This window comes from Erinaceus europaeus, chromosome 4, assembly GCF_950295315.1.
Source record: "Erinaceus europaeus chromosome 4, mEriEur2.1, whole genome shotgun sequence".
In the NCBI taxonomy this organism is placed as follows: domain Eukaryota; kingdom Metazoa; phylum Chordata; class Mammalia; order Eulipotyphla; family Erinaceidae; genus Erinaceus; species Erinaceus europaeus.
In genome coordinates, this window is record NC_080165.1 from 5,825,084 (window position 1) to 5,969,262 (window position 144,179).

Below are 144,179 nucleotides of genomic sequence, written 5' to 3' on the forward strand. Positions count from 1 at the left end.
CTTCTCAATTCCTCTTTGTCTTATCCAGCAACAACAACAACAATGGGAAAATGGCTGCCAGAAGCAGTGGATTCATCAATAACCCTGGAAGAAAAAAAAGAGAGAGAGAGAGAGAGAGAGAGAGAGAAAAGAGAAGAAAAAAAGGGGGGCAAGGCAGGGGTGTACCTGGTTAAGTGTATATATCACCGTATGTAAGGACCTGGGTTCAAGCCCCCAGTCCTCACTTACAAGGAGAAATCTTCACAGATGGTGAAGCAGGGCTGCAGGCGTCTTTCTCTCCCTCTCTGTCCTCTTTCCCTGTCCATCCTATCAAGTTAATGAGTTGAAGGGAAAAAAGGAAAGACAGAAAGGGAGGGAGGGAGAAAGAGAAAACACGGTCAGCACTGCCTCAGTGCTGGTGAGACATTCCCCTGCAGACGGGCACTTCTTGTGCACTGTTACCTGTGTACCGCACTGGGTGCCGCACTGCCCAGTCCCCTTTCATTTCTTTCTTTCTTTTTAAAAATTTTTAATACTTATTTATTTTCCCTTTTGTTGCCCTTTTTTTATTGCTGCAGTTATTGTTGTTATTATTGATTATCATCATTGTTGGATAGGGCAGAGAGACATGGAGAGAGGAGGGGAAGACAGAGAGGGGGAGAGACAGACAGACACCTGCAGACCTGCTTCAGCGCCTGGGAAGCGACTCCCCTGCAGGTGGGGAGCCGGGGGCTCGAACCGGGATCCTTCCTCCCCCTTGCGCTCTGCGCCACGTGCGCTTAGCCCGCTGCGCTGCTGCCCGACCCCCCCCCAGCTTGGACCCATTTACACTCTCACTAGCTGTGTAGAAAGGTCCTTGCTCCTAAAAGCCTCAACAGTACTTGTGTTTCTGACACTTCCTTTTATTTTTTCTTTCTTATTTTATTTATTTATTTCTAGTTCCAAGCAATACTTTTTATTGTCAGTCATTTTAGGGGAAGGGAGGAGGTGGACTCACAAAGTGTTGTCCCGAGTGTGCAGTTTTCTGGCTGCCCGGGACAGGTGTCAGCACGCCAGCCTGCATTCTGTCTCCGTCACAGGACGCCGCCGGAGCCCCCTCCCCCGGGACCCCTGTGACAGGAAAGCACGGCGACTGGCGACCAGCTGCTCCCGGGCGGCGGCGGTGGCGCATCTGGTTTAGCGCACACCTCACAGCGCAGGGAAACTCAGGTTCAAGGCCTGGTCCCTCCTGCAGGGAGAAAACTTCACGTGTGGGGAAGCTGCAGCGCTCTCTCTCTCTCTCTCTCTCTTTCTCCCCCTCCTCTCTCTCTGTCTTTCTCTCTCTCTCTCTCTTTCTCCCCCTCCTCTCTCTCTGTCTTTCTCTCTCTCTCTCTTTCTCCCCCTCCTCTCTCTCTGTCTTTCTCTCTCTCTTTCTCCCCCTCCTCTCTCTCTGTCTTTCTCTCTCTCTCTCTTTCTCCCCCTCCTCTCTCTCTCTCTCTCTCTCTCTCTCTTTCTCCCCCTCCTCTCTCTCTGTCTTTCTCTCTCTCTCTCTTTCTCCCCCTCCTCTCTCTCTGTCTTTCTCTCTCTCTCTCTCTTTCTCCCCCTCCTCTCTCTCTGTCTTTCTCTCTCTCTCTCTTTCTCCCCCTCCTCTCTCTCTGTCTTTCTCTCTCTCTCTCTTTCTCCCCCTCCTCTCTCTCTGTCTTTCTCTCTCTCTTTCTCCCCCTCCTCTCTCTCTGTCTTTCTCTCTCTCTCTCTTTCTCCCCCTCCTCTCTCTCTCTCTCTCTCTCTCTTTCTCCCCCTCCTCTCTCTCTGTCTTTCTCTCTCTCTCTCTTTCTCCCCCTCCTCTCTCTCTGTCTTTCTCTCTCTCTCTCTTTCTCCCCCTCCTCTCTCTCTGTCTTTCTCTCTCTCTCTCTCTTTCTCCCCCTCCTCTCTCTGTCTTTCTCTCTCTCTCTCTTTCTCCCCCTCCTCTCTCTCTGTCTTTCTCTCTCTCTCTCTCTCTTTCTCCCCCTCCTCTCTCTCTGTCTTTCTCTCTCTCTCTCTTTCTCCCCCTCCTCTCTCTCTGTCTTTCTCTCTCTCTCTCTCTTTCTCCCCCTCCTCTCTCTCTGTCTTTCTCTCTCTCTCTCTTTCTCCCCCTCCCCTCTCTCTGTCTTTCTCTCTCTCTCTCTTTCTCCCCCTCCTCTCTCTCTGTCTTTCTCTCTCTCTCTCTTTCTCCCCCTCCCCTCTCTCTGTCTTTCTCTCTCTCTCTCTTTCTCCCCCTCCTCTCTCTCTGTCTTTCTCTCTCTCTCTCTTTCTCCCCCTCCTCTCTCTCTGTCTTTCTCTCTCTCTCTCTTTCTCCCCCTCCTCTCTCTCTGTCTTTCTCTCTCTCTCTCTTTCTCCCCCTCCCCTCTCTCTGTCTTTCTCTCTCTCTCTCTTTCTCCCCCTCCTCTCTCTCTGTCTTTCTCTCTCTCTTTCTCCCCCTCCTCTCTCTCTTTCTCTCTCTCTCTCTTTCTCCCCCTCCTCTCTCTGTCTCTCTCTCTCTCTTTCTCCCCCCTCCTCTCTCTCTGTCTTTCTCTCTCTCTCTCTTTCTCCCCCTCCTCTCTCTGTCTCTCTCTCTCTTTCTCCCCCTCCTCTCTCTCTGTCTCTCTCTCTCTCTTTCTCCTCCTCCTCTCTCTGTCTCTCTCTCTCTTTCTCCCCCTCCTCTCTCTCTCTCTTTCTTTCTCTCTCTTTCTCTCCCTCCTCTCTCTGTCTTTCTTTCTCTCTCTTTCTCCCCCTCCTCTCTCTCTTTCTTTTTTCTCTCTCTCTTTCTCCTCCCTCCTCTCTCTCTCTGTCTTTCTTTGTCTCTCTCTCTCTCTCTTTCTCCCCCCTCCTCTCTCTCTGTCTTTCTTTCTCTCTCACTCTCTCTCTCCCCCTCCTCTCTCTCTCTGTCTTTCTCTCTCTCTCTCTCTCCCTGTCTCTCTCTCTCCTGGGTTATCTGCCGTCACTATAAATCTACAGTTCCGGGCAGTCATTTCCCCCCCCATTTTATTGGATTGGCCAGAGAGAAATTGAGAGAGGAAGGGGAGATAGAGAGGAAGAGAGAAAGAAAGACACCTGCAGACCTGCTTCAGCACTTGTGAGGCATCCCCCCTGCAGGCGGGGAGCCGGGGGCTCGAACCGGAATAGTTTTGAATAAGGTGATAAAATCAGACTTGACATCAGGTTGGATTACTGATTGGCAAGATTTACCTCAGTGCAACAGTAACCATGATGATTTGGCATCAGTGCATCAGCTGGTCCACCTACAGACCCGCTGACCCATTCATCACCAGTTGGTTTTTTAAAAATATTTATTTATCCTCTTTTTTTTGTTGCCCTTGTTTTTTTTTATTGTTGTAGTTATTATTGTTGTTATTGACATTGTTGTTGGACAGGACAGAGAGAAATGGAGAGAGGAGGGGAAGACAGAGAGGGGGAGAGAAAGACAGACACCTGCAGACCTGCTTCACCACCTGTGAAGCAACTCCCCTGCAGGTGGGGAGCCGGGGGCTCGAACCGGGATCCTTACGCTGGTCCTTGTGCTTTGCTCCATGTGCGCTTAACCCGCTGCGCTACAGCCCGACTCCACCCACCAGTTGTTTTTTGACAAAAGTGTGGAAGAAATGGTCTTAATGAAAAATGATGCCAGGGCACACTGGATATCAATATGGGAAAAGTGAATCGTGATCCTTACAATATACCAAAAGTTAATTTAAATGACTCATCGGAGCTGGAGGGGTAGCTCAGTGGTAGAGCCCAGAAATTGTCAATCTCATGCCTCAGAGATGCTTGTTGGTACCACATAGGCCAGAGTACAGCCATGTTCTGATCTCTCTCTCTCTCGTTTTCATAAAATAGATAAACTAAATAAATAAACAAAAGTGGATCTAACATAAGTACGACAACTATAAAATTTCTAGAAAAGCTAAGTTTGGGGCCGGTGATGGTGTACCCGGTTAAGCACACATAGTACAAAGCGCAAGGACCCACCCGAAGATCCTGGTTCGAGCCCCTGGCTCCCCACCTTCAGGAGGGACACTTCACATGCAGTGAAGCAGGTCTCCAGGTGTCTCTCTTTCTATCTCCCCATTCTTTCTGTTTCTGTCTGTCCTATCCAACAAGATGGGAAAAAATGGTCTCCAGGAGCAGTGGATTCCTAGCACTGAGCCCCAGTGATATTCCTGGAGGCAGTAAATAAATAAACAAAATTAAAAGTAGGAGTTTTGATCTCAAGGTCCACAATGATTTCTTAGTAACACATAATATATTAGCAGTTTAAAAGGGGGGCTGGTGGAAGGTTGTGGTGTACCTGGCTGAGTGCAGCCAACACAAGGCCTGGGTCCCCACCTGCAGGGGAAACTTAATGAATGGTAAGGCAAGTCTGCAGGTGATTTCTCTTGGTTTCTACCCAATAAATAATTAAAATGAAATGTCAAAAAAATGAGAGGAAGTTGATAAATTGGACTTTGCCACTGCAAAAATTAGAAAATTCAGTTTTGAGAGATACCATTAAGACAATGCAAAGGGAAGGCCCAGGTTGGGGAAAAAAATTCCTTTCTCCAGCGAGCTTTCACCCCCACCCCAAATACACTCATCAGCAAAGGAGTCTTAGCAATAATATGTGATAAACTCATACAACTTTTTTTCTTGCCTCCAGGGTTATCACTGGAGCTCGGTGCCCGCACTATGAGTCTACTGCTCCTGGAGGCTTTTTTTTTTTTTTCCATTTTGTTGTCCTTATTGTGGTTGTTATTGTTATTGTTGTTATAGCATTGTTGCTGTTGGATAGGACAGAGAGAAATGGAGAGAGGAGGGGAAGCAGAGAGGGGGAGAGAAAGACAGACACCTGCAGACCTGCTTCACCGCCTGTAAAGCGACTCCCCTGCAGGTGGGGAGCCGGGGCCTCAAACCGGGATTCTTATGCTGGTCCTTGCCTTTTGCACCATGTGCGCTTAACCCACTGCACTACAGCCCAGCCCCCCTCTTACAACTTTCTGAGGAGACAACTCAATAAGACAAAGGGAGGGAGATAGCATAGTGGTTAGGCAAAAGACTTTCATGCCTGCGGCTTTGAAGTCACAGGCTCAGTCCCCTACACCTACAGTTCATAAGCCTAAACTATACAGTACTCTGGCAAAAAACAAACAAGAAAAACAAAAGGACTAGGCAGACAGTATAGTGTTTAAAAGAAAACAAAGCCTTTCATGCTGAGGCTCTGAGGTCTCAGATTCAGTCTCCAGCCACCACCATTAAGTCAGAGCCGAGCGGTGCTCTGGTTAAGAAAGGAGAAAAAGGCGTGGTCCGGGAGGTGGCACAGTGCTAAAGCTTTGGACTCTCAAGTATGAGGTCCCGAGTTTGATCCCCAGCAGCACATGTGCCAGAATGATGTCTGGTTCTTTCTCTCTCCTCCTATCTTTCTCATCAATAAATAAAATCTTAAAAAAAAAAAAAAAGAAAAGAAAGGAAAAAAGAAGGAAAAAGAGAGAGAGGAGAAAAGAAAGGAAAACGAGAAAGGAGAAGAAAATAAAGAGGCAAGAGGCATTATGAACAGACACGTCACAAAATAACGGCAAATAAGCACAGGAAAAGACCCTCAGTGTCATTTCATCATACAAACAGTAATATTAATCACAACGCGGAAGGTGGGGAGGGACTAGGGGCAGGGGCGTTGGGATCCTGGTGTAGGATAACGGAAAAGAGCCTGCATTGGGGCTGAGAGGGTTTTGCAGACACCTGTCATGGAGAGATGAGAATTTGTACCATGTGTCAACAACTACAGGGCAAACCATCAACTCCTCCTATCATAAAAAAGTGCAGTAGGATACTGTTACATACTACCTGGATGGTTAGAAGAATTCAAGGTTGATAGCACAACCCTCATTGAAGATGTGGAACAAAATTGAAGACCTCATACTCTGATAATGAATGTATAAAATAATGTCACCCTGTGGTCTGGTGACATAATGGGTAAAGCACTGGACTCTTTTTTTTTTTTTGTCTCCAGGGTTATTGCTGGGGCTGGGTGCCTGCACCATGAATCCACTGCTCCTGGAGGCTATTTTTTCCCTCTTTTGTTGCCCTTGTTGTAGCCTTGCTGTGATTATTATTGTTGTTGATGATGTCGTTCGTTATTGGATAGGACAGAGAGAGGAGGGGAAGACAGAGAGGGGAAGAGAAGGATAGACACCTGCAGACCTGCTTCACCGCCTGTGACGTGACTCCCCTGTAGGTGGGAGCCGGGGGCCAGTCCTTGCGACACTGGGCTTAACCCGCTGCGCTACCGCCCGACTCCCAAAGCACTAGACTCTTTTTTTTTTTTTTTTTTTTTTTTTAGCACTAGACTCTTAAGCATGAGGTCCTGAGTTCAATCCCTGGCAGCACATGTACCAGAATGATGTCCGGTTCTTTCTCTCTCTCCTCCTATCTTTCTCATTAATAAATAGATGACATCTTTAAAAATAACAACAATGTTACCATGTTACACTGGTATTTTCTTATTAAGTTAAAAATATACAGTTTTATTCTTGTTGATAAAGTGCAAACCAGAGGTGGTGTTTCAACTGCCAAGACAGCCAGACTGTTACCATCCGCTCCCGAGTTGGTGCAGACTTTAGCCCCAGGAATCTCTCAGTCCATGAACCACACGTGTCTGCACTTACCCGTGGCTGGGTGGGTGTCTGGAGTGATCCTGGTCTCATCTGGTGGGGTTCTCAGCTGCCCCTCTTTGCCATTCCTAGTTGATCTGGGAGAGCAGAACACAGCTGCTGCTATTCCTTAGCCAAGCCTCTGGAAGTCTCCAATTTTATTCTTGTTATTTTTCACAAATTTGTTTTAATTATCTGTGTCCTCACAAGGACAAGCATCTGGTAGTTGTCCTTCACTTCTTTTTTTTTTTTTTTAAGTATTTTATTTATTTTATTTTTGAGAGAGATGCAGAGAGAGAAAGACAAAGCATTGCACAGCTCCGGCTTATTGTGGTGGTGGTGGGGGGATTGAACCTAGGACTTTGGAGCCTCAGGCATTTAGAGTCTCTTTACATAACCATTATGCTATCTACCCCCACCCCTTCACTTCTTTTCTTATTCACCTAACACCATGACCTCTGGTTTCATCCATTTGTTCCTTCATGACATAATGTCATTTTAAAAAAAATGTATTTTTCTTATTATCTTTATTTACTTATTCGATAGAGGGAGCCAGAAATCTAGAAGGAAGGGTGACAGAGATGGAGAAAGACAGAGAGACACCTGCATCACTGCTTCACTACTTTCAAAGCTTTCCCCATGCAGGTGGGGACCAGGGGCTCGAACTCAAGCCCTTGGCCATAGTAACATGTGTGCTCAACCAGCTGCGCCACCACCCCACCCCAATGTCATCTTTTTAAAAAATCTTTTTAAAATTAATTTACTTATTCCCTTTTGTTTCCCTTGTTGTTTTATTGTTGTAGTTATTATTGCTGTCGCTGTTGTTGGATAGGACAGAGAGAAATGGAGAGAGGAGGGGAAGACAGAGAGGGGGAGAGAAAGACAGACACCTGCAGACCTGCTTCACCGCCTGTGAAGCGACTCCCCTGCAGGTGGGGAGCCTGGGGGCTTGAACCAGGATCCTCACGCCTGTCCTTGCGCTTTGTACCATATGCGCTTAACCCGCTGCGCTACCTCTTAACTCTCAATGTCATCTTTTTTAAGGATGAGTAGAATCTCACTGAGTCTACACCCATAAACTCATCTATTTATAGAGATTTAGGTTGATTCCACACTTTAAATATTGTGAAGAATCCAACTATGAACACAGAGGTATGTCTCACCTTTAAAATGAGCTTTCATGTCTTTTTTTTTTTTTATTTTAACTAATGATAGCACGTTAGCATTTTTTTCTCTCTGTATTTCCTCGTTGTTGGATAGGACAGAGAGAAATGGAGAGAGGAGGGGAAGACAGAGAGGGGGAGAGAAAGACAGACACCTGCAGACCTGCTTCACCGCCTGTGAAGTGACTCCCCTGCAGGTGGGGAGCCGGGGGCTCGAACCAGGATCCTTACACCGGTCCTTGCGCTTTGCTCCATGTGTGTTTAACCCGCTGCGCTACCTCTGACTCCCTTTCATGTCTTTAGATATGTGGATGCCTTTTATTTTCAAAATCCTTTGATGGGTCTCATGTAATACTTCCTTTAGGAGAAAGAACTTCAATAGGAGAAGCAGCAAGGCTAATGGCTGCCTTGGAATTCTTTAGGTGAATAAGTGAAACGGTGTCAGATGTCCTGCTGTGTGAGTGTCTTCCATTTCCACGATGGGTTTACAATGTGGGAACTGCTTCTTTAAAATAATTTCCTTTGTAAGGTTTCATCACATGATGAGTGTATTTTTTGCCCCCTGTGCTTTTATGCTAAAGCAGAGCTTTATAATTTAATTAGCTGCGCCTTTATTATAATTTCAATCAACAAGCAGAATGACTGCATACAGCAAGTCCATTTTCCACTACGACCCAATTCACTTTGACTGCATAGAGGTTTAATATGATCCCATCTATTCTCCGGCTTAAATGCTATGAAATGCACATGGCTCTAAGTACAGTTACATATAAAAGGGCCTCCTTTGCATGAGTTTGTAAGTAATTTCCCCTGCATAGAATAGTTCCCCATTTCGTGACTCAGTTTTTGAGATGTGTGTGTATTTATTCTAATTCTTTTTTTTAAAAAAAAGTTTTAATCTTTATTTATTGATTGGATAGAGACAGTCAGAAACCAAGAGGAAGGGAGACAGACAGAGAGACACCCGCAGCACTGCTTCACCACTTGCAAAGCTTTCCCCATGCAGGTGGGGACCGGAGGCTCGAACCTAGTGTGCTTAGCCAGGTGTGCCACCACCTGGCCCCTCTAATTCTTATTGACTCAAGTAAGTCTGCCAAGTATGCAACTTGCCTCCATGTTAGGGCGGTTTATGAGCCCAGTGACAAAGTATCTTTATAATTGAGACTTTCTGTTACAACTTGGACCTGTTGTCCTCATCTTCAACTACATCAACAAGGGTGCTAAATACAAATGCTTGCTTTTAAAATAATATTTGTTTTTCTTCTTAGAGTTTTTTTTTCTCTTAAAGCTAAAGTCACCTTCCTCATACGAGTGCTTTTAAAGCCATTATCTCTTAAAGTAAAAGTTCATTGTGATTTGGGGATGTCATTATAGGTAGAGGGAGAGAGGGCTCAAATTGAGAGAAGTGTGGTACTTATATGGCAGTCCTGCTGTGTTGATTATTGCTGCAAGAGAATGCCTTTTCTGCTTGCTAAGTATTTGAACTTCTCTTCTCTGACCCCTAGAGACCTGGACTTGATGCATGTCACTCCTATGGGCTCCAGCAGGACCCAGGGCCTCCCCTTTCACCGCTTGCCCTACAAAGTGGTTGACAATTGCCTACCCCATCTGCTGCCTCCTTGGCTCTCCTCTGAGGCTTTCGTTGGCAGGGAAATACACTTCAACTTTGTTGTTTTTCATTATGACACACAATTCCCGACACGCAGAAGCGTGACAATGAATGAATGAACAAGGAGGCTTAAGGAAACCACACACTCACGGGCATAATAAGCATTGTCTTTCTCCCCCTCCCCAACCTGAACAGGTTTATTATGGTCGTGGCATTTCTGATATAAAAATTTACTTTTCAGCCAGTCAGACTGAAAATAAACCAAAAGGCACATTCTAGACGGTTTCCTGCACCCTCCCAGTGAGAGGATGGTGCCCTGCAGGTATTTCTGAAAGCAGTTTCATAGTGGTGGGGGGGACCTACAATTTTGCTAGACCAGTTTTCTTCAGTTAGAGTATCTTCTCCCTGGCCCACTGTGCCAAACCCTAGTGTGGATTATTTTCATTAACTTTCACAACAGGCAATGAAGGGGTGATACGTAGGCACGGGGGGAGCCTGAAACTCACGGGAGGTTGAGTCACTTGTCCAAATTCACACACACAGCAAGCAAACAGCTCTGGCTCAGAACCAGTCAGGCAAGCTGCAGAACTCTCTTCAGTTCCCGACACTGCCCTATGTTATTAATATTGATTTTTTTTTGCCCAAGGAATTTATCCCCGTGAGAAGGTTCTTGTATTACATGTTTCATCTCTATTGCAGAGACATTATGTCTTCAGAGACATTATAAAGAACCGTGTCGAGCACATAGTAGGCAGTCAGTTAGTACTGAGTTGATTCTGGGAGAACATTCTGCTTCCCAGAATGGAAACAAGATCTTGGGTTCAGAACTAACTTTTTGGGGGCCGGGTGGTGGTACCCCTCGTTGATGCTATAATCCGCAAGGACCCAAGTTTGAGCCCCGAGTCCCCACCTGCAGGAAGAAAGCTTTGTGAGTGGTGAAGCCAAGCTGCAGGTGTCTCTCTTTCTCTCTCCTTTTTTTAAAAATATTTATTTATTTATTCCTTTTTGCCGCCCTAGTTTTTTATTGTTGTAGTTATTATTGATGTCATTGTTGTTGGATAGGACAGAGAGAAATGGAGAGAGGAGCGGAAGACAGAGAGAGGGGGAGAAAGACAGACACCTGCAGACCTGCTTCACCGCCTGGGAAGCGACTCTCCTTACACCAGTCCTTGCGCTTCACGCCACTGCGCTTCAGCCGCTGCTACCACCGACTCCCGCTCACATCCATCTTGTCATCCTTCCCAGGCTGTCTAAAATGAGACAAGACAAAAACAAACCCTGCATGCCTCCTTGCTTTACAGGACCAGACTACCTCCTGGTTTTACGGATAGACTCTCCAGCCTACAGTTTCCTATCTCTCCTATTTCCCATCTCCCCTGCTGTCTAGTGATTGCAAAGGAAAGACAAGTTGAGACAAATGGCCATTCCAGAGCATCACTGAGGACCCAGCGCCCCGGAAACTGAAGTTGTTTTTGGAGTCCGTGTCCAGACACCAGCCCCTTTCCTTCTTTCTGTGGCTCCCTCCCTTCCTCTCCGTTTTCTTTTTGCCTCCTTCTTCCCGAGTATAGCCGGTCCTTGAAAGCATTGTTTCATTTGGTGTCATTCTCTCTTCTCACATTGATTAAGGAGCGAGAACTCTAGCCGAAACGGAAAGAAATCAAGTCATTTGAGGACCTCTTCATTTGATATCATTTCGCTTAAATTCTAGTTTTCCGAGAACTTATTACAGCTCCAAGATAGGAAGTAGGGTTTATTCTTGCCTCTTGGAGGACCCCAGAGCTCGATTCTAGTGGCCTCAGAAGCAGTTCGCGAGTGACGTTGGTTTCAGATCCTGTTCCCGACTCTAGATTTTGAATTATCTTCTGTAGCTCCACACCTCCTATATGGCCTTCTGTATCACTCAGTACCACTGCCCGAGCTTTTGAAAATCCCATGCTGGGGACCGGGCAGTGGTGTACCTGGTTAAGCGCACACATCATAGTGTGCAAGTACCTGGGTTCGAGCCCCTGGTCCCCTTTTCCCCTGGGAAAGCTTTACGAATGGTGTAGCAAGGCTGCGGTGTCTGTCTCTCTTCCTCTTTATTTCCCCTGTCCCCTCTCAATTTCTCTTTCTGTAGCCAATAATACTTAAATAAATAATATTTATTTTTTATTATTTTGTTTTGTTTTGCCTCCAGGGTTATTGCTGGGGCTCGGTGCCTGCACCATAAATCCACTGCTCCTGGAGACCATTTTTTCCCCTTTTGTTGCTCTTGTTGTTTTATTATTGTTGTGTTTATTATTGTTGTTGTTCTTGCTGCTGTCATTGGATAGGACAGAGAGAAATGGAGAGAGGAGGGGAAGACAGAGAGGGGGAGAGAAAGACAGACACCTGCAGACCTGCTTCACCGCCTGTGAAGCGACTCCTCTGCAGGTGGGGAGCCGGGGGCTTGAATTGTAAATAAATAATATTTAAATAGATAAAATGTTTAAAAGAAACAGAAAAATCCATGCCTTTCAATCTCACTCATGGTTTCTGAGACCTGTCTTTACATTTTAAATGGTGCACCTCAATTGAAATAGTGACATACCCCCTGCAATATTTTTTAAGCCCTTGCAATTTTTTTTCTTGCCTCCAGGGTTATCGCTGGGGCTCGGTGCCTGCACAGAGAATCCACTGCTCCTGGAGGCCATCTTTTTTTTTCCACTGCTATTGTTGCTACTGTTGTTGTTGTTGGATAGGACACAGAGAAATGGAGAGAGGAGGGGAAGACAGAGAAGGGGAGAGAAAGACAGACACCTGCAGACCTGCTTCACCACCTGTGAGGTGACCCCCCCTGCAGGTGGGGAACCGGGGGCTCGAACCGGGATCCTTGCTCTGGTCCCTGTGCTTTGCACTATGTGTGCACTACTGCCCGGCTCCAAAGTCCTTGCATTTTTGCCCCTCTGGAATAAATGGTCTCAAATGAGGGATTGGGACCTTGTTCTTTCAAACTGGAGACGTTATTTCTTCGAATACGGTCCATGTAAGGGGCTGGGCCAAGGCACACCCACTTGAACACCCACTTTACACGGTCCGTCTCAAAACTGTTTTTCTTTTCTCTAAGATATATTTTATTATTGATTTTTAATTAAAGAGTGATACACAGAGCAAGGTACACAGAGTGAAAAAGACCAGAGCATTGTCAGGCTCTGGCTTACGTTGGCACTGGGGGTTGAATATGGGACCTCAGAGCCTCAGCCAGGAAAGGCTTGGTACAGAACCATTATGCTATGTCCTCCAGCCCTCAAAGTTGTCTTTCAAATGTCAATTGTCTTTTGTCGCCATCTTTACATTTAGATTATATTCAGTGCCCATACTGTATGAGAAGGTTTAATGAAACTGCGGCCCATCGGCATATTAATTTCTGCAAGGATCAGTCTTCTCGTCGAGTCTTTGATCCAGCCCAGACAGCAGCCAAACTTGCGTCCAGAGCACAGGTAAATCTCTTGCCCTCGGTGTTGACTCTGGTGCCTGAGCACCAGCAGGCAGAGTTTTCTAGGTGATCTAAACTGCCCGTCCTGGTCACTGTCACTCATGCTCAGGGGACATTTTGGCTTCTTTTTGAGTCATGTTTTCCAGCTAAGCACACCTTTCATTGTTGTGTTAAAAGATCCCAAGGCTCTGAAGCCTCCCTCAGAGGATGAAAACTGAAGCTATAAGGGGTGTTTCTAGACTATCACGGGAAAACTGTGAGTCCTGATAGTGGCTGCCAACATCGACCATTCGGAGAAGAATTGTGCGCCTGAACCGGCCTGAGTGGGGAGAACTGTCCCAGGGAAGATGCCCTCTAGGGTTTTCAGCTCTGTAGAGGAAGGGTCATTGGCCTTTTGTGAAAAGCCACAGCGGCAAAGTGAATGAATGGAAGCCGTTACCAGAAATAAATAACACGGAGGGTGGAGTCAAGATAACTGCGTGAAGATAGCACCTAGGACCTAGGCTGACTCTCCTCCAGACATTTCAAGTCATGGCAATCCTACATGGAAGTGGGATTTCCAGGCTGGTAGAGAAACTACAGAGGTGGGTGGGGAGGTGGACAAAGAGAAACCACAGTGGAAAATTATGACCCATTGATGAACTGGCAAAAGGGTGTTGAAAGGGACAAAGGGGAGTTGAGCACTACCAAGTTACAAATGTTACTCTGATTCCAGCCTGACTTCCCTGGGCAGATGACGCCACCAATGTGTCCTGGAACCTCCCCTCCACAGAACCTCACCTCACTAGGGAGAGAGAGAGACAGGCTGGGGTTGTGGATACACCTGCCAACACCCATGTTCAGTGGGGAAGCAATGACAAAAGCCAGACCTTCCACCTTCTGCATCCCAAAAGAATTTGGGTCTGTACTCCCAGAGGGATAAAGAACAGGGAAGCTTCCAATGGAGGGGATGGGATACGGAGTTCTGGTGGTGGGCACTGTGTGGAATTGTACCCCTGCTATCTTACCATCTTTTTAATCATTATTAAGTCACTAACAAACATTTTTAAAAATTGGGAGGAGTCGGATGGTAGCGCAGCGGGTTAAGCACAGGTGGCGCAAAGCGCAAGGACCGGCGTAAGGATCCCGGTTGGAGCCCCGGGCTCCCCACCTGCAGGGGAGTCGCTTCACAGGCGGTGAAGCAGGTCTGCAGGTGTCTGTCTTTCTCTCCCCCTCTCTGTCTTCCCCTCCTCTCTCCATTTCTCTCTGTCCTATTCAACAACAACAAAATCAACAACAACAATATTAACTACAACAATGAAACATCAAGGGCAACAAAAGGGAATAGATAAATAAAATATTTTTTAAAATTTTAAGATAAAATGACAGTCTTATTAGGGCAACTGATTTATTAAACACATCAAAGGGAAATAAGTTAAACTAAAGCATAAAAAACTTAAATTTGATAAGCATAGCTCAGATGCCAAGAAAACATGAAGCTGGTCTACACATTTAACTAGTCTATAACTTTGCTTGGAAATAGATGAAGTCTAGGACATAACTGGGGTGAGACTAACAACAGCAGTCAGCATTTTCACTTATGTTATGCAATCCTTGAACTTTTATTCTGTATCAGAAGCTGTGCTGGGGCTGGTTGATCAAGAGCTTGTAATTCACAAGAGAGAGAGAACTTGGAAATAATGCAGCATGAAGTGTAGTCATTGACACATGTGTGGGAATAGTATGGAGGAAGGAAACACTGTTTCATGGCAGGTTGAAAAGAGAAATAAACATGTTTTCTTAAAACACCAAATGAGGAGAGCAGCCTATGGTGGAGTTGGAGAGGACCTTATACACAAAATGTTCACCTGTGACCCAAAGAGTTCAGCACAACAGTGTGAACTCGGTACAGTGTGGAGTGCATGGGTAGGGCTCGCATGTGGGCAGAAAAATCAAGAAGGCTTTCATTCAAGATGATTCCAAAAAATGAAAAGAAACGTGAATTGTACAGATTCTCTGAAATCTGAGGCCACCCTGAAAGCAGGAACCTCTTTCTTTGTCTCTCTTCTTTTTTTGATATTTTTTTATTAATTATTATTGGATTGAGACAGAGAGAAATTTAGAGGGAAGAGGGAGATAGGGAAGGACAGAGAGAGACACCTGCAGCCCTGCTTCACCACTCGTGAAGCTTTGCCCCTGCAGATGGGAACCGGGGGGCTTGAACCCGGGGCCTTGCACGCTGTGATGTGAGCACTTAGCCTGGTGTGTCACCGTCTGGCCCCTGGGACCTCTTGCATCCTTCTATCTTCCTGCCATGCTTCTGCTTTCTCTCCCTTCTCTGCAAACTTGATCTCTATTATCCTTTAATGTCACTGACTGCATGTGTCATTCGACAGGCGGCAGAGGCTGATTGCACGCAGACCAAAGCAACACGGCACTGATGTTTTTGAAAGATAATCCTTGCAAATTAGTGTTTGAGACAAATTGGTTGGCAAACAGCGAGGAACCATAGTAACGGGGGGAGATGAGGGTGTGGAATAAAAGTGTCAGCGGAGTAGATGTGGAAGAAGAATTTTGAAAATAACTGATGGGACTTGATAACTAACTGGATATAGCATAAGAGAGGATCAGGGCTGGCAAGAAGGTTTTGAGTTCCAAAGCCCTCGGTAGATGGATAACAATACCACAGGCACAGGAGGGAGGACACAGTGTTGGCATAGGAAGGGTGGCTAGGATAAAAGCAGGTGTACAGACTGAATTTCCCCCACTGAAATAGCATGAAATTCATGCAGTGTGGAAAGAGCTAGGTTACTCAATCATCAGTCAAGGCTTGACTCTAAATTCCATGGTTTTTCATTCATTGGGAAACTTGGGAAATCTTTAAAAAAAATTTTTTTTTAATTATTCCTTGTGGTCCGGGATAAAGCATCGGACTCTCAAGCATGAGGTCCTGAGTTCAGTCCCTGGCAGCACATGTACCAGAGTGATGTCTGGCTCTTTCTCTCTCCTCCTATGTTTCTCATTAATAAATAAATAAAATCTTTTAAAAAATTATTCCTTACTTACTGGATAGAGACAGACAGAAATCAAGAAGGAAGGGGTGATAGGGAGAGACAGAGAGATACCTGCAACGCTGCTTCAACACTTAGGAAGCACCCCCACACACACACAGGTAGGAACCTGGGCTTTGAACCCGGGTCCTTGCACATTGTCACAAGTGCGTTCAAACGATGTGCCACTACCCGGCCCCTAAAAAAAAACAAAAAAAACTTCACGTTGATGTGTAGATATGAGCTTAGTTCAGTTCCCTGAAATGTGGCATTCTGTTACCTCCCCCCTTTTATGCTGCCCCACCCTCCTTCACTCCTTCGGGAGTCATTTCTTGTTTGTGGGACAGGTATTAAAAATCTTGCGGGGGTTGGAGGGGGGTTAGGGCCTGCTTTGGACTTGAATTTATCTGCGTGTTGGAAAGGGTTTCTACGTGCCGTTCTGTCTGCTTGCACAAGCCATGGAAGGTGTGCTGGTTCTTCTAAGCAGCTTGTGGAGCGCCAGGGAAGCGGCTAGAGGAAACGCTTGTTCGTTCTTGGCTGGCTGTGCAGAGTGTAACCAGCGACTTGGCCCAGTTCCTCTCCTTGTTTTCCAGGACTAAGCGGTGACTGGGGACACTGAGGAGAAATTGCTTTGCTTGCTCAATGGCTCGCTTTCTGACTGAACCCACCTGAACTGCAGGAGTCCTTCTCATGTCTGCGTCCCCACACCGGGGCCTTGCCTAAGAGTGAAGCTTGTTCACACGTGGAACAGAAAGGGAGGGGCTGTTTCAATGTGAAGGGCTGAAATATGTTTCTATTTTAAACATCGGCTTCAAAAATGTGTTATACCCCTAACCAAAGGAAACCAACATGGGCCTCTAAAAATAGCCTTTCTTTGTTTGGATAAGGATGAGCTGTCTGCCTTAGTCTTGCAGTTATTATTGCCCCGGGGAGAATTCTCAGAGCACCAGGTCATCTGTATGTTGTGATTTCAGAACCGAGGTGAAACGGAATTTCCAAGCAACTCTTTGGTCCTTATTCTCTGTCAGTGTAATAGTTCTGTTCTGTGGCTCAGTAGGGAGGGATGTGGCATGGGCATGCTGGAATTCCATGTTTAAAATATTTGCTGCCTGCCAGTGCCTGCTTTTCTTCTCCGTTCATGTATTTAAAAACAAATTCATCTTCAAGTGTTGTGAATAATGAAAATGTTCCATAACTAGCCTTATTGACATTAAGTGGTTTCTTATGTCTCTCTCTATACAGCTAGTTGTACCACATGATCTTATCACAAGTTAGTACTAAATCTGTCTATGAATTCAAACTGATTCCTCACGGCACCTAACTGACTTCTTGATACCAAACCACCAGCAATCAAAGAGGTGTGATTCTCCAAAGAAAAATCTCAGGAAGGGAAGTGTAAGAATCTGAAACAGCCTAAGAGTAGTAGGAGGAGGAAGTTGAGTCTCTAAGTTTAGATAAAAGACGCTGAAGGTAGCTTGTATCATGATATCGAGGAAGACTCATTCTCCTTTCATTTTTATTTATTTATTGGAAAGAGAAAGAAATCAAGAGGGAAAAGGGAGAGAGAGAGAGAGAGAGAAGAAGAAGTAGAAGGGGGAGGAGGAAGAAGAGGAGGGAGAGGAAAAAGACATCTGCAACACTGCTTGAGCACTCATGAAGCTTTCTCCCTGTAGGTCAGTACCAGGAGCTTGAACCCGGGTCCTCGTGTTCTGTAATGTGGGCCGCCACTTGGCCCCAAGACTAATTTGCTATAGAAAGGAAGGAACCGCAGAGATGATTTTATCATCTGCAAAGGGCTTGCTCCCAACCCCTGACACGGTGTTGATCATGAACAGGGAGGCCAGGAGTCAGGCTCCTCACAGCTCAGGGGTCACGTGGCCTTTTCGCCAGGGGCAAGAGGTCCCTGAAGGTGACTTCCGTTTGCTGCTAGCTAAGTGGAATCAGCTGTTCCTCCTGTATGATGCCTGAAGTTACACAAAATATCTGTGACCTCAAACCCCCCCCCCCCTTCTCTGTGTAGGCTAGGGCTCAGATGAGTCCAAAAAAAGAACCGACTTTAACCAGTGCCGTGGGAAATCTACTACAGAACAGGGTCCTGGAGGGGACGAGTACGGCCACAAACAAATCAGGTGAGTTGGGGTGAACATCTCGGCTTTCAAATGATGGGGCGCAAGGGGACCGCTGTTGGCTTTGGTGTGAGTCAGCAGAAAGAGTGATGGTGACACTCATTGTCACTGCTGGATGTCAGTGTGTCGCTTGGTTTGAGGCTCATACTCGACCAGGAGTGATAGTGACTAACTAGTTCATCAGGATTAGATGATGGGCATTGTATAAGTTAGAACCGAATAGAGCCGCAGAGCCTAAAACCATCATTTTTCTGGTTTAGTAAAATTGGAAAGAAATCTGGAACAGGAAATAACTGTATGGTAGGTGCGGTGTGCAGGGAAGACAGAGAGAGACAGCTTAACGTTAGACGATGGGCCTTGCGTGCCCGAGACCCCAAGGCACCGCCACATGCCAGAGCTGAGCGGTACTCTCCCCTCTCTCCCTCTGACTGTCCCTGGGAACACAAACCAGGACAATGGAGCAGGAGCTGACTTGGTGGTGGAAGTGGTGTACACACACCTGTCATAGGAAAATGAGAGATTTTATCCATGTGCCAGCAACTGTCTGTACCTCTCAAATTAATAATAAAAAATGAATCTTTTTAAAAAGAAATCAGAGGAACACAACAAAAGTATGATCTTGAATATCTGTACTCTTAGGTTCATCTCACTTTTTTTTCACTATGGTTAAAATATAGAAATAAGGGGGTCGGGCGGTGGCGCAGCGGGTTAAGTGCACGTGGTGCAAAGCGCAAGGACCGGCATAAGCATCCCGGTTCGAGCCCCCGACTCCCCACCTGCAGGGGAGTCGCTTCACAGGCAGTGAAGCAGGTCTGCAGGTGTCTGTCTTTCTCTCCCCTCTCTCTCTGTCTTCCCCTCCTCTCTCCATTTCTCTCTGACCTATCCAACAACGAACAACATCAGCAACAACAATAATAACCACAACAAGGCTGCAACAACAAGGGCAACAAAAGGGGGAAAAATGGCCTCCAGGAGCAGTGGATTCATGGTGCAGGCACTGAGCCCCAGCAATAACCCTGGAGGCAAAAGAAATAAAAAAGAAAAAAAAGAAAGAAATGCCCATTGATGGACATATTTTTAAAAAGACATGGACACATACACATGCACATGCACACAGGCACACACATGCACGCACAGGCCACGCTGTTATAAAAGAAAAGAAAGTCCTACTGCTGATGGCAAGGTAGACAGACATAACAGAGGGCACTATAGAATGATCAAGTAAACAAGGACAAATACTGTACAGCCGAGCATAAAAGTGAAGTTCGAGTCGTGTGAAGACTGCCAGGGCTGGTGGGGGGAAATGGGCAGAGATGGCAGAGGAGCCCAGTGGTCACGCACAGAGGATTAGTTCTGGGATGTGCCTGGCAGCATGGTGAACGCAGTCGGCAGGCCTGTGCTCTGCTGGTTGCTTGAAAGGTTTGCTGAGACAGAGCAGGTCTTGGACGGTCTTACCACACACACACGCACACGCACACGCACACACACACACAGGAAACTGTGTGAGGCAGTTAATTAGCTTTATTGTGGTAATCATTTCACAATATATACACGTGTCACATCTGGGCCAGATGTTCTGCACTGGTCAGCTCCAGCTGCCCTCCCTAAGTGAGCAGTCCAGCAGCTCCCACAGGAAACTGTGACCTACTTTGAGCACTTCTGGGAGCTAGAAGTGCAAGATCCGGGTGCTAACAGTGGATCACATAGAGTAAAGACACGGGAATAGTGCAGATTCAGAGAGAGAGAAGGGGGCGTTCAGGAGGAGGCCAAAGTCTCAGGCTCTCCATCATGAGGTCCTGATTTCTTCTCCACCATCACAGTGCCATGGGGTTTACCACACACCTCACACAAGGTTTTGTATCGTTACACCTCGGCAAGAGGAGGGAAAAGATAGGGACAGGTACCTTATTAAAACAACATAATTTCTCAACAAGGGCAACAAAAGGAAATAAATAAATATTTTTTTAAAACCAACATAATTTCTATAATAAAAAGGCACAGTCCTCACCATAGTGCTTCAACGTACAGGATCAATCTCACTTGATCTTCACCAAAATCTCCCACACGTTTTAAAGGAAACAAGTTCAAAGAGGCTGAATGACAGCTTGAAGCCACCGTGAAACAGTGGATCTAGACTGGTTATCTTGCTGTCTTACCCCCCTTCACTGAGCTGCCTTGATAAATGAGACATTCTTGACAATCAGCACACACACTAGGAAGAGAATATGAATTAGTTCATGACCACGCTGGCACTTTCTTTGGGAGTGTTATATTTCAAGGTGTTTTCAGAACCAGAGTGAGATGGGTCAGCTGGAGATAAGGAGTAGCACAAAGGAGATAGCAAAAGGTTTTCCTGCCTGAGAATCAAACTCCCAGGTTCAATCCTCAACACCACCATAAGCCAGAGCTCAGCAGGGCTTCAGTCTCTCTCTCCTCCCTTGAACTAACTGATTTCTTTAAAGTACTGGTAAAGTTTTAGTATATAAAAGTTCTAAATTAGGACTCAGATCTTAACATGAAAATTCAACATGAAAATTATATGAACAAATGTCAAGGGTGGGGGGGGCATTGGGGTGACTTTAGGGTCCTGTTGCAGGTTGATGGAAAAGGGCCCAAGTTGGGGGTGAGAGTGTTTCGTGGACACCTGTCATGGGAGATGGAAGATCCGTACCTAGGTGTCAATGACTGTACAATAAAATAATAAAATAGAAATAAAATAAGAAAATAGAAATAAAAAACACTGCTGTTCTGATACTTTGTAAAATAAAATTGATAGGCCAGTAGATCTAGGAAAAACAGTTTCATGTTCAGTCTAGACTAGTTAATGGCGGCTTTTATCAAACCTGTCACCAAGTTTGCGGGGGAAAGAATATGCTGGATTCTACACCACTGTGACCACACCTTCCACTACTTTCTTTCACTCTGTATCTTGTTCCATTGCCTCTTCTCTCTCTCTCCCTTCCTTCCTTCCTTCCTTCCTTCCTTCCTTCCTTCCTTCCTTCCTTCCTTCCTTCCTTCCTTCCTTCCTTTCTTTCCTTCTTTTTCTTTTGGCCTCCAGGGTTATTGCTGGGGCTCAATGCCTGCACTATGAATCCGCTGCTCCTGGAGGCCATTTTTGTTGCTGTCGTTGTTGGATAGGACAGAGAGAAATGGAGAGAGGAGGGCAAGACAGAGAGGGGGAGAGAAAGACAGACACCTGCAGACCTGCTTCACCGCCTATGAAGCGACTCCCCTGCAGGCGGAGAGCCGGGGGCTCGAACCGGGATCCTCGTGCCGGTCCTTGCGCTTTGCGCCACCTGCGCTTAACCCAGTGCACTACCTCCCGACCCCGCCCCCCCGTTTTTCTAATCTAGATAAAGATCTATTTGCCAATGTGAATGAAAGAGCCAGACATCACTCTGGCACATGTGATGCCAGGGATTGAACTCAGGACCTCATGCTTGAGAGCACAACGCTTTCCCCACTAGGCCCCGTCCTGGGCCACATGCTCAAGATTTTGCATTAGTTGTGTCCTGTGCTGACCACCAAGACCCTGCTCCGCCAGTGCTCACTCCCTCACTCCTGTTCTTAGCTAAATGTCATCTTCACACTCCACTCGCAGGAACCTCTGATCAATTCCCCCTGATTCAGTTCGAATCCGATCAATTCCCCCTGTGACCCCTTGGTAACACTGATCTTGTGACTGGAACACTGCTCAGCTCTGGCATCTGCTGGTTCCGGGGATTGAACCTAAGATCATGGAGTCTCAGACGTGAAAGTCTCTGTCTCTCTTCACATAACCATTATGCTACAGCTTGTACCTTTGGAAAATAACACTTATCACATCTAGTATTCAGTATTATATGTGTATGTTCATCTTCACCCTCTCCCAAAGGAATATGAGTTTAAAGACGGTAGAATCTGTTTGCTTGTTCATGTTTTATTATATTTCCATTAAGTTGTTGGATTGTTCACATCAAATAAAGGTTTAGAGTTGTTCATATTCTACCTATTACGATTGTTCATATCACAGATGAGGTGCTCAGTAAATACTTCTTGAGTGGAATATATGGGGGGAAAGTAAGTATAGCTATTCTATGATTTCCCAGAAGCTGTTGGCATGTAAATAGAATTATCATCGTGCTAGTTAAGACATAACTGATCATTTCAATCCTGAGATGGTTTAAACTTTAATTTCTTGTCATTTCCTGTGACCTCATGTCTTTATATCGAGTTGTCCCCTATGATGCTGAGCAGGCAATATTTTTTTTCTTTCTATTTTTGCTGTACTGAAAAAAAATAAATAAAAGCCCTTTTCATGGACTCTAGCATGAACTTGCACTGTACACTGTTCTTAGCACTTCATGCACAAATCCATTTAATCCCCCAAGTAACACAAAAGGGTAAACCTCATATCCCCAGTGTGTAGGTGAGGAAACAGAGGGACAGCTTGACAGGGGCTTTACGGGGAATAGTAAAGCCAACTAAGTGTTTGTCTGCTTTGGGAAAAGTGGTTCAGAAAATAGAAACATTAAGGACGTATGAATATATATATATATATATTCATATATATATATATATATATATATATATATATATATATATATATATCCATTGAACATGGTGGAAATAGCTAAGGACACCAAAAATCACTGATGATTGAATCCATGAACGATCGTTGCTGTTCAAGTACCAACTCAATATTATAAATGTATACTTTGGTTTTATTATGAAAACATCATGACTTTTCACATTCCCACAAAGATCCTGTATTTAGGTGGGAAAGGAAAGCGTAAAGCAGTCATCACACATCTGCAACTGGCTATAATCTTGAGGGTTTTTTTAAAAAAATTATTATCTTTATTTATTGATTGGATAGAGACAGTTAGAAATTGAAAGGGGGGGTCGGGCGGTGGCGCAGTGGGTTAAGCGCACGTGGCACAAAGCGCAGGAACCGGCGTAAGGATCCCGGTTCGAGCCCCCGGCTCCCCACCTGCAGGGGAGTCGCTTCACAGGTGGTGAAGCAGGTCTGCAGGTGTCTGTCTTTCTCTCCCCTTCTCTGTCTTCCCCTCCTCTCTCCATTTCTCTCTGTCCTATCCAACAACGAATTGCGTCAACAAGGGCAATAATAATAACCACAACGAAGCTACAACAAGGGCAACAAAAGGGGGAAAAAATGGCCTCCAGGAGCGGTGGATTCATGGTGCAGGCACTGAGCCCAGCAATAACCCTGGAGGAGGAAAAAAAAAAAAAAGAAATTGAAAGGGAAGGGGGAAATGGAGAGGAAGAGAGACAGACACCTGCTACTCTGTTTTATCACTCGCAAAGCTTCCCCCCTGCAGATGGGGACCGGGGGCTTGAACCCGGGTCCTTGCACATTGTAACAGGTGCACCACCAGCGGGCCCCATTTTGAGAGGTTTTCGGTAAGAGAGATTGGTGTACTGTGTACTGGCTGCATGTCAGCTTCTCAAGAACCTTTCCACAACAACTTCAGAGCTCTGCTGGGAAAGTTTTATTTGGGGGTTGACGGTTTGTCGTATAGTCACTGGCACATGGTCACACGCGGTCATCTTCCCGTGACAGGTGTTTGCAGAGCTCTCTTCTCCTCAGCTTGGGTCAGTTCCCACCATCCTGTACCAGGACGCCAAAGTCCTTTCACCTCCTCCTTTCCATTCCTTCCCGTCTGCCTTAGTGCCATATACCACGCCCTGCTGGTGTTCTGTGTATGAATGAGATAATCTGGTATCCACCCTTCTCTTTTTGGCTTATCCCACTTCACATGATTTCTTCAAGTTTCTGTTCAAGACGAGGCAGAAGAACTAGCATACCCCCAGGGTATTCATAAGTGGTGAAGCAGGTCTGTAGGTGTCTCTGTCTCTCTCTCCCCCCCTCTTATTTCTCTCTGTCCTATTCAATAAAAAAAAAAAAAAGGTGAAGAGGAGGAGGAGGAGGAGGAAGGAGAACTAACATACCCCTTGTAGCAAATAAGCATCAAAATGTCTACTGTTGGGGCTCGGTGCTGGCACACCTGTTTGAGCACACATGTTACAGTGTGTAAGGACCTAGGTTCAAGCCCCCAGTCCCCACCTGCAGGGGAAAAGCTTTGAGAGTGTTGAAGCAGAGCTGCAGGTGTGTCTCTGTCTCTCTCCCTTTTCTCTCTTTCTCCCCTTTCCCTTTTGATTTCTGGCTGTCTCTAGCCACCAAATAAAGATAATTAAAATAAAAAGGTGTCTACTCTTGATACTTTAAAATAAATAGAACTTTTATGTTATTGTATAACATTAAAAACCCTTCTCTCTCTCTTCTTTCTTACTCTCTCTTGTTCAAGATTATATGTATGAGGGAGACACACACACCTGGTTGAGCACACATGTTATAATGCACAAGGACCTAGGTTCAAGCCCCCAGCACCCACCTGCAGGGGAAAAGTTTTGTGAGTTGTGAAGTAAGGCTGCAGGTGTCTCTCTCTCTTTCCTACCCTCTTGATTTATGGCTATCTCTAATAAATAAATAAAGATAAATAAATTAGAGAGAGGAGAGAGACTAATGAGCTCTGGCATGTGGTAATGCCAGGACTTGGACCTGTTACTTCAGGGAGTGGGATAGGGTTCAGGCCTGAAAATCTGGCATGCTGCCCCAGCTGTCTCTCTAGCCCACACTTTCTATTCCTGTGTTGTGTTTTGATAGTTTAATTCACAGTTACTTTGCGTAGTCACTCCCTTTTGATAAAATGCTGGTAGGACAGAGGACTTTACAGCAGAGTTTAAGAAAACTAGTTCTCTTGAGAATTCAGTCCCACAGCACAATGGAAACAAAAACCAGACTATAGCATGGATTCCTATGTCAGTCTCGTACCTCCATATCTAACTGCTGTCTGAACCAAGGGAAAGAGTCCATTGCTGACGAGATAGACCCTTGGGGGAAAGGCATCTCATTCATTTTCTCCTAGGAGGCAGGAAAAAAAAATTTTCGAAGACATGAAATATTCATGGTACAACTAGAAAGCTGGAGCAGTAGTGAGAGAGATGAGAGTCTGGTTGGATGAAGGGTAGGCGGCCTGAGGTGGTCATTCTAGGGGCTTTGCCTGGCTAAGGGACAGGGCAGGCCAAAAGGGAGATGCCGGATTTCATCATCATTTGGCCCAGTGTCGAGACTGAGTATTTGTCTATAAGTATAAAATGAAACAGAAAGAATAGTCTTTTCGAATCCAGTGTGAGAATTTCATAAAAATCCCCTTCTTTTTTCTTTTTAATGTTTTATTTTCCACAATGACAAATCTGTTTATGTCTGCAAAGGATTAGCAGCAGACCCTGCTTCTGGACCAAAACTCAGACAAGGATTTACTAAACCTTCTAAAAGAGATTAACTCCTAGAAGCCAGGTAAGATGATAACATCCTAATTCAGGTGTTCTTATCACCTATTGTGCAGAAACAGCAAATGAGCCTTTACGAAAACACAATCTATAGCAGGAAAACAAACAAATAAAACATTGGCAAGCCCTTAGTGACGTATACTCTAGAAACATACTTTTTTTTAAGCATGTAATTTGAAGATGATTTCAATTTTCTCTTATTCTTAACGGGACAAAGAATAATTCCTCCTTTTGAGGAGTTAATTATTGCCCTTTTCCCAAACACAAAGAAGGTTAGTTCTCTGACACCAACATAGAGTAGGATTGCTGTGAATTAGAGACTTCTTTTGATAGTGTGAATTATTTGTTGGAGTAACGAAAATGTAAAGAGACTTAATATTAACATTCTTGCTGTGGAAACAGTAGAGTTATAAAATAAATGTCTTTTGCTTTTATATTTTAGGCTTGGTCCCTAAAACGCATGAGACTAGATGGCCATGTGCTCAAGAAAGCTACCCAAGGAGAAGGAACAGCAGCCATCTCTTCATGTGCCCATGAGTCCTCTCAAAATATCATGCAGAACGAGCACAAACTAACTTCAAATTTTATTTACTTCTAAGAATTTCAAAACAAGAGCATGAAAGAAAAACATTCAGTGTCTGTAACAGTGCTTGGTTGAAAGTTTATTTTCTTTAAATTAAAAACAGTTAGTATCAATTATATTGTGGTGCTGGGTGGTGAACCCAGGACCTCATGCCTGCAATGTAACATTGAGATGCCTCCTGGCCCAATTTTTTTTTCAATTTTTATAAAAAGGAAACACTGGCAAAAACCATAGGATAAGAGGGGTACAGCTCCACACAATTCCCACCACCAGAACTCCGTATCCCATCCCCTCCTCTAATAGCTTTCCTATTCTTCCCCCCCCCCCAACTTCTATATTTCCTTAGAGATGGTGAGGAGGAGAGAGAAACCAAATCACAGCTTCACCATTCATAGAATTCTGCTGTATTTATTCATGGCCTTTCAGTGTGGTTCTGGAAGTGTGTGAGCTCAGACCTCTTCCCTGATAAGCCACCTCCTAGTTCCCTGAAGTTATTTTATTTTTACTGGAAATGTAATAGTCTTTTAAGGAAAATGTTTCTTTCCCAAAAAATAATTTTGATCCATACTGCCAGTGGGGGAGAAGTGATAGGGGAAAGATGCTCAGACGGCTCTGAACTCCAACTCCATCGGGAACCAGAGAGACAGAAGGACAAAGGGAGGGTCACTTAGATGTAATAATAATAGGTGCATGTGTGATTGGAAAAGAGAAGAAGATGGGACCTTTAAAGGGGGGAGGGGCAAATATATGCAAATATAGAAAGGTAGTTGTAGAAATTATAGTCAACCCGTAATCTGCAACCTTAGGAGAAACTGTCGTAGCTTCCGATGGAGGGATTGGAGATCCAGAACTCTGATGGTGGGAATGATGTGGAGTTGTATCCCTGTTATCTTGTAACTTTGTAAATCAAGATTAATTAATTAATTATTTAATTAATTTAAAAAAGAGGTTTTAAAAGTTGAAAAAAAAGAAAATGTTACTTGATATGAGAATTTCAGTAAAAACTCTTTGGAGTGTTAACAATTTTATTAGTAAGATTATTTTTTTATCTTGTGTAATCTCTGCTTTGATATTTGATTCTAGTAAATATTTGATTCTAGTAAATTCTAGTAATAACTACATTCATTTTGTGGATAGTCATTGAGAATTATGGCTTTTATTTATTATTATTATTATTTATTATTTTACCAGAGCAATGGTCAGCTCTGGCTTACAGTGGTGCGGGGATTGAACCTGGGACTTCAGAGCCTCAGGAATGACAGTTATGCTATCTACCCCTGCCCCGAGAATTACGGCTTTTAGTCGGGCAACATTGCACTGCAGAATGATATGTTTCAGGAGTAGGTCACTGAAAATCAGTATGTGTCTATTACTTTAAAAAGTGATAGAAAATTCAGCCCTATTATACTTCACCATACATGTGTCTTTTAAAAAATTTATTATCTTTATCAGGTAGAGACAGCCAGAAATCGAGAGGGAAGGGGGTAATAGGGAGGGAGAGAGACAGAGAGACACTGTTTCGCCTCTTGTGAAGCTTTTCCCCATGGAGGGGGCTTGAACCCTGGTCCTTGTGCATTGTAACAGGTGTGCTCAACCAGGTGCACCACCACCCGACTCCACACTTGTCTTTTTCACTCCAGTTTATACCCTTATTCCACTGTTTGCCTTCGTTCCAGTGCCCACTAACTGGGTTTGCAGTCTTACTTCGTCTGTCTGTTTTTGCCCACGTAGCACATATGGCGGAGATCATGCAGTGTTTGTCTTTCTCCTCCCTGGCCTATTTTACTAAGCAAGATACTCTCTAGCTCCACCCTTGTCTTTGCAAATGACAAGAGCTCATTTGTTTTAAAGAGCTAATTTGTATCCGGTTCTGTGCATGTACCGTATCTTTATCTGTTCTGCAGGCAATGGATATTATGTTGGTTCCAACTCTGCAGTACTGTAGAAAGTATCTTTATCTGTTCTGCAGGCAATAGATATTATGTTAGTTCCAACTCTCCAGTACTATAGAAAGTGCTTCCATAGACATGGAGTGTCCACTTCTCTTGGAATTGAATCACTCTTGTTTGGAGTACAGAGATGTCTGTGTTCAGTGCAGACGTGGAAATCACAGAGCTGTAATTTATACGCCGGTGTGTGCAGTTCGCGGGGAAGCATTCCTGCGGAAGGGACTGGTCATAATAACCTCTCCGTTCCAGGGGGAGAGTGCAGTCAGAGGCTTCAAGCCATTTATTTATTTATTTATTTATTTATATTTATTATTTATGTATGTATTTATTTATTTATAATAGCCTAATCAGAAGCCAACTGCTCATTGTAACACTGCCCGGAGTCATATAGCCCTATCAGGAGGCAGTGTCTCAATTATTCCTTCTCTTGCCAGCTTTTTCCCGCCTTATTTTTTATTTAATTAAATTAATTTACTAATTATTATTATTATTATTATTTTACCAAAGCACTGCTCAGCTCTGGCTTTTGGTAGTGCAAGGGATTGAACCTGGGACTTTGGAGCCTCAGGATGGAAAGCCTGTTAGCATAATCACTATGCTATCTCCCCTGCCCCACCCCAGTTATTTTTTAAACATTTTATAATGGACTTCTAAACTTTCCTCCCATTCTAAGATCCCTAATCTCTTCTGCTCTGTTCCTACTTTTCGGTTCCTGTTCACTAACCATGTTGTCTCAATTTATGTCCTGCCACCTTCCAGACACCAAGTTGCAGACACTACCATGACTCCACCCTGACTTCTCTGGGGAGATGACCTCACCAGTGTGCCCTGGAACTTCCCCTCCCCAGAGCCCTGCCCCACTAGGGAAAGATAGAAACAGGCTGGGGGGTGTGGATCCACCTGTCAACACCCATGTCCAGCGGAGAAGCAATTACAGAAGCCAGAACTCCCACCTTCTACATCCCCAAACAATTTTGATCCACACTCCCTGTGGGGGAGAAGTGATAGGAGGAAGAGGATAAGAGGGCTCTGAACTGCAGCTCCATCAGCTCTCGGAGAGAGAGGACGAAAAGTGGAGAGATGTGTGGCTGTAGTAATAGGGTTGTGTGTAGCTTGGAGGGGAAGAGAGGACTGGACTTGGAAGAAAAAGGGGGCAATTGTGTCCAAATGTAGATGGATAGTTGTAGAGGTGACAATTAACCCATGTCTGCAGCCTTGGGAGAACCGCGGTGGTTTGCAATGGAGGGACTGGGGATTCAGAGCTCTGGTGGTGGGAACGGTGTGGAATTATACCCCTGCTGACCATAATTTTGTAAATCAATATTGACCCACTAATAAAAACAAACCAATATAGGTTACAGAGTATAGTCCCACACTGTCCCCACCACCACAGTTCTGTGCCCCGCACCCTCCCAGTCTTAACCACCATAATTCTCACTGCCTTAGGGACAGTTTGTTCACTTCTGTTTTTATTTCCCCAAGTTCATGTAGTCCAGTTCTTTCGATCCCACACACGAGTGAAACCATCTGGCTTCACCTTTTATTGTTCTCAGCAGAATCACCTCAAGTTTCAACCGCCTGTGTGGAAGGACTTAATGCTCTCTTTTCTGATTGCAGAGTACTACTCCAGAGAGTGTATATGCCATAACTTCTTTACCCAGTCATCTGTCAGTTGCCGTAACTTCTTTACCCAGTCATCTGTCAGTGGGCATTTCAGCTGCTTCCACTCTTTGGCTGTTGTGCAGAATGCATCTATAAATACAGCAGTGCAGGGGGTTGGGCTGTAGTGCAGCGGGCTAAGTAAAGTGTAAGGATCCTAGTTCGAGCCCCCACCCCCCCGGTCCCCATCTGCAGGGGAGTCGCTTCACACTTGGTGAAGCAGGTCTGCAGGTGTCTGTCTTTCTCTCTCCTTCCCTGTCTTCCCCTCCTCTCTCCATTTCTCTCTGTCCTATCCAACAATGATGACATCAATAACAACAGCAGTAATAACTACCACAACAATAAAAAAAAAAAGGGCAGCAAAAGGGGGAAAAAAATACAGCAGTGCACATGCCCCTTTACATGGGTCTTTTCCCATGCTTTGGATAAATGCTTAGGACTGTTATTGCCGGACCATAAAGTATTTCCATGTTTTAATTTTAATGATGATATACTTGCTCTGCAGAGTTTATGGTGAACCCCTGATTTTTAGCTTTAAAAATAATATTTAGAAAAAAAAAAAGAAAGACACCTGCAGATCTGCTTCATGACTTGGGAAGTTTTGCTGGGGCTTGGTGCTAGGAATCCAGGAATCCTTGTGGCCAAGGTTTTCATTTTACTGGATAGGACAGAGAGACATTGAGGGAGGAGGGGAAGTAGAGAGCCAGGCATATGCAGACCTGCCTCACCGCATGTGAAGCATTCCCACTGCAGGTGGGGATCTGGAGGCTCGAACCAGGATCCTTCGTACTGTGTGCACTTGACTGGGTGTGCCCCCGCCTGGCCCCCTAAAGGCTTTTATATCTTGGTGCAATTTCACTTTAGGAACCAAATGCTATTTTTAAAGGTCAAGTTAATTAGGCTTTTTTGTTTGTTTGTTTGTTTGGCAGCAGAGGTGGTGGTGGTGGTGGTGGTGGTCTCCTAGGGTCTGACTGAAAACCACGGAGCCACGTTAAAGTATCTGTCTAGGATTCATTGCTAGGTGTTTTTACAGTTTTAATTGGAGAGTTTCGCTCCTCTCTCTTCTGACTCCATCTCTGAGCACCAGCAGGATCGTACTGTGCAGAGGGAAGACGGTTATTGGAGCTGATTCATACCTCCCGGAGTAGCAGATTCCTACTGATGAAACTTCATCCACACTCCTTCCTCTCACGGCCTCCCCTGAGCTGAAACTGAAGTAAGTATTCCCCAGATCAGCCCCACAAGCGGTCCCCAGATCAGCCCTCTGGAATCTTGTCCACAATGCCCGTGATCTTTGATGGGCCTCGGCTGTGAGTTAGGGTGTCTCACAGTTATTAGTGGCTTTCTGATGGGCAAATGAATTCAACACTTCCCTTTCTCTCTCTCTCTCTCTTTTATAACTGAAGCTTTCTTTCTTTTTAAATATTTAATTGTTCATGAAGATAGAAGAAGAGAAAGACAAAAGAGCCAGAAATAACTCTGGTGCACATGCTGCCGGGGACTGAACTCGGGACCTTGCCCTTGAGAGTCCAGTACTTTATCCCCTGTGCCACCTGCTGGACCACGCGCTTCCCTTTCTCTACCCACCTCCACCCTAGCTAGAGGTAAAATGATTAGACACATCAGATGCAAGAAGGTGTAATACTTTCTGAAGAAATAAAGGAGTAGACACTGTTTATTTTCTTTCAACCGGATCATGGTGGGCCAGAGATGACTAAGCTTCGGCAGTTAGTACTCTGATGCACATACCAGAAATCTAGGCAACTTCATAGTGTTGTCATTTCAAAAAATAATTCCTTAGGTTTGTGAAGTTGATTGAAGCATACAGACTTCTACACTGCATTATTAACTGTAATGGTCAAATTAACTTATCTTAGTTCTCTTTAAAAAAAAAAAAAAGCGGGAAGGGGCCAGGTGGTGGTGCACCTGGTTGAGTGCACATGTTACAGTGCGCAAGGTCCCAGGTTCGAGCCCCTGGCCCCCACCTGCAGGAGGAAAGCTTCATAAGTGGTGAAGCAGGGCTGCAGGTGTCTCTCTGCCTCTCTCCCTATCACCCCCTTCCCTCTCAATTTCTGACTGTCTCTATCCAGCAAATAAAGATGAAACAAATTAAAAAAGAAATAAAGTGGGAATCGGGTGGTAGCACTGCGGGTTAAGCGCCCGTGGTGCAAAGTGCAAGGGCCAGCTCAAGGATCCCGGTTCGAGCCCCCGGCTCCCCACCTGCAGGGGAGTCGCTTCACAGGCGGTGAAGCAGGTCTGCAGGTGTCTGTCTTTCTCTCCCCCTCTCTGTCTTCCCCTCCTCTCTCCATTTCTCTCTGTCCTATCCAACAATGACGACAACATCAATAACAACAGCAATAATAACTACAACAATAAAACAGCAAGGACAACACTAGGAAATAAATAAAAAGTACTCTAATCGCTGCTGCAGGCAGCTCTCAAAAGTTTTTCCTGCGAGGGGTGCAATGGCCAGGAGGGGGCGTGAGTGAGCTACAGGAGGACGCTCACGGGGTTCCTAGTCTGACATGATCCCCGGTGCCGCCACGCAGTGAGTAAAGACAGCGAGATCACATGCAGAATTTGCACAGTTTATTATATGTAAGATATATATTCATATAGAAAGCATCTAAACACAAGACAAAGAGCTTTAAAAGAAAAGATTAGGTTGTACATTTTTAAAAACTCATTCAATACCAAATCCAAGACAGATCACAGTTACATTGTAAACTGTTTTCTTCATAAAGCTAATGTTGCCTTAATGACGAATTTTAAATGCACTTGTTGATGAGCAATGATAATTCAGCAGTTACACAGAGTAGTACTTTAAGCCAGATAAAGCAAAGAAAAATTCTTGTTTAATATAGATATATATATATATATTTAAATTCCAGTAATAGCTTCTTAAATTCATGTTAAAAATATAATCAATACTAAAGGCAGCAAAATGCTTTTCTTGGCTGATGCCTTGATTACTTTACCACTTAACCAGGTTACACAGTGTTTTTTTTTTATAGTCTGTTTTTAAAATTTTTTTATGTTTTTTTTTTTTCCTGTCAGGTATAACTGACAACTATTGAAAGATACACGAAGTGAAAACTCACATTGTCGCACCTTGTGGAAAATATTCAAACTACATTTAAAATGCTTTTTTTTTTCTTGTTTTTTAATGGAGACGTCTATTATTCCACAAGAAATCGTTTTTGTAAAACTACAGGCTGTCTATGGCAAGAGGAACTAAACTACATCCAACCAGGACGGTAGAAAAATCCCTGAAAAGAAACTCACAGCCTAGTTACATATGCAATAAGGTTATATGCTTTTATCTCCAAAGCCCTCCCATTGTAGGGAATGCCATAACTTCCAGACTTCCTCCCCAAGAGGCAGTGCCTCACAAGCTCATTCGATCAAGGTGTGATGATGATGGCTTACGATTCAATAGGACAAATATCTAGATATAGCAGCCCTCGTATGGATGTCGATCGTAACGACACAAATAAACAGTTCCAATAGAGAATACTTGCTGATTACATCATTTGGTACGAAGCATAATAAACAACGCGGGACAGATTGGCACAAACACATGCAGTTCAAGAACTCTCTTATCTCAAAGCCGTTCCCAATCCCAAATCTTTCCTTGTATGCTAGCTGACGTTCAAAGGGTTTCTCTTAAACACCTGGCAGAATCGGGATGCCTACAAGCCAGTCATCTGAACGCGTGGTGGAAATGAGGCAAGATGGCTGGCCCCGCAGTGGCAGAGAACACATGCGGCAGAGGGGGCAGAGCCAGCTGGCCCAGGCTCATGGCGAGGGAGGGGTCCTGCTGCTGCTGCCCCAAACAGCCTAATCGATGGGGCAGCGATTCCCCGGGCCCCAGGGTGAGAGTACCATTCCCAAAGGCGTTCTGGGCGGCAGGTGGCAGCTGCCAGAAGCCCAACAGCGGGGAAAGGTCCAGAGAGGCGGGTATGGTTAGGTTCACGGCATCCGCCGACAGCTCCTTGGGCAGGTTGATCTTAGCAGCACTGCCCTTAGCCAGGTCAAAACCTGGACTGAGCTTCAGAGGGGACTGAGGCTCTTGCAGAGGGAAGTCCTCCAGCAGATTAACATTGCAATAGCCTTTATTCTCCTGTTTGATGGGCATGCTTGCAAGTGGAGGGTACGAGGTAGCGGCGGTGTTGTACTTGTGGTTGTGGAGGGCCGGGGGAGAGTTAGGGGGAGCTGGCATGGGGTGGAGTGGGGCCAGGGGCTCTGGCAGCGGCTGAATGGGCTGCAGAGGTGGCTCTGGGTGATTGCTGGGGAGGGTGTGGACCTCGACCTGCAAGCTGCTGGCTAACCCGTTCTGCACAGGGGCCCCCAGGGGGAAAGGAGACAGAGTGGTGGTCGCCTTCAGCTGAAACTGGGGGGAGATGGCATGCAGGGTGCTCAGCAGGTCTCCAGGCTGCAGACTCTCCCTCATCAGCTCCTGCGAGTGGGTCTTCTTGGTGTGGCGGGTGAGGTGGTCTTTGCGGCCAAATCTCTGGGCGCAGAACTGACACAGGAAGTCCTTGCAGCCTGTGTGGACCACCAGGTGGCGCCGGACATCTTTCCTGGTGTAGAAGCACCTCTCGCAGTGGTCGCACTGGTGCTTCTTCTCCCGGGCTCCGTGGTGGGGCTTCTCTTCGGCGTGGGCCTTGAGGTGGTCGAGCAGCACCTCCGTGCTGCCCAGCTCCAGCGCGCACACCCCGCAGGTGAGGTCGCCGCTGCTGGCCGCGTGCAGCGCCAGGTGCCTCTTGTAGCCCAGCACCGTGTGATACTTCTTCCCACACTCCTCGCACCCAAAGGCCATTTTGTTAGGGTCATGGGTCTGGAGATGATTTTTCAGGTGGTCTTTCCGGTTGAATGTCTTCTCACAGTGAGCACACTGGTGAGATTTCTGGGGTGAGTGGGTCGCCATGTGCCTGTCCGGGAAAAAGAAAAAAGCAAGTCCATGGTAGGCTTCATTATTATTATTATTATTTTAAAGAGTTGAATAAAAAGGTGGGGTTGGGGAGGGGGGAGAGAAACACAGAACGTAGGTGGAGGAAGCGGCATGGAATTATACCCCTAGTAGCTTACATACTCTTGCAAATCACTATTCAATCACTGATTCGTTTTTTAAAAGTTGAATGGAGAAACAATATTAAAACGTTCTTAGTGTTTTTGTCCCAAGTGCTGATAAAGAGATCACTTTCATTGTATAAGACTTTCCTAATACTTTTCCAATTCTGCAAATGCAAAAACCGTTGTGATGTTAACACCTATAAAAAAAAAAAAACTTTTCCTAGTGTGTAGGGAGGGGTAGCTGAATAAGTACGAGTATTTTTAAAATGTGGTCATGGAAGATATCTTTCACGGAGGGGGCAATGGTCATTCTATGCTTTTTGGAAATTCCTAAATTTCAAAAAAAAAAAAAAAAACAAAGAGACCCAATTTGCCTGCTATCACTGTCCTCCCCTCAGCTTTAACTTACTGTTTCTAAATCCACTTTCTCTTTATCCTGATTAAGACACTGAGCTCAGGTTATAGGCAAAAATACTAAACACCTCGGAGAGTGTTCCAGCAGACCCAGAATGCCAGCCTCGCCACCCGGGCCCTGGCCCTAAGCTTTGAGCTTCCCACACGATCTGTGCTGAGTCTGGTTTCCTCTCCCTCACACTTCGCTGCCTGCTGTGTCTCTGGTATTCACAGGTGTGCACCTGGGACTCCCTCAACCTGCTCCTTGAAGGCCGTCAGTCATGGCGCTGACGACATCCAGACGGATTTTTCTATTAGGGATAAGTTGCTATTCCTAACGCAGTTATGCGTCTTTAACTGAGGTTTGGGGACAAGCCCTAGTCATCCGAGTCTATATGGAATTTGAAAGCAGCCATTTTACAGGAATTAGTTCTGAAAGATCACCTCTATTCTATCATAGCTCCATTGAATTCTAAAAATCTAAACTGTTGGGAGTCAGGCAGTAGCGCAGCGGGTTAAGCGCAGGTGGCGTGAAACGCAAGGACCGCAAGGACCGGTGAAAGGATCCCGGCTCCCCACCTGCAGGGGAGACACTTCACAAGTGATGACACAGGTCTGTAGGTGTCTGTCTTTCTCTCCCCCTCTCTGTCTCCCCTCCTCTCTCGATTTTTCTCTGTCCTATCTAACAACGATGACAACAATAATAACTACAACAATAAAAACAAGGGCAACAAAAGGGGGAAATAAATAAGTAAAATTAAAAAAAAAACCTAAGCTGATAAAAAAAATCAGAAACCCCTGAGTTTTCATCTGAGGAACCTTATGAAAGTTCGTTTTAATGTCTTAGTGTCATTTAGTGCACCAAGTTCTGTGTGCTGGAACGTCTTACAGAACATGAGCCCGTGTTACAGGTTTGCAGGCACCACACAGGTTGTTTTGTGTCCCCTCCTGATTATATATATAAACCTCTGAGGAGTTTTGTCTTTTGAGGCTAAAGTCTGTCTTATTGACAACTTAAATGCAGCTGTACCCTTGTTAACCTGTGGCTAAAGAGCTTCTGGATATGAAAGATTTCAGTGTGTTTCACCCACGAGTACTGACACGCCACACTTCTTGACCTGTGCTGTCTCTTCTTGATTCTTTTCTAGAGGCGGGCCTGCAGAGGGCTTTGGAGAGGCGACTGTTCACACAGTGGTGACCTCTAGTAGGGGCAGACCGGAAGCCCACTCAAAACATAAAGGTTATCGGAGTCAACATACCCTTTTCCTAAGGTCAAAGCAAAACCTCGTATCTCCTTTCTCTCTCTCTCTCTCCATATATATATATATGGTGTGAGTTATGTATGTGCAGGGCTTATAAAGAAAATTAAGGCACTCCTACTCTGCAGAACACCAGAGCTAGTTCTGCAAAGGGAGACACATTCCATATGGGTTCTGTAAGACAAGGCCAAGCGGTGCTGGCGTCAGGAACTGCTGTCCTAGCCATCTGAGCTATCTGCCGCTCTCTCTCCGTTGCAGGTTTATTTCAATACACTGAGGCTGCAGACAGGAACCGAAAGAGCCTGTCAGAAGCTTGGTAATCAGCATCTTATACAGGCTCATAGAAGAAGACACCTGAGTGGGGACAGGTCTCAAATGGAGCGTCATTTTTCTTTCTACTTGGTTCAGAACTAGTGAATAGGACCCCTAAGCTTCCTTGGATCTTTGAATCTTGCTTCTCTCCTCTTTATTTTTTGTGGAGATTCCCCCCCCCCCATCTGCTTAGATCTCATTCTATCCCATGGACAGCTCAATGCCATATATACAATTCTGAACCTGGTAGTTCATTCAGCAGTTAAGGAAATTATTGAGAAAGAAAGGAGAATGAGAAAGCGAGATAGGCGATGCCAAGGACTGAAGACAAGACCACACGCATGCAAGACTTGTGCTCTGCCTCTTAACTGCCTCCCCAGACACTGGCCCGGATTTTCAAGGCCTCCTTTCTCACCCGTCTCCTGGCCTACCTTTGAGAAGGGGACAGAGAAACTCGTGATGCCTGACCAGTAACGCCCCTGCTGAGACTTGACCAGTTCTGAATTTCGTCAAAGTGCCTTTGCCTAGCCTCCGATGCTCCCCTTCACTGCTCATGCAACTGTCCTAGTGCAGAAGATTCTCACCCTAGAATCGAAATCACTCCCGACAATGTCTTTCCATCCTTCAACTTCTCTTAACTCAACCCACAAAGCCACTGGTATCAGTCCGCTCTACAGACAGAACCATGTTGCAGTCATCATTGTAGGATGTCATCTGGCTCCTATCAGTGACCCTAGAACTCTCTGGGGTAGTGGCTCCCCAACGCGGGACAGTGGTGTGCCTTGCCAGGCTATCTAGTCTTATCCTGCGCTGCCCTCACCTCTCTGCTTCCCTCATCCACGCTGTGAGTGCTCATATTCTCTGTTCTAGTGTAGCAGCTGAATTATTTTTCCCAGCCTCTGCTTATATAAGATGGAGTTTATGTTGCAACTGAGGGCAGTGGGGTAGAATGCCACCCTTAAAAAAATAATAATAATAAATAAAAGCCCTAATGTCTCCCACTGCCTCCCCATTGTTCCTCTCTCAGAACATAGCCTGGAGTCAGAGAGGCAAGTCATGTCCGTGGCTGTGGGGTGGAAGGCTGTTCTTACATAAAGTCCACTTCCCTTTCTGCCTCACTTCACACCCTTAACGGAACCAGTCGCTTCCCTTGCTCAGAACCACCACCTCCTAAATGTGGCTTAATATATCTTCTTCAGAGTGGCTGAGGACTCCTGCCATGCCACTGTCTTCCCCACACATCTGTCCCCGTGTGGTTTTCACAGTCACAGTGTCCTCACTGTGGCTTCACCCTGCCTTCAGTGCTCAGTTAGTTAATAAGTGCTGTGTGCACACAAGCAGCTCGTTGCGAGACAGAAGGCCTCGGCAACATCATCAGGGCACACAGTAGGTGCTCAGGACTCGATATTCATGGTGACTCGAGTCTGCTCTGCATGCACAGCACATCTGGGTTTTAAAATGAGCTGCCACGGGCTTATTTTGAAAAAAAAAAATCAATGCATTCTCTTACATTATATTTAATCATGGTGTTCTGAAGGAATAGATCATTTATAAGGTAATTATCATTTATAATTATAAGATAATTTACATCTTTTTTTTAATTTAGTTGACTTCCTCCAGGGCACTGCAGGTTTTAATAACCATGCTATCCATGTTAATACCGCTCAGATGGAAATCCTCTCTTGCTAAACGTCGGCTTTCACCTATGCATTATTTATAGGTGCGGAGTGCCTCCGTTGAAGCTTCACAGCTCAGTTCATGGCCATAAGCAGCAAGTGACACATCTCCCTTAAGCAGAGACCAGGAGAGGTGCATGTCAGGCGGCGCCTGTGTGTGCGGCTCTGAAGACACCATGCATCTACTCTCAGACCCTGTGCCCTGCCGCCTGCCATGGTACAAACAGCCTTTGATGGCAGAAGCTGCCTCTCACATATTCATTTCCCTGGTGGAAGCAAATACCTAGCAGGTACTCAGGAAATAATTCAGCCTAGATGTACTATTAAAAATATAAAATAGGGGGCCGGGCGGTAGCGCGGCGGGTTAAGCGCACATGACACAAAGCGCAAGGACCAGAGTAAGGATCCCGGTTCGAGCCCCCGGCTCCCCACCTGCAGGGGAGTCGCTTCACAGGCGGTGAAGCAGGTCTGCAGGTATCTGTCTGTCTCTCCCCCTCTCTGTCTTCCCCTCCTCTCTCCATTATCTCTGTCCTGTCCAAAAATGACAACAATAACAACAACAACAAAGATAAACAACAAGGGCAACAAAAGGGGAAAAAAATAGCCTCCAGGAGCAGTGGATTCATAGTGCAGGCACCGAGCCCCAGCAATAATCCTGGAGACAAAAAAAAAAAAAAAAAAGGCAAGTTGGGTGGTAGCTCAGCGGGTGGCGCAAAGCAAGGACCGGCATAAGGATCCCAGTTTGAACCCCTGGCTCCCCATCTGCAGGGGAGTCGCTTCACAAGAGGTGAAGCAGGTCTGCAGGTGTCTCTCTTCCTCCCCCCCCTCTGTCTTCCCCGCCTCTCTCCATTTTCTCTCTGTCCTATCCAACAACAACAACATCAATAATAATGACAACAATAAAACAAGGGCAACAAAAGGGAATAAATAAATAAATATTTTTTAAAAAAGAAAATAGTTGATCTGCTTAAAACTGTTGGTTACTCTTTTTCCTTTCTATCCATGGATACATCATAATTGCCTTTCAAAATTTGACTACGTGTAGTTTTAGACACTAGTGGAAAAACTGCTTTGGCAACCTACACTAAGAGGTACTTTCCTCTCTCAACCTTCACTGTTAGGACTCGGACAGTCCCTGAATATTTCCCACCTGAACGATTCCAATCTTGAATTTGTCTACTTCTCTCTTTCCCAAATTACGGCACTGTCACCATCCCGATATGCGAATACAGTCCTATTTTCACCACTTGGCTGTAGCAGAATAAGACTAACTCCTCAGGGCGTTGGTTAACGTTTGATCTGAGCTGCCTCCTTCTTGCCTACACGTGGAGAGGAGCCCCGTGCACTACTGTCTGTGCACATGTGCTCTCAGGACAAGGCCTTTAACTCCCCTGCTACTTCCTGTCTGTCCACTTTCAATGCCATTCCTGTGCAAGCTGTGCCAAGGTCACAGCTTGCACTCCTTTTGCCTCCAGGGTTATTGCTGGGGCTTGGTGCTTGCACTAGGAATCCACCGTTCCTGGAGGCTATTTTTTCCCATTTTGTTGCCCTTGTTGTTGTGCTTATTGTAGCTGTTATTGTTATCATAGCTGTTGTTGTTGTTGGATAGGACAGAGAGAAATGGAGAGAGGAGGGGAAGACAGAGAGGGGGAGAGAAAGATAGACACCTGCAGACCTGCTTCACCGCCTGTGAAGCGACTCCCCTGCAGGTGGGGAGCTGGGGGCTCGAACCGGGATCCTTCCGCCGGTCCTAGTGCTTTGCGCCATGTGTGCTTAACCCACTGCGCTACTGCCCGACTCCCCTGGACTCTCTCTTCTAAGAAACTGTCCCTGGGTTCATCACACAGTGGAGAACAACGTCCCCTCACACGGACGGCTCTGTCACAGCACATAGGCCGCATCTTGATTTGTGTTTGCACGGCTGCCTCCCCAGTCAGGGATGGTTCCCCCCCCCCCTTCCCGGCCCCCGTCTTTCTCTCTCGGCCCGAGGATGCAAGAACACAAGAAGGACATCTGCTGAGGGAATAAACTACCACTGCACAGCAAACCTGTTGCAAAGCACAGCGGTCACTGGGCACGCAGGTCCCAGTGCTTAGAAGCATGTATGCTGCGACCTTTCCCCTCGCAGAGTGTTGGCTGGAGGGCTTCGCAAGGCCATGTAAAGGCATGTGTAAAGCACCATACCTTTCCTAAAGCCTCTCACCTCATTAATTTATATCTGGAAACGAAGGCTTTGCCACAGTCAGGCTGCAAGCACTTGAAAGGTCGCTCCCTGGAGTGGGAATAATTGTGGATAGTGAACTTCTCCAGGGTGAGAAACGTCTTGCCACATAGCTGGCAGGGTAGGCGGCCATGGGCTTTGCTTTTCACTCTTTCTTTTTCAGATGCGCTGAGTAAGGGCTGTGCCATGTGAGCACAGCTGGAAGGAGGGCGCTGAGCACACAGCGAAACTCCAGGGGGAGCCACAGTGCTGTGGTTCTCTGGGCCTGGGTCTACCCACTGGGAGGGGGCTCTCAGTTACCACTAGCTGGGCTTCCTGCTTCCCCACATCCCAATTTATATGCGGTCTCAAGTTGAGAGAAGAAAGTCTGAGGCACACAAGAGGTTCCAGGAGCAGAAAGGTAATCTGTGTCACTAGAGCTGGGACATGTCCAGGGTCACCAGACTGTCTGTGGAGAGAAGAGGAACAGTTTTCTTGAATTAGCCATTGGGAAACAACGCTTGGCCTCCCCCACCAGTTTAGAAAGTACATGTTCCTGCTAGGGGCTCCACTGCAGCTCAGGTGTCCATCCTCTGTCCTCCGTGTGTGTTTGTAGAAGGTCCTGCTTCAGATGCGGTGCACCTGTCTGTTTCTCCTCCAGGGTGGGGAGGATTAAGCATGCGGTGTTTTCAGGGTGGGTGGAACATTGTGTGTGTGTGTGTGTGTGTGTGTGTGTGTGTGTGTGTGTGTGTGTGTGTGTTAAAGATGTCTATTTTTTAGCAAGACCAGAAGAGAAAATACAAGTACAACCTGACCTGGAATTGGCGTATTGCACCAAAGTAAAAGACTCTGGGGTGGGTGGTGGGTGGGTGAGGAGAATACAGGTCCAAAAAGGATGACAGAGGACCTAGTGGGGGTTGTATTGTTCTGTGGAAAACTGGGAAATGTTATGCATGTACAAACTACTGTATTTACTGTCGAATGTAAAACATTAATTCCCCAATAAAGAAATAAAAAAAATGTCTATTTCCACAGACTTGGCACTGTCTACTTCAAGTCAGAATTTCAGGTCAGTATGGGGCTTAGTCAACCAATTCAGAGAACAGGGGAAAAAAAAAAATCTCTGTGCATTTTAGTAGTAGAGAAACACATCGCCCCTGCTTATTCAAACCATGGGCTCTCCACTCATCTTGAACTAACCTAAGTTGTTTATCACACCTGTTTAAACTTCCAGGGGATGAGCTTCAAGTAATTTGTATACATCTCAGGTAATTTGCTTGGAAGGGTACCAGACAGAAGGACTGACAGAAACTGCTAGTGAAGCCAGTCAAGCTTCCTTTCCCACTGGGGCGCCTTGGGAGAGAGATGAGAGAGTCCCGTGGAAATAAACCTGATGGCTTGGGAGAGACTACCCAGGCTGCACTGTCCTCTAAAAATCACCCTGCTGATGTCTTCTCTTTGTGTGGGGCGACAGTTTTTCATTCCTCAGCCCCAACTGGGAGGACCAACCCAACTTCCCGTGGGGCCAGTCACTTCTAGGAGGTGGGCCATAGTGCTCTACCTTGTCAAACTCCAATGACCACCACGCTGCCTACACCGAGGGCAGGCTCTCCTATCTCTGTTACTAGACCACCACTGGAGAAACCTCACCCAAGTCCTGGCGCAACGTCAATAACAGCAACACACGAGTCCCTAGCTAGTCCAAACCCTGTGCAACTCCAAGGAGAGTAATTCTCAGGCAAGTGGATACTAATGTTTCACATGCCAATCCTCAAACAAAAATGAAGAGTTCTATCTGCCCGCAGCAAGCACACTGGAGGAGCTTTTGTACACAAGCTAGCCTTTCCTAAACTATGTCCAATAAGCAAGGCACTCCTAGTGTGCAGACCAATCACAGCACATTTTACAGGCATTATTTCCCTCCAGCCAGCCATCTATTGCCAAGCCTTTGGTGAGTAGTTCTTTATTATGAAAGTTATTATTTTTTTTTAATTTACCTGTATTGATTTGCCCTGAACTTTCAGATCAGAAAGCTAGAATCTACCTAGATGAATCTCCTGATAGCTAAGCCATCCTTAAAAATATACATATCACATAATGTCACATGAATTTCCTGTGTAATTGGCAAGGAAAAAAAAAAGGCACTGAATACATAGTGTTCCTCATCAAGGAGCTGGGTGTTAGTGTTTGGTCAGAGTTCACAAAGAGGCAGCACCAGGCAGACACCCCTCATCCTCGTGCTTGTTCCACCTGCTTGGAACTTTTAAAGCTGACATGTGCACTTGGACACTGAGGCTTTAGCGCTGATCCCAAGCCAGGACACAAGCTTCTCAGCCAGCAGCCTGGCACCAAACACGCCTTCTGATGGCAGGACACACATACCTTATTTCTTTGTCACCACATGTGACTTGGACTCAACTCCCGTCCTAGCTATGTCTACACTCTTGTCCCCCAACCCCCTGGTTCTCTAATTCAAACCTAAATCCCTATTCTTGAGGTGTCTGATCCCAACAACTCTGACCACAAGGGAAATAATTCCTTCTAGGAATTCTACCCCATGTGGCCAAGGTTTTACTGCCAGATCGCATGTGGTATTCTAATTCTCATCCAGCCTAAGTCCGGTCATAATACCAGTCCAGCTACAAGAGGCATAAAACTTATCATCACTGAATATAGTCATTCCCTTGTAACTGCTGTGTTTTCTAGGTCTAATAAAAAGGCTTCAGATTTACTCACAACAGGCAAGCTGAAATTTATCTTTTCCGTGTTCTGTGTACAGCTGAACTCGATATAGCACAAGTCACTCAGGAGAAGGAGCTGGCCTGGTGGTATTTCGTCGTTCACTTTTTTCCTCTAGTCCTCTGCATATACACTTTTCTCGACTTCTCTAAGACCCATCCTCCCCCCATCCTCTTACTTTATGAAAGGTGCACAGCATGCCTGATAGAGTCATCTGCGATGTGGAGATCTGGTATGTATGATGGCTGTTGGGCCTTCAGAATTCACCACCAAGACACTGGGTTCATTTTCACTTACAATACATCTAAGTGGCCACACATGGCTAGTGACTGCCACATAGGGCAGCACAGATAGTGGTTTTAATGTCAAGAAAACAGACGAAGGAATGACTATACTTTCCTTCAGACAGAACTGTGCTGCGCTTTGACCCTCAGGTGTTCCCCTGAAATGTGGGACAAATTGATGGGGATCTAGTCAGGGATCATATGAAGACAGTAGAAAGATTCCCTTGTTCAAATTCTAGCATCTCCACTTGCTGTTTAAGTCTTAAGTTTACTTTCCTCGTTTGTGGTGCTCAACTGATGCATGTAGTCACTCAGCTATGAATTTAGTGGGGGAAGGGGACATTTCTTCTCCCCATGTATAACCCCAAATCCATTATTTCTACTGCTTTTCAACATGTATCCAACCTTAACTGGCAAACATAGCAGGAATATGTCAAAGGGAAAGTCGGATGTCTTCGGTTTCCTTTTTGTAAATGACTTCCGTTTAACACTGAATACAGTTTCCCAGATCTACTTTCTAACTACTTTCCTAAACTGTGATGTCCAGCCATCCTGGACTCTGCTGTTCCACAGTTCTCCGAGGTCATCAAGATGGCGGGTAGATTTAGAGACACTGAGTGGCGGCCCTGCTTTATTTCAATGTGAGGCATGTCTCCTCTGACCTTTTGCTCCCAAATCAAATTTCCAGTGACCAAGAAATTGCCTCAACCTTCTAAATACTTATTTTACTTATTCATGAGGATCTTTTGCCAAGACTGCATCTCTGAACTTTAATAGGTCTTTGTGAAACAATAAGCGTATGTTTGGTCCGCCAGCAGTCAACCGAATTAACTATATGATAATGAAACATTCTTTAAGAAGGTTTTTTTGAATGATGGATTCAAGTTCACAAATAGTTACACTTCATTCACCATAACCATAAACTTCATTAACCTAGACCTTAAAATCATACAATTGCGCTGTGTTCATGATATCACCACAAACTTTATGAAACAGACTTTTCCAATAGTCTTTAAGTGTGGCTGACGATCAAAGCTCAGCTATTTTTAACAAGTAAATCATGTGGTTACTACAACATTCTCCTATCACCATGGACTTGACCAGTACTGGCTGGCTACTGCTGATTCCCATCTTTGGTTGAAACCTGATGCACTTACTGACCACATACTTTAAACCGACTTGTGATTAACTTTCTATTATCTGGCAAACCACCAACAATCCTTACAGAGAACTGACAAAAGGTCCTGATAATAATCGGCTTGTCCTGTGACTTGACATAAAGACCGCATTTGCGTCTTACACACGTTAATATTTCAACACCTGTCACCATGGAAAGATAGCAGTCTTCCCCCAAAACATCCCAGGACATAATTTCCAATCCCCTTGATTCTAAAAATACTGAGTGAGTGACACCGGTCTACTAGTATGCCAAAGATGGCTTGTACCATCTGCTTCATTCTGATCATGCTGATTATTTTGGGGATGACAGGGGATCAGGTTGGAATAAGAACATATATCTGGCAACAGCCATGAAGGACTCTGTTCCCTGTGGGCTGGTGATATACCACAGAAGAGGTCAGAGCAAAAGTAGAGCCCCAGGACCTCCCCAGCGCTACGTAATATAATCATCTCATCGAGGGGACAAATGTTTTACAAGGCCCTCAAAATAAACTATGACTTATGCCTTCTATTTCCATTGTGCCCCGTAACACAATGCAAGGCCCATTTCTAAAAGGAAATTGCATTTCCATATTTAGTCTTCCAGCATGGGACTCTAATGCTCTTTGATTCCATGCAACATCACCCTCGTGGATAAGAAAGTTCTATTTCAAATCTCTGTCTATCGTTTTGCCCAAACTTGGGGTTGCTTTTATATGGTATAAAATGGTAAGGTTGATTTAACAAGTGTGCCAAGCAGGCTTCTGTTTCTTATACTCACAAGATAGGATTCAGCTAACAACAGGCTAAATGTGATTCATTTCTCGTTCGTTTCAAGGTGACTTTTTAGAGAGGTTGCTTCTCTCAGCCAACACCAGTCCTTGGATTGATTTTTGCAGCAAGTTCTCTATCCTCAATTTAAAAATTATCCAGAAATGTCATCAAGAAAGGAGATGCTCAAGGCCTCAAGGCATCGGTGCTGAAAAAGAATGCTAGCTCCTTGTAGCTGAGAGAGTCCAGTGTTAGCAGAGCTGGGAGTCACTGTATGTCTAGTGAGAAATAAGGGGACTCCGAGAGCTGTACTTTCTTGGTAGAGGACTGTAGGTATGAGCCTTTGGCACACACCACACTGGCTGTGGCTAGGCTGTTCAGTCTTTATGTAGGGCACAGGTTTGACTTCAGAGCCTGTGCGAATTCTCTAAAATTCTATGCAAAAGCAGGGGGCGTGATTATTGTATTCTTATGGGAAAAGGCATCATAGTTTCCTTCAAATGTTCTAATGGGCATCTTAGATTCCAACAAGTTAAACACTGACTTCAGTGAAAATTTCATTTGGTCTATCAATTCAGTTTTGATGCTGCAAAAGGCCATTTCAGAATCCATGGACCAAATATTTTGTCGCAGTCACTGTATTTTATTAGGCTTAATAAAATTGGGTTTTTTTTTTAAAAAAAAAAAACATGTTCTGAAATCTAAGCAGTAAACTACTTGTACAAACTTCATTTCAGATATGAGTACAGATGAAAATTTAGCCAAGTCTATCACATAAGGCAAGCCTACCTTTTGACTAAAAGCTAGGCCGCCCTCCGAACCACAGGGGTTCACTTGTCAGCATCTTTAAGAGCCTTACACCAGGGGGTGGCACACCTGGTTGAGTGCTCGCATTACAGTGCACGAGGACCCGGGTTCAAGCCCCTGGTCCCCACCTGCAGGGGGAAAGCTTCACAAGTGATGAAGCAGGGCTGCAGGTGTCTGTCTGTCTCTCTCCCTCTTTATCTCCCCTTCCTTCTCAATTTCTCACTGTCTCTATCCAATAATAAATAAAATTTTAAAAAAGATTAAAAAATGAAAAACAATACAGTGAAAGTCTTACATGTCTTCCATATCAGAATGAGAGTTCACTGACACCTAAACTAAACTACTGTGTGGACAAAGGTTCTTGCCTGGGATGACTTCCGAAGCTACTGGGCTGTCAGAAATGTCCTGGCATATTTTCCCATCAAGCACACAGGGAAAAATGTCATGAGGTATCCGACAGTCCAACGGAACCAAAAGGCAGGTCCTACCACTGCATCTACAGGCCGTCTCCCACAGAAACTGAAAGGCGAGCTAAGACTGCCACTTGCTCCCATCTTTTTTAAAATATTTATTTATTTATTCCCTTTTTTCGTTGCCCTTGTTTTATTGTTGTAGTCATTGACGTTGTCGTTGTTGGATAGGACAGAGAGAAATGGAGAGAGGAGGGGAAGACAGAGGGGGGGAGAGAAAGACAGACACCTGCAGACCTGCTTCACCGCCTGTGAAGCGACTCCCCTGTAGGTGGGGAGCTGGGGGCTTGAACCAGGATCCTTATGCCGGTCCTTGCGCTTTGCGCCACCTGCACTTAACCTGCTGCACTACCGCCCGACTCCCTGACTTGCTCTTGTCTTAAAGTTCCAAGTTCTCCCATGCTTCTAACCTTTACCACATCTCCAGCCTGCAAACCCTGATTTTCCCGTTACTCTCTGGGAGACCAATGAGAGAGCAGTGAGTTCCCTTTCCTCATGTTGAGTTGGTGAAATTGGGACGGGGGGGGGGGGGGGGGGGAGTAATTCCAACAGTGACACTCTAATGGTTTGAGCTAAGGTATCTGTGGGAAGGGAGAAAAAAAAAGAAAAGGCAATCACTAAAATAATAGCTGACCTGAAGAAGAGAAAAAAGTGCTTGGCATGTGTTAATACTTAGGCTAAAGGCTCCTTTACTTGTCCCTTCCAGAACCACCTGTTCAGTAGCCCCGCAGACATCTACATCTCTGACATGACCGCACCCTTGTCTGTGCCCCGGCGACGAAAAGTGAGGAGTCGGGGGGAAACACTGACTGCCCCCAGCCCCATGTTTCTGCTCAGGTGTCGGGGGGCACCACCTGCTTCACACACAGCCTGATGAACAATCAGTTTCCTTCCCTGCTGATTCTTTTAAGCTGTCACCTTGAGAGACTTAATTTTGTTAGCCCGGTGAGTAAGCTCTTATTTTCTTAGAAATGAGGCCTAAAATAGGCGAGAAAGCTGAAGTGAATCATTTATCGAATATTCAGAAAGAAAATTAATGAGAAAGCTGTCCAGATGATTACACCACAGCCTGAGAACATCAGATCCATGTACTCTATTTAGAAAATATGAAAAGGCCGGGCGCTGATTCTCTATTCACAGACAGTATGAGTAATATCTAGTCAACAATGGCAAGCTGAATAAAAGCATGAAGCACCACCATCTCCTGCAACTCTACTCAAACAGACTTAATGAGGTTTAAAAAAAAAAAAAAACAGAGTTAAATAACAACAGGAAAGGAAAAAACCATATCAAAATGTAAAAGCTGGAATTCAGGGAAGCAAGCAGAAACTGACTCATCGGTGTTTAAAAGCCCAGTGATGAAAAGCATTCAATCTGCATTACATCCCAGAAACCTTCCAAAGTCCTGAGTATCTGTGAACTAGATGCCTCTGGAAATGAGGGTAAGAGCAGGCATACAGACCCAGAGTGCTTGCATGCCAGAGGAGCATTCAGCTCTCCTGACTCCTTCCGGTGTAGGGTATAAAGGCCATACTGAAGTGGTACCATGCTGAATTAAGTGACAGTTGGTATAATTCCCCTGTCCAGATATCGTCCTATGGGCAAACAGGCCCAGGCCCAGGGAGGCAGGAGATGGAAGGAGAAAAGTAGCCACCCCAAGAAAAAATAGCTAAGGACAAGAATAAACTGAGCTGCCTATGTGTCTCCTGGAGAGAAAGAAATGCCTAAAAGGACAGATTTTCTTTTTTAAGAAAATAATAAAAAAAGGCAGTGGTTAGTGCAAAACCCAAAGGCAGGGGTAGAAATTGCCGTCAGACTTGCTGAGAGAACATCTGACTATCAGCAGTCCTAATAACCACCCCCCGCCACCACCCACAACGGCTCATACACACTGTCATGTTTTTGATCTTGAGGGTACCTGATGTCTTGTGGGAAAAATAGTTCTATCTCTTTTTTCTGTTTAAAAGATTTAGTGAGGAGTGAGGGCGATGGGAGGGAGGGAAGGAGAGAGAGGGAGAGAGGGAGAGAGAGAGAGAGGGAACAAGAACCAGAGCATCACTAAATTGTATTAACTGCTTGTGTGTTTCAAGGTTAGTTCAGTGAGTACTAGAAGTGCTTTTATAGTGGCCTGGGAAGTGGCCCAGTAGATGAAGCACTGGACTCTCAAGTATGAGACCCCCCAAGTTCAACCCCCAGCATCACATATACCAAAAGGTGCTCTGGTTCTCTTAGTATTACCCTAGTAAAACGATTTGGGGGAGGAAGCAAGCAAAAATACAGTACGCATATGGTTTGTTCAATTATCACAGTATGCCTGTGCTTAAATAAATGGACTTCAAAATCAACAAGAAAATCCAGAGTCACAAAAGATGGAGAGAGGCCTCACTGTTGGGGCAAAGGCAGTCAGGGCGGATGAAGAGAGGAGAGAGCTGAGCAGCAGGAATCCATTATAAGCAGTGAGCCTGTCAGATTACACCTCTTGACAATAATTCTGCCATGGAGGTGTAAGATACACTAGTAAGTGGTCGGACCAGGGGGAAATGAGGCCATTTGAGCTTCTGCCCTATCTCAAAAGAGATAATGAGCTGAAATAATTGGTGGCCTGGAAAGGAAGAGAGGACAGGTTGAAATGACACTTTGTAAACAGACTAGATAGATTAGGATTTAGGTAGAGAGAAGTGATGGTGGTGACTTAGAGAAAAAGAAAGGAAGGAGTCCTAAGAGGAAAAAAGAAAAAAATCCAATGAGACACAGGAGTGAGAAGCTGACTTTTAACCGTGTCTGAGGGGTATCCAGTTGGTGAGAAAGCCCGTAGAGGTGGAACGCTAAGGAACTGTCTAGCTGGGCCAGAGAGCCCCTCTGGCCTTGGGAAAGTGAATACCAGTCTTAACCTGGTTTCTGTAAATGGCTTTACAAATTGCTCCAAGCTCTACCTGGGTGGCCTCAGAGATTCTCCTCAGTTAATTCATCTCATCAACAGTGATCCAGGCTGCTGTCCACCTCAAAGTGGTTTGGTGAATTGGGTTGTCTTGGGGGTGAGAAGGCATTTGCTTTTCTTCTATGACAGGCCCCAGCTAGACTGATCCTGACTTGGTCTCCACTCTGCACTGTGAAAGCAGGCTTGTGGGGACATGTCATTCTTATTAGCCTCCAGTGGCAGAAGCTGCCTTCCATGTCTAAATCTCTCCAGCTTAGGTATGACAGTGCAGTGACAAGCCTATGGGGACTTGAATAAGCAGGATAAGGGATAGAGGGTGGCTCCGTGACAGAGCTCAGGCCTTTATATAAAATCTAGGGTCATAGCCCCAGCACCACAAAAGGCAAAAACAAATAGAACACCATAAAAAAGGTAGCATGTGCTTTGGTCTGAATTTCTCTCTCATAAATCAGGTGGTCATGCAAGACCCTTCTGTCTGGTGAGCTACTCTTCTGTGAAAAGTAAGACTTCATGTAGATAGTACTCTTTCTCAGTTAACAGATTGAAGGTACTGTCTAACCATTTCGTTGGGGTTATAGATTCACTGTCTTCATGGACGTGGGGTGAGGAGGCTAGGGAGAAAGGAGGTAACAAGAGGTAAGATTGTCAATAAAACTCAGCTCAACTGAAACAATGAAGTCATTAAAAGCAAGGGAAAAGGCAGAAGTCCAAGCGCCTCTGAACCTCAAAGAGCTGCTGAACACTGAAAAAAGAAAAAGAGAAGAAAAAAAAAAGTCCCGCAACCAAGAAAAAAAGGCACAACAGCTAACCAGAAACCCAGGACCCATCAGCATTGATGTGTTAATCTGAAACAGGCCTCTCCTCCCTCACCTGGACAGAGTGGAAGGAGGGGGACTGCAGGCAAGACAGAGCCACAGACGGATCCTTCACGGATCCTTCACCATAAGCCCCACTCGGCAGGAAGGAGGAGAGGGGATATCTTTACAGACTCCCAAATCTTTCACCACACTCCCTCTGCCTTCCCAGCACACACCGTCTCCCCATCCTCCCATGATCTTCAAATACACACATATAGGGAAAAAACAAACAAACAAACAAACAAACAAACAAACACCAGACAACTATCTGCAAAAACAGAACCAGTGACATGCATCCAGGGAGGCAAGTGTGAAGAGCCACGGAGTGGCTCTCAAGCCGAGATGGAACAGGCCTCGTTTTCAAAAGACTATTAGTGAACTCTAGGTCACTGGAAGGGGTGACAAGTAGTGAGCTGAGCTGCCCTGAAAACCAGGAGAAGATTTTCTGGTCATTAGAGTCTGTGATGGGGACTCGTCCTTTGTGAGAGCTGAAAATGTATCCCCCTCCTTCCTCCCAACAAATCCTCAGCCCCTTTTAGGGTGTGTTTCTATAGCTGACAGCCGTGATCCCTCTTCCTGGGATTCTGAGAGTAGGGCATGGAGGGACCAAAACTTACCTAATTAGCAGCAGGGCCTATTGTCCTATGACAGTTACCATTCTAGGGAGAAGAAAAGGCCCATTTCTTCCCAGGAAGTGTGTGAGGTTTTGTAAAAGCTCATAGAGAGGAGGGGGAAAAAAAAAAAATACCAGTCACACTGATGATAGACACCTAGATTTGAAAGTTAAAACAACCTCTTTGATGAGGTCTGGAAAGGATGCCCAAAGACTTGGATGCACTGTTTGGGTCTAAAACAATCATATTTGTAAACAGGTTAAAAAAAAAAAAAAAAGGACGGGAATAGCAACGTACCAATAGTGTCTAGCTGGGTGGTGAAGTCAGAAATGACTCTCTGGTTGTCCGCATGAGGTCTTGGCACTGCTCAAACTTGGACACTATCTGCTTTGTCTAGGAGGGCACTAGGTGGCAAAGGGGAGGAGGGAGGCATGCTCCTCAGCTCAAGGCCCATGGGCATGAAACAACCACAGTGCAGCAGTGTAAAGTGTTGTGTGGTCTGGCAGGAATCCCCGTATGACAGGAGCAGGTGTTTCACCTGGAGAGCTGACATTACAATGGTCTAGAGAGAAATGCTGGGCTATTCGCGAGGCAACGGGGGCAGGGAGTAGTGAGAGCATTAACCTTTTATTCATACTGCTCTCTTGAGGAAAAGAGTCAGTCATTTATCTCTCTCTCCCTTGGACAACTAACTTGTCTTTAAACTGTAGGTTTAAAAGTGCTGTTCTGAAACTCAGAAGGCTCCCCGCCCCCCAAGATGAGCATGAGACTAAATCTGATCCCATAGAAGGATATAAATTTGGTTGGTTGTTGTAAGTGACAACATAAACATCCCCCACCCTCCCCCCAAATTTTTTTTCTACAACAAATGAGTATTCAGAACTTAGAATAAACCAGACACATAGAACAGGGAACCATTTCCGAAGCTTCCTCTAGAAGAAAGTTGAAGCCACTTGCCCAAGTCGTTTCAGCCACAAATCACTGCACAAATCCTAGAGACAGGATTTTGCCTTCCCTTGTCAAGCTAACAAATCTTGATGATAGCAAGCAGCCTTTCATGCAAAAAACTTAACAGGAAATAAAAATTATATCACTAAGGTGATCTATCACGGCAATATTCATCACTGGCTTCTAGGTCTTTTCCTTTTAAACTGATAAACACTTCATCATTCCTCCGCTTTAAGAGAAGATGACATTGGTGACTTTTCCAAGTTCCTACCCTTAGCTTTTCTGAAAGAGAGAAAGGAATGCCAAGGAAGTGGGGGAGAGAGGAAAAAAAAAAAAGAAAGAAAAGTGGAAACTAGCAAGCAGGGCCTCCTCACCTTTTTACCTTGTCTTTTCCCTCCTATTCACAGCTTTAGGTCTTTTGTTTAACAAACCATTACAATCATACCCAGTTCAATAGCGGAGGAATGTGAACTCTCTAAGTAGCTGTCCTTGCAATCCACATGTGTGGTCCATCCCACAGCCCATGGCCAGGGGTTTCAATGTGCTGGCCTGTGCTGCTTGCCGCCGTGGAGCCCTGGGCACCTAGCTTACAATAAGCCCCAACCCATTTCCCTCTGGCCGCATGCTTCTTGCTCCTTCCTAGTAGCCTATAGTGATGTCTGGAGTCATTCAACCTTCCCGGCTTCCTCAAAGACCTCGCTGTCCATCCTGCCTGGGCTTGTCCTGTTCGCTCCCGAGACAGACACTGGCTGGTGCACCGGCTAACCCCTACCTGTCTTCAGCCCACAGCCCCATCCCTGAATACTGGGCGGACACATCCCAGGCTCCTGCTGGCTATCACACTCAGACTTCCGAGGGCAAGCACGCAGTAAACAGTAGCTAGTATTGCTCACAGCTCCACACCACCACCTGAATACAACTGCCAGAGCCTTCTCCCAGCTCCTGGTACACATATTGGCCCTGTGGAAATCAGTTTCAAAAAGATTCTTGGACAGTCTTTCAAAATAGTATTGAGTAAGAATGTCTTCCTTCAGAAGACACTAAAATTACAGTAGATGATGTGAGAGATGGTGAGGTCTTCTCTTCAAAAGAACATGAATAGGGCAACTGTTTAGTACAAAAATTCTTTTTATAAATTGTTATCTGTGACCACCTGTGGCCATGACTTTTGTATTCTCTAGGTCAGCTCCTTGCAGTGCTTACTAGTCCTCCGGCAGAGACCCTCAGACTTTCTCCCTCCTTTCCTTATTTAGGCAATGGGGAGACTGAGCTCTGAAGCCCAGCCCAGGGCTGGAGGAGACGTCTCTGCGTCAGCTATAAAAGATGGGAGAAGGGGGAAGGGGGCGTGCTGCTGCCTGACGGCCACTGTTGGCGGCACACCCTTTTGCGAAAGAATTAATAGCCTTGCTTCAACTCCTTATTTTTTGCCTTGGCAAGTAATTTTAATCGGACGTCATTTACAACAATGACGTTTAACATTTTAGTTGAGTTCATAAAAAAAAACCTTCTAATATTATCTCCACTAGTAATTTTCATCTGTGAGACAGGTAGAAAGGCAGTAGGATCCCCATTGAAGAGAAGGAAAAAAAAAAGGAAATGGGGGCTCAGAGGACTTGAGCTTTTGACCCCAGGCACTGACGCTCTGTGTCCTACATCATGCTGGGCTCTGTGTAAAGCATACCAAGGCCCTGAAAGGCTAACTTCCAGGAATGTCATCATGGCGACCAGAGATACCCAGAGGCGAAACCCAGGTGTTCTGAACTAAGCCAAGTGCTGCTTCCACATCTGTCTCCCCATCTCCTCCCTAAGCTGTCTGATTCAGCAGCAGATTTCAGAAATCGCTTTTTGTCTACAGTATTTCCGAATAACCCTTCAAAATGTGTAGCCGGATTCCCTGGTGCAATTGGTATGTGACCAGCCTCTTTCTCAGGCTCATCAGTCAACATGATCCACGAAGGGGAGGGCGACCTTTCACAGATCCTCTTATGTATACAAGTTCCGAGTGTAGTCAGGATTGCTTGAAAGCTTTTAAACTGACAAGGTTGTCAGTAGGCAATTCTCCAGATCAGCAGGTATTATTCAAGTGGTGGACGGAGGACAGCCAGGACATAAAGTTACTAGCTCTAATACATCCTTTGATCCCTTGAAATGGAGAGTATACTAACACTTTTAACAAGATACAAAGTTAAAAAGAATTCTCTGTTCTGAGGTGTTTGGTAATTTAAGGAAGGGGGGTATATTGATTCTCTGTTAGGATCTTTTTTTTTTTTTTAACATATCATGACTAATCTAACTGGCTTATTAATGTCTAAAGTTTTCCAAGTAGAAATAGCTGTTTGGAGCTGCTATCATTTGCATACCTACTCAATGACAGGAAGCATCAGCTGAAAGGGGGTCACAGGATCTCCCAGGGGGTTTGTTTGAAGATTCAAACCTGTAAGAAAACATCTTGCATATCTCCAGTGAACGAGGCTACAAGCCCTCTCCCCATTTAAGTTGCAATTTGAGCTTAGCCACGCGCACGCACATGTGCGCACGCACACACAGACAGAAAACTGATGTGTGCAGGCTACCACATTTTTCATGCATTTTAAAGGATGATAGATTAAAAAATTGAAATCATGCAGAATAAATACTACTTCAGTAGAACCACCACCCTTAATATTAAGGTGTCTCAGGGAACCCCAGTTGGCCAAAGTCTTAAGCCAGCTGATATATTTAAATATTGTGGTAAAGGTCAGAATACAGTAATTCAAAAGATTTTCAATATCTTATACATTGTACCCAAGAGAATCATATCATATCCTTTTTCCTACTTGCAATTGGATTAGAAAAACCCTGAAGTTTTCCCCTGCTTTCTGCAAGTAGAAAAAAAAAACACACACACAAGTGAAATCGCTTACACAGAATATTCAAAATAGCATTAAGAGGAAATGGTATTTCTCCAACAGTGTTACAATATTATAAAACAGGTATGAAAGTCTAGACAGCTACAGAACCTGAAGCAAGCCACAAACTGAAGTCAGCAACAGCCAGCTGGGTACTTGTGTTCACCAAAGTCATCACTTAGCTACACACAGCCATCAGATCTGGGTACCAGAGTGTCTGGAATCTCCGATTCAAAAGCATGACTCAATGGTCGCTAAATTTGGTTAGGCATCAGGGTCACCAGGGAAATCTTTTAAAAATGCAGATTTCTAGGCCAGGACAAACTAGAATGAATGAAGCAGCGTCTACTGGGGTTCCTTTTAAAATCACTCAGGGATTTGTGTTTTCACCGAGTCTGAAGTCAGCTTTGCACACCAATCCCTGGTGAGTATTTGGGAAATCGGGATTGGCACTCATCGATTAATCAGAAAACATGGCTTTCCCCAGCTAAGACTGTTCTAACCAGTCAATCTTCTTGGGGGTGGGGGGTGGCGGGGAAGCTTTCCAGGATTTTCTTAGCCAGTACAAAGGTAAATCTATGATGAAACAAAGCTAATTATATCTCACCTAAGCAATTTATTCACTTGGTTGACTGTTTTCTTCTCTTAATTTGATCAAAAAGGCTATGTCCGTTTATTTTGTATGAGAAGATCCTTTTAAGTTAAAAAAATGGAGAAAGCAAGACGGAGTTTAAGCAACTAAGGTTTAAAATAACCCATTACAATTGCGTGTGTGTGTGTGTGTGTGTATGTGTGTGTGTGTGTGTGTGTGTGTAAACCAGTGGTGAGTCGTGTTTTATTTTTCTTTTTTTAGTCTGAGTCATTCTGATAATTTGTTTATATGTATTCCTTGCTTTGCATGTATAAACACTCCAACAACCATCCTCATGACTCACAAGCCTTCTCTCTTCTGAAACTGCTCAACATTTATTATGGTGGTTTAATAGAGTGAGCTCCAAAAGCCTCTACTAACTTTAAGAGCTTCTGGATGATCCTTCCCTAGCTCTGACCCATCTCACCAGTGGACAATCCCAGTTTATGAATTCAGAGAGATGAGGTCTCTCTTCTGTTTCGTTAAAAAGGGGACACATGACATGAAGTACGTAAACCAGGCAGTGGAGTAGCTTAGCTTCATTGTCAAAATATTCAAATCATCATTAAAAAGAAAGCACCTCCTTTCTGAAAACAACAATACTCCCAGGGCTCACACAGGAGCTTAATCTTAAACTGTTCAACTCAAGCTGTACCCGTGAAAGAGGAGAACTCTGGCAGGGAGGGGATCAAGTCCCTTGTCTCCCCCACCTGCCAGCTCTGCTCCAGTCTAATGCTTAAATAGTTAACAATGCAACAGAGAACCTGAAAGCAGACGTGCTCCCTACGGGGAGAATCATGTGTTCTCTATATGACAATTTAATAAAGCAGAGCAGAGACAGTTCGGAAAAAATAACACATCTGAGTTTGACAGGATGCTACTTGCAGATTGCCTTTTAGGTCAGAATTTGCTTTCAGAAATCAGTGGAAAAGATTTTAATGTGTCCATTATTAGGGGGAAAGAAAGGTGTATGATAAAAAAAAAAAAAAAGATCCTGTAAGATTAGGTGCTCCTAATTGTCGATGCTTCAGAGCTTCAAAATAGCAAGAAAAGTCATATATTTCTAGAAGTGGGTTGGCACAAAGGAAGCAGATGAGTTGTAGTTGTGCTAGATAAATGGGAAATATATGTGTGTGTGTGTGTGTGTGTGTGTGTGTGTGTGTGTGTGTGTGTGTGTGTGTGTGTGCAATAATCTGTTTCTTTACTGGTGACAGAATGAAGATGCATGAATCTAGCGCATCTGATTTCGAGACTGCATTTTTGCACTCACACTCTGTCCTTCTCGGCCTTTGCGTCTGAGGGTAGCGTTTAAGAACGTGCCCTTCTCTCTATGAATGAACTGGTTTAGCCACTTGCTGAGTAGCCACTGAAACCCTATTAAACAAAGGGATTTCTACTCATTAACTTCCAGCTACTCCTAGCTTTGCCTAAGTCAATTCCTCAAACTGACTTTTCTAGCAATTTTGGGGGGAGAGAAGGGGAGACACGGGCAAGGGCCATCTGACTAGGCTTTCAGTGAGGGACTCCTCTAGACTGAAGATATGCAAGGCGTGTGTTTTTAAAGGTCTCTCAAATAAATTTGTTAGTTTCTTTTCTAAAGACGGTAGTTCCAGATGGAAAGGAGCCTATCTGATTTGGTAGATTCCAGGCCAATTATTTTGTTTTGGTAAGGTGGGTGACAGCCAGCAGTGATGATATTTATACCTCTGCTGTGGAGACCCTCAGTGGATGCTCCTATTCACCTCAGAGTGACGGCAGTGCAGTGACTTCCAAGATGACACAGAGAGCATGCTGCAGAAGGGTCATGTGGAGTTTGAACAGATTTACGGGCCTGGCATCTGACCCTCTACATTCCCCATGATCTCCGAGGGACCTTATCCTTGGCTCAGAGTTTCAGTATCTCCTTCAGAGCGGAGGCATCTAAGTCTGTATTTTCAGCTCCAAATAGCCTGTAAAATTCCAGTTGAATCCCCACTAACTGTCTCAGCCTGGGTATCTCTGAGTGTCCCTAACTGCAGCCTATTCTAAAGTTGGGGGTTCTAGATGGCTTACCCTCCAGACGGGTTCTCATTCCAGTGTTACTGATTTTAGCTCATGGCACTGCTATGTAATAATAGTAACATTAGCTGGATGATTCCCTGTTTCCCCTGGTGTGTGTTCAAGAGCCTGGAGAGTTCCATGGCACCTGGTAGGTACAAGGCATGCCAGGTGATCAATGCTGCTTTCGTGGCTGCCCACGTCCATGTCCCCAAATAGCCATATAAGGAGGAAGTATTGACCTGCCGTTTTATTTATGGAGAAACCAAGGCTCAGGAGTTCTTCCCAATGGTCACATGACCAGCAAGCAACTGGACTGTGATTTGCAACCAGAGTGTGAGACTTGAAAGGGCACATTATTAATAGGTCGGTGTCTTAACTGTGTCACTTGCAAGCCTCCCCTAAGTCAGAAACTCTGAAGTCATACCAGACTTTCCTCAGGGACTAAGCTATGCAGAGTCCGCAGGCTTATTCTCCCCAGTGTCTCCCTTTCTCCATTGACACTGTTTGGGTGATGTTTTTACCTTGGTTACAGCCTCCAGATGAGCGATGCTTCTAAATCAGCAAGGTTGGGGCCATGGTGCCATCTTACTCTGTCCTCCCTTTCCTGACTCATTTATAGTCGGTGTCAGGCTTTGTAATCCCTCACAATTTAGCCTAGTTGATGGCAGAAGCCATCTGTCTTTGTTACTATCTAAACACACACACACAGAAAAGGAGATTCTGCCCCACTAGGGGACTGAAGCAGAGGAGAGAGAGGGAATGTGAGGATGAGAACACTGCGGGAAATAAAAAAAAAGGAATCCTTCCTGCATACTTGAGTCTGTGGCATGAGAGGCAGATGGGTGGTGTCTCAGCAAGGTGTGAGGGCCTTAGACTTGTGCATACAAACAGCTTTGACTGTTGGAACTGCAGCCAGATTTTAATCTTTCTTTTTTTAAAGCCTACTGCCCACCCCACCCCACCCCACCCCACCCCACCTACCCCCACCGTGATTGGTGCTAGTGATTTAGGAACTTTCCTATGCTTGAAAAGCCCAGATACAGAAAAGGAAGGAAACAAACACAGATGTTAAGAGTTTACTCACACGATTAACTCCTCTGATTCCTATACAAATACCTAGAAAGGGAGAGACAGAGAAAATTATCTTAAAAACCTTTATCTTCAACTCTAAATTGCTTACAAAGCCAGAGAGCTGCTGGTCTTGAAGCATGGGGGAATCTTGGGTTCCCAAGTTTGGAAGAACCTTCAGACTGGCTGCTGGGAGGGGATGGGACAGCTCAATCTTAGCATGCTGGGAACTGGTGTGGTTGGGGGAGAAGAGATTAGCATCCTAGGAGAAAGGATATACACCCTCAAAACGACAAATCCACTGATCCAAAGCCATTGCAATGATGGTGGGTACTTTGGTGCGGAATAAGATGTGTAAAGGAGTTCTTTCTCTAAATTCAGCCATGCCTTCAAAGGAGATTTCATTTCAGCTCTGTGGCTGAGTATCTGAGGCCTTCAGACGAACCTTCCAAAGGCTGTGCTGAAAACCAGGTAGGATCCTAGATGAGGGGCCGGGTGGTGGCGCACCTGGTTGAGTGCACGTATTGCAATACGCAAGGACCCAGGTTCGAGCCCCCAGTCCCCACCTGCAGGGGGAAAACTTCACGAGTGGTGAAGCAGGGCTGAAGGTGTCTCTCTGTGTTTCTCCCTCTCTATCACCCCCTTCCCTCTTGATTTCTGACTGTCTCTATCCGATAAATAAAGATAATAGCAATAATTAAACAAAAGGATCCTAGATAAGCCAAGATATGTTGGCATTTGTGCAGTGATCGAAACTTTTCCTATAGAGAGAACTCAGGCCAAAAAAACTTCAGATGTGCAAGAGTCAGCCACTAGAGGACCCCATTTTTTTCTGCCACACGGGTACTTAAAAGCCTGCTTGACATGTGGGGTACATCCAGACAGAAGACAATCCAGACAGGAGGAGCAAGTGTCCTGTCAAGAATAGCTCATGACAGAGTATGCTCAAATGCTCCCTTGGAATCTGAAGCACAAAGTTCCTACTCTCTGCTTGGGTTATAAGGAAAAGGGAGATTCTGTATTTAGCTGTATCCAAGGGAGAGGTTGGGAAAACTACAGTAGCCAGAGTGTGGGGTCAGTTATTTTCACAACAAAGCTGGTTTCTGTTGGTCCTCGTGTTTTTTTTTTGTGTGTGTGTGTGTGTTTTATTTTTTGCTTCTAGGGTTATTGCTGGGGCTCAGTGCCTGCACCATGAATCCACTGCTCCTGGAGGCCGTTCCCCCCCCCCTTTGTTGCTCTTGTTGTGTAGCCTTGTTGTATTTATTATTGTTATTGTTGATGTCGTTTGTTGGATAGGACAGAGAGAAATGGAGAGAGGAGGGGAAGACAGAGAGAGGGAGAGAAAGACAGACACCTGCAGACCTGCTTCACCGCCTGTGAAGTGACTCCCCTGCAGGTGGGGAGCCAGGGGCTCGAACCGGGATCTTTAGGCCGATCCTTGTGCTTTGTGCCACGCGTGCTTAACCCGCTGCTCTACCGCCCAACCCCTGGTCATGTTCTTACACCAGACAGGTTAGACCCCGAGCCCATCCCCCACCCCAAAATGCATCACAGCACAGGAGACTCCTATCCCCTCTGCGACACCCCCACCCCAAGAAGCTGGTGGAGGTGGCGGCAAATTGGAGAATGGAGAATGGAGCACCAGCTGACTGTGGACTGGCCCCAACTCCATTTTCACAGGGTTTCCTTTTAACCTACAAGCAGCGTAATGATAAAGAACTGGGAGTCAAGGCAGGTCAGTGTAATGTGACATTTCTCCATACAAAGGACTGTGACCCACACTGGCTGTTCCTCCTCTCTGTTCCAGGACTGACTTCCCTTCACCCTCCTGACAATCCCGCTGTCAGAGTGACTGTTCTAACGTGCAAATGTTACCCGCACACTTGGCTGTTAGAATTCTTCAGTGGTGCCACTGAATTCTATCAGTCACAACCAAGGCTCCTAACTCATCAGACCACTGACAGTTCTTCATCAGGAAAGCAGTGTGTTCAAACATATATAGACATCTAACAAACAAACAAAAAAAAAACACTTCTCACAAGTCCAAATTGTGTTCCTGGGTTTAGATATTATATGCATTAAAAATCAATAAAGTACGGAGTTGGGCGGTAGTGCAGTGGGTTAAGTGCACGTGGTGCAAAGCGCAAGGACCGGCCTAAGGATCCGATTCAAGCCCCGGCTCCCCACCTGCAGGGGAGTCACTTAACAGGCGGTGAAGCAGGTCTGCAGGTGTCTCTCTGTCTCTCTTCCTCTCTGTCTACCCCTTCTGTCTCAATTTCTCTCTGTCTCTATCCAATTACAAATAAAAAATAATCAATAAAGTAGCAATTCCTCTGGGAGAAAACTCAGGAAAAAAACACACAAAATTGTGCATGAAAAGTGATAAATACAATAACCAAATTATTCTATAAAACAAAATTCGATGATGGTCCTGTATCAAAACTAAGAACACTCTTAGCGTACTTGGAATTGGATATACAGGGCAAATGAGAACTTCACACTCTAGTCACCTTAATGTGGTTCAATCTGCATTTTAGGAATCACTTTTAATTCCTGTGCTTAAACAGGACAAAAAAAGGACCTTGGCACATGCCACCTAGTGAATCTCTGAAGCTACTTCTTAACTTCCCACTTGGTTACAGTATCAATGTGCATGGACTCTAGTATTAATCCCTCTTAGTTTTTGAGACAAAGTCAGGGGAAGGGAAAGAAACTATAGCATTAAAGCTCCCTAGTATTTTCTATTTTAGTTAAGTTTTTGGACAGAGGCAGAGAGAACTTGAGGGGGAGGTCGAGGGGGAGGGAGATACCTGCAGCACTGTTTCCCTGCTTGTGAAGCTTCCTCCCTGCACGTGGAGACTGGGGACTTGAACCTGGATCCTGACTCACTGTAACCTGTGTGCATACACGGGTGTCACCGCCCCGCCCCTACCAATACTTCCTTTAGGCTGGTAGGGCCAGGCTCGAACCTCGGACAGGCAATATGGTGAAGCAGAGCAGTAAGTGAACAGTTCTACTGGCCCCAGGCACTAGCTTCAACATACTGACAGAGAAATATTCACTACTTGCCAATTTTTGACAATGTCAAACACTCCTGTGTTACGAATCACAGCCTCTTTCTTTTTGATTTGTATTATCTCTATTTATTGGATACAGACATCCAGAAATCCAGAGGGAAGGGGGAGACAGAGAGGGAGAGAGACAGAGAGACACCTGCATCCCTGATTCACCACTCCTAAAGCTTTCCCCTTGCAGATGGAGACCGGGGACTTGAACCTGGGTCCTTGCGCTCTATAATGTGTGCGCCCAACCAGGTGTGCCACTACCCGGCCCCCATAGCCTCTTTCATTCCCAAACTTTCTTTTTTTTTTTTTTTAATTTCTTCATTGGGGAATTAATGTTTTACTTTGAACAGTAAATACAATAGTTTGTACATGCATAACATTTCTCAGTTTTCCATATAACAATACAACTTCTACTAGGTCCTCTGGCATCCTTCTTGGACCTGAATTCTCTCCCAAACTGTCTTTCTTCATTGTAATTTTTTGTTCAGAGTCAGGAAGTAAAGAATATGAATGCTACTTCCTAGACTAAAACCTTTCTCACCTAAAAGTGGTATGCTATCGTACATTACACGCCTGTATCCTAGTATGTGAAAAGTACACCCTCTCGGTTTCCTATAGATAGGCTATCATTAATCAATGATAGCATTCAGTTTGGTCCAGGCTAAGGAGGATGCCATGGCAGAAGAGAAAGAACACTGCTGGTTTTAGAGTCAAGATGACCTTAGGGTTCAATAATGGCTCTGTAACTGGCCAGGGATATGATATTAGGCATGTTCCCTGATTTTTATGGTAATAGCCATTTACCTTATAGAGCTAATAAAATACAACATTATTTAAGTATATCTAGGTGTCCAGTGGCTGGTGCAGGATCACAGAGAATGTATACAAGGCAAACATTATTAATAGTAATTTTATATGCTGGATAAATTTGCATTTAAGAAAGATGAGTATGTTTCAGAATACAAAATACACAACAGAAAGTCAGTATAAATTGTTGATTTATGGGGTAGATAGCATAATGGTTATGCAAATAGACTTCCATGCCTGAGGCTTAGAAGTCCCAGGTTCAACCTCATGTACCACCATAAGTCAGAGCTGAGAAGTGCTCTGGTAAAAAAAAAAAAAAAAAAAAAAAAAGAAAGAAAGGAAGAAATTGATTTCCTTCGATGATCATCATTCTTGTGTAGTTCTATTTCCTAATGCTCAAAGTTTTATATACAATTGGAAGAGTTACAAATTCCCAAGCAGTATAACAGTATTTGCTGTGCTTTTAAAATAGCAATGTGACATTTTAATAGAGAGAGTAATCACTCCCCAGACTGTCATGCCGGCGGCCGTGGTCTCAGGTTTGATCCCCAGAACCACCAATAATGAGAACTGAGCAGTTTTCTGACTTCCTCCTCCTCCTCCTCCTCTCTCTCTCTCTCTCTCTCTCTCTCTCTCACTAAAAAACAAAGTATCTTTTCTTTTTAAGAAAAGAATTGCAGACCAACTTGGCACGACTCATTCTACAACGACCAACAAGTTATCCAAATGATCCACAGAAATGATCGTGGCAATTCTGGTTTGCTCAGTTTTTCCTTTTTGAACATGTTGGGGAAGTTGACTAGTTTCAATTAGAATCATTTGGAGAACAGGAATCTAAGCCTCCACGTCTAATATAGTCTTCACTTTGGCCATGTGCCTAGGGCAAGGGCAGCTGTGGAGAGCCTCAAGAGCAAAATAAACTGGGAAGTGGTTTATCTAGTGAGAGGTTTAGGGAAAAAGATCAAGTGTAAGATGGACTACACACACACACACACACACACACACACACACACACACACACACATATTGCAGTAAAAGAAAAATTATGGCGTGTTTTAGTCAGGGATATTTTGCAAAAAAAAAAAAAATCAAAGAGAAGAGAAGGCAAGAGCCATGGTTAAATAATACTGTTAGCACAAAAGCTGCGAGACGGGAAACAACCGTTTAAGTGAAGACGGCAAAATGGCTTCGAGAGAGAGCTGGTGCCGCCCTGGGAAAAACAACCCAAAGACTGGATACGGCATTTAAGGGGAGAGGTAGAAATTACCCTGTTTAAATAGGTGGCTAAAAGAAGGAAAAGTCTATACACGTATGAAAGGGAATGATAAATAAAACTCATAAGTAAGGGGGCCCCTGGCCATGATGGACTTTCTTCAGTCAGCACTGAATTTAGTTCAAGTAAGTCTGGAAAGAATCTATACCACTGAGATTGACCTCAGGTCAGGATTTTAGGATCATGACTTACAGACTTGGAATTGTAAGGTATGTAGCATATTAAATAAGATTCTAAATCAAACAGGACACTCCAAATTTCAATAGTATTTGTTTTTTAATATGTGATTTCTTTTTTTAAATTTCTGGACAGAGACAGAGAAAAGAGGAGGAAGATACAGAGTTGAGGGGGGAGAGGGAGAGAGAAAAGGAGAGAGGGAGAGAGAGAGGAGAGAGAGAGAGAGGCCTGCAGCCCTGCTTCACTGTTGTGAAGCTTCCCACATTGCTGATAGGGCTTGGACCAGGTCCTTGCACACTAAATCATGTGTGCTCTATAGGGATGTCACTACATGACCTCAATAGTATTTGTTTTGAAGGTAATAATTAAAAATTTTTTTTTTAATGTATAGGGAGGTCACAGAAACTTTAGTACACAAGGCATCATAAATAAAAACCAGCTGTATAATACCTTCCATTTCTAAGAGTGAATAAACACCAACGGCAATTCTCAGCAGAAATCTTCTTGATTTCTCTCTCTCCCTTTTTTTTTTACTTTAATTAATTAATTAATTTTTACCAGAGCACTGCTCATCTCTGGCTTATGGTGGTGGTAGGGATTGGAGCCTCAGGCATGCGAGTGTTTTTATACATTGCTATTTCCTTAACAGAGAAAAACAGGCTTTCATATGCCCAACCCTAGTCCCCCACCACCCAAGACCTGCAGTTCCTCAAATGTACAGTCTGTGACAGAAAGTGCTTGTTAGAACATAACCCCCTCTCACAGTGGCGGAGACCAGGGACTGTAGGATCAGCTCTGCTGCGGAACAGACAAGAACACACTCACTGCTGACCACAGAGGGAAGACTGGGAAGAAGCCAGACGGTTTAGCAAACATACTTACCTTTCTCAGTTTGAGGTACAGAGGAGTTTTAGATGTGACATCAAACAGAGGTCACGTGAGATGTGAAGTCAATCCTACAGGGAAGGGAAAAAAAAAATCAAAAGGTCTTTAAAAGGGCACCTCAAAGAAAAGGCACTGAGACTATGTCGGTGTTTATATATAGAAGATGAGCTCAGGAATTCCACCAACAAGGCTTTTCCTTCTTCAGCACACCATAGTGCTAGACCCCCCAAAATGTCAGAGCCATGCTTTTTAGATCTTCAAGGGTTCTTGGCGTGAAGACAGGGAGTGATACACTGATGGGGTGAACTGTTGGTTATGGTGCAAGAATGCCGAGATTCAAAACGTAGATACCTCCCAGAGACACTTCACAACCTCGCTCAAGTTCTAGAATCCTAGCTTCCTTGACCGCAAAGTGGAGAGAGTAACCCCACCTGGGGCAGACGTGTGTTCTGAGGAGTGAGTTGATAAGATGACTGTGTTGCCTGCCCCTGGATTTCTGGGAAGCAAGCAGCACTCAGGTGTTTTTCATGATTTTTCAGAGACCTTCACTCAAGGGGAAAAGGATTTACAGCTTCAGAAGAAATCGAGATGATCCTCAGAATTTCTTTAACGTGTCAACTAAGAACACTGGCTTGTGGGAAAGCAAAACCCATACCTAGATGGGAGGGTAAGACTCCAAGGAGCAAGAAGGCCATCAATAGGGTACTTAACTCCCATTTTTTCTCTCCCCCCCCACCCCAAGACAGGCTGTTACTAATTAGGAGAAGCCTGGAGGGCAGAACTTATTGACACGAAGGTCATTTCAAATCATTGCTTAATTCAGAATAGCGTCTACTGCAGTTAAACCTAGTGAGTAAGAAGGGTGCTTCCCTGTCAATGTCTAGATAAGCTTTTATTAGAGCTGCTTTATTTGGTCAGTCTGAATGGACAGGAAGCCATCTAAGAGGGAAGTATCTGGTATCTTTCTATGAGGAAGTTTGCTTAAGTAGATAAATGCACACACACACACACACACACACACACACACACACACACACACACACACACAGTTGATCAGCAAATGTATTTTGAGGGTTTGACTACTCTTAAATTACTTGGAATTATTCTTCTGAGGTAATACAGCAGTTTCAATCCAGGGAAAAAGTTCTCTGAATGGAGGATTTTGTATCTGAATTTATCCGATTCTAATTCTACGGCAAGAACACAGCACTTCACTGCAGTGACTTCCTTGAACTGTACGTACTTCTATCAATATAGACAAAGACATGCCTCACTGAGAAAAGCTGAGACGTCCAATGAAGAGTGTGCTTCAACTTTTGATTTACCTCCTACCCTCTCCTCTCCCCTACTTTGGTAAAGATGTCACTCAATCCTCTCCAGAAGCAGGGAGCCTTCAGCAGGTAGATTATACAAATTTAAGTGTTGAGTTTATTGCTTTTCTTATGAAAAAAAATCTATATACCTATGAACTAAATGTCTATCCACGATCATGGCTGTGGCAATTTTCCTGTTTCTCAAGAAATCTACCATCTCAGCAGACTCCCAGCCTGCTGAATCAATCCATTCGCAAGACTCACTCGAATACTGGCTCCCCTACAAGATCCCAGTCACAAGGCAGCCACGTGAAAGCCTCTACTTTAAGCTTAATTTCTACCTGTAACTAAGGTGGAAATCCATACAGAGTGCTTTTATCTTAGTGATGAAAATAAAGCAAAAATATCACGGAGGGGAAAATAGTAGCAAGTTCCTATAGTCGTGTGTCTACTTACCTCCCACCCACTCATTCTCTAAAAATGTCCTTGGTGATCTTAAGATATTGTTTTTTGTTTTTTTCCTTAAGAATGTTGACAACACTTCTGGGAGGCGTGGCTTATGGAGTAGCCACGATCCGACCTGACCTCTGCTCTCCCAGAAACTATAGAATGTTGACAACTATTTCCCATTTATTTGAGAGAGAGAGAGAGAGAGAGAGAGAGAGAAAGGAAGGAAGGAAAAGAAAAAAGAAGGAAATAAAAGAAAGAAACAGGGTCTGGGGAGGTATAAGTAAGTCTAGAGTATAGGATTTTCAAACATGAGGTCTCAGGCTCAATCAGGCACAGCATATACTCAGTCTGAGTGCCTTTCTCTGGCTCTCTGCCATTCTAGCATATAAAGAAATGAATCTAAGAGACAAAAAAGAGGGGCCAGCTGGTGGTGCACCCAGTTGAGTGCATATGTTACAGTGCACAAGGGCCTGGGATCAAGTCCCTGGTCCCCACCTGCAGGGGGAAGCTTTGTAAGCAATGAAGAGGTAATGCAGGTGTCTCTCTTTCTCTCCCCCTCTCTCTAGCTCCCCCTTACAACTTAATTTCTCTCTGTCTCTATCTAATAAAAGAAAATATATAAAAACCATTTTAAAAATAGGTGCATGTGTAGCAATGTGTAAGGACCTGGGTTCAAATCCCCGGTCCCCACCTGAAAGAAGGAAGCTTCGTGAGTGGCAACGCCGGGCCGCATGCGTCTCTCTGCCTCTTCCTCTCTCTCCCTCTCAGTTTCTCTGTCTCCGTCCAGTGAGCAAATTAAAAACAAACCAAACTGGCATTTCGCTGCCAAGGCTTTCTTCAGAGGGCTTATTAAGTAGCACTTAATAAAATCAAAATGAAACTATAAGACATAAAGAGACAGGTTTTAATTTGAGAATAACTCAGAAAACGGACTTGCGCTCGGATTCTGTGAAATAGCAGCTGTTAGTCCTTTGGAACCAACGGCCCCCCTTTGAATAGTCACTGAGAAGTAAAGGTGTCCTGTTGAGGAGGAATTCATCCCATACAATGGTGGTAAATTCGGTTGGAGGACTTGTCAAGAGATGCTTCATTCTGTATCATTTAGCATGGCGTCACAGAATTACATGATGTGGGACAGAAGCTTTGTTCATCTGAATCCCCAACCTAGTCCAGGAGGGAGAGTCTTCAGAACTCCAAATCAAAAAGCATATTCATCGTCTTCATGAATACATCTAAACTCTGTATTGAGACTTATCTTTAGGGAAGGGTGTTAAAGAGAATGGAGTTTGGATTTTGCAAAAGACCATGCTGTACACTTTTTTTTTTTTAATGCCTTCTGTTCAGAGGCTGATGGACAGCACAACAAACTTGCCAAGTCCAATAGTGTGTTCAAGAATTCTCCATAGAGGAGAGATTTAAAAAAAAAAAAATGCAACAGCACCAATCAGGTAACAAGAGATCAATTAGGTTTTCCTAAAATGTAGTATCTTCAGTGGAAGCCTAGATAAGTAACTGCATTCAAAGTAATGGACAGGGAGCCCCTCATCCCCATTCATTTAGCGTGCATCACAGAGCCAAGAGCCTCGCCAGGCTTGGAGATGGAAAAATGAACACGGCACAGCTGCTGTACTTCCAGCTAACAGAAGCTAAACAAAGAGCCACAGGACAATGCGTTAAGTGCTATAGCAGAGGTATGCACAAAGGGCTTGGAGACCAAAGGAAGAAGCCATAAATTCTTCCTGGGAAAGCAAGCAAGTGGAAGGAGATGGGAAAGAAGATACAGTGATGTTTCCTTGGGATAACTCACAACCTTCCCTTTACTGTGTCCTAAAACCAGTAAGTCAGCACTTGCAGGACTCATGACGTGTTCCCATTGCAAACACTCTATACTGACCCATCAGGCACCTTCATTTACATGTAGCACGGACCTCCCACAGACCTCTCATTCTAAAACTCCAGGAATGTGTGTGTGTGTGTGTTAAATAAATATATTATCATAATATTCCCATGTGACACACTCAACCCAGGATATCAGGAAGAGTCAGCATGAGTCAAATGCAGATGCGAAATTCAGAAAAGTTTTGAAGTCTGAATGAATCAATGTCAAGTCACCTGCTAGAGACTCAGTGATAATAACACTAATAAAAAGCTTATTTAAGACTGTATTGTCCTTTTCGTCTCGAAGAAAGAGAAAAGAATCACCTGATGATATCATGGTTAATATTTGTCTTTCTCTCCTCCTGTGTTTAAAAAAAGGGGGGAGGGTGTTGAGCCAACTTCCACTTAGCATCATTTATTATGCAGGCCATATTCGTCCTCATAACAAAGTTGTGACAGAACCACCATTGTTCATGCCACGCTAGCCCCAAATGCGAGTAATTCTAATGTAAGCATGAGAAACCACCGTCTCCTTTGGGGTGAATTTCCAAATTCCTCTGTGTTAAATTGAGGTCTCATTTTCCCTGTGCCTGGTTTTCACAAGAAGGTCCATTCCACCCATGTGCTCCTTTTCAGCTGTCAATAAACAGAGGCAGTGAATTCCCCCACGGCTTCACAAAGCTAGTTAGGCAGAGCCATTCATTCCTTCAGGGAAACAGAGCATTGATTTCAGTGAGTTCCCAGGGAGCAGCTGCAACAAAGGGATCAAAGGCCCACCTCTCTTCCCCTCCATTGCTTTCATTAGGCCAGGCCCAGACAAACAGCGACAGGTTTCCTTGAGACTAGGAGAAGGCCAGGCAGACCACCTCATGGTTCAATTCAAATTCATCCGTTTCCTACATTCCAGTGACAGTCCAGAATGCTAACCGTGACAAGCCAGCACAATCACCCGGCATAATATACTGCTGGCTAGTTCATCCAAGGTCAGAGGGAGAGGACAGGCACTGAGGGGAGTGCTGAGCTCCCAGGGCCTGCTGAGCCTCAAAGCCCCCTGACATTCCATAAATAAACTCCTCCTCCTCACTCTCCCTTTCTCTTTCCGTTCCCCAATCCCACAAGTGATGGTCTCAATCTGAAATTTCTTGCGTGTCATGGTACCCAAACTGTGTGGACACTGGATTCTCAACTTAATATTTCTTCTCTACTGAGAGGAGGGTGGCCAGCTCTCTGGGCATCCTTTCACCCTGCACAGACGCTAATCTACTTCTCCACAGGATGAGCTCAGAGCTGTACTTCCTAGGGTTTCCTTCAGGGCTGATCTTTAATAATAACTCGGAGTCTATTTTGCTTGTTACTCCTCTCTCCCCACCTCAACCCTGCCTCTCCCAAAAACAAAATAACTAAACCAAGGAGAGATACAGAACTGCTCACTTTTCTGCTTTGAGCTAGGTCATCACTGACACTTGTAATCCAAACTCCTAAGCAACAATCTGTTGGGAGAATGAATGGTGTGTGTTTATGAGAGCAAAGGGTCCGGTGAACAAGAGAGAGGGTGTTTCAGAAGGGACAGGGACAGAAAGGGATTATTCTGACTAATTATCTACACTGAACAGATACAATGAAATGTGTGACACATTCTCCTTTGAATTCTAAACTGCTTCCTTGATATAGTTTGCCTGAAGGTTTGTAACAACAACAACAACAACAGAATTCATTTTCTGGCACTCCATTGGGTTGGTAATCCTTAGTAAACATGGGAATCGATGGGTTAAGTCCCCAGATTCCTAAACCAAAAAGAAAATAAACAATATTGGAATGAGAGGTATGAAGAACTCATTCCTTGTCACCAGACACAACCTTCCCATGTATCTATCTTCCGAGCTGCGGTGATGACCTAAGGGATCCCCAAAGACCTCCAGATTCATCCTCTCACGGATTATTTATCCAACTGTCAAAGACATTATTTTGTATAGATTACAAAACAGGCTGCAGGGAGAAACAGGAACTTATCTCCAAGTTGAGACAGAAATGAACTTGGAAAATGCAGAATCCTAAGCTCCACAGGGAGAAGGGCAGTCTCTTAGCAGGTGCAGCGTTACACTTATATCAGGAAACTTAAAGCTAACTTGGGCACTGATTCATGGGCCTCTCTGCCTTTCTGCTCTTCCAGAACAGCGACAGAAATATCTATCAAGAACTTCTGTACAAGGTGCTGTGAAATCACCATTCCTCAGAGCCAGGTATCTCATCAAATCAAGTGGGCTGTATGAGTTAAACTCTGCTTATGGTAGATGATTCTGTGACTCAATATAAGTCTTCTGGAAACTCACCATTTCTATAAATCAAATCAGTTTTTAAAAGCACCCAGAAAAATCTACCATTTAAGGAGAGGCTACGGAAAATAGCATAATTCGCTCATCGATTCATTTATCTGTCTTTTAAGAGCACTTATGAAGCACTTAGAAACATTCATTTCATCTTTACCACAGCCTTCTGAGCTAGGTGGCTTTGTTAATTGTGATTTTTGATTGAGGAAAGTAGGCTCAAAGAGAGGTAATAAACTGATTTGCAACATCACCGAATTAATGAGTAGCACTCACTACTTCCATCATCCTGAAATCTCATGCTATTTTCATTTGTGACTAGTTGCCACACATGAACAGATAAACATTGGCTGCTTTTCTCTGACATAACTGTGGTAAGCAAGCAACCACCTATTTGTAGACCAGTGCGTCGCACACCGACTTCATCCACTGCACTGGTGTGCCTAATTTAAGAGTATGGCTTCTGTCATCAGAGAAATCCACTTTCACATTTCCTGTTAGCTTTTAATAACTTTAAAAACTAAGCAACTAACATTATTTTCAGAACCTCAGTTTCCTCACAAGAAAAAGAAAACTAACACCTCATCATGGGGGCTTGTAAAAGACCTAGTGAGTTAACTTACATCAAGCACCTAGTCCGCTGACAAAATGCCATAAATGCCTGAAGAGGGATGTTGAAAATCAAGCCAGAGGCAAAGCCTATGGAGAGGGGAAGGTGCTTCCCTTTCAATAAGAAGATGTACTAACTAACTTCCAGCTTCTGGGCTACAGGGCTGTTTCTCCAGCTACAATTTGGCGCTAGAGTCCAGGATTTTATGGTAGCTAACTACTAAACCAACAGTCATAAGAGATAAGCTACTGGACAGGGTAGAAACACTAACTGTCTTTCAAAAAGTTGGAGTGAAGCCAATCCCTGACAGCTATGTGATTTTTTTTTTTTTTGAGCAATCATTTTAACTTCTGGACATTTGACCATTTCAAGTCAAGATGTATTGGTGCTGGGGCGGAAATTCAGACTGTTTCTGCATTAAGAGAAAAATGCATAGTAGGGACAGTTATCTATGACCCTTAGTGGGTCTTTCAAGTTTTCAAAGAACGATCATATACCTTTTTATGGGGCCCTTAATGCTCATCACTCACTCAGAGAGAATGGATTACATTTATTTATTTGCCTCCTGGGGCTCCGTGCCTGCACTACAAATTCACCCCTCCTGGAGGCCATCTTTTTTTTTTTAAAGACTTTTATTTTTAATCTTTATTTATTTATTGGATAGAGATAGTCAGAAATCTAACTAACTAGGGAGAGATTTTTTTTTAAAAAGGAGATAAAAAGAGGGGAGTCGGGCGGTAGTGCAGTGGGTTAAGCGCAGGTGGCGCAAAGCACAAGGATCTGCGTAAGGATCCTGATTCGAACCCCCGGCTCCCCACCTGCAGGGGAGTCGCTTCACAGGTGGCGAAGCAGGTCTGCAGGTGTCTGTATTTCTCTCCCCCTCCCTGCCTTCCCCTCCTCTCTCCATTTCTCTCTGTCCCATCCAACAATGACGACAACAATAACTACAACAATGGCAACAAAAGGGAAAATAAATATAAAAAAATGAGAGAGAGAGAGAGAGAGAGAGAGACCTGCAGCCCTGCTTCACCACTCATGAAGCTTTCCCCCTGTAGGTGGGGACTGGGGGCTTGAACCTGGGTCCTTGAACCTGGGTCCTTGCACACTATAATGTAAGCACTTAACCAGGTGTGCCACCACTTGGCCCTGCCATGTTTTTTTTCCCCCATTGTTGTTATTTTTGTTGTTGTTATTGTTGTTGCTGTTATTGTTGTTGGACAGGACAGAGAGAAATCAAAATAGGAGGGAAAGACAGAGAGGGAGAGAGAAAGCTAGACACCAGAAGACCTGCTTCATCACCCGTGAAGTGACCCCTCTGCAGGTGGGGAGCTGGGGGCTCGAACCGGGATCCTTCAGTGGGTCCTTGTACTTCACATTTTGTGCACTCAACCCGCTGCGCCACTGCCCGGCCCTCAAGAATCGACCACATTTACAGCAAAAGGTAGCACTGACCCTAGTAAATGGCAAGGCCTATTTTTGATGCTTTGGCTCATTTTTTACAACATGATGCTGGTAGATGCCGGAATGTTCCAGCGCAGAGGAGACAGCATGCCGGGGGAAGCCAGAGACAGAGGCCATGATGTCTGGGAGAGTCAGGGCAAGTCTTGAAGAGGATGTGACATTTACCCAAGTGCTGACTGTGTACAGCAGATCAAGAACATTCCAGATGGTCCCTGGACTTGACACGACTATTCTCTGAATTCGGAATGTACCATTGCTTAGTTTCCCTCTCCTACATTTTCTGATCTGCAAATTTAAATCTCTCCTCTCCCCATCACTGCTGACTTTGAGACCAGAGAGGCAGGGAGTAGTTAGTTCTTTGAAACCATGGTTGGGCTGTTTGACGAAATACTGAACGCTCCCTCTAATTTTAAAGTTCTATGACATTATAAAATACAGCTCATCCCTCTATGACATAACCTACTAAAGGACACATTGAACAAATGTGTGTGTTAATTTATAATCTATTAACACCAAGGACTTTATTTATCTTTTACTACCATTCATCTCAGAAATGTGAATTGGAAAGAACCTACCTGCAAGAATAGTTGAGGGGGCATGTCTTATTTATTCATTTATTTTTTAATTTTTTTAATTATCTTTATTTATTTATTGGATAAAGACAGTCAGAAATCAAGAGGGCAGAGGGAGATAGAGAGGGAGACAGAGAGACACCTGCAACACTGCTTCCCCACTAGCAAAGCTTGAGTGTGTCATATTAAAGAAGCAGCCTGTGGGAGTCTGATGGCCACTTTTTGTCTTTTGAAAGGTCAGGAGTTACCTTTTCACAGTAATCACTTGTCATCTTCTCTAACAGGAAGGAAATACGTTTTTAATATACAACATTCAGATTGTTGAAGAAAATTTTAGTAGTCTCTTCTTTTAGCGTTGAGACTTTTCTAATATAGGCACATAGCATTATAAATTTCCAACCAGGGGGGTAGGCAGTGGTGCACCTGGGGGTAGGTTGAGTGCACACAACATTACTGTTTGCAAGGATGCTGGTTCAAGCCCCAGTCTCCACCTTCAGGGGGAAAGCTTCCTGAATGGTGAAGCAGGGCTGCAGGCTTGTTTCTTTCTCTCTCCTTCTCTCTCTCCCCTCCTCCTCTCAATTTCTGTCTCTATTTAAAAATAAAATAAAATATTTAAAAAATCATGGGGCTGGCTGGTGGTGCACCTGGTTGAGTGCAAATGTTACAATGAGCAAGGAGCTGGGTTCTAGTCCCCAGTCTCCACCAGCATGGGGAAAGCTTTGCAAGTGGTGAAGCAGTGCTGCAGGTGTCTCTCTGTCTCTCTCCCTCTCTATCATCTCCTTCCCTCTCGATTTCTGACTGTCTCTATCCAATAACTAAAGATAATACAAAAAAAATTAAAAACATCTAACTAAGCACTGCTCAAGTTGTGTCTTACTGAGACAGTCTTTCTTTTTCTTCAATTTAAAATACTTTTTCACTTCCTCACTTATTTCACTTAGCATAATCCCAGTTTCACTCATATGTGGAATGTAAATAACTCAAACCAATAAACTAACTTGCAAAAAATCATAATCAGAATGACTCAGGCTCTGTGACAACTACGCTGTCGACGGGAGGAAGCTGAAGAGAGAAGTGGGGAGATGGGAAAGAAGCTTCCATGGTGTGAAGCAAATGGAGCTTTGGTGGTGGGTGTGTGGTGGGTCGGAGATACACAGGCTAGAAACTATACTGCTGAAATCCCGTGATGTAGACAAGTGTTACTACAATAGTACGAATCAAATGAAGAAACCTGCAAATACTTTCTCATCTTCTTTTCTTTTGTTACATAGTTATTTGATAAAGTTTACCATTTAGGCATTTAAGCATTTAGGCCTCACATTTTCTAGAAAGTTTTTCTTTTCTAAACTAACAACTTGGTTTCTTTAAGATATATAAGGTGCGGGGCCAGGTGGTGGCACAGCTGGTTAAGTGCACACATTACAGTGCACAAGGACTTGGGTTCAAGCCTCTGATCCCCACCTGCAGGGGTTAAGTTTCATGAGTGCTGAAGTAGAGCTGCAGGTGTTTCTCTGTTTCTTTCCCTCTTAACCTCCCGCGCCCCTTTCCATTTCTCTCTGTCTCTATCCAATAATAAAACAAATTTAAAAAATTGAAAAAAAAAAGATATATAAGGCTATCCTGTTCTGTTTCTTTTTGAAGGTGTATTGGTAGCTTGCAAGTATTTTTCTGGGAACTAGTCTATTACATCTAAGTTATCAAATGTGTGGGCAGAACCTGGTTACAGTATTCCTTGGTAGTTATGTGATGTCCAGGAGATCAATAGTTAAGGTCTTGCTTTCATTCTAAAATTCTTTTAGATAAAGGGCAAGAGATAGAGAGAAAGAGCAGGGGGGCAGGGGAAAGACTCTGACACTACTCAACCAACTTTGAAGTATCCTCCCTGTACGGACTCTTATTTGGTAGCTGGGGACTCGAACCCAGGTCCTTGTGCATGGTAACATGTGCTGTGCTGGGTGAGCCTCCTCCCCGCCCCCTCAGGTGCACAGACACTTAAGACGATGATGTCCTCTTGGTGAATTTACCACTTTATCATTATGAAAGAAGTCTATCTTTGTGCTAAATTTTACTTTGTATGCTATTAATATAGCCATTCTAGACCTTCTTGTTATAATAATAATAACAACAACAACAACAACAAAAACAACTTAGGCTCAGTGAAATAGCTCTCTTGGATGGAGTGATGCTTTGTCATGTGTGTGACTCAGGCTCAAGCCAGGCCCCCAGGGCATTGAAGCAGCTTTGGTGCTGTGGTCTATTTCTTTCTTTCTCTGTGTGCTTCTCTGTCTCTATCTAAAAAACAAAACAAAACCAACAAACAACCCCCCACAAAAAATACTTAGTGCTAAAAAGGTATGGAAATTATAGTCCACAGTCTAAAAGGACACACTGCTCATTCCTCTAGATAAAGCTTGAGTGGAGTAGTTACTCCTATGCATTTATTTATTTTGATGGCTCCTTAACATCACAATGGCAGAGCTCAGTAGCTCAAATATTCAAAGGCCTACACAGGTTTACTTATAAAAAAGATGTATGAAGTACAGCTGACAGCCTGATTTTTTTCTATAGTCTCTCTAATTTTCATTTTACATCATTGGGACATTGTTTTCTAACAATTGAAAAATGTTTTACTGGGAGTTGGGTGGTAGCACAGCGGGTTAAGCGCAGATGGTGCAAAGCGCAAGGACCAGCGTAAGGATCCCGGTTCCAGCCCCCGGCTCCCCACCTGCAGGGGAGTCGCTTCCCAGGCGGTGAAGCAGGTCTGCAGGTGTCTGTCTTTCTCTCCCCCTCTCTGTCTTCCCCTCCTCTCTCCATTTCTCCCTGTCCTATCCAATGACAACATCAATAACAACAACAACAATAACTATAGAAACAATAAAAACAACAAGGGCAACAAAAAGTAAATAAATAAATATTTTTAAAAAATGTTTGACTATTTATTTTTGAGAACTACAGAGTGAAACTGAGGAGCAAGCAGGAGACAGAAAGAAAGAGCCAGAGAGAGAGAGATGCCTGCCACACTGCTTCACCACCGGTGAAGTTTCCCCCTGCAGGCAGGGTCAGGCTCCTTGTGCTACAATGCACAATGTGTGTGGGGTCTACCATATGTGTCATCATTCGGTCCTTTTTCTAGCATTAAAAAAAAAAAGTAATGAAGCTGAAGGGTTATCATTGCACACGTGAAGTCTCTGGACACAGTCTGAGGTGAAGCATGTTGAGGTGGCAATCGTTGCGTTGGTTAGGTTGTGATCGGCGGATGCAATATTATTTGGTATGGATTGGGAGACGCATACGGGAAAGTGGGCCCTATCCTAAGGTTCCAGGACTGGGGGAAGTAGGGGCTCTATAGTGGAGATGTGAGGTTCCTGCTGTCTTAGGGTTCAAAAAGACAATCGATAGTTAATGTTATCATCACATTATTTGCTAATTGGGTTAACTTTGAAAAGTCCTTTTGTTAGGGTTTGCTGGACAGTACCCAGTATCTTGTATATAGCTGTGCTATTGGTTGGTTCTGATCTACTTGGTCTAGGCTTTTGAGAGAGTCTGCATATCAATTACACTGCATATATTGAGAAAAGATTCAGTTTGTGTTTTGAAAAACTTCAAGACATACAATTAATTTTCCCCCTCTCGTATTAATTAACTAGCGATAAATATGACTACATTTTACTAGGAGTGTACATAAACACCATTCCCACCACCAAAAGACTGTGACCCATCCCTCCCACCCACTCCCACCCCCCACTGGCCCAGGAAGCTGCATGTCTACCCCTCACCACAGGGTTTTTACTTTGGTGCCCTACTTACAATTTGGTCAGGTCCTGCTTTTAGTTTCCCTTTCAGATCTTCTTAGTCAACTTCTGTTGATGAGTGGGATCATCCCATACTCATCTTTATCTTTCTGACTTAGTTCACTTAACATAATTCCTTCTAGCTCTGTCCAAGATGGGTCAGAGAAGGTAGGTTCATTGTTCTTGATAGCTGCATAGTATTCCATTGTGTATATATACCACAGCTTTCTCAGCCACTCATCTGTTGTTGGGCACCTGGGTTGCTTCCAGGTTTTAGCTATTATGAATTGTGCTGCTATGAACATAGGAGTACACACCTATTTTTGGTTGGGTGTTATGGAGTCCTTGGGGTATAACCCCAGGAGAGGAATTACTGGATCATATGGAAGGTCCATGTCTAGCCTTCTGAGAGTTTTCCAGACTGCTCCCCACAGAGGCTGGACCAATTTACATTCCCACCAGCAATGTAAAAGGGTTCCTCTGTCCCCACAACCTCTCCAGCATTTGTTGCTGCTGTCCTTTTTGTTGTATGCCATTCTTACAGGAGTGAGGTGGTATCTTAGTGTTGTCTTAATTTGCATTTCTCTGACAATCAGTGACCTAGAGCAGTTTTTCATGTTTGTTAGTCTTTTGGATCTCCTCTGTAGTGAATGTTTTGTTACTCGGGTGAGACCTTTCCTTTCATATTATACTCTAATTCCATCTCAGGTGGTTCACTTTCTAACAAAGTCCCAAAACCTAGATATACACCAGTTTCTGTGAGAGAGAGTATATGTTCACACGTATCCATAAACTACTGCAAAATATATACCTGAAAGCAGAAGTACACTAGAGTTTGCAGTGAGTATCCCCCTAACACTTCCTCTCCACTATTCCAAGCTTTGGGTCCATGATTGCTCAACAACTTGTTCGGCTTTGTATGTTAACTCTCTTTTCAGTCACCAGGTTCCAGATGTCATCAGGATGCTGGCCAGGCTTCCCTGGACTGAAGACCCCACCAATATGTCCTGGAGCTCCGCTTCCCCAGAGACCCACCCTACTAGGGAAAGAGAGAGGCAGACTGGGAGTATGGACCGACCAGTCAACGCCCATGTTCAGCGGGGAAGCAATTACAGAAGCCAGACCTTCTACCTTCTGCAATCCACCATGACCCTGGGTCCATGCTCCCAGAGGGATAGAGAATGGGAAAGCTATCAGGGGAGGGGGTGGGATATGGAGAATGGGTGGTGGGAATTGTGTGGAATTGTACCCCTCCTACCCTATGGTTTTGTTAATTAATACTTTCTTAAATAAAATAAATAAATAAATAAATAAATAATAAGTAAGTATTATAGCAGTCTGGAATGTTGGCTCAGTGATAGAACAAAAGATTTGCAGATACAAAGTCCAAGTTTGGTACCCAACACTTTATATGCCACGGTCATGCTCAAGTTCTCTGTCATTAAAAAATAAATAATTCTGGGAGTCAGGCGGTAGCACAGTGGGTTAAGCACATGTGGCACGAAGCGCAAGGACCGGAGTAAGGATCCAAGTTCGAGCCCCTGGCTCCCCACCTGCAGGGGAGTCGCCTCACAGGCGGTGAAGCAGGTCTGCAGGTGTCTGTCTTTCTCTCCCCCTCTCTGTCTTCCCCTCCTCTCTCTCTTTCTCTTTGTCCTATCCAACAATGATGACAACAACAGCAAATAACTACAACAATAAAAAACAACAAGGGCAACCAAAGGAAAAATAAATAAATAAATATTAACATTTAAAATAAATAAATAAATAAACAATTCTTTAAAATATTACAAAAGCATTAATGACTTGGTGTGTCGTCTATTTTGAGGTCAGAGTTTGACTAAAACAGATTTATTCCATATATTTATTAGAAGTTTTAAATTTTTAAATTTATTTTCATGAGAGAGATACACAGGGAAAGAAGCAGAAGGAGGAAGAGGTGGAAGAGAAACAGGGAGACCAGAGCTGAGTTCTGGTTTATGGTGGTACTGAGGGTTGAACCTGGAGCCTCAGAGTCTCAAGCATTAAAAGTCTTTTGCAGAACCATTATTCTGTCTTCCCAGCCCATTATTCCATATATTTAGTGAATGCCTGTACTATGTGGTCTTTCTTTATGTCACTGTAGTATGTATCTATTTATCTTTTTGTCTAATTGTCAGCTAACAGCTAAAAGGATCTAGGAGAAGATATCTTGCTTTTTGGATTGCCACTGCCTAGTAATAAAAATAAAAATATCAGAGAAATAGTTCTGCTGCCCTGGATGACACACCCAAACCAAGACTAGGCTGCAAAGAAGTGACCCATCTCTATGGCCAGGCAGCAACAAGAGAAGAAATACTGGGTGGGGGTAGATGGCTTAATGGTTATGCAAACAGACTGTCATGCCTGAGGTTCTGAAGTCCTAGGTTCAATCCCCTGCAATGCCATAAACCAGAGCTGATTAGTGCTCTGGTAAAAACAAACAAACAAACAAGTAGAGGAATATTAAGCAAATTCAGTAGGTATTGGGTTGTCCAAAAAGTCATGACATATTTTTGTATGCAACCCAATATGATGCCATCTGTTTCCCATTACATTTTTCTTACCTTTGTAAATACAGCACATAAACATTTTATTTTCATGGAACTTAGCATAATTAAGGGAAGACAGAAGTAAAATATGGATCCTATGATGAGCAAATAAAATAATAAAGAGCTACAACGTGCTCAGTATGTAAGGCAGGGGAAAAGAGTGACAATTTGAAATTGGCTGTTCAGGAAAGACCCAGTGAACACGTGACAAATTAGCAAAGACATAACTGAGGAAAGGAAATAATGTGTCGTCTGTCATGTGCTTATTCAAGGCCACACTTATGCAAATGTTTTGCAGCTACAAAACTCTGATGTCAGAACAAAAATATTGGTATATTGACAGCATTCAGTGCAAACAGTACAGGCTTATCCGAGAATAAAGGAGACCCATATCATGAAGACACTGGGCAAATCTCTGCAAAGAGGGTTCCTGGAGTCATTGAAGCAGAAGAGGTACATGATGAGACCTAAGAGTTTAAAGTGAACTGTCTGACTGCTGTGGGAAAAGATGGACTAGAAGTCAGGCGGTGGCGCAGCGGGTTGAGCGCACGTGGCGCGAAGCACAAGGACCGGCGTAAGGATCCCGGTTCCAGCCCCCGGCTCCCCATCTGCAGGGGAGTCGCTTCACAAGTGAAGCAGGTCTGCAGGTGTCTGTCTTTCAGATCTCCCCCTGTCTTCCCCTTCTCTCTCCATTTCTCTCTGTCCTATCCAACAACAACAACAACATTGATAACAACAATAACTACAACAATAAAACAACAAGGGCAACAAAAGGGAAGAAAAAAAATATTTATTTAAAAAATAAATATTAAAAAAAAAAAAGAAAAAGATGGACTACAGGGAAAAAGTACAGGAGAAAGTAAGGAAAAAGTAAGGAGAAAGCATGGACCGGGTTGTGGTGTAGGAGATGGGAGAATATACCCCCCTCAGGTGTGCAGATAGCTGTTTGCTCCTGTGAAACACAGCCCTGCCAGGCAATCATTCCAAAGACAAGAAATCAAGCTGCCTTAAAATGAATATCCATATTGACACCAGAAGAGGGAAACATCCTCTCTCCAATAATACAAGGACCAAAGGAGTCAAAAGTTTTGCTCCATTTTCGACTCCGGGGCATCTAGGAAAACACACTTCTGTACTTAGAAAATACAATGGTATTTTCTGGAAAAGGTTGACAGAGGACCTAGTGGGGGTTGTATCGTCATGTGGAAAACTGAGAAATGTTAGGCATGTACGAACTATTGTATTTACTGTCAACTGTAAAACATTAATCCCCCAATAAAGAAATAAAAAAAAAATCTTAAGAGAAACAGAAAAAATAAAAAAGAAGGGAAAAAAGAGAAAATACAACGGTGGGGAGTGTAGGGTAAAAAGATAGTAAGATATCAACTTACAAATGCAGTGGTGGCACGATACTGGCAGTCAGGTGGGAACAACCTAGGAAGCAAAAGAAAAGAAGTGTTAACTTTGTATCCCAGCGGCATGTCATTTTTCATCATGAGCTCTCGGAGGCGACGCCAAGCTTGCATGCAGTTTTAAGAGACAGCTGAAGTATCCTTTCTTCGATTTCTCCCTGTGGTAAATGTTCCCAAAGTTAAGACACAGAATCATAACCAGAATTGGTGCTTTAAGATCGCCCTCACTTTAATTGTCCCGACTTGGGTGTGCATCTGTATTTCTATAGAACTTGGTCCTCCAAAGGCTCCATTGTTGTAGTCCCGACACTGAAAAATCCCATCGCCACAAAGGTCTGACCTTGTGTAGGAAAGCCTACCTCCTTCTCTGCTGCCTGCCCCTTCTGTCCCTACTCCTTTGCAGATATACAGTCTTAATATCAATATAACATTCATCAGTGAATAACAACCTTTTACTCATTTATAAGAGACTTACATCTATATAGGCCAAATAGCAAATAAAAATCGGTATTATTCTGCACTGAAAACACTAGTATTCTTGTTCATCATCTTTCTTGAACATGTCAAAATGCTGCCCAATTTGTGGACAACCGCATTTAAATGATAAATGATTTAATTACGCAACTAGCATTTATAAACTGTAGCTATTAAATATTGTTCTTTCGCCTTGTACAATGGGTGTCTGTTCATGTCAAATTTCTTCTGTTAGAAATTTCCTACTGGGTTCCTCACTATTGCCAGTGTACTGTTTGTATTTTTTTTATTCTAGCTACCTGCTTTTAACAGGCTTATGATCTTCTCTGCCTTTGAAAATCTTTTCTATTTACTTCGCTTTCTTCTTACAAAGCAGGACTCAGAAGTGACAGTTCCAGAAGAAATGTTATATATCTGTACTTTACAAAAGGGAGGTCAGATTCTGTCTTTGCTGAAATTACCTCGACATTAGATGTTCTTAAGTCCCCTGCAATGATTTTATGTAGTCTTGGATACTATTTAGTCACTGAAGTTTGACATTTCCCATTTTAAAAACCACATAGAGGGAGTCGGGTGGTAGAGCAGTGGGTTAAGTGCACATGGCGCAAAGCGCAAGAGCGGGTGTGAGGATCCCAGTTCGAGCCCCCGGCTCCCCACCTGCAGGGGAGTCGCTTCACAGGCGGTGAAGCAGGTCTGCAGGTGTCTATCTTTCTCTCCCCCTCTCTGTCTCCCCCTCCTCTCTCCATTTCTCTCTGTCCTATCCAACAACAACAACAGCTATGACAACAATAACAACTACAACAAGCACAACAACAAGGGCAACAAAATGGGAAAAATAGCCTCCAGGAGCAGTGGATTCATGGTGCAGGCACTGAGCCCCAGCAGTAACCCTGGAGACACACACACACACACACACACATAGATAGATAATTTAGGACAAAATGCTCAGACAAGAGATGGAAAAGGCTCCATCAATCTTTCCATCCATCAACATGATTACAGAAAGAGCAATGCTGTCTTCTAAACAGCCAAGAGCATCTAAGAGAAAATTCATGAAATAAACATGGTCTTCAATAAATACCATCTCTGATCAATATTCTTTTCGAAAATAGCCTGCCCTCATGGAACAACCAAGTCCTTCCTCCTCTTTCCTATTGTAATCCAAGATAACACAAGATGGGCTAGGGAAATTCAGTGATTTTAGTTAACAAGATTTTAAATGCTAATCTAATGGAGAGTAGAAAAGGCCCTCCCACCCCAACTGCCTCTTAACACATACACACACAGGGATACTAGCTACTTTAATTTAAAAAAAAATCTGAATAATATGTTTATGCTCTAGAAATAGAATAGTTTTCATCCCTTGCCCCTAACGGCATCATAGAGGGAACACTGGGAACAACAAAGATAGATTAAGTCCGATAATAATAACCACAACAACGATTAAAAAATAGATTAAGTCACAAAATAAAGACCCAATTGTGCCTACAGAGTCCCGGTGAAATGTACAGCCAGACACTATCCAAAAACTATCCCTGGGTCTGTATTCTTTTAATAATTCCAGAAAAGTATGTCAGAAAGATCCACAATTTTCCTCTATGCTATAGATTTCAAACCTACACACTGAGTGACGGGCCATAGCATGTCCTCTGAGAATATGAACATCTTTTCCCAGATGCTTGAAAGCAATTTTCTAGATTGCAGTTTTTAACATCTCTCTGAATGCGGCAAGGTATCACTGAGAGACACAACACTGACTTCACACTCCAGACAAGTGCAGGCAGATTTAACAGTAACAGCTCTATTTCACAGAAGTTTTCAAAAGCAGGAGCTAAAATAAAGTAGTTGCATCCTAGTTACTCCTAATATTATGCTAGTAACATTAAGGCAGAGAATAAGTGTAGTATGAACACGAAAACAGATTATATTTATTCCCAATATTTAGAAAACCCCTTGTTAGGAGACAGAATCGTGTCCCCTGAAACCCACAGAGTGAAACCTTATACTCAATACGACTGCATTTGAAGATGGAAACTGCTAGAGAGGTGATCACAGTTAAAGGAGTGTGAAAGGTGGGACCCAAATCTAATAGAACAGGTATAGTCTAGCAAATGAAAACACACCAGAGAACTACACACACACACGTACACACTCACACATACACGCGCACACACACACACACGTACACACTCGCACTCACACTCACACACACACACACACACACACACACACACCTTCACACTCACATTTCTTTTGGAAAAGCCACATGTCAAATGTCCAGGTAGCATGGACAGTGTTTTAACTATCTGACAGAAGGGATGGAGGTTGACAAGTGGGGTGAAGGGAGGTGATGTGAGGATAGCAGAAAGAAGGCACCCATGAAGCAGCCACGAAGAGAAACAGAGGTTTGGGGTTTTTTTTCTTTCTTCAGATAAGAGACAGAGAGGCAGAGAGAGTGAGACACCATACCACTGGAGTCCCCTCAATGCTGTGAGAGCCGGGCTTGGACCTGGGAAATGCACAAGTCAAAACAGCACACTAGCCAAGTGAGACCTTCGGAGGGACCCAGAGACCAAACTTGTTGGCACCTTCATCTCGGACTGGTAGTCTCTGCAGTTGTGAGGAAGCAAGGATCTGATTTTGAAGTCACCCAATCTGTGACATTCTGATAGCGACAGCCAGAACAGACCAATATAAATGTGAGACTGTGAAGTGGGCTGCCTTATCATAAATGCCCCCCCCAAAAAAAAACACAGAAGTGGTACTAGAACAGGGTAAGAGGTAGAGGCTGAGAGAGTTTTACTGGTCTGTGCTAATACACACACACACACACATACATACACACACATACATACATACACATACACACATACATACACACATACATACATACATACACATACATATATACATATACATACATACATGCATGCATACATACATACATACATACACACATACGTACATACATACCAGACTACCTTGAAGGGGACTGCTGGTAGAAATATGAATGTTGAAGGTGTTTTACACGACGAGTCAGGTGAAAATGAAGAGCATGTGGGGAGGAACTCTAGGGAAGGTGGTTCTTACTATAAGGTGGCAAAGGACTTGGCTGAACTGTGGTCTAGTGTTCTGTGACGGGGAGAATTCACGTGACGGACCTGGATATTGAGCCGAGAAGAGTTCTTGAAAGTGTCACCAGCTTTCTCTTCACTGCCTATAGTATGATTTGAGAGGCAAGAGACAAACTCGAGGAATTATGAAGCAAAAAGGAATGAAATCTTGAAGATTTGGGAAAAAAAAATTCTCAGGCTATGTTGCAAAGACTGAGGAAGCATGTCCTGGAGAAAACACCAAGGGTGTGACTGAACTATTACTCCATGAAGAGACTCCCTTAGAGTTTTAAATAAGTCAAGTCAGCAGAGTCCAGGAATAGAGATGAGATTACAACAGCAGAGACTCTGCCAGTTGGGACCAAAGTCCAAGTGAAATACACGTTTTTGATCTTTTGGAATGCTATGAGAACAAGTAGCGCAAATATGCTTTATCATTCAAGAGTAGCAAAGAAGAACCCTAGAAAGGACTCAGAAGTCATTATTATCCCACTGGCACGATGGGTTATTTCTTGCTTTGGTTTCAAAGGGTAAGGGCACTGATCCTTGGTTTCAGTGGGTCAGGGTTCTTTTGCTCAAAGCCTGGGCGGGTGGGCCTACCTAAAACCCTGAAGGGCTTGGAACACCTAATGGAATTTCCTTGCTCAAATGGAGACTTACTTAGAGCCCATCAATCTCATTCCCCTTTCTCACTTGTCCCCTTGTGGAACGGGGCTATTTATTCTAAGGCGCTCTCATCACACTATTCTGGAACAACCTCATTTGGTTCCACAGGCTCACAAGGTAGGAATCATTTTGCTTAAAGAGGACTCAAATCACAAGCCTCACTTATATCTGATTTAGATGATATTTAGATAATAGTGTGGGCCCCAGTCTTCTAAGATGATGCTAGAATGGGTTAAGGTTCTTAGGACCAGGTGTATTGCACCAAAGTAATGGACTCTGGGGTGGGGGTGGGGGATGGTGTTCAGGTCCTGGAACATGATGGCAGAAGAGGACCTAGAGGGGGAATGAATTTTTATGTGGAAAACTGAGAAATGGCACACATGTATATATATATTTCTGGTGGGTTTTATTTTTATTTTTATCAAAGCACTGCTCAGCTCTCCCAAACTACTATATATATATTTTTTTTTTCCAAACTACTATATTTTACTGTTGGCTGTAGACCATTAATCCCCCTAATAAAGAAAAAAAGGGGGGCCATGAACCCAAGAAGGACATAAATTTAGAGTCAGAGGGAAGAATGGTAAAAACTGAAGTGTGTTCCTACAAAGTTCATATGTTGGGGTCACAGTCATATGACTGCATTTGGTGACAGGATCTTTAGAGAGGGGACACAAGGTTCAGTAAGTCAGGAAGGATGAGCCTTGGCTCTGTCAGGAAAGACCATGCGCTCTGCACACATGCAGAGAGAGAAAGTCATGGGCAACACAGCTACAAGTCTATCAGCTAAGAAGAAAGGTCTCACTAGAAACCAAATTTGCCTGTACTTTGATCTTAGACATCTAGATTCCAGAACTGAAAATAAATTTCTGTAATTTAAGCCACCTAGTCTGCAGTATTTTGTTATGACAAGAGGAGACTAACATATCCATCTTCCCTGGGCATTTCAGAATATCTTTCCTAGGGACAAAAGAGGGAAAAAAAGGAAGGTCAATAATGAATGGCTTCAGAGTTTAACTATCCACCAGAAACTTGTGTTTCAAAGTCTAGTAATGCTAACTATGCCCTATAAAGAGAAAAACCTACATTTACTAATTATACTGATAGTTTCAATAGTAAGAACAAGTAGAAGAACTGGAATCTTTTCCTTTGGGAAAATAAATTTGACAGTAAAGATTCCAGTAAAGGGATACATAGGAATGACTCAAGACCCAAAGACGCTCCGTGCCATCTCCTTCCCACCATGGTTTTTTCTGTTATGAGACCTGCTGAGCTATGTCCTTCTTCAGATTTTCCTGGTGTATGGGGTTTATTCCCTTTCAATTGCCAGTGTCAAACTAATGCCACATGAGGAAGAAACACTGGGTGAATTTGGGTTCTTTTTAGATCTGGACATGTGTGTCATTAGAAGCTGCTGGCCCCATTATTACTGATTTCCTGCTAAGTATATCTGTGGCCATTTTGGGTTCCTTTTTTTTTTTTTTCTTTTTACATCTTTTTGCATGCAAGGTTTTTAAAAAACATTTAATTACCTTTACTTATTTGATAGAGACAGCCAGAAATCAAGAGGAAGGGAGATAGGGAGAGAGACAGAGAGACAACTACAGCCCTGCTTCACCACTTGCAAAGCTTTCCCCCTGTGGGTGGGGACCAGGGGGCTTGAACCTGGGTCCTTGCACCCTGTAATATGTGTGCTCACCCAGGTGCATGACCACCTGACTCCTGCACGCATGATTGTGAAGTCGCAATGAGATGTAGCTGAGAGTTAACCACATGAAATGTCTATCCAGCACCTGCAAGTGTATAATGAATATGTCTACCAATCGAAGGCATGTTAAGACTGTGATTTCACCCAATATCCATTATTATCTTCTCCTTCTAATAAAGTCTCCGAATTTTAAATGAGCACATGCTACTTCCTCACACAAAGGCATCTATTCTGTTCGTGTTCCTGAAGATGGAAGCTGTCCGCATGTTGGGTTCAAATCATGGGGACAATCCCTGAGGAGTGATGCTACTCTTATTTGTCCCTTCTTGCAGGCTGTGACACCCAGGAGCCATCTTCACCATGAGGGAGATTAGCAGAACCCTGCTACAGAGTTCAGAAATACAGGTGGTTGGTGCTTTGTTTTCAACAAGGATAACGCTGAAATTCAGTTAAGAAGTGGTTTCACAAATGAATGCATGGGCAAGGGAGACAGCTCATGGGGTATAGTGTGCTGGATTTGTCATGGACACTAACTACCCAGGTTCAAGTCCGGCCCCCACCACGCTGGACTCACCAATGTCAAGTCCCCAGTTTGATCCCTAACAGTTATTCTCTGGTTCCCTCCACCCCTCCCTCCCTCCCTCTCACACTGATTCATTCGTTAACAAAAGAAAATTTGGAACTATAACTGCAACTCTCACTGCTATTAGTATTGTGCAAACTATTTTTACTTTACTGGTTGCTACTAAAGGTTATTAGGTAAATGTAAAAAAAAAAAAAATCCCACTAGGAAAAAAAAAAAAACTACCAAAAAACCTGTGCTTAAATTTCTAAATGCTTCACTGACTCCCCCCCAAATAAGCCAAATTTTCACTAGCCAGTCTTCATCTGTCAGTATTCTAAAGAACGCGGAGGAACACCAGTTAACACACAGTGGCTAGCTGGAGCACTGAGAGGAGGGCTCCAAGTAGCATGCAACAAAGAAAGAGAAGCCATTTCAGTGCTGTCTCTTTTTTCCTACCATTTTTTTTTTACATCTGTTTAATAACTTTACTTATTTAATCTTTTTTTTTTTTTATGTATGGAGACAGTATGACATAAAGGAAATAGCTATAGCTTTTCAATCAGAGAAACCAGTTTTGCCACTTCCTAACTATATGGCGTTGGGCAAGTTTCTTAATCTCTTTGATACTGAGTTTCTTCACAATTTAAAGCAGAGACACTACTACTTACTTTGCAGAACTGTAGCACGATTACAGTAGGTACTTAAGAGTCAGAGCTATTTGGCAATAGCTCTTTGTATGCAAACTATCATGCTGGGTACTGGCGTCCTAGCTCCAAGAACCTGAGCAACTAGAAGTGACATTTAGATAGAAAGATTGTTGGTGAATGGTAAGAATTTAACAAGAGCTATAGATGTCAAATTATAGGGTTTCTAGCTAGCTAGCAGGATTGTGGAATATCCACTGAACAGGACCTGGGTGATGATGATGAGTTTATTTCTTTGTGATCAGCCCACTTGCAGCAGAAGAAATGCATGAATAAAAGCACATCTTCAGAAAGTGAGCTTAGGTTTGGGTGCAAAGATAAGACTAACAGTGATCTGGGCTTACTGAGAAGGAATAAATTTGAGAAAACTGGAACTAGACAGAGGATAGCACTGTAAGTTGTGAAGCCAAGGACCCCTTTCCTAACATTCTGGAAGTCACTGCAGAATTCCTCTTGGGAAACTGACTTAGGATGTCAATGTATAAAAAGAAAGGAAGAGAAGGCTTTAATACAGGGAGATACAGTATGGGACAATAGGAACCTAACCCAAGAGGAAGAGAGAAGGAAGGAAACAGGTGAGACACAAGAATTCAATTTTATCAACTTTAAAAATATATATTCATTTGTTTTGGGTAGAGATAAGGAGAGGTTGAAAGGGAAGGAAGAGATATAGAGGGAGAGAGAGACCTGCAGCATTGTTTCATCACTTGGGAAGCTTCCCCCACTACAAGTGGGGACTGGGGGGGGTTGAACCTGGATCCTTATGCATTTGCTCTGTAATGTGTGTGCTAAACCAGGTGCACCACCACCCAGCCCCCAATGCATCAACTTTTTAAAAGTAAGTACGCTGAGTCTCCCTGAATGCTTCAAGGAGGTCTGATTTTGATTTTTTAAAAAAATGATATTGAAAGGGGCCAGGTGGTGGTGCACCTGGTTAAGTGCTCATGTCACAGTGCACAAGGATGCAGGTTCAAGCCCCTGGTCCCCACCTGCAGGGGGAAAGCTTCATGAGTGGTGAAGCAGGGCTGCAGGTGTCTCTCTGTCTCTCTCCCTCTTTATCTCCCCCACAACTCTCAATTTCTCTATCAATTTCTATCTTTCCAATAAATAAATAAAACATTAAAAAATATATATTGAGTCCCTTAAGAGGAAAGTATCACAAAACATGGCATGGTGAAAATGTTCAGTACACACGGCTGACACTTTTTTTTTTTTTGCCTCTAGGGTTACTACTGGGGCTCAGTGCCAACATTACAAATCCACTGCTCCTGGAGGCCATTTTTTCCATTTTATTGGATAGAAGAGAGAGAAATTGAGAGAGAAGGGGGAGACAGAGAAGAAGGAGAGAGACAGTCACCTGCAGACCTGCTTCACTGCTTCTGAAGGTGCCCCCTGCAGGTGGGGAGCCAGGGGCTCAAACCCAGATCCTTGTGAGGGTCCTTGGTCTTCCTATTATGTGCACTCAACCAGGTGCACCACTGCCTGCCTCCTGTCAAATAATTATTTTAAAAATATTCCAATTATTGAAACCTACACAGCTATATCCAAGGTAAAACAAGTAAAAAGCTGACATCACTTATCTTTACTGTTGCCTAGTCATTTTTTTAGAATATATATATATATACACCAAGTTTTGAGTTGGCTCAATATTTTAAAAAATTCATTTGCAAGAGTTATCTTTATCTCTACCAAAAAACTTAGATAGGAATCGCCCTAGAAAGCTGGGAATGCTGCCACCTCAATTGCTAAGCTCTTACACAATTCTTCTTTTTTTCTTTGAGGAATCATTGATTATGTTCTTTGCTATGGGAAAAGAAAGACACTGTGTAGGGCTTGCATGCCAGAGGTCCACTGGAATTATCAATAGCCAAAGCAGACTGCTACTTTGGCTAACAACAAAGTCACTATGAGCATTAAAAACACAAGTTCAAATCAAATTATATAGGTATGACTTAGTCAAGAGAAAAAAGGTTAGTTAATAACTAAATAATTCATATAAATGTTATAAAATGAAGGGGCCAGGAGGTAGCTCACGGTACACTATTTTTTTTTTTTTCAGATGACATTATACGTTTAGGAAACCTCCAATAGTCCACAAACTCTCAAACTAAAGATTTCAGTGGGTCAGGAACTGTAACAGTAAAGTGCTGGACACTCAGGCATGAGGGCCTGTGTTCACCAGCACTGTATGGGGGGTGGAGGGATGCTCTACTCCAGTTTCTTACTCATAAACAAAGAAATCCTTAATGTGTTGCAAAAGAATATATTCAACTCTGAGTCTACAGGTACATTTTCAAAAAGCAAAAGCTTTGAGTTCAAAATACAAACGTCAACTACTTCTACATACTGGTCACATGGCTGGAAAATGTGACATTTATAGCAACGCCCCCCGCTAGATGAAACGGTTAGAAATAAAATTAATAATGTCTAAGGTCTCCACATACACACACAAAAAAAATTCTGAAAATAACTGAAATCATTAAATGGAGAGTGAAATCATGTCTATTAAGTTATCCATTTTCCTAAAAATCGCTGAGTAGCATCAATATAATTCAAATCAAATCTGGTAGTTGTTTTTTTTTTAACTAGGTGTTGAAATTTTATATGGAGATGCAAGGCACTTAAGTAGTCAAACGATCTGTAAGAAAAACAAACGAGCATTTATACGAACGACACTGCTGTAATCCCAACTTACTGTAAACTACAATAAGTAAGAAGATCTTGCACTAAGGAAGAGGTTGGCGGTTAGTTCAGTGGAACTGAATACAGTCTCTAGACACAAAAATATGGGCTGATGTTAAAAAAAAAAATTCCACGAAAAAGTTTTCAATAAAGGCGTAAGATGGGTCTATATGACTTTCTACATAGAAAATCCTGACTCTCGGCTGGGAGTATGGATCCACCAGTCAACGCCCATGTTCAGCGGGGAAGCAAATACAGAAGCCAGACCTTCCACCTTCTGCATCCCACAGTGACCCTGGGTCCATACTCCCAGAGGGATAGAGAATAGGAAAGCTATCAGGGGAGGGGATGGGATACGGAGTTCTGGTGGTGGGAACTGTGTGAAATTGTACCACTCTTGTTCTATGGTTTTGTTAATGTCTCCTTTTTTAAATAACAAAAAAAAAAAAAAGAAAAAGAAAAAAAGAAAATCCTGACTCTCATCTCATACTGTTTGCAAAAATCGAATTAAGACAAATCACGAAGGTAACTGTATGGTCTAAAACAGCAAAACTTCTTAGTTAGTGTAGTTTACAGTTAAGTCTGGATGGACAGCAGCGTAATATAAATGCTTCCACTTGTTTTTCTTAAAGATCTTTTGACTACTTAAATGCCTTGCATGTTTTGGGAGGAAGCAGAGGCAAATGTCTGTAGAAGTTTAGAGGTGGGGGAAAAAATGAGAGTGGAAAATTTTTCTGGACAGGGTGCAAATAAGTGTCTTTTCCCTCAAGCCTCCACAAAATATTGATAAACTGGACTTAATATAAAAATAAATCTCAAATAAATCAGTAAGTGAATAGATAAACTCCAATCAGGTAGAAACATGCATGCATGTACCTAGTACAGTTTCCTATATAGAGGAATATAAAAAATAAATAAAGAATATAGAGGGAACTGAAAATTAATAAAAAGATAGCTTAATAGAAAGAGATACTTTGAGAAGAAATCTAAAGGCTCAATAAAAGTTTTAAAAAGACATTTAAGGGTTCAGTATTCCTCATAGCATAAAAATATGTTCAACATTATTAATCTTCATGGGTGTAGGTACAACAAACTTACCCAAATACCATGGCTCCAACTCCCTAAGATGGGAAATTAAACACATGCATATAAACAGCAGTTTCAAAGATATCTGTGGCCATTTTATTCCAGTGGTTAAAGACTTAGAGCAACTTGGATATGTATATCAAGAAAAAAAAAAGAATAGATTGTGGTACAATCATTTAATGAATTGCTAAAGAAATAATACCAAGCATTTTCTGTAGAAGTGTCAAAAAGGAAATAGTTCAGACTTTCAGATTCATATATTCTTGTTATACTAAAAATTCTGAACAGATAGCTATGACTAATAAAAGTGTATGTATAAAAGTATGTTGTTGGTTGTGATACAGGTTGTATACTGTTTGTCATTTCTTGCTCTAAAACAAAAGCACAGTAACGCAACTTACACAACATGGGTGAATCTCAAAAATATCTTATGAACAAAAGGGCACTGGACAAAAAGGATAGACTGTATAAACTACTTATGTACATTTTAGGAATACTTGGAAAACACCCATGGTAAAAAAAAAATTCAAGACAGTCCTTGTCTCGGGTTGCAAAGTAGTTGTAGTGACAGGAAGGAACAGAAGATACCTTTGCATGGGTGAAAATGCTTTATGTCTTTATTTGGGTGGTGGTCACACAGACATATACATATCAACATTTCATTAGGTCGTACACTTACTATCATGTCTTTATTGTATACAAATGATAGCTCAATTTGGAGAAAAGAGTTAAGACAAAACATAGCATGCAATCCTGAAGAGATTATCTGGAGTTCAACATGAACAGACAATAAATTGAGTAATTACAAAAAGTAAATCAAAAGACATGACTGAACGAGAAAGACTAATGGAAGTGTAACCAGAGTTCTTGAAGGATAGATAGAAAAAAAAAATTAGTGGGAAACCAATCCTGAACATGATAAAGGGTCCACTTTTCAAGAATTAATGGAAGACAAACCTCAGAGAGGGGAAACCCCACATCTAGGTTAAGTGACATGTTCACACCCAGACACACTCTGCAGCAAAACTGTAGAACACAAGAGGAAAGAGGAAATCTTACATGTAGGTTAAAAAAAGAGAGGCATTATTAACAGGAGTGACTTGAATTAATCATAATGCTACAATTAGAAGTCCATAGAGTGATATCTCTATCAGACTTAAGAAACAACTAACCTGGAAAGATCCACTCAACCAAAGCATGATTCAAAAATGAAAGAAAAACAGGTGTCTTCAGATAAAGTCTGTCATCAAAAGTCTTTAATAAATATGCTTCTAAAATACATATCATAAGGGAGGGAAGAAGGCACGGCCTGGAATGCAAGAAGGAAGGAATGACAAGTAAAGAATCCATAAAATAAAATTAAAAAAAAAAATCAGATGTTAATGAGAAAAAACATTAAGATAAAACTGAAACTGAATAATAGCAGCATGTAAGCAGATGGTTAACTGGCATCAAAACAATTTAAACTTATTTGGAAAATAGTGTAATTAATAAATTACTAAACCGTAAGTTAATACCTAAAATTGTTTAAGGAAAACTGCTATAAGAAAGAAACAAAACTATTTTTACACTAATCAAGAAGGGGAAATGGAGTAGGAAAAATTCAAAAAATGATAAAGAAGAAAAAAAAAGACCTAATAAAAACACAAGACAGAATGCTAGATTGAATCCTAAGTGAAGCGTGATTATATTAAATTTAACTGTATTAAGAGGGCCAGTTAAAAGATAAAGATGAATAGAGTGGGTCAGAAAGAACAACTGGGTTCTGCCTATGTAAGTGATATTCTAAGCAAATGCTAACCAAAACCAAAAAAAAAAAAAAAGCATACCTGTAGTATTACAACACAAAATGGATTTTAAGGCAACAGATATTTGGGGAAAGAGACACCATCAATTTATAATGAGAAAGGGTTCAATTCACTGAGAAGACAGACCGATTCCAAACGTGTACAATTTTCAACTTTTATAAAATTGACAGAATTAAAATAAGACGAGAAGACACATTATTTTATTGTGATATTTTATTACAGTTAGCTCATACAGATGAAACAAGAAAACTAGAAAAGATTCAAATGCTACAACTTGTATGCTTGATGTAAGGCACACAGCACGCATACCTACCTTGCCCTCAAAGTCTGTGAGTATGTATTCTCCTCCCTCAGTCAAGGAGCAGTTGATAAACTTAACAAGCTGCCACAAAGCAATTCTCAAATTTCAAAGAATCAATTGCATAGAGCCCTCACTAGCTGACTGCAGTGTGAGTTGGAAATCAATAACAGAAAGGCTAATTCTTGAAATCTTCAACTTTGGAAACCACCATAATACTTTTAAAAATTTTACAGAGAAAGAAGAAAAATTTTATCGTGAAAGATAATTAATTCTTCGAACTGAAAAAAAATATATATACTATGCATGGACTCATAATAAGATACATAATAAATGTGGAAAGAAAAATGACCAGTCGCCAAATAAATGCAAATACATGTGAGGAAAAGTATATGAAAAGAGGCACTGCAAATCACTGACTCAAGGAAATAATGTGTGTGTGTATGTGTGTGTGTGTATGTGTGTATGTGTGTGTATGTGTGTATGTGTGTGTATGTGTGTGTATGTGTGTATGTGTGTGTATGTGTGTGTATGTGTGTATGTGTGTATGTGTGTATGTGTGTATGTGTGTGTATGTGTGTGTATGTGTGTGTATGTGTGTGTGTATGTGTGTGTGTATGTGTGTGCATGAGTCTCAGGTAATTGAAGCATAAGAGACTACATAAACATCTATAAACATATGTCAAGCAAATTAAGTAGCTAAATGTTCAAAAAATATCAACTTAAATGTATTCATTTTTTTTCTTGAAGGGTTAAAAAAATGCTTGAGAAGAAAAGCATAAGATACAAAGAAAATCGTCTTCAGTTTATATAACCAGCAAAAGATTTGTATCTTAAACAATGTTTCCCGATAGACATGTATGCAATAACGTAAATGATTCAACAATCTAATATTACCAAATGAAGTCAGATACTTCAAAATATACTTGTTACACTGGACATGTGGTCCTAGAGTGACTCAAAACCTGAAGTCATTAAAGTAAATAGGATCTCTTAGCACTTAAAAATCCTTGATGAAGGTCCATGAAGAGCTACTGACTGCATATACATTTTAGCATTTCATTTTTTTGTCATAAGATAATTTGATTTAGCTTGAATTACTATTTTAAAAAACTTGCTTTTCAAGAACTGTGTAACAACCACTTCTGAGAAAGCAAACACACCAAAATGATAAAATATTACTATCGTGTGTATGATCTTAATTTTCATGCAGATATCTTAACATTACATGATATAAAAACATAACAAACATTGCTTTTTACCATAGGATTAAAGAAATAAAACATGACATAGATTGTTAAAACCTCTAGGTATCTATCTCTTCTCATGTCCTTTCTGTTTAAGAGCTACTGAGAAATAAGAAGAATTTTCTAGAGTTCTGGCTTGAGAACCATCGTTTTGCTATATGTCTCTCTCTATGTATGAATGTCTATGCACATGGGAAATTGGCCTACAAACTTTCTATGCATCATTAACAAGGAGTCAGAAAGCAAACACTTGCTGCTCATTTCAGAAAATAAAGCAGTCCCCGCTCTCAAAGCCGTGGCACTGTTGTTTCACCATCACAATTCCATGGCTCCCAGGGATGGCCACTTGCCTGACCGTCATAGCATTCATTTCTCTACAGTTTTCCCTTTGCTGCCTTTAGCACCTATGTATGAATTTTAAAACCAAGCATTTATTTCACCAGCTTCTGAGTTTCACATGGATGATCTTATATCAAATTCTCCAGCAACAGTTTTTTTTTTTCTGGAGTGGGGTGGGGGAGATCAGCATTATGAAGACATATGTATGTTAAAATATAAAACGACTTAATCCATGACTGTGCACCACATGCCTGAAGTACAATTCCCTTTTCTCCTTCACATGGCCATGAATGCTGCTTCCAGCTTTGGGGTAGTGCCGATAGCATTGCAGAAAACTTTGTACATGTCTGCTTGTGTATGCATAAATATTTATTTATGGTGTATTGCACCAAAGGAAAAGACCCAGTGTGTGTGTGTGTGTGTGATGTGTGTGATGTGTGTGTGGTGTGTGTGGTGTGTGTGTATGCGTGTGTATGTATGTGTGGTGTGTGTATGTGTGTGTGGTTTGTGTGTGTGTATGTGTGTGTGTTGTGTGTGTGTGTGTGTGAGTGTGTGTGCGTGTGCGTGTGCGTGTGTTGTGTGTGTGTTGGGGTGTTTAGGTCCCGGAACATGATGGCAGAGGAAAACCTAATGAGGGTTGGTTTTTTATGTAGAAAACTGGGAAATATTAAGCATGTACAAACTATTCTGTTTTGCTGTCAACTGTAAACCATAATCCCCCAATAAAGAAATTTAAAAAATTATTTAGGGCAGAGGCTTTCATTTTTTTCTTGGGAAGGGGGACTGTGACCATACTAAAGAATGGCATTTTCCATCATGGCACACATCTGTGTATTAGAGGAAAACTCTCATGAACAAATACCCAATGACTTGAGACATACATTCTGACATTTTATATTCTGTTCAAATTTCACAAATTGTCATCATTATCCACTTCACTGGCTTCACTGTCTACTAAAATGCGCTTTAGACTTGAAACAGGCAATTCTCCAGAGGATCTAAATACCGAGGAGCAGAACTGCTAGAACGCAGAGTCAGATGACGTCGACCTTATTTTAGATGCTTAACTTGGCAAATAAACGTTCTTATCTCAGTATAGAGAAATGTACTACTCTATGATTTTACACCTTAATCTGTGAAACATCAGCTTGCTTCATCTTTAAGCGGTATTAATCACTTACCATGTGCTAAATACCCACTGGACTCCGAGTGAGACTGGTAGGGTGGTTCATAGACTGGACAACAGGCGTAAGGGGATCTAAGAGGAGACTCACATGAAACCCTAGGAAACTCACAGAAGGGGTCTCGGACCCTGCCTGGGGAGAAAGGAGTTGGGAGGAAAATTCCTGGAAGGAGGAGGATCTAAATTGAGTGCTTCTATTGTAATTTTTATTGGTTTCCTCAAACAGAAAAGTAACACATTTGCGGGGGTGTGTGTGTGAAAATTAATTTATTAAGAGCTAAAAAAAAAACAAACACCCAAATCCCTACCGTTGTCTAAAGTTTGATGCTGAGCCTAAATAAACCAAGGTGCATTATCAGGTATCCCAGTCTATTCTTTCATTTTTAGGAAGAATCCACTTTAATTTTTAGGAGCATATATTATCCCATGATATTCAAACAGGAGGCAAATCGTATTTCTCAAGAATGAATGCAAAGGCAAGCATTTCATAGAGAGGACCCTTATGACAGAAAGACCCCCCCCACCCCCGTACCCCTCCCTCAACAAGGTTTCAAACCCCGAGTGCATTTACTGTGCACCCCAATATACACGAATGATCCCCAAAGCGTCAAGAAAAATAAATAAATTAATTAATTAATTAAAAATAATAATAAACGGCCAGCCCTAAGTATTTTTGGTTCAGGGCAGCTTAGCTCGCTGGGGTGACAATGTGCTGGAGTTTCACACTTGCTCCTGGGGAGCCTTGGACCCCGGTCCGCACTCCGTGCCCAGTGCGGCAGGAAGCCCTGGACGGTCCTCGCTGCGCGGCACGGAGCCCGGAGCCTGGGGCAGCGCGCGCGGCACGGGGCGCGGGGCACGGAGCCCGGGATGGTCCTGGCCACGCGGCACGGAGCCCGGGATGGTCCTGGCCACGCGGCACGGAGCCCGGGATGGTCCTGGCCACGCGGCACGGAGCCCGGGATGGTCCTGGCCGCGGGGCACGGAGCCCGGGATGGTCCTGGCCGCGGGGCACGGAGCCCGGGATGGTCCTGGCCGCGGGGCACGGAGCCTGGGATGGTCCTGGCCGCGCGGCACGGAGCCCGGAGCATTGCCCGCTGCGCGGCACGGCGCCCGGGGAAGCGCGCGGCACGGGGCACGGAGCCCGCAGCCTGCAGCCCGGGATGGTCCTGGCCGCGCGGCACGGAGCCCGCAGCCTGCAGCCCGCGGCAGTGCCCGCCCGCCCGCCCGGCCATCCCCCCCATCACCTACCGTGGCAGGTCGGGGCCCCGCAACTCAGGCGCGGCCGTGGGGCTGCACCGCCTGCGCGGCCATGACGGCGCCCCGGCCCGCGCTCCGGCTCGGCTCCGGCTCCGGCTCCGGCTCCGGCTCCGCCGCGGGAGAGCAGAGCCGCCCCGTCTGGTCTGTCGGTGCAGGCGCAGCGCCGGCAGAGTGAGAGCAGACCCGCCCCGGCCGCGGCTAAATCAAGGCTCGGGGCGGTCCCGCCGGGCTGAGTGACAAATGGCAGATGCCGGGGGCTTAGCCGCCCTCCGCGGCCGCGAGCGGGGCTGCGCCAGGAGGCCGCGCACAGGCGGGGCCCGGGAGCCGGAACGGCGCGGCCGCCAGGGCGCTGGGGCCCCGCAGGGGCGTCACGTGGCCGCGGGAGGCCGGGCGGGCGGGGAGCCGGGGGTCGGGCGGGGGCGCGGGGCGCGGGAGGGGGAGAGGGAGAGGGAGAGGGAGAGGGAGCGGGAAGCAGCCCGGCGTGGCGAGCCAGAGCCACCCCGGGGCCGCCAGGTACCGAGCTGGCGCAGGTGAACCCCAGGCGGCAAGTCACCGCCGGGATGAATCTCCCCGAGCCACGGGCGGACGGGAAACCGCAGATGCGGGGAAGGCGCCGCGCTAGGCCGGGGGCACTGGGCTCCCGCACCCGCAGGGCGGTGATGGTGGCCCCTCCGCGGCACCCTTTGCGCACCCCCACCAGGACACTCCTCTGACAGCTACTCTGACCCCCCCCTCCCACACACACACCCCTGCCACCATCACCTTGCAGAAGAAGAGACGAAGACAGAATCGATGGGAGTGATTTGCTAATTATGCAATCACACCATATGCTTCGTGTGTCTGTGTACGCGCGCTAATGGAAATGTGTCAAGAAAAAATAAACAAAACACTGAAGTGTAGCTCCAGGTCTTGCTTTCTTCTCTACGAAGAACACATTTTTTTTTCCAAAAGAGGTCTCTCAATACTAAAGAATAATAATAATGCGCAAAAGGATAGGGGATTCACATGGCAGATCATCGTATGACACAGAAACATGAAGGTTTTTCGTGTTTTGCATCCACCCACCTTCACTGAAATCATCTCCCGCAACACACACACTGTTGGATAGATAGAGCGAGATTAAGACAGGATGGGGTGGGGAGAGAGAGACAGGGAGACTCTTGCAGCCCTGCTTCCCCACTCGTGAAGCTTTTTCCCCTGCAGGTGGGAACTGGGGGCTTGAACCCGGGTCCTTGAATAATGTGTGCGCTTGACCTGGTGCGCACCACCGCTGGCCCTGAAGTCTCACTTTCCATTACTTATGTTGCTTTTGGCTTACTAACACTTAGCACATCTGCAATTGCTCTTCAATCTTATACGCCTAGATGTTCAGTCTTAATTCTATATTTAACTGACTCCAACACTGACCATCAGATATCCTTTCCAAAATTCCTCATCTAAATCCACTTCTTGATGAACTGCTCTATTTTCCAGGCAGCTTTCTGAAGGATGACTTAATGTTTTATCTACTTTTTAAATCTGTATACATAAATTATAACTCAGCAAGGCAAATATTTTGAATTCACACCTTCTTTCAGAAACTAATAGTACAAGAAAGCCATTGATTTTTTTTTTTTTTTTTTTTTTTTTTTTTTGCTTCGAAGATCACTGTGCACAGAAACCTAAACCTCATGTAATTTTTCCCTGGGCAGCGATTTCATTTTTCTACTTGAATACTGGAAGAATTATTTATCATGAAAACAGTTTTTATATCCTCACCTCAGTTATTTGTATGTCAATTATCGTATGGTAGTTTTTCCCAATATATAGTATGATGTTTCGATTTATGGACTCTATTCTTTTCTTTAATAAAACATCCCAGTCCTAATGTATGTTAAAATAAGTTGAAGTTTACATACAAAGTCACCATTTATCCTTAACCTGTCATCTTTGTCTCTACATCCTCCTCCTTCGGGTAGGAATTCCTCTGACGCTCTTGAGAGAGTCTGCTGCTTTCACTCCTAGTTTATTGGATTGTAACACCATGTTATTTAGACTGTTGCCTTTGCTACGCACTTTTCTTTTCCTTCATATTCTCCTCTTATACTGTTTTTGAACTGTACTGAGAAACCTGCTATATATTTTTTTTCTTCTATGCAATGAAACACATAGAGATGATGTAAACTGGTTTCTGGGTCCTATTTTCTTCCCGATTTGGCTCTTGGTCTGTTTTCTGCATGCCATTTCATTGCTCCTCACTCCCAATCCCCATGGGAGACTGCATATTTTCATGAAAAGCTATGTCAAATATTTTATCTTACCTATCCTTAAACATTAACGACTGGGGGTTGAGCACATGGCTCAGTGATCGAGCACAGGACTTGCATGTCTGACATTCTGAGTTTGGTCCCTAGCACTATGTATGCCAGAATGATGCTCCAGTTTTCTCTCATATATATATATATATTTTTTAACCTTAGCACTGCTCAGCTCTGGTGGTACGGGGGATTGAACCTGGGACTTTGGAGCCTCAAGCATGTGAGTCTCTTTGCAAAACGTTTATGCTATCTACTCCCACCCTAAATACATATTTTTTGAAAAGTTAAAAAACAAACTTCATATTTGCACACATACACAGAGAATTATTCCCTTTGCTCTTCATCTGAGAGCTACCTTGTGCTTCCATTTTAGGACCGGGTATTGTCTTTGATTTTTATTGTGGTCTGAGGATTTTAGTTTGAATGGAGTTGTTGGACTCAACCTGAGCGTGAGTCAAGACCTTTCTGGGGAAACTCACCAGTCACTCAGAGGTCCTTGTAAGTCTTCCTAGCAGACATTCACACGAGGCTGCAACCTGCTGTGTTTCAGTTCAGTGCCCTCGTCCGTGGTGCATCCTGAAGGACGGCAAACTTTCCTGCCTCTGCACAATCGCGTGGTCGTACCTAATGTTCCTCTGACACTTCAGGGATGCTTTTGAATTCTTTCCCAACTGGAAGACATTAGTGAGAACTCTTGGTATTTAGTCTGCTTACTTTTTTCCCCAGTTTGTCTTGCAGAAAGGCCAAGAGCTGAGGGCTGGAGCTTCACCACACATGGGCAGAATCTTTGGTATCTCTGTTTTGCTAATAGTCCTCACATTTTACATTTTACATTATAAGGTTTCTTACAGCTACCATCAGATTTTTTTTTCCCGCCAATGTTGGAACCGCACAGGACCTTGCACACAAGAGCAATTCCATTGCTCCAGGCTAACTTTTTTTTTTTTTTTGCATCTTCTTAAAAATTACTCCAAACGGAGACACCACAGTATACTGTGGTATTTCCCCTAGTGCTGTGGTGACCCCTTGTGGTGGCTAAGTCTCCAAATGGAGCCTCACACAATCAGGTAAGGTTTGTGCTTCACTGGGTGAGCTCTCTCCCCAAACCCTGCTTTGACTTCTCCTTCCTGCTCTCTTTTCTTGGTGTACACTAGGCTTTTCATTTTGATTGATTTAATGCCTCTTTGTGCCATCCTTATCCAGAGGTCAATCATCCTGTTTCATTCATAACAAATTAAACAAATAACCTTTTTTTTTTTTTTTATCTTTGAGGTCTTTCCACAAAGTCTTTGAACGAGAATATGTTGACTTGGTAACACGACACCCTCCTTCCTCCTGCAGACTTTGGCATTATAATTTTCCCAGCGAAGGTTCTAGAACAGAGGAAACAAACTCAAATCTCCATAAAACTTAGAGTAATGAGGAATGGAACTATGTGAAAGTGAGGGGGAAAAAATCCTTCGTCAAAGGCATAAACACTGCATATAGCTCAGTCACATATGTTCATCCTGGAAGGCAGGCTCTCCTTGCCAAGTTTGTACGATTTTCAGACTGACAGTCATACCCTGTATTTCTGTATAAACTTCTCTAATTTTGGAACCATTAAGGAGGTCAGATCTTTCCGGAAAAATCAAACCCAAGAATTACCCTCACTGAGTGGCTCCTGTTATAGACAACCTCTTGGGATCGCTGTTCTTTTATTATTATTCTTTGATGAATTTTTGTTCTGCTGTCTCTTCAGTGGCTTCTTAAAATTTCTTGAGCAAAACTAAGGCAAAAAGAGATATAGAGAGACATGTTTACAATCTGACACACGTCAGACCTCACTTCTCACATGTTTGACTAGGGGGTAATGGTATGGCTGGGCTATTGCTAGTACTGTGTGAATGATCTTTATCAGTTATAATCACATTAAAAGAACAGCAGGAAGAAAAGGTCTCCATTCAGGGCCGGGTGGTGGCACACCTGGTTGAGCGCATGTTACAGTGCTCAAGGACCCAGGTTCGAGCTCCAAGTCCCCACCTGCAGTGGGGGGGGGGAAGCTTTGTGAGTGGTGAAGCAGTGTTGCAGGTGTCTCTCTCTGTCTATATCACCCCCTTTCCTCTTGATTTCTGGATGTCTCTATCCAATAAATAAATAAAGATAATAAAATATTTTTTTAATTAAAGGTTTTCAATTGATGCAGAGTAGCTTTTTGACAATATGCAAACCCGTACTTTGGGGGGGGGGGTGAAGAGGCAGGACTAGGAAAAGAATGGAACTTTCTCCACCTGACAGTGGGGTGGCCATATTTATTTTCTATGGCTGCTGCCAATAAACCGGCTCAAATGTGTGCTTCAAACAAGAAATGTTTCTAGTCCTGAACGCCGCAAGTTAGAAATCAAGACTTTTGCAAGGCTTCACTCCCTCTAGTGGTTCTCAAGGAGAATCTCCTCGCCTCTGAATTTCTGCCGGTGGTTGGCATTGTTTGGCTTCCTTGGCTTCTGGCCACATCACTCTAACGGCTACGTCCATTTTCACATCACCTGCGGCTTTGTGCACGACTTGTGTTTTTATGCTCTGTGTGTCTGTCTTAGAAGGTTGTTTGTCGTTAGACTAAGAGCGCTCCTGAATAACCCGGGAGAATCTCAAAGCCCTTAACTGACTTGCACACGCATGACCCCTTTATCTTTTTTGTTTTTAATTTTTAAAATTGATTTATTATTGGATAAAGACAGAGAGAAATTGAAGGTGGGGGCAATAGAAAGGGAGAGAGACAGACAGATAACCTGCAGCCCTGCTTCACCACTCGTAATGCTTCCCCCCTGCAAGTGGGGACCAGGGGCTTGAATAGGCATTGCGCATTGAATGCGCATTGTAACATGCGCTCAACCAGGTGCGCCACCACCCAGCCGCCCACCCCCCAGACTCTTTTTTCCAAGTAAGGTCATGCCCACAAACTCTGAGATGAGCACATTCATCAATCCTTTGCAGAGTCACTTTTCAGCCCTCCACAGTAGGCAAGAAAGATATTTGTGGAGAACAAGCTGGTCTTAACCCTTATGGCAACAGGAAGAATTTCTAACGGTTACTGTGGAAGAGAAACAACATTGAAAAATGTATACCATCTAATTTTTTCCCTTTCACTGAAGTGGTAATACATTACAATATTATATGTCAGATGTACATCATTAAAATCAGCATGTGTGGCTTGGGGAGACAGCATAATGGTTATGCAAAAGACTGTCTTCCCTGAGGCTCCGAGATTCAGGTTAAATCCCCAGCACCAACATAATAAGCCAGAGCTGAGCAGTGCATTGGTCTTTTTGTGTCTTTCTGTATCTCTCTCTCTCTCTCTCTCAAATAAAATAAACAATATTTTAAAAATCAACATGTATGTCTACTACTTTAATACATCATTGAAAGACCAGTTCTACCCAACAATATAAATTTTTCCTGAACCATCTACCACCATTGCTTCTTTGGGGGGGGTAGTTATTAATTAGTCCTGTAGTTTAAATGTTCATTTTCTCTATATAACACACATGTGTGGAATCATAGAGTCCATCTCCCTCTCTGTCTCTCTCTCTTTACCAGAGCACTGCTTAGCTCTGACATAAGGTGAGGCTGAGAATTGAAACTGGGGCCTCTGATGCTTCTGGCATGAATGGCATTTTGCATAACCATTTTGCTCTCTCTCTCTCTCTTCAGAGATTGTCCTTCTGTCTTTACTAAACATAATATCCTCTGGGTTCATCCATGTTGCTACCAATGTTTAGATTCCATCTATTTAATAACTGAATGCATTCTGTTGTTTCACAGGCTGAATTTAAGACTGCAAAAACAAACAAACAAACAAACAAACAATACAGGATAGGATGGTAGTGGCATAAGGAAATATGGAACCATGCATTGAATACCCTTTTTGGAAAAAGTAACTATATTTCCATCAGAAAAAAAAAATACAGCATGGGAACCGGTTATTGGTATTTAGAGAAAAATATCGCCTACTTCACACCATACACAGAAACTTAATCAGATTAGAAATCTAAATATGAAACTCTTAGAACACCCCCTGGCAAGTACTGCAAACAGTATCCATGCTACTAAACACTTGAAATGTGGCGTGTCCACCGGAACTGTGATCAAAGATAAATCATAAGCCAACTCTGAATGGCTTAGAATAAAGAACACAAAATATTGTTGACAGTTTTATACCTGCCACATGCTTAAATAATAATATTTCAATACATTGGTCTAAGTATAACATAGGATGGAGACCAACTTCTATTGTCTCTCATATTTTTAATGCAGCTATTAGGAGAAAGTTGAAGTGTTTCTGTTGGATAGTACTATCCTACAGGAGAACCTCAGGACAGGCAAAGGTTGCTTGAGTAGGATGCAAAAGCAATGACAGTGAAATTATAAATTGGATTTTGTCCCAAATAAAGTTTACTGTCCAAAAGAAATTCCTTAAGTGTTGTTTTAAAATTCTTCATTGGGGGAATTAATGTTTTATATTCGGCAGTAAATACAATAGTTTGTACATGCATAACATTTCTCAGTTTTCCACATAACAAAACAACCCCCACTAGGTCCTCTATCATCCTGTTCCAGGACCTGTACTCTCTCCCTCCCCCACGCCCACCACAGAATCTTTTACTTTGGTGCAATACACCAACTATAGTTCAGGTTCTACTTGTATTTTCTCTTCTTGTTTTTCAGCTTCTCCCTGAGAGTGAGATCATCCCATATTCATCCTTCTGTTTCAGACTTATTTCACTTATTATGATTTCTTCAAGCTCCATCCAAAATGGGCTGAAAACAGTGAAGTCTCTGTTTTTAATAACTAAGTAGTATTCCATTGTGTATATAGACCACAACTTGCTCAGCCACTCATCTGTTGTTGGACACCTGGGTTGCTTCCAGGCTTTGTCTATTACAAATTGTGCTGCCAAGAACATATGTGCACACAGATCTTTTTGGATGGGTGTGTTGGGTTCCTTAGGATATATCCCCAGGAGAGGAATTGCAGGATCATAGGGTAGGTCCATTTCTAGCCTTCTGAGAGTTCTCCAGACTGCTCTCCACAGAGGTTGGACCAACTGACATTCCCACCAGTAGTGCAGGAGGGTTCCTTTGACCCCACAAACTCTCCAGCATTTGTTGTTGCTACATTTTCTTTTCTTTCTTTCTTTTTTTTTAAAAATATTTTATTTATTTATTGATGAGAAAGATAGGAGGAAAGAGAAAGAACCAGACATCACTCTGGCACATGTGCTGCTGGGGATTGAACTCAGGACCTCATGCTTGACAGTCCAAAGCTTTATCATTGCACCACCTCCCAGACCACCTACTACCTTTTCTGATGTATGACATTCTCACAGAAGTGAAGTGATATTTCATTGTTGTCTTGATTTGCATTTCTCTGACAAGAATTGGAGCATTTTTTCATGTGTTTCTCAGCCTTTTGGATCTCTTCTGTGGTGAATATTCTGTCCATGTCCTCTCCCCATTTTTGGATGAGGTTATTTGCTTTCTTGTGGTTGAGTCTGGCAAGCTCTTTATATATTTTAGTTATTATTCGCTTGTCTGATGTATGGCATGTAAAGATTTTCTCCTATTCTGTGAGGGGTCTCTTGGTTTGGGCAGTGGTTTCTTTTGCTGTGCAGAAGCTTTATAATTTGATGTAGTCCCATAGGTTGATGCTTGCCTTAGTCTTCTTTGTAATTGGATTCGTTTCATTGAAGATGTCTTTAAAATTTATGCGGAAAAGAGTTTTGCCAACATTTTCCTCTAAGTATCTGATAGTTTCTGGTCTAACATGCAAGTCCTTGATCCACTTGGAACTTACTTTTGTGTTTGGTGAAATATAGTGGTTCAGTTTCATTCTTCTGCATGTTTCAACCCATTGTTTCCAATACCATTTGTTGAAGAGACTCTGCTTTCCCCATTTAATAGTCTGGGCCCCTTTGTCAAAGATTAGATGTCCATAGGTGTGAGGCTTACTTCTGGGCTTTCAACTCTATTCCACTCGTCAGTGTGTCTATTCATGTTCCAGTACCAAGCAATTTTGATGACAATAGACCTATAATACAATTTGAGATTCGGGGAGTGTGATGCCTCCAGTTCTGTTCTTTCTTCTCAAGATTGTTTTGGCAATTTTAGGTCTTTTCTGGCTCCAGATCAACATTTGTAGCATTTGTTCTATTCTCCTAAAAAATGTGATTGGGATCTTGATGGGGATAGCATTAAATTTGTATATGGCTCTGGATAGTATGTTCATTTTAATGATATTAATTCTTCCAACCCATGAACATGGAATATCTTTCCATTTCTTTGTGTCTTTTTCTATTTCCTTGAGGAGTGACTCATAATTTTCAGTATGCAAGTCTTTCACTTCTTTGGTTAGGTTCATTCCCAGATATTTGATTGTTTTTGTTGCTATAGTAAAAGGAATTGATTTCTGGATTTCATCTTCTTCTAATTTAGTGTTTGCATAGAGGAATGCCACAGACTTTTGAATGTTAATTTTGTAGCCTGACACCTTACTGTATTGCCTGATGATTTCCAAAAGCTTCTTGCTGGATTCTTTAGGTTTTTCTATGTATACTATCATGTTGTCTGCAAATAGGGAGAGTTTGACTGCTTCTCTTCCAATCTGTATGCCTTTAATTCCTTGCTCCTGCCTGATTGCTATGGCAAGAACTTCCAACGCTATACTGAATAGTAATGGTGAATAGTAACAGTAATGGGCAGTTCTGTATACTACCTGATCTGAGGAGAAATGCTTCCAGTTTTTCACCACTGAGTATGATATTGACTGTAGGTCTGCTATATATAGACTCCACTATCTTCAGGAATTTTCCATCTAGTCCCATTTTTTGTAGTGTTTTGATCATAAAGGGATGTTGGATTTTCTCAAAGGCTTTCTCTGCATCACTGATACAAGCATGTGGTTTTTGGTCTTGCTTTTATTGATGTGTGGATCATGTTGATGGATTTATGTATATTAAACCAACCTTGCATCCCTAGGATAAACCCCACTTGGTCATGATGAACAATCTTTTTAAAATTCTGCTGTATGCGGTTGGTTAGAATTTTGTTCAATATTTTAGCATCTATATTCATCAGAGATATTGGTCTGTAGTTTTCTTTCTTGGTTGTGTCCCTGTCTGCTTTTGGTATCAGAGTGATGTTGGCTTCATAGAAGCTGGAAGGGAGTATTCTTGTGTCTTCAATCTTGTGGAAGACTTTTAAAAGTAGAGACATTAACTCTTCCTTGAAGGTTTTATAGAATTCATTTGTAAAATCATTCAGTCCAGGACTTTTATTCTCGGGAAGGTTTTTGATAACTGTTTTATTGGGTGTGATGGGCCTGTTCAAATTATCTAGTTCCTCTTTATTTAATTTTGGAAGTTCATAGGTATCTAGGAAATCTTCCATTTCTTCCAAGGAATCTAGCTTGGTGGCATATGATTGTTCATAGAAGCCTTGCATGATATATTGAATTTCTGTGGTGTCTGTTGTGACATCTCTCTTTCATTTCCAATCCAACTTATTTGTGTCTTCTCCATTTTTTGTTTTGTGAGTCTGGCTAAAGGTTTGTCGATTTTGTTCACTCTTTTGAAGAACCAGCATTTACTTTCCTTGATCTTTTGTACGGTTTTCTTATTTTCAATGTTATTTATTTCTGCCCTAATGTTAGTTATTTCTATCCTTGTCATTGTCTCAGGGTTCCTCTGTTCTTCTTCTAGGTCTTTAAGGTTGTTTATTTGCGTGTTTTCTTGTTTCCTAATGTGTGCTTGTATGGCTATGAGCTTCCCTCTCAGTGCTGCCTTAGCTATGTCCCAAATATTTTGATAGCTTCTGTCTTTATTTTCATTGAACTCTAGAAACATTTTGATTTCTTCCTTTATTTCCTCTTTGACCCAGTAGTTGTTAAGTAGTGTACTGTTGAGCTTCCATATTTTGGGACTATTACTAATTTTTTGTTGATTGTTAAGACTTAAGTTTAATTCCACTGTGGTCTGAGAAGATGCTTGGGATGATTTCAATGCTCTTGAATTTACTGATGCTGTCTTTGTGGCATCCCTTGTGATTTATTCTTGAGAATGACCCATGTGGACTTGAGTAGAGTGTGTATTCCAGTTTCTTGGGGTGAATGATTCTGAAAATGTCCAATAGTTCAGTTTACCTATCTCTTCATTTAGCTCCCTCATTTCTTTATCAATTTTCTGTCTACCTGATCTGTCAAGTTGAGAGAGTGGGGTGTTGAAGTCCCCCTCTATGACTGCACTGCTGTAATATATTTCTGTAGCTCTTTCAGGAGATGTTTGATGTATTTAGATGGCTTCTCATTGGGTGCATAGATGTTAATAATTGTTAAGTCCTCTTGATTGACTGATTCCCTGAACTAAGTAGTGTCCATCCCTATCTTTTTAAATTTTATTTATTTTAAAGTCTATCATGTCAGATATGAGAATAGCTGTTCCTGCTCTTTTTTGTGGGCCATTGGCTTGTATGATAGTTTTCCATCCTTTCACTTTGAGTCTGTGTTTGTCTTGTTGAGTTAGGTGGGTTTCCTGTAGACAGCATATTGTTGGGTTGTGTTTTCTGATCCATCTTCCTACTCTGTGCCTTTTAATAGGTGAAGGTGAAGTCAGCCCACTGAAATTTATTGATATCATAGATTGAAGATATTTTAACGCCATTATTGTAGATTTTTTAGAGTGTTCTGATAGATGGCATATTTATGGTGGTATGACTGTTTATAGCAGATCTTTCAGAACTTCTTTCAGGGTAGGCTTGGGGATAGTTGATTCTTTCAACTGTTGTTTGTCTGAGAAGGTTTTTATGCCTCCATCTAGTCTAGAATGACAGTCTAGCAGGATACAGTTGTCTTGGTTGAAAGCCTTTCTCATTGAGCACTCGAAAGATATCTTGCCATTCTCTTCTGGCCTGTAGTGTTTGTGTGTAGAAGTCTGCTGATAATCTTATGGGTTTTCCTTTGTAGGTGACTCTATTTTTCTCTTGCAGCCTTCAGGATCCTTTCTTTATCTTTATTCCTTCCATTATAAATATGATGTGTGTTGGTGTCTTTAAGTCTGGGTTCATTCTGTTTGGGACCCTCTGGGATTCATGAACCTTTATGTCTTTGATGTTGTCTAGACTGGAGAAGTTTTCAGCTATTATATCCTGAAGAATGCTTTCTTCCCCTCCCTCTCTTTCTTCCTCTGGTAAGCCAATAATGCATATATTATTTCTTTTGACATCATCCCATAGGTCTCTGTTGTTGTTTTCAGTATCTTTTAACTTCTTTTTGAGATATCTTACTTCTTTTTTAGTTGTCTCTAATTTGTCCTCATTCTTGCTAATTCTGTCTTCAGCCTCATTTATTCTATGCTCTCTCCCCTGTACTGTCTTCTGGAGTTTTTCTATTTTGTTACCGTGTTCTGATACTGTTTTAATTTGTTTAGCTAGTTGTGTTATTAGCTCAACTATTTCAGCTTTCAGCTCTCTAATAACCTAGAGATAATTAGTGTTTTCTTCCAGAGTCACATTTGTTTCTGCATTTCTGATGACAATCTTTAAACTCTTTACTGACTCCTGTGACTATTGTCTTAACAAGCGTTTGGATATTGACCTCACTATTTTGTGGTTCAACCTTTGGGGGGCTTTTAGCTAGACTCTTGTCTGGTTAATTTCTCCAATATTTCTTCTTGTTGGTATAACCATTCTATATAGTATGTTATAAGGTCCCTCTCTTAGTACTTTTCAAATTACTGATCACTCTTTCATGGATTGACTTGTGTCTAAGTAAGGTACTTAAAGGGTTCACAGTTGTGGAAATTAACAGTTGTTTCAATATTATTTCAATCCCTGAGTTGGAGCAGAGAGGCTGTTAAAGCCTCTTTTGTTCTTTTTCTTCCCTGTAGGCTATGGGAGCCTGAGGGCTTTTAACTAAGAATAGGCTTCTTAGTTTAATCCCTCACTCCTGACCAAGAGTTAAAGCAGGGTGGGGGAGAGATAGCACAATGGTTATGCAAGGAGACTCTCACACCCCAAGGATCCAAAGCTCCAGGATCAATTCAGGTTCTCTGCCAAGCTGAGCAGCACTGCTGTGTTTCTAAACAATTCCCGTTTATAGTCTGTGGGTTCCGAGGCAATTATTCACCACATTCTCATCGGAAGAACAATGTGGGAAGGCTCCCACTATACAGCCCCACTGGTAGGCCATTGAGGTATAGCTCTTCTCCTGAGATTTCTGGTCAGTTATCTGTTCCCAGTTGTCAGCACAGGGCCTCCCCCTCACCCCCCGCTCCAGCCTCTGAGGGCAGTAGCAATGGAGACTCACAGTTGCATTTGGTGAGTCTTAGGGGAGTCCTCTCCTCCCTTCAGCCATCTTTTTGTGGGCAAAACAGACTGGAGGTGGTGCCTCAACTGGTAAACTGCCGGACTGTTACCAGCTGCTCAATCTCTCCTTAGGCTCCTCCCTGTCCACGAGCCACACGTGTTTACACTCACTGGCGGTTTGGTGGGTTCCTGAAATTGTTCTAGTCTTGTCTTGTTGCCATCCCAGGTGGTCTCCTTTGGTCCCCTTAAGTGTTGGAAAGTCAAACTACATATACTGGGAGAAAACCATATATATAACATAAATATATATATATGGCATAAGACATATCCAGGCATGTAAAGAACTCAAATAAAACAGTCCAATAAGAATAAACTTTTGAATAAGTTTTGAAAAGATACTTCATAGGCAGGGGAGACAACATAGTGGTTCTGCAAAAGCCTTTTATGCCTGAAGTTCTGAGGCCCCAGACTCAACCCCCTGAGTGAGCAGTGCTCTGGTCTCTTTATCTGTATCTTTCTCTCTTATTAAAAACAGAATAAGTAATTTTTTAACCGAAAAGATATTTCACCAAAGAAAATACATAAATGGCTAGTAAGCACATGAATGACAATCAGCATCAATTCTCCAGGAACTGGTGTTAGTTATTATGAAATACCACTGCCTACCCACTCAAACAGTTAACATTTCTATGGCTGACTATACCAAGTACTGCCAACAATGTGGAAAAGCCACAACCATCAGATATAGTGCATGCAGGGTCGGGAAATGACCCAACCCATAGAGCTTGCTGCTTACCATCCAGTTTGATTCCAGACGCCATATGAGGACCACATGACACCAAGGGCAGCCCCACAGATGGGGAAAATGTGCAATCGCACTGCTCCCTCTATCATTCTATCTGAAATAATAATGAAAAAAAAATAAGATGAAAAAGTTATCCTGGGAGCAAGGGAACCACACACAGATGGGGCTTCAGTGCCACACACACGAGGAAGTGCCGCCACCTTGGCATGAACAGGAGCTCTGCTGGGTAAGCCACCACCCATCCCAACAGCCACTTTGGAAAACACTGTGGACACATCCTAATGCAGAACATATAGTTCTGTATTGTTTTTATTACCAGAGCACTGCTCAGGTCTGGCTGATGGTGATGAGGGGGGAGTGAACCTGGGATCTCAGAGCCTCAGGCCTGAGAGTCTGTTTGCAGAACCATTCTGCTGTCTCCCCCATCCAGAACATCCAATTTTTTTTTTATTTAAGAAAGGAGACATTAACAAAACCATAGGGTAGGAGGGGTACAACTCCACACAATTCCCGCCACCCAATCTCCATATCCCATCTCTTCCCCTGATAGCTTTCCCATTCTCTGTCCCTCTGGGAGCATGGACCCAGGGTTGTTGTGGGTTGCAGAAGGTGGGAGGTCTGGCTTCTGTAATTGCTTCCCCACTGAACATGGACATTGACTGGTCGGTCCATACTCCCAGTCTGCCTCTCTCTTTCCCTAGTAGGGTGGTTTTCTATTGCATCTGCCGATCGCAACCTAATCAACGCAACGATTGCCACCTCAACATGCTTCAGCTCAGACTGTGTCCAGAGACTTCAGGTATGGAATGAAAACCCTTCAGCTTCATTACTCAGGTGAGACCTTTCCATTCATAGTATTCTCTAATTCCATCCCAGGTGGTTCACTTTCTAACAAAGTCCAAAAACCTAGATATAGACCAGGTTCTGTTGGAGAGAGCATATGTTCACATGTATCCATAATCTAGGGCAAAATATATACCTGAAAGCAGAAGTACACTAGAGTTTGCAGTGAGTACCCACCCCCCAACACTTCCTCTCCACTATTCCAACCTTTAGGTCCATGATTGCTCAACAATTTGTTTGGCTTTGTATGTTAACTCTCTTTTCAGCTGCCAGGTTCCAGATGCCATCAGGATGCCAGCCAGGCTTCCCTGGACTGAAGACCCCATCAATGTGTCCTGGAGCTTCGCTTCCCCCAGAGAACATCCACTTTTTATATGACCCAGAAATCCTACTTGGAGGTATCTTTCCAAGAAAAATAATTGCATGTCCACACAAAGATTTATGCACACATTTTCATATTAGCCCCAGACAGCAAAGAACAAAAATGAGCAAACCATTGAGCATCTCACAGGTGAGTCTAGAAAGAAAAATCACACCCAGTGAAAGAAAGGAGCTACACGGAGAGAGAGGGAGGGAGGGAGGGAGGGAGGGAGGGAGGGAGGCAGAGAGGGAGAGAAAGACAGAGAGAGGTCGGTTGTATGGTTCTATTTAAACAGAATTTGAGAAAGACAAATTAAACAACAGTGATAAAAAGCAGAATAGTGGTTTCCTGGGTGACTGAAGGGAGAGTAGGAGGGAAATCTGTGTAGTAATGGGAATATTCTTTATCTTGGTTAGTGAGTCGATTACATGAAACTATATTTTCTGCTCCTCACAGAATGATCGACTTAGAAATAGGTACATTAAACCTCAATCTAGCTCCTAGTAACTTTCATGCTACTGAATAAATGGGGAAGAAGAAATGCTGGCTTTTATCTTCACCTACTGCCATGTGAACTAGAGTCTACGCTTATCTTTATCACTGCTAAAGTCACTAGCATTCCCTCTGTCTCATTGGCTGTCCGACCTGAAGGGGTCGAGGTGGTGAAAATGAAGTCCACTCTTCCACTCTTTCCTTTCTCACTTCAGTTGCTTTTATGGTAGCAAGAAGATGAGGAAGCAATCATGACAGTTTACCTTCTGCCGAAACTCGAGGAAATCTTTCAAGTCAATCCAGTGCGAACAGAATTATGATCTTCTAACTAGGTGGGCCAGGTGCTCACATATCTGGTTGAATGCACTTGTTACAATGTTCAGGGGCCTGGGTTTAATCCCCTGTCCCCCCCCTTCATAGGGAGAGTACAGTTCTGTAAGTCTATCTGCCTGTCTGCCTATCTATCTATCTATCTATCTATCTATCTATCTATCTATATCTCCTTTTCCCTCTTGATTCCTATCTTTATCAAATAAATTAAAATATATATATATATAGGGGGTCAGGCAGTAGCACAGTGGGTTAAGCACACATGGCACAAAGTGCAAGGACCAGCCTAAGGATCCCAGTTTGAGCCCCCCCCCCCCCCGCTACCTACAGGGGAGCTGCTTCACAGTGGTGAAGCAGGTCTGCAGGTGGCTGTCTTTCTCTCCCCCTTCCCCCTCCTCTCTCAATTTCTCTATGTCCTGTCCAACAACAACAATGATAAACAACAATGGCAACAAAAGGGGGGGGGAAGCCTCCAGGAGCAGTGGATTTGTAGTGCAGGCACTGAACCCCAATGATAACCCTGGAGGAAAAAAATTAAAAAATCTATATACAACTATATGTGTACCTCCTTTCTTATTACTATTTGTAACAACATTATCATTATTAGCGATTTACAAAATTACAAAGTAACAGAGGTAGAACTCTACACGGTTCGTACTACCAGAGCTCTGTGTCCCCATTCCCTCCATTGGAAACTGCAATAGTTCTCCCAAGGTCAGAGACATGGGCTATAATGATTTGTCCATCCATCTGTCTGTATCTGTCTGTCTGTCTATCTATCTATCTATCTATCTATCTATCTATCCATCTATCTATCTTCCCTATTTCTTTTTATGGTCCCATCTTCCATTTTAAGTCACAGCCACACCTATTACTACTTTTGAATGTCTTTCTTCTTTTCCTCTTCTCTCTTTTTCTCTCTCTCTCTGGGTCCTGATGGAATTGAATTTCAGGTTGTCTTCCCCTAACATTTCTCCCCCTCTGGGAGTATGGACCAAAATTCTTTTGGGGGTGCAGAAGGTGTGAATTCTGGCTTCTGTCATTGCTTCTCTTCTGGATATGGGCGTGCAACAACTACTTTATTTGGGTAACACTTCCTCAGCTGACCTCCTATTAGAATATTTTTAAAAGTTTGCCTAAAGCAAGTCTGATGTCCATTTCAGTTTTCAGTTGATTGACATTTGGTGAATGTAGTGAGCTCATGATGCAATATATGATACTATATATAGTTTCTATTGAAATTGTTGGTAATATTTTTTTTTACATTATACATTTCAAGTATCAGTAATTATCTTCTGTTACATGTCCACTGGAAAATGGAAGGTTCAAAATAAAAATGGTCATGTGACTTAGCCCTACACAAAAGATCAATATAAGGGAACAGGGCCACTTGGGGCTCCTGAGGGGGCGGGAAGTGGGGCTGGGAGGTGGCGCACCTGGCTGAGCACATGTTACAATGCGCAAGGACCTGGGTTCCAGCTCCCTGGTCCCCACCTGCAGGAGGGAAGCTTTGCAAGTGGTGAAGCAGGACTGCAGTTTTTTCTCTGTGTCTCTCCCTCTGTATCTCTCACTTCTTTCTCCATTTCTGAGGTCTCTATCCAATAAGTAAAGCTAATAAGAAAAAGAAGAAGAAATCAGTGACTGGCACCTACTAGCATGACCAGTAATATATTTTCCATTTTTATAATAAGCTGTACTGATATGGTTCAAATTATACAAAGTGTGGATATGAAATTTTTACATGTAAAAATTCAGGGTCTACCATGAAACAAAACACATTAAAAATGGGGAGGGGACCAATGTGTCCTGGAGCCCCACCTCCCCAGAGCCCTGCCCCACTAGGGGAAGAGAGAAACAGGCTGGGGGTGTGGATCCACCTGCCAATGCCCATGTTCAGTGGAGAAGCAATTTTAGAAGCCACAACTCCCACCTTCTGCACCCCATAAAGAATTTTGGTCCCAGAGGGATAAAGAGTAGAGAAGCTTTCAATGGAGGGGATGGGTCACAGAATTCTGGTGGTGGGAGTTGTCTAGTATTGTACCCCTCTTAGCCTACAATCTTGTTAACCATTATTAAATCACTAGTAAAAAAAAAATGGGGAGGGTGGGGCTCAGGGCAGAGACTGCTTGGATAGGTCCTAGGGAATGACCCCACAGGAACACACCATCCTGACCAGTCCCTCCCTCTCACCAGCAATGTCTCCTTTCTCTAAATAAAAAATCTTTTAAAAATGGGGAGGGGGAGGCCTTTCATCTCTTATTAATAAGTCACCAGGGGGCCTGGAGGTGGTATGCCTGGTTAAGCAGTTAAGTGCAATACTACTTAGCGCAAGGGCCCACAGAAGGACCCAGTTTGATCCCCCAGCTCCCCACCTGCAGGACAGGGTGCTTCAAAAGTGGTAAAAAAAAAAAAAAAAAAAAAAAAAGGGCTGAATGTGTCTATCTTTCTCTCTCCCTCTCTATCTCCTCCTCCTCCTCCTCTCAATTTCTTTCTCTTGTCCAATAAAGTGAAGAAAAAAAGAAAAAAGAAAAGGCTGTCAGGAACAGCGGATTTGTAGTGCAGGCATGGAGCCCCAGCAATAACCCTGGAGGCAAATATATATTAATAATTAAATAAATAAATAAAGTCACCAAAACCAGTGAGGAGTGACTCACAATGTAGTCAATGGCATTGATTTTTATTTGACACGAAGAGAAACAATTTGGCAACAATTGATCAAATGCTAGCCTTTGGAGTGGAAAAAAAAAAAAGTGTATACAAATGCCAGATGTTGATACTTCTTCTACTTTTCTATCTACCACAATTCAAATTTCATCAAGAAATTTCGTGGAAATAAGTCATAAGATGCCAGAAAGAAAGAGGATTGGTGGAGTCTGTTCAGGTTGTAGGAGGACCAGCTACTTGTTTAAGGTAAATGATACGGTTGACTCTATTGATGATATTTCCATGTAAGTCTCTGACAAAACAAGGACATCAGAGACGAGGTATGAGAAGTGACTGAGACAGTTCAATGAATCCTGAAATAGGAAAAGCAAATGCCGGAATAGTAACTGACTTAGAGGCCCATAGGGCTGGAGACCCGGCAGTGGCCAAGAACCTTGCTTTTAGAGCAAGGTGCCAATTCCAAGTTCTGTTTTGCATACAGCATGATTGGGTGATCAGATCTTTTCCGAGTCTGAGGCTAGTCAGGAAATCACACAAGCGCCTCTGCATGCAACCAAGTTTTATCTGCATGAACAAGCTGAGAAAGATACGCACTCTGAGATGCATAAAGAAGACAATGAAAGCAGAGGGCCGGCAAAATAGCTCGCTTGAAGAGGATTCTGCTCTGGTATGTGAACAACCCATACCTCTCTCTCTCTCTCTCTCCCTCTCTCTCTCTCTCTCTCTCTCTCTCTCTCTCTCTCTCCTTCTTCACCTCAGTGTCCCCATCTAAACAAACAAACTCAACTGGGATATATATATATATATATATCTCATACTTCTTTATCTTCTGAATCTCTCTTTCACAAATAAACACTGACAACTTTCTGAGCAAACTCTCAGGGCCCAAACCAGCTTGATGTCTCTTTCACACAGCTTACAGGCTGAGCACCATTTTACAATTTTCAGATGGCTGAACAAAAGAAAAGCAGTATGAGAATACCTGGTAGCATGTGAAGGTTCTAGGACATGAAATTTCAGTGGCTAGAAAGATGTGTCGGAGCACAGTCTCCTGCACTCATTTGTGTGTTTCTATGCCTGCTTTCATGCTACCACCTCAGAGATCTGTCCAGCAAACAAAGCTGAAAGTACTACTAACCAGGCCTCTTGGAGGGGAAAAATACAGGCACAATACAGACATCAGTTCAAATCACTTTGTTGCCGGTTCATTTTCATCCTGTGGCCTCTAGTGCTCAGTTACTTCCAGGTATCCTCATCCCAGGTGACCCTGGCCTTCCCACTCCTTGTTTCTCCATTTCCATTGCAGAATGTCCTAATGCTCCTTATTTCCTCCCTGTTCCTGATCCCTTCCACAGCTGCAAAGCCATGCTCTTTCTGCCTCTGATTCAAAACTCTCACCAGCTGTTCCCCGTAAATCAAAAGCCTGGCTCCTTTCAGTCCATACTCCATATATCTGAGGCCTCTTGGCTAGCAAAGATATACTCACCGAGCACTCAGGGAGGGAGGTGTTAAAAAAGATAGCATTATTCTTCCTTCCTACCCTACTTCAAAGCCAGTGCTCATTCACTCACAGATTTAAACATTTCCTTTCGTGTTCTCCAAAGTTCTTTCTTCCACCCCTGTCACCATCACCCGTGAACTCACTACAGGATCTTGGTTGGTGCAGAACTTTGATACTTGGTTGCAAAGTGTCTCTTCTAGTTGCCCAAAATATACCAGACCAATTTGACATCTCTGTGGGTGATTTATCTACAGCCCAGCCTTAGGATTGCTTCACTTCTCCTTTTCTCCTACCCTTTCTTCTTTCCCTCCTTTTGCTGCTTACACAATCAACTCTGAACCCATGGTAACTCCCTAGGCATCAGCAGTTTGGAACTCTCAATACCCGAGTCCCCACCTCTGGACCATAACTGTCATCCTCTTTAGGTCTCTGTCTCTCCTACCCTCAGGATAATTATTCAGTGTCCACACCCCCATCTACTCTGCTTTCAGTTTCTCCCCTAGCCAGCCTAGACTAATTATCTAGACTCATTATCTCACCAATGCCTTCACCCTGACAACCTGTTTTTACATTGAGTCAAACTTCAAAGCAACAGTTCAGTCAACTAACAAGCAGAGAAGAAATCGTTTAGAAGAGTTGCATTTTGCAGCCAACACAATACAAGGTGTATGCGAGAGCCGTCTACGAACACTGAATCTACTGGGTGAGAGTTGAAGAAGAATGGAATGTTTACATAGTTTATACGGTTTCCAAGCATCTATCTCTCCCACAAATTACTTATTAATTTAAAAGGCAAAAAGAAGTCAGGTTGGTGTCATGGTAGCATCTGCAACTTGGTATCTGAAAAAGCACTAAGATATAAAGAACAAATTGCTTAATAATCTGGAACCTAAAGGCAAGAATATAACAGATGAGATTTGGGGGTCTCCATTTTGGAAAAAGTTAGGAGGTCTATTTTAGGTATATTCTAAGGGGCCCATGACTTTACGAATTTTTGCCTGAGCCTGACAGTTAATATTCTGGTGGGCCAAAGGTTCACCAATATACCCTGGGACCCCATCTCTGCCCCACAAGGGTAAGATAGAAACAGGCTGGGGGGTGTGGATCCACCTTCCAATGTCCATGTCCAGTGGAGAAGCAATTACAGAAGCCAGACCTCCCACCTTTTGCACCCCATAATGATCCTGGGTCCATACTCCCAGAGGGATAACGATTAGGAAAGCTTCCAATGGAGGGGGTGGGATAAGGAACTTTACTGGTGGGCATTGTGTGGAAATGTACCCCTCTTATCCTATAGTTTTGTTGATATTTTCTATTTTGTAAATATATATTTTAGAAATGTAAAGCAAAAAAAAAAAAAAAAAGCAAAAAGAATGCTTTTATAGTGAAGAATTTCAGTAGATACAACCCCCACCAAATGATTCAAATTAGTCTTAACAATGATGGGACAAACTGATGTGACACCTGGATGAAAACACAAAACTGTCTCATGCCATTCTTCTGAGAATACAGAACCCAAGTGTTACAGTGAGGGAGGGTATTCAAACCAAGGCGGGCGGGTATTCTAAGAAATAAGTCCCTAGATGGGGAGTCAGGCAGCAGTGCAGCGGGTTAAGTGCAGGTGTTGCGAAGTGCAAGGACTGATGTAAGGATCCCGGTTTGAGCCTCCGGCTCCCCACCTGCAGGGGAGTCACTTCACAGGCGTTGAAGCAGGTCTGCAGGTGTCTGTCTTTCTCTCCCCCTGTATTCCCTTCCTCTCTCCATTTCTCTCTGTCCTATCCAACAGTGACAACATTGATAACAACAACAATAACTATAACAATAAAACAATAAGGGCAACAAAAGGGAATAAGTAAATTTTAAAAAAGAAAGAAAAAAGAAATAAGGCCTAGACTATATACTTAAACATACCAATGTCTAGGCCCACCAAATCTATGTAGGATTCCCAGGATTCCCTGACTAGGGCCCCAGATTATGGGGTGGCCTGGTAGTGACCAAAAGGGCCACCATGAAGGTGTGCCAGTCTCTTGCCCTAATCCAGCCTTTGTTGTCCTTACTTTATTTGACAGTGCTGGACTTACAGTGATTGAGGGAAGTGAAATAGGAAGTAGGTGAGGAGAGTATCTAGGTCTAAGTAGAGAATATTCGATTAAGTACTTGATAATATCTTTTTTTTTTTTTTAGGTCCTTCTGCTTGCTTGCTGCACTTATTGAATCACTGAAGACTACTGCACACTTTCACATTAAGGCATTTGTTTCCCCTAACTCACGGAAAATATGTGCCCTATCTCATGGGCCCTGGTCTCTATCTAGGTTCTGTAGCTTTGTTAGGGGCCCTAGTCAGGGAATCCTGGGATTCCCACATAGACATGATGGGCCTAGACCTCTAACAGATCCCTCTCTCCACCATCACTGGTCACCTCCATCAGGAACAGCATCATGGACCCTCCTGTGGGCCTCTCCAGGATCTTGCTCTCAATGTAGAACAACAGTGGTAGGGACGGCCCCACTCTCTGAAGAGAGGCTGCGTCAACACGCTCTGCCACTTGAGGAAGATTGGTCTGAAATGAGCGCAGCCTAGAGTGTTCCCAGCTGTGACCATGGACTGTGAGCTCAGACAAGCAGGGATGCAGAGGCCACACAGGCTCCTGTGCTGAATGTGAATAGACATGGGCCCCAGATCAGATTGATGGGGCTTACAATTAACGGTATTTATATACTTGTCCCATATTTGGGAGCTACTCTCTTCCCTTATTCAGCTTTCTAGTACTGGTCCTAATTCTAACACCATCTCCCCAGACAATATTCTTAGCCCACCTGCATATTAGCTGTTGGGCTCAGGCAAAAATTAGTGTAGTCATGGGCTCCCTTGCAATAAGCCTAAAATAGTCTTCCTAGTCTTCTTCCAACATGAAGACTGTAAATCTCATCTGCTCTACTCTTACCTTTAAGTTCCTGATTCCTAACAATTCATCCTGTTTTCTGTCTTAGTGCTTTTCAGCCACCAAATTGCAGATGCTACCATGACACCAACCTGACTTCCCTGGGCAGATGACCTCATCAGTGTGTCCTGGAACCTCCCCTCCCCAGAACCCTGCCCCACTAGGGAAAGACAGAAACAGGCTCGGGGTGTGGATCCACCTGCCAATGTCCATATCCAGTGGAGAAGCAATTACAGAAGCCAGTCCTTCCACCTTCTGCTCCCCATAAAGATCTTTGGTCCATACTCCCAGAGGGATAAAGAATATAGAAGCTTCCAGTGGAGGGGAGGGGATACAGAACTCTGGTGGTGGGAACTGTGTGGAATTTTACCCCTCTTATCCCATACTCTTCTCAATCATTATTAAATCACTAAAAGAAAAATACCAATGTAGTTAAAGAAAAAGAAAGCTGGAAATTGCCATCCAGTTTAAGTGAGATTCAGAAAACCACTATGCCAGTGGCCTGGGGAGGTGGCACAGTGATCAACCAATAAACTCTTAAGCATGAGGTCCAGAGTTTGATCCCAGGTGTCACATATCTTTTCTCTCTCTTTCACATTCTGTCTCATAAATAAATCTTTTAAAAATAAGACACTATACCAAGTATAATGCCTGATCCTAAAAATTCTGGATTTTTTAAAGCTGTACAGAAATGGAGCCAACTGTGCATGCAGTTTCTATCAATTATATATAAAGAATGAGACTTGCCACCAATTTATTAAATAAAAAAAAAAAAAAAAAAAAAAGAAATGGAGCCAACTGGAAAAATGATATGGATTATATATTTAATAACACTACTATGTCGATGTGAAATATCTTGAAAGTCATAGTTATATAATGGTTCTGCAAAAGAATATTCTATTCCAGGGGTCAGGCTGTGGCACACCTGGCTGAGCACACACATTTCAGTGTGCAAGGACCCAGATTCAAGCCTGTGGTTCCTACCTACAGGGGGAAAGCTTTACACGTGGTGAAGCAGGACTGCAGGTGTCTCTCTGTCTCTCTCCCTCTATATCTCCCTTCCTCACTCATTTTCTCTATCTCTACCCAATAATAAATAAATACAAATACTGTTTTAAATATTATATTCCTAGGAGATAACATTGGACTATCTACAATCTAAAAAAATCATGAAATTTAACTTACACTCAAATGATTCAAGAATATAAATAAGTATCCTATAGATGACAGTCCTAAAAGAGAAGTGGTAAAATCTTAACTGTTAGTGAATCTTTATGATGGATCTAGGGAGTTCATTATCTTAACTTTTCGATTTGGAAAGTTTCACAACCACACACACACACACACACACACACACACACAAAGTTATTCAGAAATTCCTGCTCTGTGTCAGTCATCTGGTTATGGTATTTTTATATTCTGGCTCCTGGGAAATGCTAGAAAGCGCTTGTGAAAGATAGTAATAAAATAAACACTCATACAATCTGCATGATGTTGCAATAAGCTAGTCTTCTCCTAGCCTATGTATCGAGTAGAATTTCTAAACCTTCAAACCTTTCCTCACACACCTGCACCACTATCCTGCTTCCTGGAAAGCTGAGACCATCAAGAATGAATTCTTTTTTTTTTTATTTAAATACTTATTTATTCCCTTTTGTTGCCCTTGTTGTTTTTATTATTGTAGTTCTTATTGATGTCATTGTTGTTAGACAGGACACAGAGAAATGGAGAGAGGAGGGGAAGACAGACAGGAGGAGAGAAAGAGAGACACCTGCAGACCTGCTTCACCGCTTGTGAAGAGACTCCCCTGCAGGTGGGGAGCTGGTGGCTCGAACTGGGATCCTTATGCCAACTGGTCCTTGCACTTTGCGCCACTTGCACTGAACCCGCTAAGCTACCACCTGACTCCCAAGAATGAATTCTATACCTCCTGTCCTTCCCACCACTAATGAACTATATTATCATTCATGTTGACTCTTCTTTTGTCCAGGGCTACTCTCCCCCTGACTTTTTCCTCAAAACATGCACTGAAATTTCTTCCAACTTAAAAAAAAAAAAAAAAGGAGATAGTATAATGGTTATACAAAATGACTTTCAGGGCTGAGGCACCAAAGGTTCAATTTCCAGTACTGCCATAAAGCAAAACTGAGTAGTGTTCTGGTAAAATTAACTAATTAGACATTAATAACTAAATACGAGTAAGAAAAGGAAAGGGGTGGGGGGTAATCCAGATCTCTAGCTGCAATGTGTAATTCTGCTTCTACTCCAAGCTTTATTGAGAGTAACTTCCACTCAGACACTTGACTCCTGTTTTCTTGAGCGCCATTCATACGGCAGCCCTGGGCAGTCAGCGTGGCTTTCCCACACTGCTCCACAGATAGCCTTCTGGAACCTGAAAACCAGCTGCAAATTCTGCCATCTGGGACCACTCTGCAGCATCTGGTGCTGTCCCTCATTGTTCCCTTTGCTGACTCTCCCTCCGCTCCAGCTGTGCCCTTCTCTCTGAATTCCTACATTCCCAACTCTTCGAACATATCCTACCAGCTGACGGCCCTGCACAGCGATCAACAACTATCTTTGATTCTCTAATGTTTCCTCTAAAACAAAGCAAAGAAGCCTTCCCACCCCCCACCCTGATATCAAAATTTCTCCTTGCTTCAAATATTTACAAATTCAAATCCCAGATCTCTGGCTACTCATCTTACTACTTTGATAATGCTTTCTGAGTCTCCTGGGGGAGGGAAAACATCTCCACAAGGATGACTTTGCCAGGGGGTTTCAACATCCTCCCCTTTACCACGTTCCTGAAATGTTTCTGGCGTGCAACTCTTCTCACTGGAAATCTAATGCCTAGGTGACCTCATCCAAAACAGCAGTCCAGTAGCAGCAACAAATGTCTCCTCCCCACAGCACTATGCACCCTTGTATTTTATGGATTTGACAGAGCAGTCCAAGTGGGCATTATGACCAACTCCGGAGGATGACGGAGGAGACAGAGTTGAGGGAGGTTTAGTGAGCTTGTCAGTATTCTCTCAGCAAGAAATGAAGTTTGAAACTCTTTCTGATTCCAGAGACTTTGTTGCTCTGTTTCTATAAAAATCATCAAGACAGCATAAACTGGACACAATGTCAGAGGGCAGAGGCTAAATGGGTAATTGTCACTCGGACTGTGAGGTCCAAGCACTAAAATTGAAGGCTTTCCATTCTGCATTTCCTTAATTACAGGATGGCAGAAGGCAAGAACTCCACCAATTCTGTCTTGTGTGGAAAGTTTTTTGTTTTTATTTTTTTTAATTACTGGTCTAAGGCTTACTAATGTCTTTTTAAAATTCATTCCATCTATATGTAATCTTTAAGGAGGTGAAGATTACCTTTGCAAATCTTTCTAATATCTTTTAGTGGTTTTCCTGTTATGCCCTTCAGCATTTTTGTTGGTGTTTTTTTTTTTTTTCAGGGAAAAACCCAACATTGATAGAAAATGGAGTCTGTTCACGATAGTGTAATGACACAGTGGAAGGATACAGAGAGATTCTGAACCTCTACAGTGTTTTCTCACATGTCTGCAAATGCTCCACGTTTATAGTATGCGGCATGAGGTCACTTTTGAGAGCAGCACCTCTGAGACATGATGCGGCAGATTCCTGCCCTGCTGTCACTCTGAAGTCACGCACATTGATTTCCCTGGCCAGTCATCACGATGGCTGAGCTTTGAAGCTCTGCCAGTAATAAAAGTCCCCCAAGAAATTGAAGATGCTCCATTGTCTAGATCACGTGGTGCTTTTCTGTTGTGGAAGCAGGAAGACAGGTAAGAAGCTCTAACTGGAGACGGGTAGCACTCCAGCAAGGTTTCAAAAGGTCAGGTGGTTATGGAATCACAGAAGTAGAAACTGAAAGGTAACTTACTGTTCCTCATTTTACAGATGAAGTCATAAAGATTCAGAGAGGCTGACAAGGGAGATGGGAAAGAAGCAGCGAGAAGGCCATTGAAGCAGAGGTGATCCAACTCACCCAAATCAATCAGACCTGGGGCTTTGAACCAGAGTTTCAGAATCACCCCCCCCAAAATCCACATGCCAAAATTACACTAGTTACTGGAAGACAATGTTTGCGAGTCACACATCTGATGAAGACTTAGATTCAGATATACAAATAACTTAAAACTAAATGCCAAGACAATTTTTTTTTAATAAGAAAAAGATCTGAACAGAACCAGAAAGATATTGGGCCATCAATCTTGAATGGAACTTGAAGAAATCATGTGAAATGAGATAAGTCAGAAACAAAAGGATGAATATGGGATAATGTCACTCATAGAAGTTGAGAAACAAGATCAGAAGAGAAAACACTAAGCAGAACTTGGACTGGGGTTGCTGTATTGCACCAAAGTTGTTGTTTTCGTCGGGCTGGCTTCACGGGCAGGTAACAGACGACCCGGGACTCATGATTGATCTGTAGGCAGTATCTCTTTATTCATGCAGGACGCAGTGCAATCTATACCAAGCTAAGCTAAACTTAAACTAAAACGAACAATGTTGTCTTTATATATACTTCCCAAGTAGGGTGTGAACAGGATGTGACACAGAGAGGGTGGAGAGAAAAGTGACTGGCGAAAATCAGGGTGTGACAAGGAGAGGGGGCGGAGCAGGCGAGAATTCTACCACTGAACCACCAATGCCCTGGAGGGAGGGTGATGCTTGTTAACAGCGGTTATGTAAATAGAATGAAGTGGTTATGTAAATAGAATAGTGTTAAGCAGGGGGGATTAAACTAATGAAACAGAAGGGGTTTTTAGAAGCATACCAACACAAAGTAAAAGACTCTGAGGTGGGTGGGGGAGAGTACAGGTCCCGGAACAGGATGGCAGAGGAGGACCTAGTGGGGGGTTGCATTGTTATGTGGAAAACTGGGAAATGTTATGCATGAACAAACTACTGTATTTACTTGCTGGGATAGCCTAAGGGTGCTTCTTCCTGAGCAAGTGCTCTCTGGGTTGGAGAGGATTCAACTGGAGCCAACCTAGGCTGCTGCGTGGGAGAGGGATCAGGAACTCATGCCAAGCTAGCTTAAGCGAGAGAGAGAGACTCTGGGAGTCTCAGAGCCTGAAGGCAATCCCAAGTGTGTTCAAACAGAAAAACAGCTGTATATATACTCACCAAGTAGGGTGGAAACAGGATGTGACGTAGAGAGGGTGGAGCGAAAAGAGATTGGTGGAAATCAGGGTGTGTCTAGGAGAGGGGGCGGAGCAAAAAGAGAGTATGAACTGTATGAACTGGTGGGGATTAAACCAATGCCCTGCAGGCAGGGTGGTTCTAGTGGTTAGACCGCAGAGTTAAGCAGGGGGAAGCTGGCATACTGCCCAACATTTACTGTCCACTGTAAAACATTAAACCCCCAATAAAGAAAAACAAAACAAACAACAACAACAAAAAAACCCAGGGATAACTGGTAGCCAAAAAAAAGGATATTGGGCTGTCAGAAAAATCATGTATTGTCCTATACAAAAATTAGTCATGAATTTCTTGATAACCCAATAGTCCCCCCTGGATTTTGGATCTGCTTTGCCATTCACACTTCCCAGAGTCAAACCTGATTCCCATCGCATTGGAGGAAGCTTTGGTTCTGTGCTCTCTATCCATCCTGGTCAGTTCTTATTTTATCTGAAAGTGAGGTCTGCAACTGGGAAGGTGTGATGGGTGAGATGTTGGACTCTCAAGCATGAGGTACTGAGTTTGATGTCCTCTCATGTACCAGAGGGGTTCTCTCTTTCTACCTCTTTCTCTATCATAAATAAACAAATATTTGAAAACATTATCTCAGAGAAGTAAAACCCTTCTGATGATTAAAAAATATATATGAACATAATACTTACCAAAGGAGGTATCATACCAGTATGTGGAATAATGCTCTAGATAATTTGCCATTTGGGAAGTGCAAATTACTACAAGACACACATTTATTGAAATGGCAAAAAAGAAAATATCCAATAATATGAAATTCTGACAAGGATGCAGAAGCATGGCCTGTCATTGCTGGTGAGAATGCAACATAAAGTAGTATAACCAATTTGGAAGACAGCCTGACATTTTATTTGAAAGCTCAAGAGACATATGATAACACCCAGCAATCAAACTCCTTAGTATTTACCCAACTTACTGAAAAACCTCTATTTACACAAGGCCTGCGTGTGAATGTTTCCAAAAGCTTTATTCATAATTGCTCCAAATTGGGAGTATCCTCCATGCTCTTCCATAGACAAGTGGATAAATATAGATACCTCCAATAGTATGCAAGGTGTCAAAAGGAAAGCATTACGAATTCATATAGCATGGGGGCACGCATACTGTTAAGTAAAATGAATCGTTTTCTGAACACTCCATACTATATGATTCCATTCATATGCCATATCAGACAATGAGACACATGTAGACAAAAGATAAATAATGCTAAACCAAAAGGTCTTGGAATGAAGAATACATACTAGGTAAATCACCAGGGATTTTTTTTCCACATAGTGAAGCTATTCTACATTGGTATGTAATAATCTGTACATAACAAAACCCTTAGAATTACACAGTATGGAGATAAAGTTTAATAAATACAAGCTTAAAAAGTAGGTCTGGTGATCTCAGGATGGAATGCAGAATGTGTACCCATGTAAAAAGAGATGAAAAATTATTGTTAACGGTTACTAGTTAGGGCTGGGGAGATAAGATAAAGGTTGTGCCTGAGGCTCTAAGTCCCTAATACCAGGTTTAATCCCTAATACCACCATAAACAAGATTAGAGTTGTGCTCTGGTCTTATTGTCTTTCTCTCTGAATCAATCTACCTCTTTCATTAAAATGATTTCTAATAAAAAAAATAAAAATAAAAATAAATGATTTCTAGTTAATGTCTACCACTGTTAAGAGAGAAAATTTGGTTTTTAATGTTTGAGTTTCCAAAGTACCAGGCTCAGTCTCCCAAACCACCACAAACCAGAGCTGAGCAGTGATATGGTTAAAAATAACATCATCAACAACAACTTTGGTCTTCATATATCATTGTCTATTATGACTAAGAAAGGGATTGCAAAAGAAACCACCTGGGACCGCAAGGTGTAAGAAATCTCAAGGCAGGACTAGAACAACTTCAAGAACCCACCAAACCACCAGTGAGTGCAAACACGTGCGGTTCATGGACAGAGAGGAGCCTAGGGAGAGACTGAGCAGCTGGTAACAGTCTGGCAGTTTACCAGTTGAGGCACCACCTCCAGTCTGCTTTACCAATAAAAAGACTGCTAAAGGGGGGAGAAGACTCCCCTATGACTCACCAAACACAATTGTGAGTCTCCATTGCTACTGCCCTCAGAGGCTGGAGCAGCAGCGGGGAGGCCCTGTGCTGACATCTGGGAACAAAGAACTCATAAGGAAATGCAGGAAAAGAGCTACACCTCCATGGCCTAGCAGTGGGGCTGTATAGTGGGAGCCTTTCCACATTGTTCTCCTGATGAGAACATGGTGAATAATTGCCTCAGAACCTTCACACTATAAATGGGACTTGTTCAGAAAATCACAGCAGTGCTGCCCAGCTTGCAGAGAAGCTGAATTGATCCTAGAGCTTTGGATCCTTGGGGTATGAGAGTCTCTTTGCACAACCACTGTGCTATCCCTCCCCCTTGGTCAGGAGTGAGGGATTAAGCTAAGAAGCCTACTCATAGTTAAAATGCCCTGAGGCTCCCATAGCCTATAGGGAAGAAAAAGAACAAAAGAGGCTTTTAACAGCCCCTGTGCTGCATCTCAGGGATTGAAATAATATTGAAACAACTGTTAATTTCCACAACTGTGAACCCTTTAAGTACCTTACTTAGACACAAGTCAATGCAGGCAAGAGTGATCAGTAATTTGAAAAGTACTGAGAGAGGGACCTCATAACATACTATATAGAATGGTTAAGGGAGTGGGGCAGTAGCGCAATGGGTTAAGCACATGTGAGTCGGGTGGTAGCTCAATGGGTTAAGCACATGTGGCACAAAGCGCAAAGACCAGGGTAAGGATCCTGGTTTGAGTGCCCAACTCCCCACCTGCAGGGGATTCGCTTCACAAGTGATGAAGCAGGTCTGCAGGTGTCTGTATTTCTCTCCCCCTCAATGTCTTCCCCTCCTCTCTCCATTTGTCTCCCTCCTATCCAACAACGATGACATCAATAACAACAACAATAATAACTACAACAACAATGAAAAAACAAGGGCAACAAAAGGGAAAATAAATATAAAAAAACTAAAAAAAAAAAAAAAAAGAATGGTTAAACCAAGAAGAAGAAATATTGGAGAAATGAACCAGACAAGATTCCAGTTAAAAGACCCCCAAAGGTTGAATCACAAAACAGTGAGGTCAACTTCCAAATGCTTGTTAAGGAAATAGTCATAGGAGTCAGTAAAGAGCTTAAAAGAACTGTCATTTGAAATGCAGAAACAACAAATGTGACTCTGGAAGAAAAAACTAATTATCTCAAGGTTATTAGAGAGCTGAAAGCTGAAATAGTTGAGCTAAGAACACAACTAGCTGAACAAGCTAAAACAGTATCAGAACATGATAACAAAATAGAAAAACTCCAGAAAACAGTACAGGGGAGAGAGCATAGAATAAATGAGGCTGAAGACAGAATTAGCAAGAATGAAAACAAATTAGAGATAACTAAAAAAGATGTAAGAAATATCAAAAAGAGATTAAGAGATACTGAAAACAACAACAGAGACCTATGGGATTACTTCAAAAGAAATAATATATGCATTATTGGCTTACCAGAGGAAGAAAGAGAGGGAGGGGAAGAAAGCATTCTTCAGGATATAATAGCTGAAAACTTCTCCAGTCTAGACAACATCAAAGACATAAAGTTTCTTGAGTCCCAGAAGGTCCCAAGCAGAATAAACCCACACTTAAAGACACCAACACACATCATATTTAAAATGGAAAGGAATAAGGATAAAGAAAGGATCCTGAAGGCTGCAAGAGAAAATCTAAGAGTCACCTACAGAGGAAAACCCATAAGATTATCAGCAGACTTCTACACACAAACACTACAGGCCAGAAGAGAATGGCAAGATATGTATCGAGTGCCCAATGAGGAAGGCTTTCAACCAAGACAACTGTATCCTGCTAGACTGTCATTCTAGACTAGATGGAGGCATAAAAACCTTCTCAGACAAACAACAGTTGAAAGAATCAACTATCACCAAGCCTACCCTGAAAGAAGTTCTGAAAGATCTGCTATAAACAGTCATACCACCATAAATATGCCATCTATCAGAACACTCTAAAAAACTATAATAATGGCATTAAAATATCTTCAATCTATGATATCAATAAATTTCAGTGGGCTGACTTCACCTTCACCTATTAAAAGGCACAGAGTAGGATGATGGATCAGAAAATACAACCCAACAATATGCTGTCTACAGAAAACCCACCTAACTCAACAAGACAAACACAGACTCAAAGTGAAAGGATGGAAAACTATCATACAAGCCAATGAGCCACAAAAAAGGGAAGAAACAGTTATTCTCATATCTGACATGATAGACTTTAAAATAAATAAAATTTTAAAAGATAGGCATAGACATTACTTAATACTCAGAAGATCAGTCAAACAAGAGGACATAACAATTATTAACATCTATGCACCCAATGAGAAGCCATCTAAATACATCAAACATCTCCTGAAAGAGCTACAAAAATATATTAAAAGCAATGCAGTCATAGTAGGGGACTTCAACACCCCACTCTCTCAACTTGACAGGTCAGGCAGGCAGAAAATCAATAAAGAAATGAGGGAGATAAATGAGGAGATAGGTAAACTGAACTACTGGACATTTTCAGAATCAGTCACCCCAAGAAATTGGAATACACACTGTACTCAAGTCACATGGGTCATTCTCAAGGACAGACCATATGTTAGGCCACAAAGACAGCATCAGCAAGTTCAAGAGCACTGAAATCATCCCAAGCATCTTCTCAGACCACAGTGGAATTAAACTTAACTCTTAACAATCGACAAAAGATTAGGAATAGTCCCAAAATGTGGACGCTCAGTGGTACACTACTGAACAACTACTGGGTCAAAGAGGAAATAAAGGAAGAAATCAAAATGTTTCAAGAGTTCAATAAAAATAAAGACACAAGCTATCAAAATATTTGGGACACACCTAAGGCAGTACTGCCTTAGGTAAGAGGGAAGCTCACAGCCATACAAGCACACATTAGGAAACAAGAAAATGCACAAATAAACAACCTGACTGTACAACTTAAAGACCAAGAAGAAGAAGAACAGAGGAACCCTGAGACAACCACAAGGATAGAAATAACTAACATTAGGGCAGAAATAAATAACATTGAAAATAAGAAAACCGGAGATCGCTTTCTCTCTCTCCTCTCCTCTCCTCTCCTCTCCTCTCCTCTCCTCTCCTCTCCTCTCCCAGATCAACTAGGAATACCAAAGGAGACCACCTAGACCGAAACAAGACAGGACTAGAATGACAACAGGAACCCAGTAAATCACCCGTGAGTACAAACACGCGTGGCTGGTGACAGAGAGGAGAGAGGGGCCTAAGGAGAGATTAAGTGACTGCTAACAGTTCAACAGTTTATCAGTGGAGACACCACCTCCAGTCTGCTTCACAACAAGGGGACAGCTGAAGGGAGGAGAGGACTCCCCAGAGACTCACCAAGTGCAACTCTGAGTCTCCATTGCTACTACCCTCAGAATCTGGAGCAGCAACAGGGAGGGACACCAGGGGACAGAGATCTAACTGGGAACTCAGAAGACCTATACCTCGGTGGCATAGCTGAGGGACTGTGAAAGTCTCTTTGCATAACCACTGGATTATCTCTGCCACACCCTGCTTTATCTCTTGGTCAGGAGTCAGTGATTAAGCTAAGAAGCCTATTGATAGTTTAAAAGCCCTCAGGCTCCCATAGCCTACAGGGAAGAAAAAAAAAGAGGCTTTTACACCACTGAGCTCCAACTCAGGGATTGAAAAAACTGTTAACTTCCACCACGGTAAACCCTTTAATTAAATTATTTAGACACAAGTCACTCCAGGCAATAGTGATCAATAATTTGAAAAGTACTGATAAAGGGAACTCATAACATAATATATAAAATGGTTAAAACAACAAGAAAAAATATTGGAGACTCGAACCAGGACAAGAGTCCAGCTAAAAGTCCTCCAGAGGGTGAAGCACAAAACAATGAGTTCAACATGCAAACATTAGCTAAGGAAATAATAACAGGAGTGAGTAAAGAATTTGAAAAATTGTAATCAGAAATGCAGGAACAACAAATGAGAATATGGAAGAAAATTCTAATTATCTCATGGTTATTAGAGAGCTGAAAGCTGAAATCGCTGAGCTAAGAAGGCAACTAGCTGAACAAGCTAAAACAGTATGAGAGCAGGGCAACAAAATAGATGAACTCCAGAAAGCAGTAGAGGGCAGAGAGAATAGAATCTATGAGGCTGAAGACAGAATTAGCAAGATTGAGGATGAATTAGAGACAACTAAAAAAGAAGTAAGAGATCTCAAAAAGAGATTAAGAGATGCTGAAAACAACAACAGAGTCCTATGGGATGACTTCAAAAGAAACAATATACGCATTATTGGCTTACCAGAGGAAGAAAGAGAAGGAGAGGAAGAAAGCATTCTCCAGGCCATAATAGCTGAAAATTTCTCTAGTCTAGACAACACCAAAGACATAAAGATTCAAGAAGCCCAGAGGGTCCCAAACAGAATTAACCCTGACCTAAAGACACCAAAACATGTCATACTTAGAATGGAAAGGAATAAGGATAAAGAAAGGATCCTCAAGGCGGCAAGAGAAAAACAAAGAGTCACCTACAAAGGAAAACCCATAAGATTAGCAGCAGACTTCTCCATACAAACACTACAGGCCAGAAGAGAATGGCAAGATATCTATCGAGTGCTCAATGAGAAAGGCTTTAAGCCAAGAATACTATATCCTGCTAGACTGTCATTCGGACTAGATGGAAGCATCAAAACCTTCTCAGACAAGCAACAGTTGAAGGAAGCAACCATCACCAAGCCTGCCCCGAAAGAAGTTCTGAAAGGTCTCCTATAAACAACCAGCCCACCACAAATAGGACATATATCAAAACACTCTACAACTCTACAAGAATGGCGTTAAAATATCTTCAATCTTTGATATCAATAAATGTCAATGGCCTGAATTCACCTATTAAAAGACACAGAGTAGGAAGATGGATCAGAAAACACAACCCAACAATATGTTGTCTACAGGAAACTCACCTAACTCAACAAGACAAACACAGACTTAAAGTGAAAGGATGGAAAAATATCATACAAGCCAATGGCCCACAAAAAAGGGCAGGAACAGCTATTCTCATATCTGACATGATAGTCTTTAAAATATATAAGATTAAAAAAGATAGGAATGGACACTACTTAATGCTCAGAGGATCAGTCAATCAAGAGGACTTAATTATTAATATCTAAGCACCCAATGAGAAGCCATCTAAATACATCAAATTTCTACTGAAAGAGCTACAGCAATATATTAACAGTAACACAATCATAGTAGGGGACTTCAACACCCCACTATCTCAACTTGACAGATCATCCAGGCAGAAAATCAATAAAGACATAAGGGAGCTAAATGAAGAGATAGATAAACTAGAACTATTGGACATTTTCAGAGTCATTCATCCCAAGAAACTGGAATACACATTTTACTCAAATCCACATGGATCATTCTCAAGGATAGACCATATGTTAGGCCACAAAGACAGCATCAGCCAATTCAAGAGCACTGAAATCATCCCAAGCATCTTCTCAGACCACAGTGGAATGAAACTAACACTTAACAATCAACAAAAGATTAGTAACAGTCCCAAAATGTGGAAGCTCAACAGTACACTTCTTAACAACTCCTGGGTCAAAGAGGAAATCAAGGAAGAAATCAAAATGTTTCGAGAGTTCAATGAAAATGAAGACATAAGCTATCAAAATATTTGGGACACAGCTAAAGCAGTCCTAAGAGGGAAGTTCATAGCTATACAAGCACACATTAGGAAACAAGAAAAGGCACAAATAAACAGCCTGTTTGCACATCTTAAAGACCTAGAAGAACAACAAAGGAATCCTAAAGCAACCAGAAGGACAGAAATCACTAAAGTTAGGGCAGAAATAAATAACATTGAGAATAGGAAAACCATACAAAAGATCAATGAAAGTAAATGTTGGTTCTTTGAAAGAGTAAACAAAATCGACAAACCTTTAGCCAGACTCACAAAACAAATAAGGGAGAAGACCCAAATAAATCGGATAGTAAATGAAAGAGGAGATATCACAACAGACACTGCAGAAATTCAACATATCATGCGAGGCTTCTATGAACAACTATATGCCACCAAGCTAGAGAACCTGGAAGAAATGAATGATTTCCTAGATACCTACCAAATTCCAAAACTAAGTAAAGAGGAAGTGGATAACATGAACAGGCCCATCACAGCTAATGAAATTGAAACAGTTATCAAAAATCTCCCCAAAAATAAAAGTCCTGGACCAGATAGTTTTACAAATGAATTCTACAAAACCTTCAAAGAAGAACTAATACCTCTACTTTTAAAAGTCTTCCAGAAGATTGAAGACACTGGAATACTCCCTGCCAGCTTCTATGAAGCCAACATCACCCTGATACCAAAAGCAGACAGGGACACAACCAAAAAAGAAAACTACAGACCAATATCTCTGATGAACATAGATGCGAAAATATTGAACAAAATTCTAGCCAACCGGATACAGCAGTATATCAAAAAGATTGTTCATCATGACCAAGTGGGATTTATCCCAGGCATGCAAGGTTGGTTTAATATACGTAAATCAATCAATGTGATCCACCACATCAACAAAAGCAAGACCAAAAACCACATGGTCATATCAATAGATGCAGAGAAAGCCTTTGACAAAATACAACATCCCTTTATTATCAAAACACTACAAAAAATGGGACTAGATGGAAAATTCCTGAAGATAATGGAGTCTATATATAGCAAACCTACAGCCAATATCATACTCAATGGTGAAAAACTGGAAGCATTTCCGCTCAGATCAGGCAGTAGACAGGGCTGCCCACTATCACCATTACTATTCAACATAGTGTTGGAAGTTCTTGCCATAGCAATCAGGCAGGAGCAAGGAATTAAAGGCATACAGATTGGAAGAGAAGAAGTCAATCTCTCCTTATTTGAAGATGACATGATAGTATACATGGAAAAACCTAAGGAATCCAGCAAGAAGCTTTTGAAAATCATCAGGCAATACAGTAAGGTGTCAGGCTATAAAATTAACATTCAAAAGTCAGTGGCATTCCTCTATGCAAACAATAAGTTAGAAGAAATTGAAATCCAGAAATCAATTCCTTTTTCTATAACAACAAAAACAATAAAATATCTAGGAGTAAACCTAACCAAAGAAGTGAAAGACTTGTATACTGAAAATTATGAGTCACTACTCAAAGAAATTGAAAAAGACACAAAGAAGTGGAAAGATATTCCATGTTCATGGGTTGGAAGAATTAACATCATCAAAATGAATATTTTACCCAGAGCCATCTACAAATTTAATGCTATCCCCATCAAGATCACAAGCACATTTTTTAGGAGAATAGAAAAAATGCTACAAATGTTTATCTGGAACCAGAAAAGACCTAGAATTGCCAAAACAATCTTGAGAAAAAAGAACAGAACCGGAGGCATCACACTCCCAGATCTCAAACTGTATTATAGGGCCATTATCATCAAAACTGCTTGGTACTGGAACATGAACAGATACACTGACCAGTGGAATAGAATTGAGAGCCCAGAAATGAGGCCCCACACCTATGGACATCTAATCTTTGACAATGGGGCCCAGACTATTACATGGGGAAAGCAGAGTCTCTTCAACAAATGGTGTTAGAAACAATGGGTTGAAACATGCAGAAGAATGAAACTGAATCACTGTATTTCACCAAATACAAAAGTAAATTCCAAGTGGATCAAGGACTTGGATGTTAGACCAGAAACTATCAGATACTTAGAGGAAAATATTGGCAGAACTTTTTTCCGCATAAATTTTAAAGACCTTTTCAATGAAACGAATCCAATTACAAGGAAGACTAAGGCAAGTATAAACCTATGGGACTACATCAAATTAAAAAGCTTCTTCACAGTAAAAGAAACCACTACCCAAACCAAGAGACCCCTCACAGAATGGGAGAAGATCTTTACATGCCATACATCAGATAAGAGTTTAATAACCAACATATATAAAGAGCGTGCCAAACTCAATAACAAGACAACAAATAACCCCATTCAAAAATGGGGGGAGGACTTGGACAGAATATTCACCACAGAAGAGATCCAAAAGGCCGAGAAACACATGAAAAAATGTTCCAGGTCTCTGATTGTCAGAGAAATGCAAATCAAGACAACAACTTCACTCCTGTGAGAATATCATACATCAGAAAAGTTAACAGCAGCAAATGCTGGAGAGGGTGTGGGGTCAAAGGAACCCTCCTGCACTGCTGGTGGGAATGTCAATGGGTCCAACCTCTGTGGAGAGCAGTCTGGAGAACTCTCAGAAGGCTAGAAGTTCACCTACCCTATGACCCTGCAATTCCTCTCCTGGGGATATATCCTAAGGAACCCAACACACCCATCCAAAAAGACCTGTGGACACATATGTTCTTAGCAGCACAATTTGTAATAGCCAAAACCTGGAAGCAACCCAGGTGTCCAACAACAGATGAATGGCTGAGCAAGTTGTGGTATATATACACAATGGAATACTACTCAGCTGTAAAAAATGGTGACTTCACCATTTTCAGCCGATCTTGGATGGACCTTGAAAAAATCATGTTGAGTGAAATAAGCCAGAAACAGAAGGATGAATATGGGATGATCTCACTCTCAGGCTGAAGTTGAAAAACAAGATTAGAAAAGAAAACACAAGTCGAACCTGAAATGGAATTGGAGTATTGCACCAAAGTAAAAGACTTTGGGGTAGGTGGCTGGGTGGGGAGAATACAGGTCCATGAAAGATGATGAATGACATAGTGGGGGTTGTATTGTTAAATGGGAATCTAGGGAATGTTATGCATGTACAAACTATTGTATTTACTGTTGAATGTAAAACATTAATTCCCCAATAAAGAAATAAATTATTAAAAAAAAAAAGAAAATAAGAAAACCGTACAAAAGATCAAGGAAAGTAAATGCTGGTTCTTCAAAAGAGTGAACAAAGTCGACAAACCTTTAGCCAGACTCATAAAACAAAAAATGGAGAAGACACAAATAAGTTGGATTGGAAATGGAAGAGGAGATGTCACAACAGACACCACAGGAATTCAACATATCATGCAAGGCTTCTATGAACAATCATATGCCACCAAGCTAGATTCCTTGGAAGAAATGGAAGATTTCCTAGATACCTATGAACTTCCAAAATTAAATAAAGAGGAACTAGATAATTTGAACAGGCCCATCACAGCCAATAAAACAGTTATCAGAAACCTTCCCAAGAATGAAAGTCCTGGACTGAATGATTTTACAAATGAATTCTACAAAACCTTCAAGGAAGAGTTAATGTCTCTACTTTTAAAAGTCTTCCACAAGATTGAAGACACAAGAATACTCCCTTCCAGCTTCTATGAAGCCAACATCACTCTGATACCAAAAGCAGACAGGGACACAACCAAAAAAGGAAACTACAGACCAATATCTCTGATGAACATAGATGCTAAAATACTGAACAAAATTCTAACCAACCACATACAGCAGAATTTTAAAAAGATTGTTCATCATGACCAAGTGGGGTTTATCCTAGGGATGCAAGGTTGGTTTAATATATGTAAATCCATCAACATGATCCACACATCAATAAAAGCAAGACCAAAAACCACATGCTTGTATCAGTGATGCAGAGAAAGCCTTTGAGAAAATCCAACATCCCTTTATGATCAAAACACTACAAAAAATGGGACTAGATGGAAAATTCCTGAAGATAGTGGAGTCTATATATAGCAGACCTACAGCCAATATCATACTCAGTGGTGAAAAACTGGAAGCATTTCTCCTCAGATCAGGTAGTATACAGAACTGCCCATTACTGTTACTATTCACCATTACTATTCAATATAGCGTTGGAAGTTCTTGCCATAGCAATCAGGCAGGAGCAAGGAATTAAAGGCATACAGATTGGAAGAGAAGCAGTCAAACTCTCCCTATTTGCAGACAACATGATAGTATACATAGAAAAACCTAAGGAATCCAGCAAGAAGCTTTTGGAAATCATCAGGCAATACAGTAAGGTGTCAGGCTACAAAATTAACATTCAAAAGTCTGTGGCATTCCTCTATGCAAACACTAAATTAGAAGAAGATGAAATCCAGAAATCAATTCCTTTTACTATAGCAACAAAAACAATCAAATATCTGGGAATGAACCTAACCAAAGAAGTGAAAGACTTGCATACTGAAAATTATGAGTCACTCCTCAAGGAAATAGAAAAAGACACAAAGAAATGGAAAGATATTCCATGTTCATGGGTTGGAAGAATTAATATCATTAAAATGAACATACTATCCAGAGCCATGTACAAATTTAATGCTATCCCCATCAAGATCCCAATCACATTTTTTAGGAGAATAGAACAAATTTTGATCTGGAGCCAGAAAAGACCTAAAATTGCCAAAACAATCTTGAGAAGAAAGAACAGAACTGGAGGCATCACACTCCCCGAATCTCAAATTGTATTATAGGTCTATTGTCATCACAATTGCTTGGTACTGGAACATGAATAGACACACTGACGAGTGGAATAGAGTTGAAATCCCAGAAGTAAGCCTCACACCTATGGACATCTAATCTTTGACAAAGGGGCCCAGACTATTAAATGGGGAAAGCAGAGTCTCTTCAACAAATGGTATTGGAAACAATGGGTTGAAACATGCAGAAGAATGAAACTGAACCACTATATTTCACCAAACACAAAAGTAAGTTCCAAGTGGATCAAGGACTTGCATGTTAGACCAGAAACTATCAGATACTTAGAGGAAAATATTGGCAGAACTCTTTTCTGCATAAATTTTAAAGACATCTTCAATGAAACGAATCCAATTACAAAGAAGACTAAGGAAAGAATAAACCTGTGGGAATAAATCAAATTAAAAAGCTTCTTCACAGCAAAAGAAATCACTACCCAAACCAAGAGACCCCTCATATGAATGGGAGAAAAATCTTTACATGCCAAACATCAGATAAGAGGCTAATAGCCAGAATATATAAAGAGCTTGCCAGACTCAACCACAAGAAAGCAAATCACCCCATCCAAAGATGGGGAGAAGACATGGACAGAATATTCACCACAAAAGAGACCCAAAAGGCTGAGAAACACATGAAAAAATGCTCCATGTCTTCGATTGTCAGAGAAATGCAAAGAAAGACAACAATGAGATACCACTTACTCCTGTGAGAATGTCACACATCAGAAAAGGTAACAGCAGCAAATGCTGGAGAGGGTGTGGGGTCAAAGGAACCCTCCTGCACTGCTGGTGGGAATGTCAATGGGTCCAACCTCTGTGGAGAACGGTCTGGAGAACTCTCAGAAGGCTAGAAGTTCACCTACCCTATGACCCTGCAATTCCTCTCCTGTGGATATATCCTAAGGAACCCAACACACCCATCCCAAAAGACCTGTGGACACATATGTTCTTAGCAGCACAATTTGTAATAGCCAAAACCTGGAAGGAACCCAGGTGTCCAACAACATATGTGTGGCTGAGCAAGTTGTGGTCTATATACACAATGGACTACTACTCAGCTGTAAAAAATGGTGACTTTACCATTTTCAGCCAATCTTGGATGGACCCTGAAAAATTCATGTAGGGGCCAGGTGGTGGCGCACCTGGCTGACCACAGGTGTTACAATGCCCAGGGATCCGGGTTTGAACCCATGGTCCCCACCTGCAGGGGGAATGCTTTATAAATGGTGAAGCAGGGCTGAAGGTGTCTCTCTCTCTCTCTCTCTCTCTATCACCACCCCCTTCCTCTTGATTTCTGGCTGTCTCTATCCAAAAAATAAAGAATTAAAAAAATTATTAAAAAAAAGAAAAATTCATGTTAAGTGAAATAAGTCAGAAACAGAAGGATGAATATGGGATGATCTCACTCTCAGGCAGAAGTTGAAAAACAAGATCAGAAGAAAAAACACAAGTAGAACCTGAACTGGAATTGGCGTATTGCACCAAAGTAAAAGACTCTGGGGTGGGGCGGGGGGTGTACAGGTCCAAAAGGGATGACAGAGGGCCTAGTGGGGGTTGTATTGTTATGTGGAAAACTCAGAAATGTTATGCATGTACTAACTATTGTATTTACTGTTGAATGTAAAACATTAATCTCCCAATTAGAAATTTAAAAAAAAGGATTTCAATTTACATTTACTACACTAAGAAAGGAAGAAAAGTTTAACTTTTAACATGTATGTATAAGGAAAGAACTTTAGTAAGCATCTATTAGTTAAGAAGAGAACTCTGGTTTGTTTTTCCATATCCTACCCTGAAAAGGCATACCCAGCTTTAAAAAATGGAGTGTTTATTTAAGAAAGGAGACATTAACAAAACCGTAATTTTATGTATAAAATGGAAATATTGACAAGACTATCGGATAAGAGTGGTACATTTCCACACAATGCCAAATTCCAGAGCTCCATAACCAAGCCCCTTTAATAGCTTCCCTATTCTTTATCCCTCTGGGAGCACGGACCCAGGGTCACTGTGGGATGCAGAAGGTGGAAGGTCTGGCTTCTGTAATTCCTTCCCCACTGAACATGGGTATTGGTAGGTGGATCCATACTCCCAGCCTGTCTCTCTCTTTCCCTAGTGGGGCAGGGCTCTGGGGAGATGGGGCTTCAAGACACATAGTGGGATTCCTCTGTGCTGGGCTAGCCTGAGGGTGTTTCTTCCCGGACATGTGAAGAGTTCTCTGGGTTGGAGAGAACTCGACCGGAGCCAACCTAGGTTGCTGCTTACTCAGCGACGTGGGGAGAGGAACCAGGAACTCTCGTGGCTGAGCAGGAACGCAATGCAATTCTTTTATTCATCAGAAAAAAAACAAACTGCCCTTTATATCTTCTGAGAAGGAAGTGGCAGGTCGGAAAAAGGAAATGGTTAGGAGAGGTGGGTGGAGAGGAAAAAAGAGCAAAGGTAGCAAGTTTCCATCTAACCAGTGGGGATTAAACCAATGCCCTGCAGGCAGAGCAGGTCTCCTGCTGTTGCAAAGGTTCTAACCAGTGAGGATTAAACCAATACCCTGCAGGCAGGGTGGGTCTCAACGATTATGTAAATAGACCACAGGATCAAACAATGCAGCATGGGGGGGGGGAGCTGACCTAATGCCCAACACCTCTGCCCAAAGAAGTCAGGTAAAATGAATTTTTAAAGCATATAACTGATCTTAAAAGACCTAGGATCCAGCACAAAGGTGGAAGAGATGAGAGCAAGAAGTAAAAAGGGGCCAAGCATTGGCGCACCTGGTTGAGTGCGAATGTCACCATGTTCGAGGACTGGGTTCAACTCCCCCAACCCCTATCTGCAAGGGGAAGAGCTTTGCAAATGGTGAAGCAGTGCTGCAAGTCTCTCTCTGTCTCTCTCTGTCCCTCCCCTTCCCTCCCTGGATTATTGACTGTCTCTATCCAATAAATAAATTAATTAATAAAAAATTAAAAAGGACAAGGACACTACTGGTGGGATAATTTGGGAAGATTTAAATACTTGGCCTTCATTTCACCATGGTGAGGAGGGTCTAGACCCCCTTACCCTCATTGGTCAATGGCTTTTTTTTTATTTAAATAAAGGTTTTACATTTTTGTTTCCCTTACCAGTAATTGTATCATAATGACTTAATGACTTCTTCTGAAATATCCTTTTTTCCCCTTCTTTTTTTTTTTTTTTTTTCAAATGTGGAAAAAAGATCTAAGGCATACATTTTACTGAAAGGGATCAGAGCACAATGGCGCTGACTTGAGTAACTTTGGAAATAACTAACGGAGAAGGAAGCATTCTCGAGCACGGCACTCTGACATTGTTCCGATGGGGTACAAGTTCATTGTTCTGAAATTAATGCATGTGTATTCAGGGAGAAAAAAATTAATCAACAAAAGACAGGCTTTCTCCCTGCTGGAAAGGGAAACTACAGATAAGCAAGACGTGAAGTTGAACTAAGCCATGCACTACTGGATTAAAGTCACAGGGAGAATTATGAGCTCACAGGTGACCTCATAAAGATACAAATGATATGGAAATACTTATAGATGTATATGACTTATAGGTTCACTTTTTTTCTAGCTCTTTCTGTTGCAAAGACCTAGATACAGTAACACCCTTTAGCAATGGACATTCTCAGCACTCAGTTTTGTTTCTTCTTTTAAGGAAACAAATCATAACTTATTTGAAGACTTATATATATTTACAAGTGATAGAGAGGACAATATTATCACTCTGGCATAAGTGGTTCTGGGAATCAAATTTGGGACCTCATGTAAACAGTCTGGCATTCTTTTTATTTTGCCTCCAGGGTTATCACTGGGGCTCAGTGCTAGCACTACAAGTCCACTGCTCCTGGAGGCCATTTTAACCATTTTGTTGCCCTTGTTATGTTTGTGGTAGTTGTTACTTTTGTTATAGCTTTTGTTTTGTTCGGTAGGACAGAGAGAAATCGAGAGAGGAGGGGAAGACAGAAAGGAGGAAAGACAGACCCCTACAGACCTGCTTCACTACTTGCGAAGCCATCCCCCTGCAGGTGGGGAGCCGGGGGGCTCGAACCAGGATCCTTACGCCGGTCCTTGCACTTTGCACCATGTGCGCTTAACCTGTTGCGCTACCGCCCAGCCCCCTAACAGTCTGGCATTCTACCACCAAGCCACCTCTCCAACTTCAGATAGTAGTTTCTAATACCATTCTTTAATCAAAAGGATCAACCCCTGTGGAGAAATTGCCTCTTCCTGGCTGAGGGAAGGAACTAGAAGGTAAGTCTGAGGCATGTTACAATGCCATGAAGCAAGGAATTACCTACAACAGCAATCATGGTGCTATGTCAAGGGACAGGAGTCAACTAGGATACATTTCCCAATGCCTAAAACTTGGGATAAGTGGAGCCACAAAATCATACATGCCGTATTGCGTTCCCAGTCAAAGAACAAGATAAGAGTTAAGTCTCAGTGTGTTTGCATACTGCTACACACGACTGGCCAATCAACTAAATGAGCAAAGTAAAAGAGACAAGTCTTTTGTGCGAGAGAATTCCAAATGCTGGTGATTCATGTTGATAGACACTTTGTCTTTAAAGAGGGTGAAGTGTAGCTCTGTTTCTTTGTGTGGCTTGCATGTGATGATTTGCCTCCAAAATGCCCAGTATGTAAAGGGGGCAGAGAAGGTGCAACAGAGCAACCTGAAAGACCCCCTCCCCCAGGCGATCAGGTCCACAGAATCAGCACTGCGGCAAACTCACGGTACACGTTCTTTGCCCGTAACCTCTGCTGTCTGTCCTCACAAACTCTCCCGCTGACCACGAAAATAAAACCGAGGGACATTTTGCCTTTCCCTTTCTTAACCAATACTTCTGAAAACTGTGAAGGTCATACCAAAGAAAAAAAAAAAAAAGCAAAAAACCCAAACAAAAAACCGTGGTGAGATGCCGCTGTCTCTGATGTCCCTAAAGAGCCTTGAGGACCGAGTGTAATATGCTGTCCCAGATAGCATCTTCAGAACAGGAGGAGGACATCAGAGAATAACTAATGAAATGTGGAGTAAAACCTGGAGCTTATTACTGAGCATATATCATTATTAGTTCATTCGGTGTGACAAATATGAAGGCTGGGGGTGGAGGGAGAGACATGGAACTTTGGTGGTGGGCATGTTGTGAAACTAGACCCTGTAATCTTACAATCTCATACATTATAAATCACCACTAACTTCTTCTCCATGTGACAAATGCATCAGAGACATGTATGATATTAACAAAGGAGAGACCTGGGTGGTGGGTGTCTGCTGACTGTGCCTTGTTACCTTTTTAACAAATAATAATAAAAGCTACTCTTAAAAAGTCTACTAAAGAGGGTTGGAGGGAATAGCTTAAGGGCTCTGCCAAATGACATGCATGCCTGAAGTTCTTAAGTCCCGGGTTCAATCCCCAGCA

General features: G+C 42.9%; 2 protein-coding genes across 17 annotated transcripts in view; one reads left to right on the forward strand and one right to left on the reverse strand.

Moving 5' to 3' along the window:
• The window catches only part of ZC2HC1B (zinc finger C2HC-type containing 1B), a 54,917-nt gene extending 28,943 nt beyond the window's left edge, over positions 1–25,974 (forward strand). The window contains exons 5-8 of the mRNA XM_060190772.1: positions 12,687–12,826; positions 17,872–17,980; positions 25,253–25,337; positions 25,773–25,974. Of these exons, the coding sequence (XP_060046755.1) occupies positions 12,687–12,826; positions 17,872–17,980; positions 25,253–25,323 (320 nt within the window). The 3' untranslated portion in view covers positions 25,324–25,337; positions 25,773–25,974. The remainder of the gene's footprint in view (positions 1–12,686; positions 12,827–17,871; positions 17,981–25,252; positions 25,338–25,772) is intronic.
• A 6,121-nt stretch (positions 25,975–32,095) lies between these two features.
• On the reverse strand, positions 32,096–98,632 carry PLAGL1 (PLAG1 like zinc finger 1). Of its 16 annotated transcripts, none has more exons than XM_060188688.1 (8): positions 98,357–98,632; positions 64,855–64,928; positions 58,667–58,698; positions 55,519–55,604; positions 54,840–54,881; positions 54,384–54,457; positions 40,441–40,906; positions 32,096–34,455 (listed from the first exon to the last, which is right to left on the reverse strand). In XM_060188688.1, exons 7-8 carry the CDS (start codon positions 40,644–40,646, stop codon positions 33,225–33,227), a joined length of 1,437 nt encoding a protein of 478 aa, XP_060044671.1. In that variant the 5' UTR covers positions 40,647–40,906; positions 54,384–54,457; positions 54,840–54,881; positions 55,519–55,604; positions 58,667–58,698; positions 64,855–64,928; positions 98,357–98,632; the 3' UTR covers positions 32,096–33,224. The 16 variants fall into 16 exon arrangements, with proteins under 16 accessions (XP_060044671.1, XP_060044673.1, XP_060044675.1 ...); XM_060188690.1 differs by lacking the exon at positions 54,840–54,881 and adding an exon at positions 81,215–81,257 and having other exon boundaries at positions 98,357–98,449; XM_060188692.1 differs by lacking the exon at positions 55,519–55,604.
• Positions 98,633–144,179: the final 45,547 nt, after the last annotated feature.

Bases quoted from the DNA above. Each gene is read 5' to 3' on its own strand.
- PLAGL1 (XM_060188693.1), bottom strand. From the start codon at position 40,646: ATGGCACAGCCCTTACTCAGCGCATCTGAAAAAGAAAGAGTGAAAAGC. The intron at 34,456-40,440 runs GTGAGAGGCTTT...TTTCCCGGACAG, and splicing joins TCCAGATATAAATTAATGAG to GCACATGGCGACCCACTCAC.